At 37.1% G+C, this 144,179-nt stretch overlaps 3 protein-coding genes, 1 long non-coding RNA gene and 1 pseudogene across 8 annotated transcripts in view; 2 read left to right on the forward strand and 3 right to left on the reverse strand.

Moving 5' to 3' along the window:
• The window catches only part of ITGA1 (integrin subunit alpha 1), a 155,864-nt gene extending 146,822 nt beyond the window's left edge, over positions 1-9,042 (forward strand). The window contains exon 29 of the mRNA XM_039869916.1: positions 2,925-9,042. Coding sequence (XP_039725850.1) covers positions 2,925-2,969 — 45 coding nt within the window. The 3' untranslated portion in view covers positions 2,970-9,042. The remainder of the gene's footprint in view (positions 1-2,924) is intronic.
• LOC120608411 (uncharacterized) lies at positions 1,791-1,907 on the reverse strand (annotated as a pseudogene).
• Positions 9,043-26,635: 17,593 nt separating the features above from the next.
• On the forward strand, positions 26,636-106,130 carry ITGA2 (integrin subunit alpha 2). Of its 2 annotated transcripts, none has more exons than XM_039869918.1 (30): positions 26,636-27,158; positions 47,562-47,682; positions 60,039-60,148; positions 62,613-62,704; positions 65,736-65,850; positions 66,028-66,155; positions 68,528-68,676; positions 71,416-71,566; positions 71,825-71,990; positions 73,845-73,921; positions 75,751-75,889; positions 76,779-76,924; positions 78,565-78,708; positions 80,332-80,535; positions 81,230-81,366; positions 83,690-83,829; positions 86,950-87,101; positions 87,438-87,548; positions 88,100-88,182; positions 88,583-88,724; positions 89,858-89,947; positions 90,491-90,567; positions 90,655-90,738; positions 94,282-94,384; positions 95,739-95,849; positions 96,848-96,952; positions 99,109-99,222; positions 102,344-102,433; positions 104,881-104,997; positions 105,500-106,130. In XM_039869918.1, exons 1-30 carry the CDS (start codon positions 26,720-26,722, stop codon positions 105,578-105,580), a joined length of 3,918 nt encoding a protein of 1,305 aa, XP_039725852.1. In that variant the 5' UTR covers positions 26,636-26,719; the 3' UTR covers positions 105,581-106,130. The 2 variants fall into 2 exon arrangements, with proteins under 2 accessions (XP_039725852.1, XP_039725854.1); XM_039869920.1 differs by lacking the exon at positions 26,636-27,158 and adding an exon at positions 51,215-51,305 and having other exon boundaries at positions 47,576-47,682.
• On the reverse strand, positions 88,242-89,910 carry LOC120608168 (uncharacterized). Its single transcript, XR_005654319.1, has 2 exons — positions 89,817-89,910; positions 88,242-89,220 (listed from the first exon to the last, which is right to left on the reverse strand). It is a non-coding gene; the product is annotated as an uncharacterized LOC120608168 (long non-coding RNA).
• A 7,736-nt stretch (positions 106,131-113,866) lies between the features above and the next one.
• On the reverse strand, positions 113,867-121,928 carry MOCS2 (molybdenum cofactor synthesis 2). 4 transcript variants are annotated; one of them, XM_039869921.1, is made up of 6 exons: positions 121,807-121,928; positions 120,531-120,675; positions 118,034-118,161; positions 117,335-117,485; positions 116,252-116,375; positions 113,867-114,420 (listed from the first exon to the last, which is right to left on the reverse strand). In XM_039869921.1, exons 2-6 carry the CDS (start codon positions 120,626-120,628, stop codon positions 114,352-114,354), a joined length of 570 nt encoding a protein of 189 aa, XP_039725855.1. In that variant the 5' UTR covers positions 120,629-120,675; positions 121,807-121,928; the 3' UTR covers positions 113,867-114,351. The 4 variants fall into 4 exon arrangements, with proteins under 4 accessions (XP_039725855.1, XP_039725858.1, XP_039725856.1 ...); XM_039869924.1 differs by having other exon boundaries at positions 120,654-120,675; positions 121,807-121,927; XM_039869922.1 differs by lacking the exon at positions 121,807-121,928 and adding an exon at positions 121,750-121,771.
• Positions 121,929-144,179: the final 22,251 nt, after the last annotated feature.

Here is a 144,179-nt window from a genome sequence, read left to right on the forward strand (position 1 = left end):
TGGAGAAAATGATCAAATCCATGTTAAAGACGTAGATGAGTAGCATCTAGGTCAGTAAATAAGAGTCCATAGCTTTTGTCCAGCAAAGTCTCCAAGAGAGAATCGTCCACCATCTCAAACCTCTAGCTCTTCCTCCTCCTTTTACATGATATCTGTGTTCTGTCTGTAATACCTGGCTTCACCACACTGTGGTACCCGAGGCCTGGCTTAGTGGTGTCAATGTTATGCCTGAAATACAGAATTTGGTTTCTTCATTTATCTGTACCTCTAATAGGGAGAGCATTTTACTCTTGATTTCCTTCCTTGTGGTTTTCTGAGCACTGCGCTTGCCCCTATAGTTTTAGGACTCTGCTGATAAGAGAAGAGAAAAGCCAAAGCTGACATTTAGATAGCTTCTTTCTGGCAGCATACCTCTGTTTAAAACAGATGTTTCATCCACCTGTTTTTCCATCATCGGTCTGGAAAAGGATAAATGTAAAAATATACACATTCTTCCATCCAGTAATTGTTTTGTTGATACATTCTAATGGCTTCTTAGATCTTTTTTGGTACAAAGGAAGGTCATTTAACAAACTTTGGACTCTTCTGACCAGTAGGTATAGTTAAGGCAGCCGCTTCACGAGAGATACAGCCATCAGAATTGTGATTCCATGGTAGAAAGGAAGGAAACTAAGACTTACTGAGTGCTTATTATCTGCCATGAACTGTTTTAAGCTTTTCCGTAATAGAGTCGAATGAGACTCAGCCCACAGAGGAACCCTGAGAAAGCAAAAATTCCTCTCTTAACTTGATCTTGTGCTGATGCCTAAAGCTCCACCATCAATAATTTATTTACTAATGCTACAGATTTGTTCCTTATCTAATATGCATATCCTTGGGGGTGTGGCTGAGAAATTTTTCATATTTTAATATGTTAGTATAAATTTATTCATTTAACAGTTATTTTGTATTATAGTCATTAAGCCTGTGCTTTCTTTTAGGGACTATTTGATCAGACTCTTCACCAAAGGATTTTGAACTAGGAGAGTATAATAAGATCATTAAGTATATACAGAAAGAAAAAGATGGAAAGTGAAAGCTACAAGGAAAGTCCAGGAGCTTAAAACGAACTTGTTTTAAATTTTGGCTAGTATTGGCCCTATCCAGTTTGAAGCTTTAAATTATATTCTCCTAATACGCACTCTAATCACTCAACTTCCACTAAAAACCCAATGTCAATAGAATTGGTTGGGTGGAAAAGTTTAGATAACAGAAGTTGAATTTTTTAAAAGTGCATTTAACATATAAAAGCACAAAAAGGTTGAAAAGAAGTAAAAAGATTTGGGAGAGAAAGGATAAAAGATCAAGAGCTGGTAGGGCAGGGAAGAGAAAGGTTTTATAATTCATCATTTGCTTTCGTGAAAGCCTTTTCTGATTTATTTTCAACTCAGGACACTCAGGTACAAGTTAAGGAGAAGGCCTGAGAGATCGAGCAGAACTAGCATTTTAAGAAAGACAAATTTATTGTTTTTTCTTGTTCATTTGTTCTGTTGTCACCTCTCTCTCATCTACCACCATCAAAATGCTGGCATGCTGGAAGACATAAAGCCCCGATTTATGTCTCTTTCTTTCTTTCTTTCTTTTCTTTCTTTCTTTCTTTCTTTCTTTCTTTTTCTTTCTTCCTTCTTCCTTTCTTTCTTTCTTTTATTTTATTTTATTTTATTTTTAATTTATTTTTTAGGCGAGACATGGTTGACCTCACAGATTGCAAGGACCTTGTCAGCTTACAATCCCTTATTTTTTGTTTTTTATGCCTACAGCACCTGGTCTTCCTAAGCGGTCTCCCATCTAAGTACTAACCAGGCCCAACCCTGCTTAGCTTCCGAGATCAGACTGGATCAGGCTTGTTCAGGGTGCAGACTTTATGTCTCTAATTTAAAACTACATATTTTTGACCATTTTTCTCCTCTAAGCCCTCAATTGTTCAATAATTATTTTTAAAAATATATAATTCCCTTGCATAATTTACCATAACTATATGATTAAAATGATATGGAGGTACCTCACTTTCAAAGAATTAACTCTTTGTCTTTGTTTGAACTATTATAAGCTACTCAAATTTTTATTTAAAAAGTATGTATATAGAGAGAGATTTAAAACAACACTTCTCTTTTTTTAAATATTCATTTTAGGTTAGATTATTACAAAGGCCTCTTTCAGCCCCATATGTATTTTTATTATTCTGTATAACAGGAAATAAATAAATAATACATTTGTAATTTTTATGATGCTCCAAATCACAAAGCATAATGAAAAATATCCACATTCACCCCTATGTGAAAATTTTCATATTTTCAACGACTTCACTTTTATATCCAAATGTCCAAATGATACAGGGTGTTTTCAAGAGGCTCTTCATGTCAAGCCTCTATAGACAAATTTTTGACACATTTAAGGTTAATCCAGGCAACTCAGAAATCTCCCCAACCCTTTAGCCACAGTGTACCTACCACATTCCCTGTCAACTCTAATGACTTCAATATATGACCATCAGTTATTTGATGGAAATTTCTCTACCACATCCCTGAAAAAAAAAAAAAAAGATGATAGCAAAAAAGAGACAGTGCCAGCTAACTGCAGTTGTGTGTCTCCTAAAATATTTTCCTCAAATCCTTTAAGTTAATTTACTACATGTACTAGTTTTTACTAGGAGATATGATATCTTTAACCAATCAAAGAGTTAAAATGAAATAGCAATTTGATAAATGTCATTTCTTGATATTACTTAATAGGTTAATGGAAAAAAAAAAAACCCCTCTCAATTATGTTAATTATTTGTATGCCTGGAATTGCTAACATGTTATTAAATTAAATACTATTCAAGGAGATTAGTATTTATTACTTACAAATAATTAATTGTGTCATGTTTGGTATTCTCTCAACAGATTGGATTCTTCAAAAGACCACTAAAGAAGAAAATGGAGAAATGAAATATTTTACAAGAGAAAAAAAAGAATTATTCAATGATCTATCCTCAGGTTTACCTTGAATATGTGACAAGAAATTTATAAATATAATTAAAGACATAGTCACATAAATTTATATAATCCATCAGGGTTAATTGCTTGGAAATGACAGATCAAGCAAGATCCAAAAACAATATCATATATATTTTATAAAATTATAGAAAAATATTTTTAACTACTTACTCATTTTTGTTGAGTATTTAAGCAAAATTACAGTGTGTTAAAGATGAAGAATAACCTGTACAAATATGTTTATATGTTAAATCACCACTCAAAGTATTTAAGGAATGCATAAAAATATTTTTATGATTGTTACAACATTTACTTTCAAAACAATATAAATGAAGCTTTTCCCATTGATTCCAGATGAATATCCACATTCAGCATGCTAGTCAACATTTGTAGATTCTAAGAAAGGAATTACCTGAAGAAGATCACTTCCCTTAATTCAAATGAGAAAATTTTCCCAAATAGAGTCTATATACAATATGGACTGAGAATAAATTGCAGGGAAAACATTCAGCATCTTTGAGTTGGATTCAGTACTTGAGAAGTTTTCTTTCCAAAGTGTTTGGAAAGTAGTGCAATCGAGTTGAAATTCTACCTACGATGGAAAATCAAGATAGACTTATTTAAAAGCAAGTGCGCTGAATGAATTAATTTAAGCTTTTATAGAATATGCTTAATTTTGATATTGAGCTCTAAAACTCAAAACCCTTTTATGCTGAAAAAAAACCACGTAGAGCAGTTTTGTGTGTCATACAATGATTTGTTATGAAAACCCACATTGTGTGTGGGATATGCTAAAATGGTTTCCAAATAGAATATGGCAACGTAGATAAATGCCACTGAAATGCTGAAGTCATCTTTGCTAGGCACCTTTTGAATGTTAGCGGTCCCAAGATGTAACTGAAAGTAGGAGTTTTCTCAACTCCTTGGTACATGGTTCATTCAAACCCTCAAGCTGTGAGAGTATGTTTATTTTTAATTTTTTTAAAGGTATTTAATTTTCTTAGCACATTTCTTATTTCTATGAAAAGGCAGTATTCCATTTTAGTATTGCATTTTATCAAGAATCCACTGCTTTTTGAATGTGGCATATCAATATTTAAACAGAACTCTAGAAATGTGTTTTAAAGAATCTCAAGTTTAAAACCTCACACCAACAGAAAGACATCTTATCTTTGTATGCGCTTCTTTGTTCCTGAAGTAATTATGGTGCATTGGACTCTACTGTAGCATAAGCTATTAGGTTGCTCCATTTCTTGGGAAAATAACAATGAATGAATGTATAGTACCTGCATATGTGAACTACTGCTACAAAATATTCTGATACTTCTTCAAAAATTCCATATCTTCACCTGATTGACCATCACAAGACTGTGATGCAACTTTCCAGAAAGTCCTGGGCTCTGTTTTTCTCAAAAAGCAGCAAATCGGTGAAGAAATTAAATGCCCTGGATTTAATTTCTTAAAACAAATTTCCAAGTAATTCCCTGAGAACTCAGAGTCAGCCTACCACATGGCTCTCCACCTCTACACCTAGGATCCTGATGGTCAAAGCCATGTGCCTGTTGAATGCCAAGGTCATCAGTAGCTAGAAGAAAAGCAAAATATTTCCAGAAGTTTGATATCTTCCTGCTGGCTTGTCATTGTTCAGAAATGTCCACTTTTGAAATTTCCTCATTCCTGCTGTCTATCTCCAGGTTCAGAAATCATTCTTTCCACCTGTTTTTTCTTTGTCCAAAGAAACTCAGGCCTCTCTTATTTGGAACCACCACGTTGCACAACTCCAGTGCACAGCCTGCTCAGCAGCTCTGCTCCAATCTTAGCACATCCTTAGATATACATCAACACATAAAATTAAATTCACAGTCAGGCTCTGTGACTGCTAGGCAAAGCATTCACTGAACCAGGAGTAGTAGGCTGTTAACACAAAGGGGAAAAATTAAAAAGATGGCATTTTGAGCTTTTTAGAAAAGAGAGGAATTTTTAACACGTCATTCCTGGTTTTTAAGTAGAATATTTAATTAACCAGATAGCCCATAATATTATAATTTGTTCTGGTTTATGTGGGAATATATGTGTGTATTGTTTGTGTGTGTAAATATACATTCACAGACCCATATTCACCGACACAAATTTAATACAAAATACCTCAATAACACCAAATGATAGTTTATGAAAAATAAACACAGAAAAGCTACAGCAAGAAGAAAAATTAGACTCATCCATTCAACTTACAGTTTTTATTTTCATTAACATTTGACTTTAGCATACAGTTCTGCAACTATCTAAAAAACAGAAATGGAGAGACTTTTATAAAAAATATAAGGCAACAGATGTCCCAAATTATCTCTGTACAAATATTCTAAAATGATTAATTATTAAGAAATATATTAAACTTTATCATTTTTAAAAAATATTTAATAAGAAAAGTAGGTGAAATTCAAGACTATGAACTTATTGGATAAATTAAATCACCAAATACTTTCTTTTTTTTTAACTTTGGTATTTTTAAACATTGATTATTGCTTCTCCTACGAACTGAACTATGTATGAAGTCCCTTTCCTGACCAAACCTACAATGGTATATTGGTAAATTATTTAACAACTATCTCTCCAAGAGGAAAAAAATCCCAGATTTGTATTATTTTCCAATTTTCATGTTCTAAATAGTCTTGCCATGGCCATTTTCAAGCTACTAACATAACCCTAACCAGCTTGCAGAATTCCTAAAAATTTATCTGTTAGCTCTTATGAACCAGTATGAGCTGCCTCAGCACATTATTGAGATTATATGAAAATGATAGATGATTGATAGATATAGAGATATAACATGTGTATACATATACATATGCAAACACACACTAATTATATTTCAAATGATGCTTAAAATGCTGACCTCAAGCCCAGTAGACATAATGCTACGTAGTTCTGTATTCTTCAATTTTTAATTTTTAAAATTATAACTTTTCTTTAATATTAATAAAATGATATGAACTTGAAGGAATAGGAAGGAGTTGGAAGCAGGAATGTATAAAGATTAACACACAGTGCCAGATCTATACAACCACAAAGAAGCTGTTTCACTTTCTCTAGGAATCCAGAGCCTTGGGAGCAATATCGTGAAAGGTCATTTTTTGTAAACATTTTTAACTTTTATGATTCAATTTGAAGTTCAGTGATCCAACTGATCCAATTTGTTCAATTATTTTCTCTAAGCACTAGATTCATGAACAATTTAATCTTTGAATGTTTTCTGTGTCTAAGTGTTCTTGAAATTAGGCTTGTGGAAGGAGATATTTTTACAAAATTTGATTCTTACTCAACCATAATTTTACCTTTAAATGCATATAGATATAGATAGACCCTCTTTTTCTTTTATTAAACCAATGTATGTCTAGGCTCCATTGGAAAACAAGTATTCGCATCAAAAGCAAAAGGTAGCTGCATAGTGCTTGAGTCAAACTGGGTTGTAGTAGAGGCCATGAGAAGCCCTGGCTGTATTCTTTCTAGGCAGCCACCCAAGAACCATCGCCTACACAGTGTGAATGGCTGCCCCACCAGCTTTCATGTAGTGTGCTTTCATACAGGATAATCTTAGTCAAAGATGTTACCATCTGCCCCCTATGAATTAACTGTCTTGCTTTACACAACGTTGAGAAAACTAGGGGAGATCCAGGCTCAGAGCATAGCTGATATTCCAGGAGCAGTTGTATTATTGTTCTAATAAAGAGGCTTCTGGCAAATCAATTTAAAAAAATAGTAATATCCTATGCATCCTTTGTTTACTGTCAACAGTTTTCAAGTCCCCCTCCATTAGTTTTTTTCCCCCAAGAAATATTTTCGAGTTGACTACTGGAGAAAAATGTGCCTAAAACATATGCTTTCTTTTTTGCCGTGAATACCAGCTTTAGCTAATTTATACAGAATTTCAGTCCTTGGTTCTTCTGTAATGCTTTAAAGGGATGACATGGTGTAATGTAGTAGGAACAGAATGCAATGTATTTCAGAGATGGACCATCTTTAAGAGATTTTCTTAACATCTTTAAGAGACAAACCATTGTGGGATGCTATCAGCAACTGTACCAATGGAGGGAGACTGGAAAGATGTAACCCTTCAGTGGGTCTCCATCAGCATCCCACAATCTTTATTCTCACCCATGGAAATAATAATCCAAAAATATGGGGGGGAAAAGTGATTTAAAGTCCTCAAGGTGATTCTATATTTTAACGAAATAAACAATTTAACTGTAAACAGCAGACTACATATTATGTAGAACACATGTCGTTAGTTGCACATCTTATGTAGAACAAGAAAAATAGAGTTAACATCTAACATTGTAATTTGATGAACAAATCACTATCTTTGATCCTCATATTGAAATTCAACCGTGAACTTAGAAATGCCAAGTAACAGCCTTGTCAACCTCGAAGAAACATAAAGGAGCATTTGTAGGTTCTTACACCTCAGCCCCATTGTCCCCTGCAACTGGCACCCAGGAAGTCCAGATGAGAATGGACCCTTCTGCTCCTACAAAGGTCCTGAGCGTAACTCCTGAATTCCCTATGTGCCAGGATTATTCCCCCACATCAGACACATACACAAGCACATCTTGCTGAATTTTTACCATACCAAAAAACATGCAAGGATGAACTGTTGCTCTAAATGTTGAACTCCCTGCTATGAGATCAGCATTTTTTGTTCTTTTTAAAAATATATCAAAACTTTACACCCATAGCTAATGAGTTCAAAACTGTACACGGGATTTTCTTGCATTTTCCTCCTGCCACAGGCTAGAGAATTTCAGTGCAATGAGGACAGGGCAGCAGGAGCCAGAGCGCATTGGCAGGATCTCTGCCTCTGTCCTCCGCTGGTTTCTTCTCTCAACTGCACAGCGAGAATACTTTGTTTTGATCCGGGGCTTCATTGGCAAGGCCATTCTAAGCTTTGTGCCCTTCTGCAGGACCTTGACTGGTGGCATGTTCTTTGCTGAAACTCAAAAATTCTTTTCTTACTGACACATCGTGGGACCAGTGACACTTATAACTATGATTATGTTTGATTTTACCATATTTCACGTTAAATCTTTATTAAAAAAAAAAAAAGACTAAGGCTGGAATTTTAGAAACATTTCAGCAACAGATTGAGACTTAGTATTTACTCATTTCAGTTCTGTATATATATATATTGGAGACTAAAGTTTGTTTGTTTGTTTGTTTGTTTGTTTTAAATCTTCCAAATGACACAGAACAAAAGCCAGAAGTCCTCTTAAACAATCTCTGAAAACATTACCTGACCCCATTCCCTTCTTTTAAGATGTGGAAAGAGATTGGCTGGGAAAAACTAAATGATGTAATTTTTTCTTTCCTACTCAGAGTAGCCAAGCAGAAGAAAGCCACCACACAGAGAGATCATATCATTAGGTCCAATGCCAGGTGGCAATTCTACTGTCATGCCCATGAGGCATCTTGCATCTTGAAAGAAAGAAAAGGGGTAGGGTTAGGAAATGTAGCTATTTATACAGCCTTACTTCTAAAAATACTGTAAGCTCCCTGAGACCATATCATACCTGCCCACAATACTAACACATGTACTTTTCACAAGTAAATTGTTGATTAAATAAGAGGAAATATGTATTCTTACCTGTCTGTTAACCAGGGCTAGTTTTCTGGAGTTTAACACACTTTGGGCTCAAGTAAAAACAATAATTTGAAGCAGCAACAGTTCAGACCTTTTTCATACTAATATCATTTCCACAGGATATCTCAATACTTAGTGTTTAATTTCTGAGATACCCCTGTCCTTATTCAGGATGTGATAGTATGCTCTGCATTCCTTATTAGAAAACATTGGTCTGTAAGGAGAATGATATACTGTGTATTACTACTGTGAGGCTGTAAAATTGTTAATGGACAGTGTAAAGAATTGTATCCACTTTATTAAAAAGAAAAGTATTGTATATAATAACTACTGCCCTAAAACATGTATCATACTCACGCTAATAAACTTTTCTGCATGCTCTAACATAAAGTATATTATGTCGCTTTTTTTTTTTTTTGTCTCAGAATAAACTCATGAATAGCTTAAGGGTATGTGCATTTCTACAAGACTTTTATTGGATGAACTCAGAAGAAAATGTTTTGATCGGATTTGAGAACAAAGAAGCGCAAACTTTGTTGACTAGTAATACATTAGGTACCTAATTTAAGCCCATTTTTTAGAAGAAATCAGTTATCAGATAACAGTCATTTGAGCTGATATAATTAGAAAAAGCTGAGACAACAAAAGAGTGTTTTGAATGTCCTATGTATGGTACATCCTGTACACTGATTTGAGGTCAGAGGTTTGGTATTTTTGTATTTCTGTCTCATCTTGCACACCAGCCGTGTATTTTACGTCAAGGTAAATGAGCATCCTGTCTTATATGTTAAATTAAAAACTGACTTTTAAAGAAGAATGTGATTGCTGTGATTTTAAGTACACAGATTTTATCCAAGATTAATATTTCTTCTAAAGTTTTTTTTTTTTTTTTGGCTCTTTAGTAGGTTTTCACTTTGATGCTCTAAAAGGAGAAAACAAAAAGCAAATAAAATCTGTCTGTGGTGTTTCCTGTACACAATACAGCAGTGTGATTAGTCTTTTGCAAACTTGAGTCAAAAGCCACAGAATCCATATTATTATGTATCTTCTCCTAATGAGATATATTAATAATAAATTATCCACTGTATAATAATAGATAGGACCACATAGTGTGAAACAAAAAAAGTACTAAGACATAAAAAGTTATTTTCCTTATTCAATCTATAGTTTAAAGAAATAAAATTATTTAATATATAAAGCTGAAAGAAAATACAGGAATGAGTTATAGTAGTAGTGACATGTGGTCATCTGGTAGAAGATTTCATCCTCAAACTATGATGTAGGGTGATTGAGGAAGGTATTTTTACAGACGAAACAGACTGAGTTATGAAGAGATTATTTATAAGTCCTATAGCCAATTTGTGGCAAGACATATCCCAATGCCCCATCTTTTCTCTCTTACTGTGAGATAAGTAGTGGATTACTAGAAAGAATCTGGACATATTTATTAGAAAATAAATGGTATACATCAAGATTTGTTATTTTTTAAGTCTAGAGCATAGATGCAACATTTACTTTCTGATCCTTTGTAATGCCTTTATTTACTCTAATTATAAAGATTAATTTGATAATCATGGGCAGATGTCAGGAAGAATATTCACCAAACAGAAGTGATTATTAATTAAGAAGATTAGAGGTGATTTCTATTTTATTCTGTAGAAAGTTATCATATTTAAATTGTTTTAAAATAGATATCAATTTTTTAATAAGACAAAAATTCATTTAAGATAAAAGGGGGTATACCACATTGTAGAAAATCTGAAAAACAAAAATAAATAATTTAAAAACAATCATCATACCAGCACTAGAAATGGATAATATTAAATTGTCTTTTCTCTGGGCATACTTGTTTATTTTTAACATATTTCTACTTTGATGTACTTGAAATCACAAAGAATGTGATAGCCCACCCTTTAAAAAATTTAACAATATATGTCTTAATTTATCTTTACTATTAAAAGGGTAATAGCCAACAAATTCTTTTCCTTACTCTGGAGTTAATAATAGGGAGGAAAATTACCCCTTCTCACATTCTAAGTTAATAACCACTATACACACATGCACATACCATACTAAAATTCTTTGTAATTCAGATGTCAAATAATTATTTATCTACTTCTTCAAGCAGGAGTAGAGCGAGACAGACAGTGAGGAGTAGATAGGGAAAGATGAGAAAGGTAATCTCACTAAGAATAAAAGCAAATGTGGCCTGCTTATCATGCTCTACCAGCTGGGTTATTTTATTAACAATCTGAGAAAAAGAAAAAATTCTTACCAGAAACTAGACCTGGCATTGTTAAACCACAAGCATTTACAGAAAGAACTCACTGAAGAGGGAACAGGGGAACAAACAAGAGAGAGATAAAAAACAACAATATGGCAAATGTAACTCTATCAATAATTACATTAAATGTGAATGATCTAAACACTCAAATCGAAAGGCAGAGATTGATAAAAGAATAAGGTTCATCTACCTGCCCTTTAAAAGAGACACGCTTTAGATTCAAAGGCATAGATAAGTTGAAAGGAAAATGATGGAAAAAAGATTCCCATGTAAACATAACCATAAGAGAGCTGAAGGCAGCTGCATTAAGCAAACAAAATGAACATTAAGATGTGTGCAGTTCCAGACTTGGGCAGATTCTAGCCTTACGAGGGAACAGGAGATCCCCAAAATTCCTCTAAGTATATGGAAATCCTAGATTTATCCTTGAGTTTACTTTGATGTCCTGCAGGTTTTCAAGGACTCATTGGTTCCTAAAATGAAACTTCAATGTAGATTACAGCAGAATCATGGAGGCATCCTACTCTGAGATTTGAGTCTTAAATCAGTGTGTACAGTCACCGACCTGCACAGATTCCAGTTACAATGATCCGATTCCTCTCTGATAGCAGGAATAATAGGCAAAGCACCATTGTCCATAGGCACCCAGGCTGCCAACCACTTCACAGATGAATGCAGTTTGGTCATGTGCCAGAGCTCTAGCTAGTACTTGATTTGGCAAGTACTGTTGGAATTAATAAAAGCAGCATTGAAACATCTTCAGGTTTGGTCTTTAGTTTCCGCTTTGTTTAGCTATTTTGTTTTTGTAGTATCTTTCAACAAAGAATGTGTGGCATAAATTCATTTAAATACCACAATGCCAAATGGTATTCCAAAGGCAAGAGTGGAAATGCCTCAATCTGGTAAACAAAACACAGCATCCAGAATTGGCGCTCAGACTATCACCAACAAATTCTGGAAGTTAGCCATACCGGGGACTCTACCTGTCTTTGCTGCAATGCCCAGCATTCTAGTTTCACATGCTGAGCCTCTCATCTTCTATTTTCTTTTCTTCCTTTGCTCTCAGACTTCTCTATCCCATTTGCACCCAAGTACCATCAGTTATTCCTTTTCACACACTTCTCAAACCTTTATTTTATTCTTGTGATTTTGCATACCTTGTTATCATAAGATGGGGAATTCTGCAAAGATTTTACTTAGCCTATCGTTTGACAGCACCTTGGTTTTCCACCTTCGCGTCTTCTTGAATGAAGATTGTATGTTTAAATGGAGAGTCATTTGTATTCTGCAAGAGGTTTACAAATGGGATATGGGAAGCAAGTAGTTTTGAATGAAACTAATGGGGCTGAGTGAAGTCCCCGTTTTTCTATGAGGAGAGGGGAAAAAAGAGAAGAGACTAACATTTATTGCCTACATCTCATGTGTCAGGCATTGGGCTAGGCAATTTTCCAACATTGCGCTTTTTAATCTATCAATAACACTAAGTGATGGTGTTTATTCTTTCTGTTTCCAAGATAATGTAACTGAGACTCAAAGGAGTTGAGGAACTAGTTCAAGATTAAAAAGCTAGTAAATGGTGATGCTGAAACTAAAACCAAGATCTATCTAGTTTTAAAGCCATTTCCCCTGAGAATAAGTCACAGGAAGAGAAATGAAAACACAGAGATGCAGGAAAACATACATATATTTTTGTAGTATCTGGCACATAGTAGACACTAAGGAAATATTTGTTTATTATTGAACGAATACAAGAATTGATGAACTTAGTAAAGTTTTTATTTTTCCAGCTATTATATTTCTTTGGGAGGAAAACTGTCAATATGCAGCGGGGTCACTAATTATAGACTTGTAGATTTTAAGGTAATTTAAAAGTCACCCAGTCCTGGAAACTTCTTTACAATGTCACTGACAGTGTGACCCAGACTATCTAGGCCACTTTCAAGACTGAGGTTCTCACTTCAGCTGCAGGTCTTGCTCTGCTTCTGAGAAGCACTATTGTTTGGAAGTATGATCTTACATTTCAAATTCTAATATTGACTCTGTATCAACAAAAGTGTCTGTGCATCTATCTATATGTGCTTTACCCTATTAATTATATCTTAGAGTGATGAGTTCCATAAACTTACTACCTCTTGTGCAAAGTAATATTTCATTTAATTTTTCCATCTCCGTATTATTTTAATATCTAAAATTGCCTCTCCAGTTAACGTCTCTCAATGTGTTTCTCTTCTACCAACTTTCAGGACTCTCAGATGAGCGTTTTAACTTATCCGAAAAATTTTTAAAAGCCCAATTGATAAAAAAAATATATATATACATAGCAATATTGGGATCATTACTATATTCTAAACTATTGAGAAAATCAAGACAAAATATGACGGTGCCGAAATAAAGTGCAGCACAGCTATGATGCACTTTGCTCCTAACAAGCTTTTCTCATAGTGACAATACAAGTAGGTTCTTGACAGAATTATGAGCATAAGATGAAAGAATGCATTTCACAAAAAATGTATTAGCTCATGCATGATGTTAATGTATGATTAGCTCATGTAGGGTCAAGAAATTAGCACCACTTATTTAAGATCCTAGATCTTTATATTAATATACTTACAGGTAAAAAGTTTTAAAAGGAAACTATTTCAACATTAACAGGCTTATTTATGGTAAAAACTAAGACACAAACTAAAAAATGGTAAAAATAATTTCGAAACAGTATTTAGAGGATGGGAAATTGAAGCTTTGAAGAATTCCATCTCTGAAAGTGCCTTTAAAGTTTTCCCAAAGTTTTAAATAATGTCAAAGTCATAATACCCAAATATTACAAATCAAGACACTAAAACAAATCATTTTTCATTCGTATAAGAAAGTATAAATATTTTCATATACATGTTCCAGAATAAAATAAATATTTTTTTGATTGGTAATATTTTATTTAAGGATGTAGTTGGCATCTTGTAACAGAGCACTTCATTTAGAGTGGCTTAAATCTGTTGATGATGAAACGCATTGTGGTATAGCCATATAGTGGAATACCTACCATTCAGCAATAAAAAAGGAAGGAACTACTAAGACTCAGGAACATAGTTTAATCCCAAAAGTACGATGCTAAAGACCACATAAAAGACCACATACTGAATGTTTCCATTTATATGAAATTCTAGAAAAGGCAAAACTATAGTGACTGAGGGCAGATGAGTTTGCTGTGGCTGAACTGAGAGGAGAAGATTGACTGCAAAGGGCCATGAGAGAAGTTTGAAGTAATAAAAAAGTTCCGTGCTGTGACTGCAGTGATAGCTACATGCTGCAACTGCACCTTCGTCAAAGGAAAAATAATTAGACTACTGTCATATGTAACATGGGAAACTAGAAAACAGAGACGAGGGAAAACGAAAATGACATTAGTCTCAGCTTAGACCCCATTCATGTACAAATATGAAACACAAAAATACCAGATACCCTAAGGCTCCAAAACATGCCACCCATGGACATGTTTTGGGGAAAAAAATTTAAATTACCCTAGTCAAATAAAAAATATTAAATGACAATAATAATACACATAAAATAGAAGAGGTCATTTTTCCTGTGACACTTAACAGTCAACAAATAAATATTAAAACATATTTGTTTTTAGAAGATATTCTTGAAATAGGAAAGGGACCTTGAAATAATTTTTTTTAAAAAGTGTATTTTTAAAATTAAATGTCTCAATTATTATTAACAAAAAATTTAAAAGGGATGAACTTGTTTTCCTGACATGACCGTAAGTCCAGTGGTGGGTAGTTTGGACCGCTGCTGTAGCTTAAAGACATCATGGTCAACTCATGGAAACTCTGATTCTCCTGGCCTTTTTGCCGGCCTTGGTCACAAGCCAGTTTGTTGAAACTTCTGGAAGGACATCTGTGCTCCAGGATAGAAGAAGATCAAGAAAAGGCAGTGTTCCCTTAAAAAATATCAGATTTGTAAAAGATTTCCCAGAATACCTTCTTCCCAGAAGGCTTCCACTTATCCCTTGTTGTCCATAAAGGTGTTACATGACCACTCCTAACTGTGAGGGAAATAGAATGTTTAACTTCCAGCCTTTATAATATAAGTAAGAGATAAGTTGGGTGAGATTGGGTATTATGTCATTCAGCTTGTAATGTCCACTCAAATAATATTTCAATTATAATCAACATGATGACTATTTCTTTTAAAGTTTATTCATATATATATATATATATATATAAACGAAACTTCAGGTCAGGAAGGATCTCTCAGAGCCTTTCCAATTCCAAAATTCTATGAAAGTACAAAGGAAAAATTAAAAATATCTTTCAAGATGATTCGACACATGTTCATCATAATATGAATTTATATAGTGCCTTTCTAAGATTTGTCTAACATCTAAAACTCTAAAAACATTTAAAACTATAAAACCATGCATTATTTAAAATATTTCAGACATTATTCATTTATTAAAATATTAATTTAACAGACATGTATTAAGTATCTACTGTACGCAGGTAATTTTACACCTAAAAACTTTCCTCAAAGAGGTATCGAAAGATGCTTTCTGATGAAAATTCTTTTCTAACAATTTTTTGGAAAGTGTTTTCTGCAAAGTTGTGAGTTAAATACGTTGACCCTGGAGCTCCAGCCTCTCTTTCTCAGGGAAGTCCTACTACATGGCACACGTTGCTTTCTCCCTTCTCTGAATTCCGACTAATTACCGTCGACCCTAGTCCGCTTGGCACTAAATGGCATTTTAATTTCATACATATGCATGCACTCATTCCAGGCCCACTTGAAGGTACAACTGGCTCAAATTAACAGTTACAAATATCCTTGGATGTATTGAACTCTTTGTTCTGTAACCTGCAATCTACTCACTACTGGTCCTTCAAACAAATCCTCCTTCAATTCTTTCTAAAAATTCCCAAAGGGCTGTCTCGTGCTCATGAATACAACTTCTTGGTTATCATGTGGTCTCTGCCATTTTCTTCCTCTAGTTCTTGCTCCTGGCCTCACCTAATGCTGGCATCCTCGATACAAAGGTGCTTTGCTGTCTTCTCTTCTGAAATAAAAAAAAAAAAAAATTAAAGATTTCTCTTTTAAATCATCAACAGGAGCCAGGACAGACACTTTTCTATAATCCAAGCTGTCCTCTTTTCACATGCCAGGTCCATGCTTCATCTCCTCCATTTATGTAACCTCGCTTATAAAGCCCCTCAATCCTGAATGCAAACTGACTCCCAGTTAATTCCACTAGTCCTCCTGCCCTACACTGCTGAAGTCCGAGCAAGGGCCCTTATTACATGAGTACTTCTCACCCCATAAGTTGACTGTCAGTCAGCTTTCTGAGGGCAGGATGCATTGTCCTCCCTCTGCTTTCTATGTGGTAGCTGCCTACAACAGGCACTCAATAAACATGTGTTGGATTGAATGTGACAGGACTTAGCATGAAGAGAGGAAATTTCCTCACTGCACAGAATTTAAAAGTTGGCTAAAGGCAAAACTGAGAATGAACACAAGGTTTTCACAGAAATGTCAGTTGAATTGCTTTTGATGGCATTGTGAGGAAAGTATCTTTGAACTGATAGGAATAGTAGAGGAAGCAGGATGGCTCAGACACCCTAGGGGATACCTAGCTCTCCAATGAGACTTTTACTTTATGTTTAAAGATTATTTCCACTGACCGTAAAATGAAACATCCGTTCTCTTTAATCAATTTCTAGTCAAGGCAGCCAAATCTGTTTAGATTGTCTTTTGAAGATGTGATTAAATATGAATAATTAGCCTCTCTCCTTTCCTGAACACTGTGACAATAATATTGACATTTTGTTTCCCTTAAATTGCATTCTAAGGTCCACTTCCACCACAGCTCCTTCCCCAGAAGACATTTCTGTAGCCCAGACCTTGCACCACCTCTCTCTACTTATATTTTCTTTTTAATTTATATTTTTTAAAATTTAAGTCACAATTATTGAGGTATAATTTACATACAGCAGATTTTGTCCTTTTCAAATCCACAATTTTATGGGTTTTGAAAAATGTACATAGTCATATAACCACCGCCACAATCAAGATATAAAGTATTTCGATCACCTTAAAATTTTCTCATGCCCTTTCAGTCAATTTCCTCCCCTCACCCAAGCTTCTGCAATTAATCTGATTTCTGTCCCTGTAGTTTTGCTTTTTCCAGAAAGTCATGTCAATGGATTCATAAAGTATGTAGTCTTTTGTCCTCTGCTTTTTCTTTTGTGATATACCGTGTTTGCAATTCATCCATATCGCTGCTTATATGTTGCTCATTCCTTATTATTGCTGAACAGTATTCCTTTGCATGGATGTATTTTGTGATCATGATGTACTTATTTTGTTTTTCCTGTCTTTGAAATTTGTGTTTGTTGTGGGCTGGAAAGAATTGTATTTATAATACAATATGAGAGAGAAATCATGCCAAGTATTGAACATATTTACATATGTTTTATATTGACCAGGCTGAAATGTACTCAGATCTTATGTATTGCATAAACCACTTAATAAATTTATGTGATTCTTTTTCCTTTAAAACAGTTTTGAAAAGTGTGATCTGAGATTTTGTATCTCAGACTATAATTTGGCCCCATAATATAGTGGAGACAAAAAGGATTTTGAAGTTTGGGAAACTTGGGTCCATGTGATAGTCAGATAGTTGTCACTGGCCCCTTCTCAGCTCCCTATGCCAATTAGTCTCTTTGGTATATACAGATTTTTAATTTCTGTAATAATTTATGGTAAGAAGAAAGTTGTTTTCCCTTCAGATTCCAAATAATTTATTTAAACCATTTTAAATGTAATTCTCATTATAACAGGCATCGATATTTTTAACTATGTAGAAATAGCAATAGGTTGTTTGCATTTGGGTTCAAATTAAACTGAATATCAACATATAGAAAGTGACTCATACAGAACGGAAGTGTTTGATCTAATCTTTTCTCATCAGCACTGATGCTTGTCACCTATCTTCCTCTCGATCCATATGTTCATCTCTGCAGCCTATCATCCAAAGATGACACAGGAAGTTCTTCTGCCTTGCTACAAATATTGAGAGCCAATAAGACAGGCATATAAGAAAACCCTAACTTGGGGGTGTGGTGTGGGGATGGAAATAGATTATAAATAAAAATAAATGGCAACTTACATGCAATAACATATACCAAGCAGATGTGTATAACTCTTGGATTCCCAAGCATGAAAGGAGTTACATCCAGGCATGTAGTTACACTGTAATATTACAATAAGATTGCTCTGGCTCAAGTCTTACTTAGAGATTGGTAAGAAACCCAGGCCTAACCCTTCTTCAGGTTACTAGAATGTATATCTATCTCACAGATATCAGTTAGCAGCAATATTGTCCTCCTGTCATCCTTTTCATCTGCTCCTCTTACTCCCATGATGGTTACAGATTTCAGCCCAGACTGTATGGTGTGTTGCCCAGACCACTGCTGTCTTCTGCCTTCAGTATTGATCATTTGAACATTCTTGGTAGTGTAAGGGAGGGAAAGAAATTTTCCCTCTGTTGTCCTAGTTCTCATCTGGGGCTCTATGAATTAGTCTGACAAGAGATAGAATAAAAAGAAAAAAACAAACAAAAGTTTATTAACATGTGCATCAAGCATACATGGAAAACTCATTGATGAATAACTCTGAAGTACTGGTTCGCAAGCTAGCCCTCATACACGGAGGGCAAGGAGAAATCAAAGAGACAGGTCACTCCAGATTGGTCGATGGCAAGTTTAATAAGCAAGGGAACTTTCATATGAGACCTGTCTTGAGTGATCACAAGTACACCTCCTTACCACCTATCACAATCTTAAAAGTTTATACAGCAGCTTAATAGGGCTTAGTCATGTATAGTGTCCAGATTGTCTCCACAAAACATTTCTCTCTTAAGGCTGTGTCCTTGCAAACGACTTGGGCTATGGGAACGGTGAGCAGAGCATATATTCCAAGGTCAGGGGAGGGCTGAGGAGACTCCAGATGCCCAAGTCCAACTTGTGAGTCAACCAGTGGTCATGTCCTCTTGATGACTTTCTCCAACAGAAAGATGAATAGAACTTGGGGCTCATATAACATCTTAACAAAGAACAATAATTTTGTAGAGAAATGACAAGACAAGAAAAGTAGTTTAGGCTTTTAGTGGCAAGAAACTGTGGAAAAGTAAATATATAGGGAAATTAATTAAAGATAGGGGCTAGTTAATAAGGTCTATTATATAAGTTTCTTAGGTACTCAGTCTAGGCTGATAAGAGTCTAGAGCTATCTCTTGTGACTAGAAATTGTCCTGCCCTTTCTGGTAGAGAGGGGAGGGGCAGAAAGTTTTTCTTATGTCTGCTTATTCTCAATTACCTTTAGTTCAAGGTAATCCTAATGTCAAAGTGGTATAATCTGGGATGGCATACCCTGAACTCTTTCGGGGGCCTCTAACTTGCAGTCAGTCCCTTCTCTGGTCCATGCTCCAGTGATATGTCTACTGAGATGAGGAAACTGTCTACCACTTCATTTGTATTATAATTTATCCAAAATATAGCACTATTTTTTGCTCCATCCTGGGGGTGACACTACCATTTTACTATTTTGTTCTGTAATCATTTTAGTATGTTTTCTCTCCTGAGATTTAGAGCTGACACCTTGCTTTACTCAAATTCATCTTGCCTCTTGAAAACCTCTTGTCCCTTGGATTAATATTTCAGATCTTGACTATCTCCTAGAAATAATTCCCTCCCTGGATGTTTCACAGCTCAGATAGATGTGAGGGTGTGTCAGACGAGCCCCTAGACTCTGTCTGGATCCTCGTATTAGCCTGCCTCCTGAGAGTCCCTCCTCCTTGCCCTCCAACCTCACACACAAATACACATGCATATGCAAGCATATACACATGAACAATCCTACACCACTGTGTGTGAACTTTGAAAAATATTATTTAAAAGTTTATTCAAAGTATAAATATAAAATGTCAAGACTTATCAAATTGTACACCTTAAATATATGTGGTTTATTATGTGTCAATTATACCTCAATGCAGCTGTTAAAAAAACAAATATAATCACTATTAAAATATTATACTTTATATATATGTACATGTGTATATATATACATACATATATATATATAGATCCAGCCCTAGCACAAACCCCTGCCAAACCCCTTTATATATATACATATATACATATATATATACATATATATACACATATATACGTACGTATATATATATACATATATATACGTATGTATATATATACGTGTATATATATATATAAAGGGGTTTGGCAGGGGTTTGTGCTAGGGCTGGATCTGAGATTTAGTCACATATGTCATGTGGAGTTAGGTAGTTGGGAAAGGAGAAAGCAGAGAATGGAAAAGAACAGAAGCCAAAGTACAAGGAAATACAGTGGAAAAATATTCTGAGCCAGACTCAGAAACAGAGCCAAGGGTCTGGAGGAAATAGTATTTCTGGATATAACATGGTAATTTATTTGAACACTTGTGACCTGGCTACCCTGGACACAAGTGTGCACCCTGAGGGTGGGGGGAGGGAGGAACAGCTGCAGGTAGATCTCACTGGATCATGGAACACACTGGGGCAAAGGCAGCCTTCTTGAGAATCCCTCTAAGAGAGTGTCAGTCAGAGAGGAAGTGCAGCCTCCTCGTTTTCAGGCAGGCTTACAAGGGGACCTGGCAGCAAGAGGTCTGAAAGTCATCATCACTTGTGGAGATGGAAGGATCTATGCCTCATTCGTGGTGGAGGAGAGCAGTGACCAACAGAACACATATGTGTAAATTGCAGTGTGTACATATACAAGCGGAAAAAGTGAGAGGAGGACATTTGGGCATTCGCATGAATAGGATCTCATCTACAGTCAGAGACTGGCAAGTTTCAATTAAAAAATGTGTGAAAGTCTTGACCTCTATGTATATGTCATGGTCACAACTCTAAGAAGGAAATGAACTGCATGACCGCAGCCTACCATGGAAAAATATGGAAAAATATGTGGTTTTAAGGGCTGCAAACAATGGTCACCTTGAAACATCTTCATTTACCTTTAGATCTAGAGGTTTTTGATGGTATAAGTCACCTTTTATATAACTGTATTTTTATAAAGGTTCTTAATGAACCTAAAGAGAATATGTCTCATTCCACTGAATGGCAATAAACCATACTGAACTTACATATTCTCCGCTTTTATGCCTTATATGCTTTCAGTTTTAACAAGGATCCTAAGACAATATTTGGTAATGAGATTTCAGACTCACTGGGGACAGCCAGTTAACATATTGGTTCTCACCACAGTGCTTAACCCATTACTTTGCACATGGTAGGTGCTAAGTAGATAGGTGTTAAGTAAATGAATAAATGACAAAATAGAAGTTGTTGTAAGATTCTCAACTTAATCCAACTGAAGGATCATGTTAGAAATTGTAAGAATTTATGAGAAAGAAAGGTAGGAAGTCTAGAAGAGAATTATGCAGGAAATTTAGAGACAAATACTGGAAGACCATGAAAGAAACCAACTTTTGTGAGCCAAGGATAGAAGCTTTGTTTTCTCATGTAGCATAATAGGACATGTAGAAGCAGAAAAGACTTAGATCATAATTAAACCTGAGATCCCTGGCAAAACTTAAATTCCAAATCTTTTCACTGATTTCATTCTTTTGATGTGTAAACAAAACTCACTAGCCTGCCAGTCAAATAAATCCTAATGGCAAAATTGGCTCTGTTTGACTTTTTGATGTTAAACATTTGAAATGCATTTCCATCTAAAAGGACAGACTCCAATGTGAATGATGCAATGAAAATTACTTCAAATAAAATAGGAGTTAGCCTCACTCATAGGAAGCACTAAAAGTTAAATTGCAAAATGGTTGAGAAAGGAGAGAAAGAGGATTCTCGACTTCAGAAAAGAATAAAAAAGAAATAAGCAAATTAAAGAATCAAAGGTTGTATATTCATAGCAGAGAACTTTAAGAAAAAATATTTCATCGTGAATGGTCTTGTGAGTGTGTCAAACTGAAGAAGATGCTGTCGTACTGAGTTAAAATTAGGTCTCATAAAATCAAGATGACAGGCAGGTCATGGAAGTTGAAGTTATAGGGCAATGGAGATGGTGAGTAATTAAAGAGGAAGTCAGTCTACAGAGAGGAGAATGGAACAGGTACATACATGAAGGCAAAGACAAGAGCTCATGCCATTTCTACAAGTTGTTCAGAGTGAACCGTGTTCTTGTCTTTCCAGTTTCCATTTCCAGTCCCTGAGACCAGGCTGTAATTCATGTCTTTGAGTTCTCTAAAGTTTGCTCTTATCCTTTCAATTAACTCTTCTTTGACTTAGGCTAATTTAAGGAAGATGATTTTTTTCCCTTGAAAAATAACCTGTCTCTAGCTGAAACATCTAAGTTTTCCAGAGAAGGATAGTAGCTAAGAGCCATACAGCTAGCTTGATCCATCATATGACACATTTCTTAAAAAAAAATCTGAAGTACATATGAATAATGTTTCCCCTACATTAAGTTTTTCCAGGTTCTGAGAAATAAACTTCTTAACTTCTTCTCTGGTTCATTTTACTAAATTAAGATGTTAGTCATTAGTTGAACAAGTGTGTTTATTCATTAGAGCAACAAACATTTATCGAACATCAATTGTGTCAGGCCTTGTTCTAGGGTCTGTGAGTAAAAGAAGTATGAATAAAATACATAGGTGTATTAATAAGTCCAGGGAGCTAGGGGACATAGAATTATTTTACTTCTGTTTATTTGTTTTCTTTGTTTTTAAGTTGAAAGTTTCTCTTTTATTTTGGACATATGCAACTCAGCCAGTGCCTGTAGACCTGCACGTGAGTCAAGCTTGATGGATTCTGAGCATCAGTCATGTCATGAATTTGAGGAGTCATTAGTTACTTCATTAGTTACTTCATTTCAAATTTTCCAGGACTTATATGGAATTTCACATTCACTACACTTTTTAGGTGTAGGGAGAAGAATATGAAACTGGTAGGAAATTCATTTCAATTTAGTAACTCTTTTAAAGAACTTATTTGCCAGGTACAGGACTAAACTCTTATGATATAAACATAAAATTTTAGAGATCCAGCATTTAAGTGAAAAGGTGGAGTATATGTATATAATTATATGTATATAATTAAATTCAAGTCATATCATAATGCAAAAGATTTTTTTTAACTAGGGAGTCAGGAGCCAAGAAAGAAGAAAAATTGGTTCTGAATAAAGGGGATAGGAAAGGTTGGCTGGTAATATAAAATTCGACTGGAACTTTGAACTAGGATTTTAAGAAATGGAGAAAAGGGAGAAAGCCATTCCAGGGAGAAAAGATAGGTAAGAAACTAGCAAAGAAGAATGGGAGAGGCAGGCCAGTAAATAGGCGAATTTGGCCTAAGCGTAGTATACAAAAGGGAGGAATGATAAGAGAGACCGCAGAGTCAGGTTGGGGTTCAGTTGGGAGTTTAAATATTAAGGTACTTAGACTTTATTCTGTAGATTTGGAAAGACTTTCAGCAGATCATTTCTGTTTTTCAGACAGAGAACTGTGATGTATTTGACAGACATTTCTCAAAAATGAAAAAAGTAAGCTTTTCATTTCAAGTGAAACAACTGATAATATGTGTTGCCAGTGATAAAATTCAGGCTTTTTAATGAAAATCAGAATTTTGAAAAATGTGTATCCACCTGCATGAGCTTGACAGTTTCCCAATATATAAAGACTTTTCTGATGAGATATGTAGTGATATGATCTTTTTGATAGTATGTCATGAAATGTCATACAGTTGGAAGAGCTGCATAAGTCAATGAACCATTATTTTCCAAATAACCAATGCCCGATGGGACAAAATCTTGCATGGGTAAAAGACCTATTCAAAATGCTCAATAGGCTAATGAATTTTAATGCACTAGATGCTGGAGGAGGTCATGGAGAGTACATACTGCTGGTTAACCGGCAAGTTGGACCCAGGCAATCAGAGGCTCCTCTCTCCCTCCTGTCTTTGGAATGTAACTTCTGCCCACTATTCCCACACTAGGAGCTAATTCAAGGAGTCAGCCTTGAGAGAGTAATGTGTTATTGAGACCATCTGGAAAGTATATGTGACTAAACTCCATTAAGATCTTTATACAAACTCTTAAGATTCCGGCAAGAAAGTGTAGAGATCCAAACTATGTCCTGTTTTTCCAGCTACATATCTGTGTGATGCCAGATTAATTCATATAATTACATCGAAACTACATATTACAACAAATTGAATGCAGAAGCATATATGAGAATCCAAGTGGTTATTTTTTAAGCCAGACGTTAAGAAGATTGGCAAAAATGTAAAATAATGCAATTCTTCTCATGAACTTTTTTATTTTGGAAAATATAGTTATTTTTCATAAAATGTTATTCTTGTTAAAATTCAATAGCCTTATTTTTATTTTAAAATGAATTAACACATAAATATTGGAAAATTTATCTGTTTCAAATTCTTATATGATAAATATTGGTAGAAATAATACACATAAACAAAAAGTTCTTCGGGATCCTCAATATTTTTTCCAGCTTTATTGAGGTATAATTGACAATTAAAAGTATATATATTTAAAATGTACAAAGTTATGTCTTGATGTATGCATCCAATGTGAAATGATTAACAGAATCAAGCTATTTAACATATCCACCATCTCACATAGTTACTGCGTGTGTGTGGTGAGAACACTTAACAAATTTTAAATAGACCTAAAGTATTATTAACTATAGTCACCATGCTGTACATTAGATCCCCAGAACCTATTTGTCTTATAATTCACAGTTTGTACCCTAAGACCAACATCTCCTCATTTTCCCCACCCCCAGCTCCAGGTAGCCACCATTCTATTTTCTGTACTGTGGCTTGACTTTTTTAGATTCCACATGCAAGATTATACAACACTTGTCTTTCTCTATCTGGATTATTTCACTTAGCATAATGTCCTCCAGATTCATTTATGTCATTATAAATGACAGGATTTTCCTTCTTTTTTTATGGCCAAATAATATTATATATTACATATATCACACTTTTTAATACATTCGTCCATGGGATCTTCAATAATTATAAGAGTGTAAAGGGCTCCTGAGACCAAAAACTTTAAGAAGCCCTCCCTTAATCCTTATTTTCTGCTCAGAATATGGAGTCCAGCACAAGTACACCTAGACAAGACAGTTCCTAGGAATTTTAAGGCAAGAGTTCTCACTATTTTATCTCAAAACTGCTTTTACACTCTTAAAATTAATATGAAGCAAGAGTTGGCTCTTAATTTCTTGAAATTTGAAATTTTGCCTGCTCTGGAAAAATGTAACTCCTGATTTATTCTGTACCTCATGCCAGTATAATGTTAATTCATCCAGTTCTGAGCACAAAAGCAAAGGGTGCGTTTTCCTCTCCAGTACTCAAAGACAAAGCACAAATTCCTGTCTCTCATGAAGAGAACTACCCTGCCTCCCAAATAAGGTTTGTTCCAAACACTTACTCACATTTCTGTGAGTCAGAAGGAAACAGACAGATATTCATCTCCCTGAAACCTGGCTGACTTCCCACAAGAAGTCTGTGAGGAGAGCCTAGGTTGGGTGTCAGGGTTAGAGAGCGGCCACCTAAGAGCTCACAGGTGTTATCTGGAATCTTAGTAAGCAGGTGAGTACCATAGACAGGTCAGAAAAAAAAGGCCTTCAAGTGTTTGTCAAGATTAGTAAGTAGAGTTAGTCAGTGACACGTAAGAAAACAGCTAAGAACTGGAGGCTATACATTTTGGGTTCAAAGGTAATGAGTTTATAATCATGACTATAAGCAGTAACATATGATAAAAACCAATTTAATACTTTAAAAATTCAAGACTCTATCCCTAACTGTGGTAAAGGGAGCATTTGATTTTCACCAGTTAAGTCTTTCCTACCTTGAAACACTTTGCTTTCAAGTGACAGTATCCTAAATATCCCATCCTGCTCACAGTACCAGTTCCACAAAGATTTGGAATGGTATTAATAATAATGATTAGACTAATAATTAACAATAGACTAAGTATTAAAACACTTGATTACTTCACAAAAGCAATCATTGGAAGAATTCAACAATGTACCGGGAATTTGTGGGTGGAAAAATCAAATTTAAAGAAAAGTGAATATCCTCTTCTCAGGTCGGTGAGTAAAAAGCTCAGATATGGTTATAGAATATTCTCTTTCCAGATATGAGACTGAAATGACGGAAGAAAAATGGTCACGGTGTAATACAAAGAGAGTCACCAGTCCACATATGGGTTCTCTCGGCATCTTGAAGTAAATCGCTTAAACTTAGTAAACAAATCAGCTCTTTATTATCTTGGAGAGGCATAAATGAGGATTTATAACCACACACGCACTACACACACACACACACACACACACACACACACACACACACACGGCGCTCTTGCAGGTCTGGCTTAAATATCACCTCAGATAATCATAACTTGTGAGCAGACCTTTCTTGATGAGTTAGTTTCTAACCTGGTCATTCTGCGCTTATTTTTGGCCTTTTCTCCGCCCACTTGGAAAAGGCAGAGAAAGGCACGCACCGCGCAGCCCCAAAGAGCTGTGGCTTAGGGCTCGCGGGTCCCCCTGCCCTTTCACCCACGCAGAGAGCCGGGAGCCGCAAAGGGCTGCAGAAGGGCCAGGGTTCTAACCGGACCCGGGGGGTTTCCAGCGGGCGGGCGTCAGGCTGTCAGAGGGCGGGGTGGTGACAGGCCGGCTCTCGCCGGTCGGATGTGCCCAGCCAGTCCCGTCCAGGGCAGGAAGTCTGCCAGGCGCGCGGTCCCCATCCCCGCAGCTTCCGGGATCCCCGGGCTGAGACCGTGTAGGGGAGTTAGGGTGCGGTTTCCGGGGGTGTGGAGGAGCCCAGGTGCAGCCCGCAGGCTGCAGGGCCGGGGTTCAGGGAGGGGAGCGGGGGCGGGGCAGATGTGGAGTTTGCCAAGGCGGAGGGGCGGGCCGGGGCGGGCCTTGGCGCTCCGGGAGCTGCCCAGCAACTTTTCCTGGATCTCACCCGGGCCGGGGAGAGAAGCCTTCGAGACAGTTTCCGGAGAGTCTCCTGGTGCTAGGGTCCCTGTGCAATCCCAGAGCAGCTACAGTCCCCGGGGCAGGCTCAGGATGCGGCCAGGACAGAGAGGGGGCGCGCCGCTGCGGCTGGTGTTAGTGCTCAGTCAAGGTAAGCGAGGAGTTGGCTCCGCATGGGCTCCTAGGGGGACCTGCGCGGGTTCCGAGGGCAGGAGGGAGGGGTTATGCGGGACCTGGGTGCAGGTAGCGCGCGTCTCCGCTCTGATTCTGCGTGGACCCAGGCTCCCAGGTACCCCGAGACCGATGCAAAGAGACTCTCCATCCCCGCTCTCCCCCGCCTGGTGTCCCCATTAAGGCATATTTCACCCTGTCTGTTAAGCACCCTTCAAAGTCAACTCAGTTCGAGCTTTGATTTTATGCACACACGCACGCACACGCATGTATAGAAAGAGTGGAGATTAGGACTCCCGGAGGTCGGGAGTTCTGCAGCCTGGCTTGGACAGGTGCGTGCCAGGCCCGAACCAAGGGGTTCTACGGGTCCTGGAAATCCAGTTCTGGGCGGCAGCCTGCACCTCCTAGCGTGATGCCCGGTGGCTTTACCGGAGCCTGGGAGCCCCAGATGCTGCTGACTTTTCAACCCACGGATGTGAATATGGTCTCTATTTCTTCAGGACGCAGCACTGATATTTCTTGCCATAGGGTGTGTAGAAAAACCAAGCGCCTCTTAAATACTTGGCAGAGGGGGGAATTCTTCCTTCCCTTCTGCCTTCCTCTTATTGTAACGTCGTCTGTTCAACGAATGTAAACTCTGGCCAGGAAAAGTTCTTTCCACTTTCTGGATCTTGGCAGCCACAGCAAGAGAAGTAACCGAGCTGCATCACCAGCTGCAGTACGGTGAGCGTGCGGCCCGCCGATTGCCTGACTTCTTTCGCACTAAGTTGAGAAGTGAGGCTGGGGGTGCAGGGCGGCTGCGCGACCATTATGCATCTGGAGTACCTTCTCCAGACGTTCTCCAGAGCCTAATGTGTACTAACTTTAAGAATTATACTTTACTTGCAGGGAAGGGGGGGGGGGTCACATTTGTATTTTGTGGTTTGCACAGCCATCAAAACAAAAACATGGTCTCTGATTTTCAAATGTTTTTACAAAGAAGATAAATATTTCCTAAACTGTGTTTTGAGGCACTTAGTACCAGTCACTATTCTTTACAGTGGAAGAAACCTAGTCCAGATGACCCTGTAGCATTTTTCCAGGTCAGAGAGAACAGAGAAATAGCCCCACCATTTGGCCGCCATCAAGAGTAGGCATTCCTGGATTTTCTGTCTAACCTTGTGTCTTGTGCTTTTCTCCTAGGCCCCCCAAGAGTATTTTGAGGGGCCATCAACCCTAACCTAGGGCTTTCAGGCAAAGTTGGATTCATATTGAAAACCAGGCCCTGGAATACCAACCTTCCCAAGTGCTAATAGACATTTAATTCCAAGCTTTTCATCTCTCTTTAATTGCCCATTATTAACAGAAGCTATGGAAACATAACATCATTTTTCTTATCTTGGAAGTGTTGAGGCTTGTTCTTTAAACAGTAATGAGAAATACTTTAGTGAAACGTGTTGCTTTAAGGCATGAAGTCAGATACAAAGATTTTTAACCTGGCATTAGTACATCAGGACAACTCAGTGTGAGCAAGCAGAGGTGATCTAAAATGACACATGTAAAAATATTTTGTATACTTATTTCTTCCTCCTGCTCCAGTTATTGGCATACTCAAAGAACAGATTTCCTCTTAATTCAGGATGGTCATAATAAAGCTTTGCCATTTGAGATATCAATCGAGGTTCCTAGGGAAGCAACATCATTCTTTGGTACCACAGATATCCAAGATTACCATGAATAATTGAAATTTCTAGGTCAGTGAGAGCTGAAATTTTGTATGGCATTACCCTACATGTATAGGATTTTTGAGGATTCATATTACTATACACACATACATAGTTGTTTATAAATTATAAGCACATACAATTGTGTAATATAAATACATACCTAAAATTAAAATGTTAAAGATATATATGTATGTGTGTGTTTACACATCTCCAGCATACATGCCAACTGCTGAAGAAACTTAAAATCCTCAAATCTCATTTTAACAGTTAGATTTAAATTTACTTTCCATAAACCTCCTTATAGTATTTAAGAAAAAGCAGTCTCATAGTTTAGTTCCGTATTTATCACCTTTCATTAATCGTTCTTTTGTGTAAGTGCCTACAATGACTGAAATGGTAATCAGCAGGTTGAGGATGGAAAAGAAAGACCGTAACAGGCCTAGATGATCCATAAACAAAATAATAGGTCTACAGAGGCAAGAGAAACATAATTTTTAAATGCCCGCCATCACTTACATTCTCTAGAATGTTGCCAGGCCAAGGGTGGTTCTAGGTTTCTTCTCTCTCTACCTCTGGTACCCTGGCCAAGAGTCACACCCTCTTTAATGAATATTTTCAAATCCTCTCCCTCACTTCCCCTCAGGCTGTGACTATTCTAATTTCTCTGGTAGTTAGCAAGTCCTCCTTCTAATATGTAATTTGGCAGCTCTTTCCTCCTGAAACACCCTCCAACTCTGGCTTCTGTTCTCTCTGTTTTTCTCTTATCTTTCCAGCTGTTCTTTCTTAGTCTCCTTCACAGGTCCATGTGTTTGGCCCAGTCCTTGGTGGTGTTTGCAGAATTCCATCCTGGAGCCTCCTTTTCATTCCACCCGTTCTCACCCTGCTAGTTACAGTTCGAGTCAGCATCTCCAACCAGACTTCTCCACTGACTTCCATATCCCTATTTTTATCCGCTACCAATATTTCCACTTAGATGGAATTATTGATGTATAAGCACGTCAAACTCAACATGTCCTTAACTGAAGTTAACACTGTCCTCCAAAATTTTCTCTTAAATTGCCTTCTGTTGTTGAATGGCAGCATTCTCATGCAAACACTAAACCAGGAATCTTCCTTGTTTTCAGCCTCACAGCCAGTCTCCAAGTTCTGTCCATTCTCCCCAACTCATGCAATCTGTGCTACCACCCAGTTCGGACCCTTGTTTTTTTGTGTCTCCATGACTATAGTTTTTAAACTGGTTTTCCTTTTCCTGTGTCTATCCCTCCAGTCTACTTTCCTCATTGTCACAAATATTATCTTTCTAAACATTTATCTGTATCTAGCAGCTCCTTGCTTCAAACGTTTGGTGGCTCCCTATCTCACGTAGGGTAAAGTCCAAATTTCTTGGCATGTCAGAAAAAGTCCTTTGCCATCTGGCTGCAGCTTAAATGTACAGCCCTTTCTCTACTACACCCCTCCCTCCTGTACACTCTTACACATGGTACTCACACCACTTATGCACACATAATACACCTCCCCCCGCCAAAGCCATATATATATATACACCTATATATACCCTTCTGCATTCTGACTGCACCTGATCATACCACATTTAGTGTTAGGATATTTTCCAAACTATTCTCTTAGCCTTCACCTCCTTGATAGGTTTTTCTCTCATCTCTTTGCAACTCATCATTGTCCCGTGTTACAAGAGACAACCTCATGTACAATTTTAAAGGAGGGAATCTCTCATTTCCCCTCTCTCTCCTTATCTTCAGCTCCTCAACAGCCTTTGACCACCCTCTGATAAAGTAACTCCCCTCCTCCCATGGCTCTCCAACTACCAGTGCCCAACCCTAATTAAGCTTTGATCTTTTAAGTAACTGGTTCTCCAGCCACTGTTTGATTTAAATTCACAGATTGGAGCTCAGGATTTAGTATTTAAAAACAATTATTCATATGTTTCTGATGTACAGCCAGGTTTGGAAGTAACCACTTAAATATTAGCACTGCATCTCCTTTTTCCTAACAAATTAAAATTCTGGTGTTGCCTATACCACCTTATTGTGAGATGACCACCAAGACAGGTAGATTTCAACATCAAGAGTCAGTGAATGTGTCAGTTTGAATGAATTCCATCTAAAGTGGGTGATGACTGCTCCTGTCTTAATGTGCAAATAGCCTTGGGCATATTAAAAGGGAGAGGTCTCTTAATGTAAAGAGATGAGCTTCTAATGATGGAATTTTAGACATTCAGCAAAAGAAACACATTTAGTCAGTGTAGCAAAAGATAAAGAATTTCAAGAAGAATGGGGAAAATATTTGAGACCAAAAGTATCATCCTGACATCACGTAAATGTTACCACTGAAGTCACAAGCTTTAGTCTGGACTATCCGCCCTGCTTAACTTGAGATATTACTGAAAGAGTCAGCACTGCATAAGAGAGAAAGAATCGTGGATGGCTGTCACTCTGATCATTAAGTCAAAGATGTAGAGGATTTTGTGGTTGGTTGGTTGGTTTCTTTTTCCTTTCAGTTGTTATGGTGACTAATGAATTACACGGAAGTGAACACATAAAACTATGGCTCTCTAAAAAGAAGAATCTTTATACCACAAATCCTGAGACATCTAGATGCTCTGTATGAAAGTGATTCCTATGATGCCCCTTCAGATGATCCACAGGTGCTTTGTTGATCTGGCTATAGTGAGGCAAGTGGTAGGCCCAATGTGGAACCATAGGAAACTTGAAACATGGTCCACAGAGGTTGCAATCTTATTTGAAAATCATGACCAAACATGAGGGATGGACACGGTCTCAGCCCCTGGAGGCTGCCTAACCAGATTTAGACCCTCTCATCCTCCGTTCTGACAGAAATCTACTTACCAGGTTACCCGCATCCTCTGTAGTACTTGGAGATCCAGGGGACTTTGAGGGGTTATAGGACTGAGCTAGTCCTCTTGGTCCCATACCTCTCGCTAGTGTCCCATATAGACAGGGGCATGTAATGCAACTTTAGCCACTGAGATGTGGGAGGAGATCTGCTCAGGGATTTTGGAGAAAGAACTGTTCACCCCTAAGAGAGACACTGGTTAAGAAACATATTGTCAGATCTACATGTGAAGCTTGGAACAGCTGTAATCATCTTGCAACCATGATGTCAGCTAGCTTGAGGATAAAGCCAACATACTGGCCTAGTGGAAAGACAGGGAGAAAGCAGGACCTTCATAATGTCTCTGTGTTTCTGATTTATTGAAATTTAGAGCCATTGTACCTCTTGATGTCATAAAAAACTTCCATATAATTTAAATTTCAATTATGTAGTTTTTGTTATGTTGTTGTATTGGCTATGTTTATATCATAGAAATGTAACATAAGTTCCTGTAACATAATAGTTGTCATATGATCTCATATAAGCAATTGCTAAACGAATGACACAGAACTAAATGTTGAGTTCAGAAGATGGAGAAAAGTCACAGTGACATATTTAAGTGTCAGGCCTCCAGAGAAGTCTTCAGGGGGGCAGGAAAGAATCGTTGCAATTCAGATCTACTGAATTGTAGAACTGGAGATCACAATCTCCAGTTCTCTCCCTTTTAAATAGCTGTGGATGATGACATGATAATATGCTGGTATAAGATATATAGAGAGTAACACAACCAGGAATAGGACCTAAGTCTCCTAGTTCCTGGGTCAGACATTTTAGATGCCTGAAGAGAAAAGGAGAAGGTCATTATGCTCAGAACACATTTTTCAGGGTATTCACAGAGAGAGAAGGCCGAGAGGTTAGCAGACACCCAATGACGAAGGGCCTTGTAAACCATGGTAAGGAGCCTGGATTCCATCTTGAGGACAATGGGAAGGATTGGGAGGGTGTTAAGCAGACAAGTGACAAGGTCGGATTGGCTCTAGTTTTAGTTTTACTTTAGTGTGACAATTGAGAGATGATGGTAGTAAACACTCAGATAGTGGCAGAAGGGAAAGATAGCAGGGGACAGACTTGAAAGATATTAAGGAAGAACGGACAAGATTTGGTGATTGATTTATTACGGTGGCAATGAGAGAGGAAGAAGATACGACTAAAGCCTAGGTTTCTGATGCAGACAACCCACTGGGGTGCCTTTCACTGAAACAGGGAATGCTGAAGGAAGGCAAGTTAAACGCAAAAGATGATTAGTTCAGCATGACAGATTGAATTTGAGACATTCAGGTATATAGATTTAGTTAGCAGATTGTTATATATAGTGGTGTTAGCAACAGGAGAGAGAGCAAGAGGGGGATAGAGATTTAGGAGTCACAAGCATCTAGGGAATACCTGAAGACATGGTATTGATGAGTCCGGCAGAGAGAGATTAGAAGATGCCTTTGGCCGGTACTCAAAGAAGTACCTCTAAGGGCTGGGTGAAAAAGAGGAGATGCCCAGGGAGAGAGAAGGAGCATCTAGAGTAGTAGAAAGAAGACTGTGGGAAGTATTTTGAGAAGGAGGAGTTGGTCACTTGGTTCAACTTCTTCACAAAAGTTAAGCAAGTCTGACAGCCTTGTGAAGGGCAGTATCCATGGACTGAAAAACATAGGAACCAGAACGAAGTGGGCTGAGGAGTAAATGTCAGTCAGGTCAGGAAATGGACGTGGTGTCATCAAGTTTGGCAGTAAAAAAGAGGAGCGGCCAGAGGGACAATATGGGAGCAACTGCCTTAAACAAACATGGGAAAGACTTGCATAAAGATTATTATAATGAGGGTTTTTGTTTTTGTTTTTTTTCACTTCTATTGCTTATGGTACTGCATGATACACTTATAATTTGTGAAAAATTCCATTGAGGCATCTGTATGTGGCAGGGTCCATAACACAAGAGAAACTAACCAAAGGAAGAAGGGGAGCGCTGGTGTCTGTGGAAAGGGCGCTATCACAAAGGGCAGGGGGAAACGTGGACGGCCGCAGCAGCAGCAGCTCTGCCCACAGAGGAGAAGGCACAGGTGATCAGGAGAAGGCGACGTAGGCTCTGGGATATGAAGTGGAGAGGATATTCACTGAGGAGAGAGGGGTAAAGCTGATCACGGCAAGCAAGGAGGGAAAGACGGCGGGCCTGTGGAAACGGGTACCTCCCACCCTCCAGTGCGGCTGCTTGATTGACGAGGGGGCGGTCGTACACAGGTTTGCTTCAGAACACACCTACCACACTAAAGTAGTTGTTGTTAATAAGCTTAGTGCTGTTTTTAGGGTGTGTAATATATAAAAATATTCTAATTCAGGTAGTAGAGTTAATGTCAGGGCTTTAGTTAGATTTCCTAAAAAATAAAGTTCTTCTAGAGCTATTTATGTTTCTCCAGCTAAACTTTTAACTCTTTATTTCTATCCAATATAATAAAGATCCTCAAAATGAAATTTTGAGAAATCATAGTCCCATGCAGCACAGAATTAGTGTTGGTTTTGAAAGATTCTACTAGTAAAATATTAATGCCTTTTATTCTGTGTAACTCAATGGTTTTCAAAGCTTTTTAAAACGTTTTCATTTAGTTATATAAATTATAAAAGAAATTAATGTCTATTCTTAATTTTGTTAAAGTTATAATTAGTCGAAAGTGCTTATATTTGTGTTTTATCCCATCTATGTCTGCTAACTCGTGTACACATAAATTACATATGCTAACCAGTATAAAGTCAAACTGCATATTTTGCTAATATTTTCAGGTCTATAGAATATTGAGACCGTTAATAATTTTCAAATATATTTTCCTTCTTTTGAGAGAGTTGTCTGTTCTGTTCCCCAAACAGTTCGTAAACCTGTGCAGTTTTGTCAGTGAAGATTCCTACATTATTACTCTACGCTCTGAAAAGATAACTGCAATTCTTTCTTAAAATGACTAGAGACAGTTTTTACTGCAGAAGCTGTACACAACTCCTGATCACTGAAAGGCTTTCTGTATAAAAATGAGGTTAATGTTTAAACAGAGCAGTGGAAGTAAAAGAGTGATAGACACTGTATTGTCAGTGTAAGAGATTATTTCATTGTGTTTTTGAAAAGCGCGAGCGTAGCTATTGCGCCGTGGATGCCATGAACATTGGCAGTTGTCATTCATTTGGAGGTGGCCTTTGTCTGTCTTTATGCAGGTCTGATCTCATTTCCATGGATACCATGTAGAAATGCAGACTGAATACAAGCTGGCTTCTGGTCCGTTCGGTCAGATAACTCTATTCCAAATCGTTTACCAGTTACCCCAGGTCCTTTAACCAAATAGCTACTTAGATACTTGTAAGAGTATGAACACTAAACCTTCTGGACTATATAACCTTTTCAAAACCATATTCTGAATGCTAGTGCATAAAATAAATATTTCAGAATAATTGCCTTAGTTTTCTGTGTACTTATTAACGTTCCCTAGGGAAAAAAAGAAAAAAGAAAAATTTAGCCTTGGAAATTGCGATACTTTTATGAGACCTTTATTTTCCTTTCAATGTAAAAATGTAATAAATGTAATTTAAAAAGTCTTAACGCAAGATAGAAATATGATTAAATAAATAATTTATGTAAATGTCGTAGTGTTTTAGTCCATTCTAGTTGCTCTAACAAATTACCACAGACCGGGTGACAAGTGAAATTTATCTCTCACGATTCTAGAGGCTGGGAAGTCCGAGATCTAGGCGCCAGTGTGGTCACCTTCTGGTGAGAGCTCTCTTCCTGGTTCATAGCCAGTGGCATCTTTTTGCTAAGTCCCCATATAGCAGAAGGGGCTAGGGGTTCTCTCTGGAGCCTCTTTTATAGGACACTAATCCCATCATGAGTGTGAAGGCTAAGCACTTCCCAATGCCCTACTCCTAAAACCGTCATCTTTGGGGGTTAGGATTTCAGCATTTGAGTTTGGGGGCGTGGACAGGGACACAAACATTCAGACCACAGCACATGGTAATCAAGAAATCCCTTTATTACTACAATATTTAATTTTTACCCCAAATAATCAGACTTCGTATATCAGGATCATTTTATAATTTTTTCTTATGGCTCAAGTGAGATATGATTAGACCTTTTTAAGAGTACAGTCCCATGGTCTCTTACCTTTGTCCACATTCTCTCTGAAATGTAATTTAGTCCCCAACCCCAATTCTGCACATCATTTAGATCTCAATTTCTTTGAGGCTCAAGCCTTCCAAACCCCTAATCCAGTCTGGGTGTCCTCCTCACATGACACTTTCATAACAGTTGTCACCTATTTCAATCATTTGTTTACTTGGCTGTAACTCCTACAGATTGCAAACTCTAAAAAGACAGTGCTCATGTCTTCTTCACTGTGCCAAGTTGAATTTTGTTGAGTGAATGATGAATGCATAAGACATGTATGACAGCTACTATAACACAGATTAAAGGCACATTTTCTGAATGAATGCCAAGCTGAGAACTTCCTACTTCTTTCCAATTAGTATATGCAAAAACCCCTATATTTGCAGGCTTATCTGAATTTGCTAAAATATTCCTTTACTTGATAATTTTTTCACTTCTCTGACAAAGTTTGTTTGCTTTTGAAATGTTTCTCTTTTGTCTTGAAATGTCTAACTCGAATGGCTGTTTTGACAAGTAACAAGATGAACAGAAGTATTAGGACAGTGCAGACATCTTTTTTCCCCTTTTCATATTCTGAATCCTTTTCTGTTCTCACGGTTTATCTTTAACTTGACTCTCGATGAAATTCTCTGAGATCACCTTCCATCTTAATTATCGTTATAGTCTCATGACCTAGCATAGAGTAAGTGCTCAGAAAATGATTGGTAAAAAAAAAAGTTAAAATAAAAATAAAACTAGAATTCTGGTAACTGTGAGGTAAATATGTTCATTTAAATACTAAACTTGATTAATAATTTCAGTTTATAGAAGCTATTCTTTATAAAGAAGAATATTTGAATATTTGAATAGAAAATGACACATACTAAATATTCATCTTAGAAAAAATATTTATATTTCTTTTGATATTTATAAATGTAAATGTAATTTTTTCATAGATATACTTGCCATTTATATAAAAGTAAGTTGTTTATTTGTTTTCACTTGAAATCTTTTGTATATACTTTTCCATATGGCTTCATATTTATAACTTTACATTAACGCATCCTGCCATGTCATGGTTAACTATTATCCCATTGTTGGGTATTTAGGTTGTTTCCTGTGTTTTTTTCTCTCTTCTGTAAATAAGCTGGCTATAAATATCATTGTACAAGAAATTTTTTCTTTTTTTTTCCTTTTGGACAATTTCCACAAGACACATTACTTGGTCAAAGATTGTGTGTATTTTTTAGCTCTTGTTGTATATTCAACAGTATAGTCCTCAGTAATGTGTGAATTTACTAATTTTACCAACATTAGATTTTAGTTTACTTTTTGTGGCTTTTTAAATTTTTTATAGTTTGAAGAATGTAAAGTGGTGCTTAATATTTATTTTACTTCTCATTCTTTCTATTCATCAGGGTATATTTTTTATGTTACAATTTTTAAATCTCTGTCTTTAAAAATGTGTAGATTAGGATGTATTAAAATTTGGGCCTAGAAAAAAACCTCGAGATCATCTCATAAATACCTCATTTTTATAATAACCATCTTTTATAAAATGACAAAAGTCCAGGACTCTAACGTGCAGTATGCTTTTCATCATTGCAAGATGCCCTTCAGAATTTCTTCTAAAAATTTTGTTGACAAACTTCCCTTTGTCACCTGTTTCCCTAAGGCTGATTATAGTCCATTTTCACTTGAGGAGTAGCAATCTTCTAGTTAAAATTTCCATATTTCCATGGGTTAGAACCTTTTAGGGGGAGAGAGAAGACATTCTCTTTGTCAGAGGATGTGACTTTGAGTTACTGAATTTGGAGATTGTTCTGGTTAGCTATTGCCATGTAACCAATCACCCTAAAACTTGGCTTAAAATGAAAACTATTATTTGTTATCTATCAATGGTTTCCTACGTAAGACTTTAAGAATAGCTTGGCTGTGCAGTTCTGGTTACTGTCAGAGGGTAGGGGCCTCTATCTTTTCATGTGGTTCCTAAGGTGGTCTCTCCTCCATGGCCTTTGTCTAACCTAGACTCAGAAATCATGCAACTTTATTTATCCATCAAAACAATTACAAAGTTCTAGATTCTGTGGGAGAGAAGACTTATTCTGCCTCTTGATGGGAAAATGGTCAAGTAATTCCCAGACATGTTGTTAAACCACCTCAGTAACTTAATCAACTCGATGGTGCTTACAAGGCTGTTCATTACTTAGATCAGTGTTGCTAGATTGGCATTATTGATATTTGGGGCCAAATCATTATTTCTGGAGACAGAAGGTGGAGAGGTGCTGGAGGGGCTGTCCTATGCATTATAGGATGTTGAGAGGCATCACTGGCCTCCACCCACTAGATGCCAGTAGCCACCCCCACACACTCACAGTGTGACAAACAAAATTGTGTCCAGACATTACCAAATGCCCCCTGAGGGACAAAATTGTCCTCCCTTGAGAACCACTACACTAAATAAACATATATTAAGCATATTTAATGTTCATGGAATTATGGAAAGAACTCCATCTCTGAAGAATAAGTTAAATGCCATTTTTCTGGGTGACTTTGAATAAGTCACAAGCAAACAATTCCCTACCTTACTGGGCCATTGGGAAGATCAAATGGGATTATGAATAGAAAAGCAATTTGCACAGACTAAAAGCATATGTGGTTATTTTTTATAAAACTCTATAAATGTGACATTCATCCATTTTTGTCTTCATTCATTTTTTAAGGGACCGTTACATGCCTATCATATGGCAGTAGAGTATCAGACATTGTGAGAGTTGCAAGATTGAAGGCAGCCCCTCCAGGAACTCTACTTTCCTCTTCTAACACCACCTGTGGAGGAGAATTTTAACACCTAGATCCTTATTGAATGTAAAATTTGACACTCAAAACAAAGACTTAAAAAAAAAAAACTGTATTTTTCTGTCTCAATGAATGCAAGGGGAATGTTGTACCACTATATCCCAAAAGCAGTTGTAAGGGTCACTTTGTGTTTTTGGTTTTTGCACATTTTTTTTTTTAAGCATTATAGCCATAAGCCAGATATTATAGAGCTTAAGTCTGTACACATGTGCGGTCATTTCCAAAAGGCCTACAATTTCTAAGTTTAGCTGCCTTTTTTTTGAGAACAGTGGGGAGGACTTTCTACATTATTTCTGCATTACTGTACTTACAGCATGAAGACAATGCTATTGAAAATGACTTCCTGTCGCTATGTATGTGTTCAAACAATCCAATGCAACCTATGACTATTTTTCCGAAGTCATACATATTCTGGGTAATGATTAGCTACACTTTAGAGTTTGAAGTCTATTTTCTTAGTTTCAAAGTCAGGGTCTGAGTAACCTCCACTTCCTGCTTGTGTGGCTTCCTGGAGGGTCCAAGGACTGATAATGTTTTCTTGGCTTTTGTGGTGTGTATTGAGTATGCCTCAGCAAAATGCAGCAATATGTCGCCCTCCTATCCATTATGTAGCAGTTCTCAGAAACTTAAGTGGAAATTTATTCAGGATATGTTTTTCATGTTAGAGGTAAAGTTGGCATGCCTTTTAAAAATTCTCAAAAAATATGCTGTCTTCAGTAACACACGATGATATTAATAGTAAAAAAAAAAAAAAAAAATATAATTTCTCATCAATTGCTAGGCATTGAATTGAGCGTTTTATATGCATCATCTGATCACAATGAAGAAGGCACATATATAGTACCTATTTCACAGATAATAGGATGAGGAACTTGCCCAAGGTCACAGATCTGTTCTTAGGCACTATAATATACTATTGGTCTTGCCCAGTATGTGGATTTTTCAGTTTAAAAAAAAAAAAAAAGCTTATACTTCTAGCACTGGCATACTTCTGCCACTCCATCACCCCAAAATATAGCCAATCTTTTTTTGGGGTTCTCCTTAGCTAGGTAAAAAGCAAAGTTAAGTGTTCTCTAAAATTCTAAATAGAAATAAAATGTGTGCATATTTGTATGTGCATATATGTATACATATTTATTAATGTATCTTTTAATCCATTTATCTACATATCTTATCAGTAGTCTGCATTCAAGCATCTTCTTTTGAATAAGTCCAGAATTCTGAGAATTTATATACTAAACTGTCTTTATTAATTTCCCATTATATGTACAACTTATTGTTAGGGGGAAAGGTGAAACAATCTTCAATCTATTTGTTAATTCCATTGGTTATTATTGATCTACAATGAAGTGCTGGTCTCTATTCCAAGTACTAGGAAATACAGCAGTGAAAAAAATAAACAAAATCCCTACTCTTAGGGATGAAGGCGGATTTACCATAAAACAAGTGACACTTAAGCTGCAGAAAGCCTCACTGTGCAGGCCCCTTTCCATGTGTTCACATGGCCTTCACAAAAGTTAAGATCATTGATTTTTTTGTACCCTAACATAATATGTTTCAACAAAGGCATCAACAACAAATTGGTTAAAAAACATCAGTTCAGAGAGTTTCTGGAATAATCCCTGTAAAAGAAAACTTGAGGAGCCTTGAAATATTGTAGCTCTTGTATGATAATAGCAAAGAATTCTAAACACTTACATGACATTACAAACAAGGGGTTATGAAAAAAAAACAGGAAATTAACTATAAATAATAAAAAATTAAAAATTAATTTACTATGCCAGAATAAAAATTGAATATTTTTACAGAATATTACTTTATAGAGTTATACAATGAAGATATGAACAAAAGATATAGAGCCAAAATCTGTAGGAAAAAGGTATAACAGAAGTGTGTTAGGCAATCAGTAAAATGTATGTTATTTTGGGGGAAGAGGGCAGATTTTTTAGCTTTTAAAAATATATAACTTGCTAGGATTGCTTTTCTTGTTCTAAATGGATATTTAATTTTATATCTAAATTTACTTTATAATTTTGTAGTATTTTCTTTAAAGAGCCACTCTCCCTCAAATTATAGAAGCTTTAATCCCTACAAAATTTAGATCTCCCCGCCTACAGATTCTAATGGGGGAGACAGACAAATTTATATTTATTTATTTATTTATTTATTTATGTGTCTATATATGTATATTTATATACATACATACATAAATATGTATATATAAACATATGAGGTAGTGATACTCTATTAAGAAAAATATAGCCAATTAGGGGGACAGAGATGGTGGGCAGGGGGCGAGAAAGGGGAAAGTGTTATTTTACATGGGGGTTATATGTTATCTAGTTCTATATAACAACTTACCACACATGTAGTGACTTAATACAATGTTCATTTATTACCTCACAATTTCTGTGGGTCAGGAACTTGGACATGGCCTTGCTGGGGACCTCTGCTTTAGGGTCTCTCACAAAGCTGCAGTCAAGGTCTTGGGGCTGGGGTCTCATACAAATGCTTAACTGAGGAAGGATCCACTTCTGCTTATTTTGATTATTGAGAGAATTAATCTTCTCCCAGGCTGTTGGACTGAGGGCCTCGGTTCCTTGCTGGCTCTCAGCTAGAGGCTGCCCTCTGTTCCTTGCCATGTGGGCCTCTTTGCTTCATCAAAGCTGATAAGAGAGAGCTCTGCTAGCAAGATGAAACTTACAATACTATGTAATGTCATTGCAGAGGTGACATCTTATGACATTTGAGTCTATGTTTTGAATCTTCAATTCTATTGGTTCAAAGTCATAGGTCCTGCTCTCAAGAAAAGAAGATCACACAAAGGCATGAATAACAGGAGATAGGAATCAATGGGAATCCCAGGCCACCCCAGGTAGTGAGGAAAGTTAGCTCTGATAGATTGATGTTTTTTGATGCAGAATCAAGAAAGCAGTGAGAATGAACATGACGCTTTGTGGGAAAAATAACTATTTTTACAAAAAGCCTGAGGTCAGAGTGTGTTTAAGGAAGAGCCAGGAGTCCAGCTGAGTGAGCTAAAGGGATAGAGTAAGAGGCGAGGTCAGATAGGTGGCGGGGAGGGATGATCGTGTAGCTATCTGGGCAAAATTTACACATGAGAACAGCTGAGTAACATCTGGAGGTAGTACACCATAATAAGAGATACAAATGGTGAGTATCAAGGGAGTTAGAAGAAGAGTATGTGCAGGCTAAGATATCAGAGACCACCCCAACCCAAAGTTTATAGAGAAATGATCTGTGAATAGAGATATAATAGAAGAAATACTAACTTCAGTTATGCCTGTTGTTTCCACACATTGCCTGAAGGTATGTATGTAAGGCATATCTTGTTACTGAGCAAGTTATTCAACAGGCACTGACTTGCTAAATGCACAAAAATGCCACTGAGAGAGAGAGAAAGAGAGGAGTTTCTGCTTTCACATAGAAAGAATTTAGGAAGAAATAGAAAGTGAATTGAGCTGGTGTTCCTAGTAGTTCTAGTTCTCTCAGCCGTTGGGAGACCATGAGTCTAACTCACCCTCCAAAATCCTTATTTAGAAAAAAAAAAAGAGAATCTATTGAGTTGTTAGGAAGGACTAAGTTATAATAAGTGGACTTAAGAAGCAATTGCAGTAGATTTTCATAGATGTTCATAGCCTGCAAGATCAAAACATGTGAAAAGGCCTCAAAATCATCTAACTCCGTCCCACAGTACTCCAAGGCTTGATGAAGTTACTTTGTTACACACTCCCAAAAAACTTGAATTTTTTTCCACACAAAATATGAACCCTAAATGATAGAACTGTCATTAGTATATATCTCTCCTGTATTTATATATGTGCATGATTGTATTGACAAAATTGTCTGTGAAACTCAGAATAGTAAATTGAAATTCTCTGGTATAATCTGATTTTCCCCTGTCTTAATCTGCTGGGACTGTCTTAAGAAAATACCACATACTGGGCAGCTTTAATAACAGAAATTTATTTTCTCACATTTCTGGAAACTAAAAGTCCAAGATCTGAGGGGCCATCAAGGTTGGTTTCTGGAGAGACCTCCCTTCCTGGCTCATAGACCACTGCCTTCTTGCTGAGTCCTCATGTGGCCTTTCTTCTGTGCATACACACACATTGATGCTCTCTCTCTTATTTTATGGACATCAGTCCTATCAGATTAGGGTCCCACTTTTATGACCCCTTTTTATCTTAATTACCTCCTTAAAGGTCCTGTCTTCAAATACTGTCACATTAGGAGTTAGAGTTTCAATGTACGAACTTGGGAGGGATGCAATTCATCCATAACACCCCCTTAGGCTTAACAGTATATTAATAGGTTTATTTCTGGCTACGGAAGTGATGCACATATTTCTTTGATATGAACACAGAGTAATTGTCAAATAAATGATATATGCGTATGCTGTAAAAAAAAAAAAAGTGGCTACAAATCATAAAACAGCAAATTATTACCTAGATATCAGCTGAAGTCTCTCTGCTTCTTAAAATTGAAATAAGATTTATTCAAATCCCTATTCCACCCTTGTCCTTCTCCAAATTTTCAGGAAATATCCATTTTCATTGTCATTTAGCACACAACTTCCTGACTGCAGAGTTTTTGTTCTCCACTCTGTCAGCCTGGTATTTGATTTTACCCTGTTGCAAGCCAATACATTAGCCTGTTACTGTTTCATGGATGCTCGCCGATGCCATGAGATTCTGGAGTCAGAGAAAATGGACTTTATTACTCGCAGCACAGCAAGCGGCATGAGCATGGGCATGTTTACATCAGTTCCCCTTGCGCTTCCCCATGAGGTCTCACGGTGGCTACATGAAGGGGTCCAAAAGGTGCCGACATACACAGTAGGGTGCATTAAGGGAGAAGATCACTGGGCTTGGTAAACCTGCTGTTTTATAGCAAGAATGCGGCAAGCCTGCTGTTTGACTGGGGTGGGGATTTCACCTCATCCCTCCAGGCTGCTGGCTGCACCACATCCCTAAGAAATGGCCCAGGTAAACAGTTGTCAGGATCTTTACATTCTTCACATACCATGTATTGAATTGAATGGTGTCCCTTCCAAAAAAAAAAAAAAAAAAGTTATTTTATGTCCTAGTCCCCAAAATCTGTGACTATTACCTTATTTGGATAGAGGGTCTTTGAAGATTGCCTTGTAGAGACCGTTGGTAGAAGCATGAACATCAAAGCCACTTCCAGTATGTGCTCAGAGGAATTGAGGAACGTGTCATTGGAAACTGGAGGAAACCTGTTCTTTATTATATAGTGGCAGAAAATTTGACTTTAGGTGTCCTACGGTTGTGTAGAAAGTGGAAATTTCAAGCAACGAACTCAGTTATTTAGCTGAGGAGATTTCCAAGCAAAATGTTGAAGGTGCAGCCTGCTTTTTCCTTGCTGAATGTAGCAAAATGCAGAAGGAAAGAGATAAATTGAGGAAAGAACTGTTAAACAGAATAGTACTTAGTGATCTGAGAAAGTCTTAGCCTATCCAAAATATACGTATATATATAAGTATATGGTATTAGGAGCCTCATTCAGAAAGTGTGTTCTGAAAAGAAGTCTAAGCAAGTGTTGGTGGGAAACATTTTGCTGAACAGATTGGGCGTGTGATTCATAGACCCTCTCAGCCACCTCAGCAGAGGCCAGGAACAGAGATGGAGTTATCCAGGAAGGATCTCTGATGTGCTCTCTTGTCTAATGGCATTGTCCCCATGACATACACAAAAGACTCACCAGAGTTATAGGAATGTCATCTCAGCAGTAATATTGCCATCTTGGATTGCAGGAGACAGAGAAATAGAGGCCTGCTCAGCTGGTACAGTCTCAGAGGACAGAGCCTTGAGCAACAGAGGATTATTCTCAGGTGTTGAAACCTAATGGAATTTGACCCATGTTAAACTTTCTCAGTACCCGAGACCTCTTTATTTCTTCTAATTTCTCCCTTTTGAAATAGAAATGTCTGTGACATGCTGATCACACCACTATATTTTAGAAGCAGACAACTTGTTTTCTAGGTTCACAGACCCACAGATGGGGAGAAATTTTTCCCAGGACAGATCATACCTGGCATCTCACCAATACCTGACTTAGATGAGAGTGTTTCTCCAGGACTATCGAGCACAGTTCTCTTGGGAATCTTTGCAGTCACCTAAGAGTGTGCTCCCTGCCTTGGTGACTGCTGGGCCCTCCTGCTGTCCCTGTGATGCCCAACTTACTGTCCTGTGCCCCTCCTCCCACTAATACCTCTACAGCAGCTGAGGACTGGTCCACACCAGGCATGAGAGAAATGTGCTCCATGTCCTTAAAGCAATGACACCCTGTGCTTACACTGTCGTATTCAGGCCTTAAAGTTCACACACACACACACACAGTTGACTCTTAAACAACACAAGTTTGCACCACGTGGGTCCGCTTATACATGGATTATTTTTTTCTTTTTCAGTAAATATATGGTTGGCCTTTTGTATCTCTGGGTTTTACATCCCTGGATTCAGCAGCCACAGATTCAAAAATAGTATTTTTGATCTGTAGTTATGAATCTGCGTAGGCAGAGGACTGACTTAAAATATATGTGAATTTTCAACTGAATGAGGTCAGCACCTCTAACTCCCATATTATTCAAGGGTCAACTGTGTGTATGTGTGTGTGTGTACGTATATATGTGTGTATGACTGTATATATATGTGTGTATATGTGTCTGTTGTGTTTATATATTTGATTAATTGAGATTGTATTTTAATTGAGCTGTAATTCACATATAACATTACATTAGTTCAGTTGTACAACATAATGACTTGATATATGTATATATTGTGAAGTGATCATCACAATAAGTCTAGTTAACATCCATCACCACACAGTTACAAATGTTTTTCTTGTGATGAGAACTTTTAAGATCTACTCCTTTAGCAACTTTCAAATGTGCAATACGGTATCATTAACTACAGTCACTATGCTGCACATTACATCCCCATGACTTATTTCTAAGTTGGTAATAATATGCATACATATATGTGTGTGTATATACATATATATATATACATATATATAGTATATTTAACTTCTAGATGATAAAATGAACTCCATCATGATTTCATGTCATTACATGATCTGCCAAAGTCCAATTAATAGGGGAAAATGAGGTCATTTTATATACAGTCATATGTGGTCTTTCCAGCATTAGACATTGTAAAAGTGAGAGCAGTTTGACATCATCTCCCCAAGCTTTTATAGTATGTTAGATAATTGGCAACGTATTTAAAAAGCATTTTAGAGTTCTGCACTATGGGGTGAGGTTAAATTGGTGACTGGAAGCACCAGTTTTTCTGAATGTCAGCTCTGGTTCTCTGCTTGATTCACTTTCTTTTGCCTTTTATTTCCTCAAAAGTATAAAGAATTAGTGGTGCATATGAACAATAGATGTTAAGGAGAAACTTTGCAAATGTAGACCTATATAGATTTTGCTAAGAGTATTTCAAAATTATAATTTGTCCTTCTCTTCCTGGTAGCACATATTCCTAAAAAATAATGAACGGAGCTCTCTAGAGTAAACATTCACAGTAAAATGATTTCGGCACCTAGAGAGGCACAGTGACTACTTTAAGTCCCCAGACCCTCATCATTGACTTCATTATTCCTTTGGAGGACTCTACAGAGTCCGCTCCCAGAAGTACGCAGGCACAGTGGAAGAGCAAGCCCTTTTCCTCCATCCTTTTAGTGCCTGAAATAACAGACTTATGAAATACTGTGCCCTTTCAGTGCTACCCAGAAAGTGAGATTTTTTTGTGTGTGTGAAAACACGTATTAATGGAACTTCTGTGTGAGTTTTAAAAAGTCCACTCTGCCTTCAGTGTCTGCAAAGATAAATACTGATCTCAAACAACATGAAACATAGTCCCATCTCAATAGAGAACATTAAATCGCAACTGCTTTCTTTCTCCTGATGAAGTACTGCCAACATTAGTGCTATCAGTGTCAGAGAGGGAGACAATCAAACTTATTCTTTCCTTTATTCCCTTTCCACTGGAAACAAGGTTTTTCAAAAAAAAAAAAAAAGTCTATCAAGGCTTCATCCTTCTTAGTCTTTGTTGTTTTTAAAAATTATCATTTCTTGAGCCTTCAGAAGGAAGCATCAAGAAGCAAAACCACTTTTGACAGTTCACACGGGAATAAAAGAGATAATGACATCTTTCCTTACATTTTCATCCTCAAAAAATGATTTCTTCTGAAAGAAAATGTTGTAATTTTCAGGGAGCTGCAATTTTTCTACCTCCTTTGATGCAGTCAGCCACACTTTTTCAACGGACATTTCATAGCGGGTCCATGTCAAGATCTTCAAGGAGATTCAGAAGAAAGAGAAGAGAGCCTTCAGACCCTGCCCTCGGGTAGCTTAGAGTCTTTGCATTAAAAAGAACAAATAGAACTGAAATTACTTAAGAATCCCTACTGGTAATAAGTGGTTTAAGAATAAGAGCTCTTGAATCAACAGCCCTGTGCTCAAATTCAGCCTTTATTCTTATCACTTTCCACTTGTGAGAAAACAATTAAAATGTTAGGTGCCATCTCTTCGGCTTGCTTATGAGAATGAATGAGATAGTGAATCATGCATATAAAGTAACTTAGCATAATGCCAGGGCCCCAAATAAGTACCTAAACAGCAGTAGCTACTATTTCTTGGTAGATTGATAAGGAGAATAATTATTATATCAAACAAGTCTTTTTAAGTGGCCTTTGAAAATTATATTACAAACATTCGCAAGTTCTAAATATGAACTATATTTTTGTTTCTTTAATAGGCATTTTAAATTGTTGTATGGCATACAATGTTGGTCTCCCAGAAGCAAAGATATTTTCCGGTCCTTCAAGTGAACAGTTTGGCTATGCAGTACAGCAGTTTATAAATCCAAAAGGCAACTGGTAAGAATATTCTCTTCTTTATGATTTCAATAAAAATACTAAGTAAGTTTAATATATGACTGCAATTGCTTGTTCAAATTGATGCATGAATATATTATTAATGGGTAGGCCTTAGATATCCTTAAATAAAGGATCTTCCATTGATAATTAATGGGATGATATAGTGGTACTTTTTAAAAAACTGGATAGAAAGTTTTCTCTTAATATTCCATAGCAAAGTCATAATACCAGTTTTGACTATTTAATAGATGATGTATAGAAGCTCATAGATGATAGATGTGTGTGTGGGTGTGTGTGTGTGAGAGAGAGAGAGAAAATGATAGATTTGTCTCCATTTCTTATTCTTAATCTGGTATCCTTTGAGCTTTGTAAATGTTCAACTAGCTGATGCTTCCTCTGGGAGGTTTCTAGATGGTAGAATTGTTCCCCAGATTTTCTCCTTCAGCAAGGCTGTCTGCTGGCTTCATTTTAAGTCAGCCTTCTCTACCCCATGTGACAAACGGTTCTCACAAGCAGCCATGCAAAATTTACAAAGGTACCTTTTTCTAGTGCATTTAGTATCTTTTATTTTTGCCCCAAAATGCCCTCAGTTTTTAATGCTGTGTAATGGTTACATTTATAAGCCACCTTCATGGATATGGAAATATATACCTCCATTGCTGGTTTAAGTTTTCCATAGTAATTATGAAAATAAATTCAGGAAAAATCAGATATTCTGGAAGTTGTCTTTAGGCAGAAGAGCCATATCTTCTCTTCTACCGCTGTTGATGCCCACGGGTGGACAGGAGTCCTGCCACTGGAACCTTTTCTCCCTGTTGCAGCAGAAGGCTCCAGACTCAACCTGGAGCTTCAGATCCATGATCCTGTAAGGCTCTTTCCAATGATTAAATGGGCTTTTGTTGGCTTATCAAATAAGAGCTATAAGTTATAACATTTTTTCAGTGTCAATTTATGTTTGATGCGCTAAAATATGGAATTCAAAGAAACATTTAGAATCCAAATTATTCACATTTTAGAGTATGCATATCTATGATGGGGAAATGAAATGATATTATCACTCAAGAGGGTAGTGTTTCTCCAAAGGCATCATGGAGGAGGTGAATCATGAGGTGAGTCTTAAGGGATGTAGAAGAATAGGCTCGAGAAGAGCACTAACGAATGAGAGAAGACCTAAGAAGCAATGTGTGTTGCAGACAGTTGGTCTGTCATCTGGAAGGATAAGAACAGTATGTTCGGAAATCCAGTGAGTAGCAATAACTGTCATCATTAGAGTGTGCATCTCTAACAAGTATCTAATTATGCTTTGATAACCATAAAATGTGGTAAAGGAGGCTAGAAATATATTATGGTTGGTATAGTTTGACATTGGAATCTGGCAGATGATGTTGCTAATGACACGATATTACATATTCAGCCCTGAACTGCAGGCAGCCATCTCAAACATCTCCACTTTAATGCCTAATAGACATGTCAAACTTAATGGAAAGAAAACAAATATCTGCACCAGCTGATAAGGCCGAAAATTCTTGACTCCTCTCTTTCTTTCATCTCCCCCATATCTCATCCGTTAGCCAGTCCTGTTGACCCTACCACCAAAATAAATGATGATGGACTATTTCTCACAATCAAAGCCAACAACTAGCCTTGCAGGTACTGAAGCAGCAGCTTCTCAACCCTTCTCCTGCTGCCCTTCTTACCCCTGTGTACTCTCCCTCATTGCAGCCAGTGTGAACTTTTAAATGTCACTCTTAGATTAAACCCCTCTATTGCTTTCCACTGCAATTAGAAGAGGTTAAAATTCCTTAATGCTTCATGGTCTGGTCTCAGTTAGCCTCTCTTACTTCTCGTTTTACCCCTTCACCTTCGTTCACTATGTTCTGAGAATTCTGTCTTTTGTCTGCCCCTTGAACACACCAGATTCATTCCTGCTTCAAAGCTTCTGCACATTCTTTTCTCCTGGAAGGAACAGTCCTCCCAAGATCTTCACTTGGCTGGTTGGTGCTCATCTTTGTCTCAGCCCAGATGTCTCCTCCTCATAAGCTTGCTTTCAGAGAAAGCCAATCTAAATTAGCACTTTGACGAGCCTGATCCTGTCTGATCCTGGAAGCTAAGCAGGGTTGGGCCTGGTTAGTACTTGGATGGGAGACCACCTAGGAAGACCAGGCATAAAAATAAAAAATAAATAAATGAAAAAAAAAATTAGTACTTGTCACACCTACCAGTCATTCTCTAGCCTGATTTATTTTCTGCATAGCAATTATCAATATCTGAAATTATCTTTATTTGTTTATATGCTCATTATTTGTCTTTTCCTCTGTCTCTGAGTTTACTGACATCATTTTGTTCACTGGTGTGTCCTCAGAACCCAAAGTGGTATCTGGCATTGAGTAGGAATCAATAGTTATTTGTTGAATGACTGAATGAAAGTTCTATTCCCAAATGATTCACCCAAGCAATTCTACAAAGTGAACTATAGTAGATTGATTTAAGTATCAGCTGAACAAGACCTTTAGACATACTCTGATGGTCTGATTCATAAGCCTGGCCTTGCTGAGGACAATCTGGCAATGAGCTTGTAGTTTTTCTGGGACAGGGTAACCCTAAGAGACAGAGTCACCATCAGTAATGGATGTATTAGAGATGATAAGCCTATCAAGGATTGTAAGGCATCTCAACCACTGGCTACACTGCGGGTTGGAAGTTGGATAAGACCAAAAGGGGCAGAAAGTTGTCAGGAGCCTAGTAAGTAGATGCCTAGGAAAGTGAGAGTCACACATATCTCCTTTCTCTCTTCAGGATTCTCTCTAAACATACAAAATGTAACTAAAAGGCGAGCGTATTAGCAGTTTATGGCGAGATTCTCCTGCTGTTAGGGTTATGTCAAGACCAGGGTCACCAGATATTTCTCAACCCTGCCTTGGCTTTCTCGTGACATTCCTGAAAGATGAATAAACACAGGACAGTGGCTATTAGGAAACAAGGTACCACTCTAATAGTGGCTGGGCTAGTGTTTTTAACTCCAGTGCTGTGTTTTCTGGTAGGGTACAGTATTAGGCTTTTCAAGGCCTTGCCTCCCTCCAGCCTATATATAATCACCAGCTAGTATGAGCACACCTCACCACCCAAGAGGAAGAGAAGGGAGAGTACGTATCTGGCCCGAGGAGATAAGCCCTGTGGAGGTGTTAGCAGGAAGGAAAGAGAACAAAAGCTGGCCTGGAGTGCCAAGCTGTGTCCTTTCACTGATCTGACTTTGTAAAGCAAAGAAGCAGAAGAGGCCAAGTCATGGACATGATCTAATCCATCGCAGGCTGGATACCATGAGAGGTGCAAAGTACAAGACATAGATCTTGACTTTAAGGAGTGTGGAGTAGAGTCAGTGAGGAAGATTTACATGAAGAGTAAGCGGCCATGAATAATGCTGGAGACATAACCAACCCTTAACACCAACCCTTTGTAGCTAGCAGTGTTTATGTTCTTTTAGTGACACTAACTATATTAACTTACTATTAAGAGCTCATTTTCTCTTCCCAAGGCCTGGGACACTAGAGGGACAAGGTTCTCTCCTGACATTTCTCTTTACAAAGGTGCCTTGCCGCAGAAGACAGAGCTGTAGTAGGATTCAGGTGAGTGGGTTTTCTCGCTCCAGGGCTGGAGTGGGTCACAATTAAGACAAGCAGCCCTTCACCATGCTCAGGCTCAAGAAAAATAATATGAAACTTGGAATCCAGAATTGCCTCTTTGTTTTGAGAGCTGGCACTGTGTCCTCCACTCCTAATTTATGACAATTGCACAGACATTATGGAAGTGGCAGATGTAGGAAGGACTGTTTAAACATTAACTTTAAACATTAACTTTTCTTCTGATACTAATCAAGTGAGCTTTGGGCACAGAAAGTGGGATTACTATGAATTCTTTTAATAACTGTGAATCTTTTTCCTTTACACCTTATGTATATCAGACAGACACACACACACAAACTTTATTTTCTTTACTCCCTTCCTGCTTGTCTTGAAGCTGCTGCTTTGGTAGTGTTTTCCTTGCTTATTTTGACTTTCTTTACAATCTACCTCATTGAGTTCCACTCCATCTCTCAGCCCTTACTTTCCTTCTAACAACTCGCTTACAGTTCTAGTCCAAGTTTTCTTAAATTATACTCTGCTACTTCAAAGAACAACTTTAACTGTTTCATATGTCCATGTTTCTAAGAATTTATAGGCATATTTTCTATTGGGATCTATAAGATTTTAACAAAATCTCTTACTAGTTTTATTTATTATGTTTTTATTACACAGAGAAAATTACTCTAGAAATAGTGGTGACATGGCTTTGAGAATTATAGAGCCTTTTTAACAGTGTCACATGAGCTGGATAATTTTCAAAGCAAGACTACCTCCCAAGCACATCACTGGAGCACCCTTCTGTCCATGAGTAAAGTTATGGTCTGTTCTCCCTTCCGGACATGGTGAAAGTCATCTTGCTTGGGGGCCCTCCCACATTCTACACACAGGATGTTCGAATGAAGATGATGCAATCCTTATCACAAACAATTGCACAAAGGATTGAAATATGTTTAAAATCATTTCCTGGAATTCTGTAGTGATATGCACTGTTTCTGCTTGTCTAGTCCGAAGGCCTATCCTGAGAACAATCTGAGCTCATTTTATGACTCAGACTCCTTAGAACATTGCAATCATTTGTGTACACGGACTGTCTGGGAATTGGGGGGTATTGCCTGTTGTAGAAATGTATTTTTCTCATTCCAGCAACAACGATTGCTTGTTTAGTCCTTAATGAAATAGGAGAAATATAATGAACATGTGTCATGGCCAATGAAAATCTTTAATATATATATGACCTTATATTATAGTTTTAACTTTCTAATTAAGAAAAAAATTAATAAAGCTCTATGTGTGTTTTAAATATAACAGATTGTAAGAGACATGTCTGTAAGAGAAGTTTAGATAAATAATAAAGAAGAAACATTCGGTTCTATAACAGACATCGATGACTGTGTTGTATAGTATGTTGGTAAATATCAGCAGTATGTGCAGGAAAAATAGGGACCAAGTACCTTCTAGAACCCCATGGACCACCCTAGTGTTGATTCACCTACATTCGTCAGCACCATAGTTGTTAATTTTTTTTTCCACTAAGTTAAAATAGTCCTTATGGCTAAAATTTTTTAATGGTTTGTGTTATTTATCATAAATCTATAGTAAACAGGGCACTTTAAATATCTCCTGCTCTGACTTGCTTCTCCTTCCCCAACTCTGGACACTAATGTCTACGTATACCAACAAAAACACATACACATCCATCTTTGTGACTTGCATGTGGAAGAGATCTGTTGCTCCAGAATGTCTGAAGACTTTCAATGATCTATGAAAATCTTCCATGCCTTACTAGCTAGTTTTCTATCATTTTTAGCTTTTCTCTGAGTTAACAATGGAATGTCTGTTTCTGGAATAAAGTTCATTTACAAAAGTGAATGTGGCTTACACATACACACCTTCTGGTGCTGGTTGTCTAAAACTTTTCCATCCAACTCCATCTGAAGAGGGATCAAAAGAATGCTAAAGATGGAACGTATTTGTTAATCCAGACAGTAGAAAAACCATGAGTACCTCTCCTCTAGAAGAGTTCTTAGGAAATTCATATGATAAAGAGAATTGCAGATCTAGGCTTTGTTGACAGACACTTAGACTAGGTTCTTTTATGTGAAAACAGGAGAAGTTATAACACCTGACCTCACAGAGAATTTATGAAGATCAGGAGTTAAGGTCTATAAAAACTGTTTATGAACTGAAAAGCAGTTTATAAATGTTGCTTTTCCAATTTTATCATTGGTAAAACAACCATCTGCCACAGTATCTAGTTGAAAGGTACTGTCTCATGGGCTTGGATTTATAAAGTGTGACAGTCTTAAAATCATATTTTATCTCCCCACTGGAGCCCAAGAATGTGCAATTTATATCATCACAAAGCTTTGAATTGAATTATTTCAGCTTTTGATTTTAACTTCAGGAAAACTACGTGTCAGACAGGTCAACATAACAGAATCAGTTTTTATTAATTCATTTGCTTCCAGGGCAAAAGCTAATTTTGGGTTTTTTTTTTTTTTTTTTTTTATGAGACAGAGCAATAAGCTTAAGATGTGTGAGCAACAATGAGTGTGGTGGACGACATGTCCAGGAGAACTTTGCAGGGTTAAACTTTGCAGGGTTAGCCATCTCGCTGTCTGAGGAAACCATCTGATAGCCAAAGAAGTATGAAGCAGTATCATGAGGCCTAGATACTAAAATCGCTTTTCAACATATGCCAAGCCTAACTATTATATCTATAATAGCAATGTTTCCCAACCAAGAGCTAAAAATGACCTCTCTTTACCTGTTTTCCTCCTTCCAAGAAACGCAAAGTCTTCTCAGATAAATTCTTTCCATCAAAGAGTCTTTTTAGGTTACAAGCAGGAAACAGGTAAACCTATAGAACTCACCGGATCCCTTGTGTTGTCAATGGCCTGGATCTAAACCATATAAGGAACAATGTTTATATTTATATATTATAGTCTTTGAAATTGCTCACATTGGTATGGATATTATGTACAATTGGCTTCTAATCCCAAGTAAGATGTCCACCTGGATGTCTGATAGATATCTCAAACTTAACATATCCATTGCTGAACCCCTGAGCTCCTGCTAACCTCAAAATCTTGCTCTGCTGATAGTATCTCCTTATCTGATGATGGCCACTCAGTTCCTTTTAGCTTCTCAGGCAAGAACTCTGGGGTCATCCATGACTCATTTCTTTCTTTCTTTCTTTTTTTATTCAAAATCTAACCTCTCAAGAAACACTGCTAGTCCTACCTTCAAAATATACCTAAAACAACGACGCTTCTCACCGCGTCCCCTTCTCCCTTCGCGGTAGGAGCGCTCCAGCACCCCTTGCGTAAATTAATGTCGTCCCGTCCTAAGTGCTTTACCTGCTTCACCTTCGCCCCAATGCAGACATTCTCAACAGAGCAGCCTTCACAATCCTTCTAAACAATGTCAGATCATGTCACCATTCTGCTCAGTACCCTCCACTGGCATTCTCATTGCACTTGGAGGAAAGCTGAGTCCTTACAACGTCACTCGAGTCTCCATGTGATCTGGCCTCATGACGAGTCCGCCCTCCTCTCGTCTCAGTCTCCCGTTCCTGAGCTCCGGTCCAGCCGCTTTCGTACTGGCTATTCCCACAGTCTGCTCTTCTCAACCATTACAGTCTTATGTTTACTCTTTTACCATCCTTCAAGTCTTTGCTTAAATGTCTCCTTCTTAGTGAGGCCTTCCCTGACCATTCTAGCAAAAATGACGATACCCTCCAACCCATACTCCCAACGCAACCCTGTCTGTTTTTTCACAAAGCACTGATCACCATCACCCTATATATTTTACTAACTTATTAAACTTAGTGTCTATCTTTTCCTACGAAAATGTAAGCTCCACAAGGCCAGAAATTTTTGACCGACTTATTCATTCACGTATCCCCAGTGCCTTGAATCAAGTCTGGCATATAGTAGGTCTGGCCACCAGGTACAGCCTCACAGGTTGTAACCTGCACAAGGCTAGGGCACAACATTCATATGGCAATGGTACCCACTGGAGTTGTGCAAAATGTCAGCCTCTTAGGACCTCAATAAACATTTGTTGAATCAAAGAAAACATGTTTTCCCTTCTATTTTAAGTACCTCTGTTAATAAGCCCTAGAAAAGTCACTAGTACTAAAGGAACACTTGGAGAAGTTAAAGACTCACAGACCAAAGGAAGATATTCATAATGGCCCCTGGATTGTGGGGTTAAAACTATCTATACCACTATAAATACTGTTTACCAACTTGACAAAGAATTTTGAATTTCAGTGGAGGTGGGCAAATTGGCTGTGTTTTGGAACTCTACATAATCACTATTTTCCCACAAGATAATTGAACAGTAAGTGTTATTTTAAGTAGTCTTGGAAGAATTCCCAGTTTCACTGTAGGAAAAGAGAAGTTTATATCTTAGGATTTTGTTTTGTTTTGAGACTCAGCACACACGGCCGTTCATGCAGCTCTTTTGTCTGCTAGTGATTAAGTGAAATCCACTACTTCAAAGGCTTTGCCATTCATCAGCAGGGTTTACGCCCTCACTTATCCTATTCCCCACCTTCATAACGTTCTCTCCTGGCATGTCTTTTCCTGCTATAGCTGGTTACGTAAAGTTTTATAAGTAAATACACCAGCCTCCCTTGTCTTCCTGTCTGATTAATTTAAGAATATCACAATTCCCTTGGAGTAGCCACTGGTGATGTCACAGCCTTTCCTTACAAGAATGAGTTGCCAGAAAGCAGGATTTCATTGAGCAAGACCTTTGGGTAAAAGTGAAGAGGAGAGTCTACAGGAAACATTGCCAATAAAGGATGTGGCGATAGTTTTTGAAACATTCTCTGTAATCACTAGTGTGACTTGTAGGCTACTTAGTACTATGGGTCGTGATATTTTAAAAATGTATCATACGTGAGGACACTCTTGTTGTTTTCCACCAGTCACCAAAATAATCTGGTTTTCCATTGTTTTCTATTGTCTGTGTTAAGAGTTTAATATGGCATAATACTGGCAGAGATTTATATGTATTCTTTGAGAGAATTTCACGTACTTTTACATCCTTCTTGTTAAGTGGCACACACTGTGCAGACGCTTGCTTTTCTCTCCTTCCTGTCTGAGTAATGAAGGAGGGCCATGCTCTCGCAATGGTAGTGGAGATTTTGCTCCCTACAAAAACTCCACAGTCAGCTTTTGCTTAAATAAATACAAGTTTGATGCATAGTAGCTATGTAGAAACTGAATCAGGAACAATTCCTGAGCTGCGAGGTTATCAATCCTGATTTCTTCCGTGAGGTGGGAGGAGGTGGGGAGAGTATCCAGGGAAGGTTTAGTAAATAAAAACATAAGTAGCCTTTTGAGCTTTGTCATTAAGAAAATGGGTAGCTAGTGGTGCAGCTTTATTGCTAGAAGCTCTGAGGGAAAAAAAATAGGTACATTTTAGATGAGAAACACTTAATTTTTGTTCTTTAGTATGTTTCTCTGGGCTGCAGTGAGGGTGGATGGGAAATGTTCACACTAGAAGTTACTCAAATGGCCACATTAGTACTATCTAGACTTACCCTGTTCTTACCTGCATTGTCAGCAGTGTAGCCTGAGCCCCACTGTGTGAATGTGCTTTTACAGAATGACCTTGACTGTCCTTCCCATCTGCAACCACCCTATACACCACAGAGCCACATCACTCCCCCATCACAGTAGGTGTGGCCTGACCCTCAGTCTCCAGTTTCTACCCCTTGATGATTCTGGAACCCAGCCCATCTGTTCATAAGTTTTGCCAGTCTGGGCCCTCTGCCAGGCCTTCTTGAAGCTAAGAGAAAGGAGAATAGATTTAGGATGAAGAGCTTGGACTTCAGAATCAGTTACACTTGGCTCTCACTAAGGGTGTGGACATGAGTAAGTGGCTTTTTTTCTCTGTGTCTCAGTGGTTCCATCTGTAAAATGGAGATAAAATCACCTCAGACTTATTTTACACAGTAAATTAGATAATGTTTTGAAAGCCTCACATACAGTACCACCTGTTGTAAGATTTGCTGTAATTAATAGGAATCCTCAGAATGCCAAGGAGCAGAGGCACACTTCCGACAATAGTTTCTTGCTAGATGGTGTTATTTTGCTCCCTACAAAGACTCCACAGTCAGCATTTGCTTAAATAAACATAAGTTTGATGCATAGTAGATATGTGGAAACTGAATCTGGAACAGCTGGCAGAACAGTAAGAATATAATGCTTTCCTCTCCTTCTCTCGCCACTTGGTTGAGTTTTTGTTTTTGTTTTTTGACTTTAACTTGGACAAGAAGAAATTCTCGTCAAGAAGAACATAATTAAAAATTTTCTTCCTAACTTTTCATAACTTTTCCTAACTTTTCAAGAAGAACATAATTAAAAATTTTCTTCCTAACTTTTCTTCAACCAAGAGAGTTCTTTTAAATAATAACAGAATCATTCATTCATGCTTATTTGCTTTTTCATTCACTCCTTCGACGGATGCTATAGCACCATTCCTAGCCCTTGTGACAGTTCCTCTCTAGTGGGGGATTTCGTCAGTAGGCAGGCAGTTTCAGGGTAATGTGATAAAAACTGGGCTGGGGGAAGTCAGAGGCTATGGAAGTACTCAGGAAAGCCACCTTGCCCAGATTCAAAAGAACCAGGGGACTTCCTGGAGGAAGTGGTGTCTAATGGGAGACTTAATGAATGAGTAGAACTTCATCCAGCAAGAAACAGCATGTGTGAAGGTTCAGAAGCAAGAGAGACTTATTAATTGGAGGAGCTGAGTTCAGTATGACTGAAATAATAGAATTTCAGGAAGGCCATGGGAAAAAAAATAGGATTGGAGAAGTAAGCAAAAGCCAGATTGGAGAAGTAAGCAAAAGCCTTATCTTTTAAAACATGGCCTGCACACAAAAATCAGAGGTAATACTGTGTAGTCCTACTATGGAATGAAAACCAAGGGCTCATGCAGACAGAGAAAACCAAACAGCTGACAGTTTTCACAATACAGAGTCTTCAAAATTTTCTAAATTCCTCTGAGTTGTCATACATTCGAAAAGTATCAGATATGCTCAAACACGCATTTCAAATCCTGCTACTGATTCTCTCCCTCCATTAAGGCAAATATTGGGACTTACTAATATCCAACATTTAGATTTCTATATTTTCCAAAAACCTTAACCTCTGCGCCTGGTGTTATTGTAATCCCATCTATAGGTAATAATTTAATAGGTAAATTGTGCTAGACTATCTGCTTCTAAGAAGACAAAAATCTTCAGCTTTAACCTGATTCAAAGTTAATTAAAGTATTCGAGAATGCTTTATAAAATATTAGTTTGAAAATAATTATATAAGATGCATAAGGGAAGAAATTTATTACTGAATAATTAATTGTCTCTCAAAATAATCTATATTTTCATTTTTCCACGACTGTTCTTGCTGTTCCCTCTGCTAAGAATGCTGACTACCACCTTTATCCTTTTGATATCCATTTTGCATCCTTTGACTATTTTAATATTTGTTCCAGAGGGTAACTTATTCATGTCTTTTCATTCATTTGTATTATTATTATTTCACTTGTCATGCATTTTAAACAGTTTTACTAGATTTAGTAAACAGAAGTGTGCCTTAGACATTTTTTATCCACTCTGGCACTTAGCATGGGACACATGTTGTTTAACTGATAATGATAGAATATTTATACAGAAGGCTTATGAAAGAATTGATTTCATAGATAAATAATCTAATCCTCCCCAATTTTGACCAAAAAAAAAAATGTCGAGTCAAATATTCTTTCTTAGTAACTACATGCTGCTCAGTAATTAACTTGCTATAGTTACTAAAAATCAGACTGTTACATAGTCTTCTGTCCACTCCTCTGTGGCCAGAAATGTTGAGTCAGAGGTTTTACAGAGAAACCCTCAACTCTAGTTGGAGAAGCTCTAAAGGAAGTGAAGCTAAGCAATGGGAGAATGTGAGCACCAGTCTCTGATTTCTATATCCTGTATTCAGGCTGTAAACATGCCGTACCTAAGGAGAGTACCATAGTACAGTTGCTATGTAGTTTTGCCAAGGGCCCCCTTATGTGGACAACCCACTTGGAAAACTCCTCTACTCTCTAAATAACATATGAAAGCACTTAGGGAATAGAAAGCACTCAACAAACGTTAGTTTTTGCTTTTGGTTTTAATATTGTTTGCTTCTTTAGAGTTATGCTGACCACTACCATAGCCACTTGCCACCTGTGGCTACTGCGCACTTGAAATGCTACTTGTTCATATTGATATGTGCTCTAAGCATAAAACACACACTGAATTTCAAAGACTTGATAATGTCTAAAGCTCTTTAATAATTTTTATATTGATTGCATGCTAGTTTGGATATATTGAGTTAAATAAAGTATATTGTTTAAGTTAATTTCACATGTTGCTCTTTATTTTATTAATGTAGCCACAATAAAATTTAAAATTACATATGTGGCTCATATTTGTGGCTTGCATTATATTTCTATGAGATGGAACTGTTTTAGAGAGACCTCCCAGGATGCTGTGGCAAGACAGCTGTATTGCAGACAGACATTCAGGATCTTGATCAGCAAAGAGGAAAGCGATCAAATTATAGTTGAACAAATATGAACTATTCACTTATTAAAAATTGAAATTAAATGTGTTTTTTTATTGTTTTGTGTTGTTTTATCTTTAAAAAACAATAGCTAACATTTTATATCTAATGAAAAAATTTCTATTTCTAGGTTATTGGTTGGTTCACCTTGGAGTGGCTTTCCTGAGAACCGAATGGGAGATGTGTATAAATGTCCTGTTGATCTAGCCACCGCTACATGTGAAAAACTCAATTTGCAAAGTAAGTTGTAATTAGCAATACGGTGTTTTACAAATGACAAAATCTGATTTGTCACATATGTGATTGAAAAAACAGCAACAAAACTAATCATAGGTCTGTCTTAGAGAAGTACAGTTTTTTTGTTAGTTTGTTTGTTTGTTGTGTTTTTTGCCTATATCTCTTTATTTGCATGGGGCCCAATTGTACCCAAATTTCCAACACAGTTTGAAGAGTTGAATTAGTAAGATGCATGGGAAATGTGCTGCCTCCTGGACCATCTACTGCCCAGACTGTGTGAACCAGTTTCCATTAAGATTGTTTTGCTGATTATTTTCAGAAATCTAAGAATCCATACCTCTCTCCCTCCTCAAAACAAACCATTAAGTATGGAAATATACTAGGACTGATTTTAGAGGTGCTAAGAAACACTCTGTGTTTCTGATCATGTCTAAATAATTTCATGCTAATAAAAGATATTCACAATTTGGAATCATCTACAGTTGTTTGGAATTGCTGCTTTAATTATCCACATCTCAGGTGCTTTCTATTAATGCAAAAAGTGACTAAAGGTACAAGACTGGAAAACTAAATGAATCATATTTCCACACAATATTTCCTGATGCAAGTAAAAGTTACTTAATTTGATCACAATCATCATTCAAAAAAAGCCAGCACAGAGGGGTCATGGAGTACCGAAGAATTAAGGCATGGGTTAGGAACATACAGTGTTACGAAAATCAAGAGAAAGAAGAGATTCAGAAACACTGATTAAGACTTAGAAACAACGGCATGAGTGTTTCTTACACATTTCTGTATATTTGATTTCCAGCACAATTTCTGGCATTTCTAGATTAAGGGCTCAATAAACCTATTTTCATTGAGGTGGAAGAAGTATCAATGGTGTCAAAAGCTAGAGGTTGAAGGATATGAAGATGGAGTACAGATCATCATCTATTTAAGGTGGCTGTGGGTGATTAGATCAGTGTTCTCCAAACATTTTGAACACTCTCCATACGTATGTATATGATACATACATAATACATATATTATACACATATAACACATATATACACATATGTAAAATCTTTAGAAATAATAAAAATATATACATTAGGTATGAGTGCTCAAAAGTTTTATTATATCACCCTTAACATTTCATATCACCTCTAACTTTCAAATACTCACCCCAATGTATATATTTTATTTTTAAAAAATTATATACATGTACTGACATATTATCTTTCTAAATAAAAATAAATTTAAAAGAATAATCATACACATAGGAGTTCTATTATTTTCTTTCTGTACTCCATATCATCATATTTTGTAACTTTCTTGCCTAGAGTATAAATCCAACAGTGCTGAAGGGAGAACATAGATTACAAAGAATTTAAGAGTGGGTGAGTAGGGACAGTAGATCTCCATTTTCAGAAGTTGATTAGTGAAGGAGAATTGGGAAAATAGTTCAGTGGGGTAGCAGGGTTAGGAGAAGTTATTCTAATAAAAACAAAGAGATGATCCTATTGGTAGGGACTGTGGAAAGAGGTGATAAAAAGGGAGTGACTATTAGTCAAGAAAAGAGTTAATTGGACAGAATTAACTTCACTGGTCCCTAGGAAAATGAGTCTTAGAAAGAACATTCCTTTCTCTAAGACACAAAGGAAAGAGTTCCAAGAATGACCTTTAAGTAAACATGAGGGAAGCTGAGATTATCCTTAGAGTGAGACTGTCTTCTCTGCAGGAGGCAAGTTATTCAGAGATTGATGGGACCTGGTTTGGTTTTGGAGACCTGAGAAGAAGGATAAAGTTTTCAAACGGTCAACTTGGGACATGGGGGATAAGCGAAAGTGGCAACGCTGGTTTGGCAGAGATGAAAGGACACGAATAAATAATGACATTTTGAGAACTGCGATGTTCTCAAGAATGGATACAGTGGATGATGCCCTGGTTCAGTGGGAGAGAGGAGCTGGAGATATTTATCTCATGTCCTACATGATTGGCCTCATGATTTCCTTTTAAAATTCACTCACTATTGCTTCAAGGCAGATTCTACCATATGGCATTCTTTGATAATACTTGAATAATATTTTTTTCTGAACCAGAATGAAGCATTAGGTAGAGTCACCATGACCTTGGAAAGAGCAGGCTGGCAAACTGGACACTAAATGGTGTCCTCAGATGTGTTTTGTTTTGCCAGCAATTGTTTTTTAGAAAATTAAAATATAAGTGCTTATAAGTTATGCCCTCTCCAGACCCTACCCCCTAATATTTCATATTTGCAGCCTCACACATTTAAGTGAGCTCCCTGATCACCGAGGCCTCTCATTTCCTTACATTTGACTGAATAATGTGAACACTTGTCTATATGACACCAAATTTAATGCTACATATAAACGTGAGTGTGCATGGGTTTTTTGAAACAACTTTAAATAAATGGTGAAAATATAGTCACTTTTTAAACTGTTTCCTCCCCGCCCTTTGAAAGCTTCCACGAGCATTCCTAATGTTACGGAGATGAAAACCAACATGAGCCTTGGCTTGACTCTCACAAGGAACATGGGAACCAGAGGATTTCTCGTGAGTGTTTACTTTTCAAGTCCTCATTCCTCTTTAAAAAGTAAGAAGTCAGTGTCTCTCACCGTCCCTCCTATCAAATCAAATCTTGAGGTTTAAATGTTAGTACTTGCTTTTTGATAAATCATGCTACATAGCTATCCAACGTGACTAACAATCTCTTGACGTGTAGGTATCTTAAGCTATTCGGCAAAACCACTGCTACAGAAGGTTTAGAAAAAGGGGAGCAAAAATGGCACCAATTCTTTGCCCTTGGAAAGTTTGACCAGCCTTTGCAGATAACAGCAGAATTCCAAGTCTCATTTCTCCTTCCTGTAGAAACATTCAAGATAGGTACTGCTAATTCAGAAAGTAGGTTTCAAAGACAAAAAGTACTTTTGTTTTAATCATTTCTTCTAACCTGTGGCTAATCTGATATTGTATAAGGCATGGCTCAGTCTCTCATTTTATTTTATGTTAGTGTTTACTTTCATTTAGTTTCTAGAAGGCTGTGAAAAGATATCACAAATCAGTGAAGTGGAATGCCTTATTTAACAAGTGGTCTGGGTCAATTAGTTGGTTAATAACTTACATATCCAAATATACTTTCGAGCGAATGAAGAAGTTGATATATAAAAGTAGAAGAAAGTGGAAATTTTCTGAAAGAGGGAAGAATTTCTGAGCTTAGAGCTAACAGAAGAAATAATATAGGAAATTTTCGAAAAGATTTGACTATATACAAAAAATGAAAACCATCGCACACCAAAAAAAAAGTTTAAAAGCAAATAAAAATTCAATTTTATTAGACATTACATTTCTACCAGCTCATGTGGGTGAATCCTAGTTGTATTGCCCTGTTAAAATAAGTCTTAGGAAACTTATTTTAACTTCCCATTAGTTATAGCTATACCACTGACATACTAAAAGCCTGTATTACTTGGTAAACTACCTACCTAAAAGCCTGTATTACTGGATTTTTCTAAAAATGTAATCAATTTGAACATTCTTCTATCAATAATAAATATTAATATTCAGACAGACTTCAGTACTGCTAAGTAAATCAACTCTTGCTTATAATATGCATTCTATCAATGCATAATTGGATATTACAATGAATCTTCATGATTTATGATATTCCAAAATCTTTATAATAGGGTTGCTTTTATCTTTTTTTACTTGCTTATTTGTTTTTAAATTCAGAAAGATAAATATATTGAGGTATAGGGAGTAGAGAATGTACTTCAAAAGTTTTTAACTTGTAACTTCAGGCAGAGTAAAATAAAGTTGCAGGAGAATTTGAGAGATTAACAATGTAGCAAGCAGAGAGGAAGGGTGGGAGGTGGGTGAGAGAAGAAAAGAAGGAGAAAGCCAAAACTTTCTTTACATACCTAAAAGATTAAAATCTTAAGATACTCCTAAGAATTATGTGGAAAAGACTGACAATCATCACATTTTTCTGAACTTTAAATTCTGGGCTTAAAGCAGGAATGTAGTTCTGGCATTAACAATTGGCATATTCTAATTTCAACTTCTTTTAATGCTGTTTTCCATTGCTTTTAAAATAAAAAAAATTTTTTTTTGAATTCTTCATGAGTTATTATTTTTTGAGGTGATTAAAAAAAATCAACTTGGAGGTGGGGATATAGGAATCAATAATCGTTATTTGGTAAACTACCAAAGGCATTAATTATGATTTTCCCTTAATTGGCAAAATGAACCAGTTTTATAGGGAGAAAAATTAACTTTGTTCATTGAGCATGAAATATGACTACAGTTGCTTCCTTCTTTGAACTATTGACAATTAAACTGGGTCAAATAAATTTCCTCTTATTCTTCCAATTGCTTTTTGCAAGTACACTTTTCTGTTCAGTTTTAATAAATGGTCCACAGCTTAACATAATGTTAAACCTTGTAGATGGTTTTTTAAGATCTTGACTGGACTTCTTTTTCTCATTTTTTTTCCTTTTACATCTAACAATTTTAATATTATTTAATCTAATATTTCTTGTGTGGTTTAACCATGAGTTAATCAGGAGCTCTCGTCATTCAAGGGCTGCTGAAAAGGAGAGATTTGGGTTTGGGTTGATGTAGAGATTAAGAATTGAAGCACATAAGGATGTGGACAAGAAGACAAGTGCCAACCTGGATGACTGAAGGTTTTAGGGAGTGGGAACAAGGAGTTCTGAAGTCCTCAAAGAAATACTTTATAGCAACGTTAAAAACTGGCAGTTCATTTCATGGACCTCATTTGTATTTAGCACATAGTTTTTTTTTTTTTTAAACCATGAATTTTCACACAAAATTGTCCTCTCTGATTCTCCTTGAAAATTTGAGAGATCTGGCAACACCAAACCTGTTTCACACCAGTCAAGGGGCCGGAGCCACTGTGGCCTGTCCCTGCTTGTGAGGCATGGGCTCTTCACTCACCTTGGTGTCTACACCTGGCCCCGAGCACTCATCTAGTTTTCCTGCCTGGCCCTTGAGGCATGTGGGGTTATGGTCTCTGCTGAATAGTGCAAATGGAAAGGACAAATGTTCAAAAATGACAGCGATAATGATGCTGACTAGCAATTATATACCACTTGCTATTTGGCCAGCACTGTTTTTAGACCTATTTCATGTTCACAGCCACCTTAAAAAAATAGGGGTATGATTATCCTCATTTTGCAGATGAAGCACCTTAGACCTAGCCAACTGAGGAACAAAAAATGAACTTTGCACTCGTTTTGCATTCTGGGTGTTCTCTGGAAGGAAGCACCCCTTTTCTCTAGCTTAGCATGTGACCTATGGGCCCCTCCTCGCACTGACACCTGTACCCCTCTTCCCAAGAGGCTGCCATTGGGCACAGCATGTCTGCCGCCTTCTTTTTCACTTCTGTTCGCTCTGGCACTCAAAGACATTTTTGACTTGTTAGTTTCAAGAGTTGACAATTCCTAGTATCTTGTAAAAGAATAAATTGATTTCCGAGTTTTATAAATGGGAAGGTAGAGGGCTAACATTATCCATGTTTTGTCATTGCGCTCTTTTTGTTTGTTTGTTTGTTTTTTATTTGAAGACATGTGGTCCCCTGTGGGCGCAGCAGTGTGGAAGTCAATATTACACAACTGGTGTTTGTTCTGACGTCAGCGCTGATTTTCAACTCTTGGCCAGCTTTTCACCAGCAGTGCAGAGTAAGTTAAGAATGTACAGAGGGTCTGAGCAATGTCTTACATCGAAGGAAATGAAAACATGTATCAATGAGTACCACCCAGCCCTTCAACTCTATTTTACTTTAAGTGTTATTTTTATTTGGGTGTAAAGTCTGACTTACTTATGGAAATCTGTTTCTTTTATCTTCTTGTATGTAGCCTGCCCTTCCCTCATTGACGTTGTGGTTGTATGTGATGAATCAAACAGTATCTATCCCTGGGAGGCAGTAAAGAATTTTTTGGAAAAATTTGTACAAGGCCTGGACATAGGCCCCACAAAGACACAGGTATGGACATCAATAATACACACATTAACCCACAGTTTGCTTTCTGAGAAAATATTGTTAGTTCTGAGGTCTTAAGTTGTACATTTGTCAAATACCCATATTAATTGTATTTAATGTTAATCTTGGAACTTAATTGAAACTTGTACTACAGTGAGTTATTCTACCTTTGGCTTTGCCTAATGCTGGTCTTTGAGCTTATAGTTCTATTTCTGACACAGACATTGAATATGGGATATAGCATTTTGATCTTCTTTATTTGCTTATTTTTTCCTCTTCTAACTCATGAATTTATCAATACATTTTAAAATCTAATATATATATTTTATTTCTATCCATTTGGAGTAATAACGAATTTTGTTGTTGTTTACTCCTTGTTGGTAAAACAATTATCTTTGAATTCTGGGCTTTTTATAAGTTTGTTGACAGCATAATTCTACCATTTATTATTTCATATTCTTTTATCACATTTGAGCCTAGCTCCTTTTTTTCACACAGAACAAGTCTTTTCAACAATTTTTCATAGCCTCTATGTTTTAAGGAGTCTTTAATTTGCTTTTCTATCTTCATGAGATAAGCAACCAAACTCAAGAGCAGAAGCTTCATGCTTCTATAAAAAAAAAAACACATAGTATTTATTTTTAAAGTTCTGTAGTTTTTTTCTTTCTTTCTTATTGGATCTGCCATTTCATGTGTCACTGTGGTTGCAGTAGTGGATTGAACCAATGTCAATAGAGACCGGTTTACAGAGTTACCAGTCTGTGTTCTCAGGTTGCATCTGATGCTCCAGTGTTCAATATCTAGTAACAATTGTTGGAACATTTTCCTCTAAGTGCTTTGTAGTTATCCGTATTAAAGATTATTTTTCTGAGTTCCTACATAGCATTATAAAAGTTTTACACTTTTTTCCCCATTGACATTGTTTCTTAATACCAAGAGGGCATTAAGGCCTGCTAAAACTTTGGAGGTTTCACTGTGGGATTTTACCAAAAAATTCTGTTAAATAAGAACAGGTATAGCTCTGGTTTCTGGAGAGCATCACTGCTAAGGCCTCTCATAGGAGAAGTTTTCATACGTATCTGCTTACTTTTTCTGTCTCTAAGTGGATTACACCCAAACATGGCTTATTTTATTTAATCGTTTCTCGTATGGAATTCATGGGCTTCCTCTTCTTGTCTGCCGACCCAAATGCATCTTCTTCAACTCTAGAGGTGGTTTTACTCAGTCTCTTTTATTGCAATCTAAATATGACCTTTCTGTAAGTCTTATTGTATCACATTTCTTTAAATCTTCTTTTCAGCCTTCCCCTTTCTCACACAGAAATTCTAGCCCTAAGGCTGTGTCATGGGAGGTATAGCCATCTTCCTCTCATATTAGACTCTGAAATCCTCAGAGTTATTTTTGATCCTTTCCTCTCTCTCAAGTCTTACAACCTATCCTAAAGAGAGGGACCCAGGACTATCATATTTTTGCCATCTTCTCAGTGGCTAATTAACTACCTTCCTAGCAAAAGTAGCTGATTAAACTAAAATATCCAGACCTTGCCCTTTTCACCTTCTTTACATAATGACCTCTATTTCAGAGACCCTTTTACCACTGATCTCTCATTACCACTTCCTACTTTGGAAGCCCCAACTCCTAGGCATAGAGGGTGATTTCAGTGCTGAGAAAAAGGACATTAACTGAAGTGTTTGACCTTGATCTAAAGGATTAGGGTTATGTGCCCAAACATCTTGTTCAGAAGTGGTCTGTCTCTCAGCTCCCTCAAATCAGATTTTCTGAAATGGCATTTTATTGAAGGCAGGAAACTCTTGCCCCACATGCACATGTAGCATCTTTCCTCCTGAAGTCTGTGATTAGAGGAAATCCAGCACAATAAGCACATCCAAAATGACAGCATTGATTCGCCTGTTGCTTTTTCTTGTATTCAACTCTAATTCTTTGTTTATTATATAATTATTCTCAATCGATGAGATATTATCTTCCATCTGTGACTACTTATAATTGTTTACATGTTTATATCTATTATTAATTTAGAAAATTTTTATCATTTTAATCTTTCTGTTATGGACTTTATTCTAATATTTATTCATATTAAAATATTATAGGGCAATGCTTAAAAATTTACAATTGTAACACCTGAGAACCAAATTATACACAGTATCACGTCATCTTGTCAATCAGTACTGTTGCTGTACGTTTACAGGCTCTAACAAAGAAGTCATTCCATTGGAAGAAAAAAATAACTTCTTACAAACAAAGTTGGAAATGATTCCCTTAAACTATCAGCCCAAATCTAAATGCACTTTTGGTTTTTATTATATTGGTTAAATACAAATGATTTATAACTTAATGACAACTCTGCTCTCTTGCAGGTGGGGTTAATTCAGTACGCCAATAATCCAAGAGTTGTGTTTAACCTGAACACTTTCAAAAGCAAAGCTGAAATGGTTGCAGCAACATCTCAGACATTCCAACACGGTGGGGACCTCACAAATACATTCAAAGCAATTCAATATGCAAGGTGAGTTATTAAGGTAATAGTCCAATATTTTGATAAAATAGAAGTTGTTATAAGTAACAAAAAGAAAAGACAAAGAAAAATAACATACCTGGTACTTGCACTTAAATCAGAAATAATAAAGAAGAAACGTTTAAACATTCTGTAACTTTTAACACTTTTAGAAGGCAGTAGGAAATGCAGTTTAAAAATATTTAATTTCTGGGAGTTTCATGCAATATATGATTTTTAAGATTTTATATTACATAAATGAAATGAAATTAAAAGGCCTTAGGTTAAAACAATGGAAATGGAACAATCTGTAATTATTTGTTAATATTTATCAAGGCCACAGAGAGCTCGAGCTAATGGAGCATGTCATGCAAATTAAGAAGGGCCATAGAGTCTTAAATGTCAATGACCTAGAAGTCTGAACTGAATTGAATGGGTTTATGATACTCATTATAATCTGGAGCAGTGCGGATTTTACAACTATTTAGCACTGTCCTAATTCTTAGCTCGGTTACTTTATTTTTGACCTTCACCTTCACTCTGCTTTAATCAGATACTTTACAAAAATGCTAAACACTCTCCAATTATTAAAAAATAAACAAGAATAATAAGCTCACCTTCCCTTAAGCCTACTTTGTGCCTTTTTCTCCTTCTTGTGCATTCCTTCCTTTCATTACCTATGCTCCTCCTCCACTTCCTTGAAACATACGGCTCTGGCACTAGGTAAACGTGGCCCCCTTAATCACTCAACAATGCCGTGGTCCTGCCTCAAGCCTCATCCTCTTTAGCTTCTCTGAACATTTGATAATGATGAGCATACACTGTTATTCTTGTCCCCGTTGCTATGACACAACAAACTTCCGGAATCCCTGCCAACTTTTTGTCAATAATTTTGCCTCTTCTCTGGCTCTTTTTTCTAATTTTTCTTCACTAAACAGAGCCCTCTTTTATTACAGCCCTTTTCTCTTTGGCATTGTATCCACTCTCATGGCATCAGCATCAGCCCTATGTGGGTTAGCCCATTGCTATGTTGTCAGCTCTGACCTCTCCTAAAATCCACACAGGCATCCCGCTGATACTGAGTCTCTTTATTTGGAGTGGTGGCTCACTTTTCAAATTCAGTACATCCTAAACTGGCTTTATTCTTTTCCCTGTTCCCTCCTCCATGACTTTGTCATTTTGATTCATGCTACCACCTATTCCCCTAGTCATTGAGACTAAAAACTTGATGGTTTTCTTTATTTTTTGTACACCTCCGTAGATCATACATGTGATCAGTCACCACATCCTGTCATTTCTGTTTTTGAATTTCCTCATATCTGCTTTTTTTTTTTTTCTAGGTATACATTTTAGTTGCTGTTTCTATTAACTGGTGACTCTCCCTATATGTCTCAAAGGACTATGACAGAACTTGGGTGATTTTAAAAAAGGCCAAGAGATAAAAAGTCTTTTTAAAATACCATGTCAAATATAAAAGACCCACAAAAAACATTAATGAATTTGATTATATCAAAATATAAAAATCTGTACAAAAGTAATACCATTAAAATTCAAAAGATGATTAATGAGTTGAAGAAATTATTTACAATACATATGACAAAGGATGATTTTCTTTATTAACAAAAGAGCTTTTAAACATTAAGAAAATGAACACAGAAAAATGGGCAAAGATAAATAAAAATCAAGAGTTCATAGAGAAAGAAACAAATGGCTAATAAATATGTAAAATGCTTTATAATGAAAAATGCTTATAAAACTATGATTGCATATTATTTGTCACTTCTCAGAATGCTCTGAATTAAAAAATTTAATAATCCTCATTGTTAATGAAAGGAGGTGGAGAAATGTATTCTTATACACTGATGGTAACATAAATTGCTTAAAATTTTTGAAGGTCAGTTTGGTATTATCCATCAAAATTTGAAATGTCTATATTCTTTGTTCCAGTTATTTTATCATACATATACATTTGAAAAAGTACACCTAGATATATATAAAAAGAAATTCGTTACAGCATTACTTAAAAAAATCAAAATGCCCTAAATGCCCAATAATGGGGAATTGGTTAAATAAACTATGGTGCCTCTAAACAGTGAAATATTATGCTGTTGTTAAAAAAGAACAGGGGCATCATATGAGCTGATATTCTATCAAAAAGAAAAACAACTATATAGAATATGCCTCCATTTTTGTAAAGGTGTATGGGGTAGACTATGATATACATCTAGATAAAACACTGTCTAGAAGGAAACATAAAATGATAACAGTGAGTACCTTTAGAATAGGGGCTTGGTGTCAAATTTTTGCTTTATCTGCTTCCAAATGCTTTGATATATATATATATATTTTTTTACCATGTGTATCTATTACTTTTAAAAAATAATTTGTATTGAAAAAGTAAACGCAAATTCAATGAATAAGATTTATGACAAGAATGAATTTCTTTGTTTTGTTGATTAGTATTAATGGATTTAATTATCAGAAGGTAATTCTAAGGATTCCTGCTATAAATATGCACATGCACATAACACATACACACAACGTGGAACCAATGGAAATTATTTTAATGCCAAGCAAGATTTATATTTTTATATTTCTCTACAAGACATACTTAAATATGTCTCTAGAACTAATGGAGAGAATTTCTAAGTCATGATGCGTTATGCTCAATTTCCTACTTATATTTCTAACCAGAGGTTCACATATTAACTTCATCTTTTGATAGTATCTCTTTAATTTTATCTGCCACAGACATTTCGCTTATGCAGCAGCTGCTGGTGGACGACCAGGTGCTACCAAAGTAATGGTGGTTGTAACTGATGGTGAATCACATGATGGTTCAATGTTGAAAGCCGTGATTGATCAGTGTAACAATGACAATATACTGAGGTTTGGCATAGCAGTAAGTGGATTTTCTGTTTAATTGTTTCCCAGCTGATGGGTAAATGTTCCTTTAAACATCACTTCCCAAAGGTTTATATTTAAAGAAATTTTTCACTCTATTCCTGCTTATTGCTGATTTACACTCCTGTCAAGTAAGAGGATGTGGATTTACATCTCCAGAGGAACTACTATGTTCAGAAATAGTCTAGAAAGTGATTATAGGGAAATTGGAGTAAAGCAGTAGTGACTTTTTTTTTCCTCTTCCTCCATTTTCAAGGTTCTTGGGTACTTAAACAGAAATTCCCTTGATACTAAAAATTTAATAAAAGAAATTAAAGCAATTGCCAGTATTCCAACAGAAAGATACTTTTTCAATGTGTCTGATGAAGCAGCTCTACTAGAAAAGGCCGGGACAATAGGAGAACAAATTTTCAGCATTGAAGGTAAAAGAATTCCTAGTCTCAAGAATTTTCTTTCTACAACTTTTTTCAAGAATTCTTGATTTTATAACCACTTACTTGCTCTGTTAATGTTAAGTTGTATACCTTGTATGAAAAGAACTTTTATAAATCAGTAAGAAAAATAGTCAAAGAACACGAATAAGTATTTTATAAAAGATAAAATATCAGTGACCGATAAACATAAGAAAATATCCCCAATTTTAGTAGTTATTTAATAACATAAGTTAAATCAATTTTATTTTGTGCCTAAAAGATAACAAAGATTAATAACGTTTAATCTTGGAGAGATTATGGAGAAGTAAAGAAGCTCATACACTGTTGATAAGATTATAAATTATATAATATTTTGGGGGGCAATTTAGTAATATCTATTATATTCATAAATACTTTTATCTTTTTGCACTGTAAATAGTTTTTATAATCATAAAAAGTTTTACTTTTTTTATACTGCATTCTATAATTTCTGAAATTCTTGAATTTGATTACAAAAACATGTATACTTTAAAATTAGAAAAATATAGTGATGACTTTTAGTAGTTCAGATTTCAAGGAAACATTTTATTTACCAGCTCTACAATAATTTACCTATACGGCCTTGGAAGGTTTTGTCAGTGTAGAAATAGCCCATGTTCAAGAGCTCACCATATGGAGGACTGGAACACGCTTCCCATTTGGTAATAAGTCCCCCATGACCCAAATTCTGTTTCCTGAAGCCAACCCAAATATCTCGCAACACAGTCTCCACTACAGATCGGCTGCCAAGCTCCTCCCGTTGTATCTGAGACATGTGTGCATTTGTAAGTACCAATATTTAAAAACTAAAAATTCAGGTAGTTTCTTAGATAGTAATGATAATTTGTTTTTAAAGTCCATCACCTCAGTTTTCATCTTACCTCATCCCTTTTATTGTGTCCTTTGATACTAGGAACTTCATAAGTGTATCAATAAATATGTTAATACATAATCAAGAATAATCCTGTCAATATAAGAAACGTCCACACCTACAGAGAATTTTCTTCCTGACAGCTGCCAAGAAGCAAAAGTCTCAACCGATTGAGAAAATGCCCCAGAAAATGGCAGTTTTGCAGCTTATTTAATACGTTAGAATCAATGGAAACATAAGGAGGGTTATATAAAGTCCACTGGTGGTAGATAAAGGGGGTGAGAGAAAGCAAAGCAGGGAAATTTCTGGGACTGGATAAAAAGTAAAATGGAGAGACACAAACTTATTTTACATTGGTGGGTACATTTATAGCACATAGAGCTGGTATTTGGGGAACAAAATGATGAAGGATTCTATGGTCTTGTGCTCTGGTGCAGTGGGTATACCCTGAGGGGTCTGGAAAAGGAGATTACTCTGACACTTCAAAGGTATGTTACTTAAGATGCAAAAGACAATAGACGAGCTCATGTAAGGCAAAAACTGACCTTTGTCTAGAAAGCTTGACAGGCCTAGGATGGGGCTACCCACCACAACCTACTTTTAGTTAGAAATGTTTATGTTTAGACCATCCTATGTGGTTACTTTTCGTCCTTGAGTTTGTAGGGCCCACTGCACTGACCTCCTCTGACCTTGTCAGGTTTAGCACATGTTCCCTTTTTTGTCCATAACGCCAACTTCAAACACTACTTTAGAAATATCGTGGAATTCCATACCTGTACTTTAGAATACTTCCTTAGTGAATTCTCCTTTCCAAAATCTGCCAGCCCTATATTTCTGAGTGAACTTCAGAACATTGTGTGTATGTGTGTGTGTGTGCATACGTGTGCATGTGTTTGAAAATTCAATTTAAAATTGATGACAGCGAATAAGTTTTTGAAATTGCCATTTCCCAGGTACTGTTCAAGGAGGAGATAAATTCCAGATGGAAATGTCACAAGTGGGATTCAGCGCAGATTACTCTCCTCAAAATGTATGTATATCAGATAACTTCCAGCCATGCTGTCATTCAAGTTAACACTTCTGGGCACAGTAGCCTTATACCTAAAATGGGAAAAACAATCATCTAGTGATCAACAGTTCTGATTTCTAGTCATAGTCATTTAGTTTCTTTGTGCTGTTGATTTGCCATCCAAAAAAACGAAGTTAATAATGCCTTCCCTTCCCTATTTCACAGGGATTTTGTATGGGGGAAAAAAAAAAAGATAATATACAAGAAAGCCTTTGAGCACTCCAGGGGACAGGCACTATATTAATTCAAGGTATTATCATTGTAGGAATTTCCTTTGAATCAATTACCTACTGGAAAAGTTTGTTAAAAACACAAACTCTTGTCATCATTATCATTGTTGAATTCTGAGTTGCTGTAATTATTTCTTTTCTAACAGCAGAGACAGAAAATAGTTGAAGAAGTAAGGAATTAGGAATGTGAGGTGGGAAGTCTTCTTAGCCCAGAGCAAAGCCCATTCTTCTTTCTTAGAGACATCTATCTCCCGGGCCTCTGATTCTAATTCAACTCAGGATATAAGCAGAGTAGTAAAAGGGCAAAGAGATAGGTGACACTAAGAAACATTCAGGGAAAAATATGAACTCAGAAGATTTAATCAGCAGAACAAAGGGCTAGACACAGCTTATTTTCTCTCTAGAATTAAAAGTGCTAACTTTTCTTGGATCACTAGTCGTTAAAGATACTCATAATAGTTACAGGTCTTGCCCTCAGGAAAAAAAATTGTAAAGGAATTCACACAGAGAGAACTTTGCACACAATTTCCTGAGGTCTTTGTACCTTCCCTGACACCCCTTACTGCACCCCAGATTCAGAGTCCCGGATTTATGACAGTTATTTATATAATAGCATGGTCTCTTATTCTCAAAATAGAACACATCATTTCCCTATTTGCTACTTTTTTAATGGCTTATACTTTTCAATCCAAACTCATATCATTGATGTTTCTTAATATCTAAGATCAAAAATTTTAAGTAATGAATCCCATTCTGACGAACCCTGCCTTCTGCAAGGATTTATAGCTTTAAATATTCAGATCGGGCTTTGAGTCGATCCAAAGTAGCTGGTCCCCTTTGCCTTTCCTGCCGCCCTATGTCTGTCCTCCTTACATTAGATCGACTTTCACAGCTACAGGTGCCTTATGTAGCTGTGTTTTTTTAAAAATAAATGAGATAGGATAGAGATGATGAGGAACATTTGAGAAGGAATCAAGAAGGTGAAGAAGAAAGTTTAAAACAGAATGGGTCTGAATAGGGCCTCCCACAACATAGGTGGGATAAGCACCTTCCAACGCCTCCTCTGTCAGCAGCACTTCCTGTTTCTCACACCTGCCTCATGTCTGCCTGTGAGCTTTTCTTAAGAATCTGTGGATTTCATTAACCAATGTCACCACAAAAAAAAAAAAAAAAAAAAAAAGAATCTGTGAGCCTGGAGGTCCCTTCTGATCCCTTTCTAAAGCCTCACAACTGTTCAGTATTTGCAAATACGTGCTTTTGAATTGAAATTTGAATTGAACTATGCTCTTTGTGACACTACAGCTTATTACAAAGATATATCTATATAATGTATCATACTAAATAAAGCTCAAAGTAGCATAGCCCAAGGGAAGGCTTGTTCTTCAGCACAAACATATTAAAATAATTCTGAAATACATCAACATATATTCGTATAATTTTACTTCATCATGCTTTTTTTCCTTAAATCTAGACGATTTATTTCAACATTTTTGCTTCTCCTGCATTCTTATGCTTTAAGGGTGATTTGTTTTATTGATCTTCATTTTTCAATTATTTTAGGATATTCTGATGCTGGGTGCAGTAGGAGCTTATGACTGGAGTGGGACTATTGTTCAGCAGACATCTCATGGACATTTGATCTTTCCTAAACAAGCCTTCGACCAAACTCTGCAAGATAGAAATCACAGTTCATATTTAGGTAAAGTATGGCAGCATTTGGCTCAGCAAATTCAAGTTCCTTTCCTTCAAACTAGTACCTTGTTGAATCTCAGGATCACTTTAGCACAGCCCTTAAACTATCATCTATTTATTAAATTTATTACACATATTTATGTTGACTCTGCCAATCAGGCCTTCACCCATAACTACTTAAGGAAACATTGTATTATCTTCACTAATCTCTTCTGGCTGTTCAAGTGGTTGTTATTCCTGGGACATGATTGTGTTTCTCCAAAATAGAAATAGTTCCTAAAAACCAATACAGTAAGTGGTAGTCTTATATTAATTTAGAGTTCTTAGCCTTTTTATTCCTATAATAAGCAGCCACCAATTTTGAGTATCTACTCTGGGACAGTTCCTGAGCTGGCTATTCTTCTGACGTAAACATTTAAACTCTTCCAACAACTCTTGAAGTATTATTATCCCCATTGTACTTTCAAGAGCCAAGGAGGTTAGGCAACTTGCCTAAGTTGCCACAGCTTAGTAAGTGGCAAATCCAGAATTTGGATCTGGGACTGTCTGACTCCAAAGCCTATGTTCTTTCCACTGTGCAACATTACCTTTAAATTCATTTAGTTATTCATTAAAGAAATATTTGTCAAGTGCCAGGTTCATGAGTGGCTGATGGAGACAACCCGAAATCTAGCTTTATAGGTAGATGTCTCACCTATGCAGGACAGTGCTGCCAGTCAAAGGGAAGGAACAGTTCACTTAAGGAAAAAGAAGACATGCCCTCAATGATATGCCCGGGACACTAGGAACTATGCCTCACACATAACAAGAAAGGACCTCTGATCATCTCTACTAACTTTGCAAGCCTATTTAACTAAGATATTCAATAGTACTTACTTTGTAACTCTGTCTCCTAGGTTACTCTGTGGCTGCAGTTTCTACTGGAAAAAGCGTCCACTTTGTTGCTGGTGCTCCTCGGGCAAATTATACTGGCCAGATAGTGCTTTACAGTGTAAACGAGAATGGCAATATCACCGTTATCCAGACTCACAGAGGTGACCAGGTAAAGTCCATTGTTTAGCAAGTGAAATTAATTTTAGGAACAACTGGAGCAGGTGGGGAGTAGGGAGTTGGTAGAAATAAAATCTACCATTTATTGAGTGCCTACCCTGTGGCTAGCTCTGCAATCTGCATTTACTTGAATATTCTTTAAATCTTTAAAGAGATCTACCATCTTCTTTTGACGGGTCACTGAGAGATTAACTACCTTTATAAGGTCACATAGCTTTCATAGGGTTGAGCTTTCATTAAAACCCAGTCCCCAGTGGCCTCAAAGCCTGTGTTGTTTGGCTCCTTCCTGTTCCATATTTTTAATTCTCCAGATTAATAACTTTATTTAGCCATAATGACAGGCACCTAACCACTGCTTTGTAGGCAAAAGCCCCTCCTAGAGGCCAAGGATTGGGAGGAGAAATAATGAGAAGAAGGAAGCAGGATATAGCATTGTAAAAACTGAGCTACTGCATCTGGGCCCGTCAAGGTGAACTGTCGCTTTGACCTTTCTAAAAGTAAAGCAACTCTCTTCTCTGCCACTTTCTTCTGATGTGTGACAGTTTTGTAGTCAGAAGTTGTCATGACTCTGAGTCATGGCCCACTAGAGCGAAGGCCAGCTGATAGATTCCTATTTCCTTACAAAGCAGTTTTCACCCATGGGCTTGGCACATATTTGAAATGAGCATCGTGGATCTCTGAAAACCAACACAGACTTTTCTTCCTTGAGTATCCACAGATTTTTCTTTGGGATTAAGTCTCATTCCACTATCTCTATGACTTTTCCAAGAAGAAGACCTGAGTCTTCGACTTCCTTAACCCAAAACCAACTATGGTCACATACTTTTCTCTCCTCTTTAATATTCTAAAGAAAGGTGCTTTTATTTTGATGAGGAGTCATTTCTTATTCATTTCCAAATCCTTAAGAGGTATTCACAGAGGCATGCATTGAACTTTGGTTGAGTGCAATGAATACTCAAATCCCCAGCCTCTCATTTCACTTTATCTCCTGCTGTCCCAATCTATCTGGCAATTACTCTCCTGACCCAGATCATGCCATAGACACTTAAATCACTCATGTTTTACAACTCCTCTTCACCTAGAAAACTCCTCGTCGTCCTTTAAGATGCAATTCAAGTATTAATCTTTCTAAGTCTTCCTGACTCCACTGCACTGTGATCACACAGCATTTGGTACTTGCCTCTATTATGTTTTACCATAGAAGCACAATTATTTGTTCCACCTCCCTCACCCCCTCCCCCCGTCTCTATAACACACCCCATATACCTTCTAAGTGTTTCACTTTTAAATGTGGTTTTTGACACACCAGCATCAGAAACACCTGGAGTATTTATTTAAAACACTGTTTTCTGGATCTCATCCTAGGCATTGTATCAGAATCTCTAATAATGGGTCACAGGAATCTGCATTTTAAAGAAACTTTCATGGTGATTTTTGTGCACACTAAGGTTTAAGAGACTTAGATGGTGATACAACCTGAGAGAGGTGACTGTTATCCATCTTTATGTTCTTAGCACTTTATTAATAGTAAACACCCATTTTTTTTCTTGAACGAGTAAATAAAAGTTCAGTATAATATTAGGAGTATATGAATCCCAGGAATCCTAAGGTTACTTTGCTTTATTACTCCAGATTGGCTCCTATTTTGGTAGTGTGCTGTGTTCAGTTGATGTGGATAAAGACACCATTACAGATGTGCTCTTGGTAGGTGCGCCAATGTACATGAACCACCTAAAGAAAGAAGAAGGAAGAGTCTACCTGTTTACTATCACAAAGGTAAAAAAAAATTATTACATCAACTTAGTTTAATTTGCTTTAATATTGGTAAATGAAAAGTTAATCTGCATTTTTGCGCAATAAAGAAAATTTATGATTGATAAATATAATGATAATTTTCATATATAGTATGGTTTATGTTTCATCATTATGAGGATGTCACCATTAAGTTATAATTTTTAAAATCACATTAAAAAGCATAACCTAGACCTTAATATATAGTGCATTGCCATTTTCCATGAAAAGTCTTTGAATATGGATTCTCTTATACAAATAAAGTTATTATAAATACACATCATTTTTTAAATATACACATGTGTACACACACACACACACACACACACACAACACATCTGTGTATTTCTCAAGTATCTTATCCAATTATTCTTTAAATGACAATAACAGGTCAAAACTACCTTGTTAACATTTTACGGTTAAAAGTACAAATCGTACCAGGTGCCTTGGAAACCTCCATATGATCCTGGATGCTTTCTACATTAGTTTGTCAGGAAATTCCATTGCTTAGTGTAACATTTAGATAATATATCCAACTCTTGGAATTTCCAGTCCTTTCACATAAAACTTAGCATACTCTAACATGGAAAAGCACAGTTTTTCCAACTTGTAGACTGAACTCTAAATCCATGCACATAGTGACATAGAAAGTTGGATGACTATAGAAGGGAAAAAAGAGAAGCTGATATTAATACAATAAATATAATGCCTAGCTATTGTGATAATGTCCTCCCTTATTTATTTAAATTAATGTAAAAATTAGCCCTTGAACAGAATCAATTAATACAATTCTAAAGCATGTATTGAGTATTCAGTAAAGGGAAGGCATATCTATTTGTTTGGAAAATTTAACAAATCCTTCTTTCTTAAGTTTCTTGCTTGTCAACTATTCTTAACTAATTGCTGAAGGTGAGAAGATCTCCCAGTGCTTTATCAAACTTAGTAGCAAACTGATTTCTGGAAGATTATTATAGAGGAGAAAGAATCAACACTGACCCAGTTTCATGGTTGAGGGGCATTACTTTCTTGTGAAGTCATGAAATATTTTTATTCTTGATTTCAAAATCTGAAAAAACAATTGTGTCTTTTACAAGGAAGTATCTTTGGGCAGAATTACTTAGCATTTCTTATAATGGAATATTAACAATCTCATTTTTCAGTTCCTATACTATTAATAATTATGTCACTGTTCAGTAATTTTTAAATAAAAATCTAAATTAAGGTATTGTATTTTAATTTGTCTCTACCTAAATTTTATTCAAGATGTTAGTAGATTTTCACCAGAAAATTTTAAAGCAAAAGGTTTAGAAACAGGTGAAGATCCTAATATTGAGGGAAAGGAGACAAAGGAATGGATACTTTCAAGTAGATTGTGTAGCTACAGTAAAGAGAATTGTATCCTTTCACCAGCAGATATTCTATGGCCCTACTTAGTAAAATTTTTATTTATAATTCTCAACATAATTAGAGAATTTTGAAATCTAGGTTTACCATCCTATCCACTTTTAACAGTTGGCAAATTGATTTGGGTATCATCTACTGAGTATATTAATTATAAAAGTTGTAAGATTTGTTTTAATCGTCTCTCTTTTTTTTCTCTTTTGCAAGGGCATTTTGAATTGGCACCAATTTCTTGAAGGCCCCGAGGGTGTTGAAAATGCTCGGTTTGGTTCAGCTATTGCAGCTCTCTCAGACATCAACATGGACGGCTTTAATGATGTGATAGTTGGCTCGCCTTTGGAAAATCAGAACTCTGGCGCTGTGTACATCTACAATGGTCATGAGAACACCATTCGCACAAAGTATTCCCAGGTAATCTGAACTTCATGGTGATGTATTTATGTGTGAGTAAATCGTGTTAGTGCTACAGAGTATCATGAGGACCATCCGATCCATCTTCTTATTTTGTAACTTTATTCACTCATTCATTAACTATTTAGTGAGCTGCTACTGTGTGTCAAGGACTGTTTTAGACTTTGAGGATGCTGTAAAGAACAGGACAAAATTCTGCTCTTTGTGGATCTTATATTCTTGTGGAGGAGACGGAGGAAAAATAAGATAAATAAAATAACATGTCCTAGATAGTAATACGTGAGAAGGAATTTTTTGAAAAGCTAAAACAGGCATGGGAGGTATCAGGTATTTGAAAGGATGGCAAGAAAGTGATTGAGAAGGCAAAGTTTGAGTAAAGACCTGACCACAATGAGGTAGGAGAGGAATCAGGACCTAAGCTTGCATCAACTCCTTCTCAGCCCACTGATCCTCCATTGCTTTGTGCTGGTTTGTGATTTTTATGTTAAGATTCATGCTGTTTCTTTGATGAAAATGTGGCTGCAAGAATGATAAACAGATCAGATAAGATGTGATTAAAAGATCAATGAAATTTTGTGAAGACTATAGCAACCTAGGAAATGGCTATGTAGCAAATATAACAATGCCATGTAAAAGCTGCCTTTTTCCTGTTACAGTCATGCACTATAATTTCATGTCAAATTTGCTCTTTCAGAAAATCTTGGGATCTGATGGAGCCTTTAGGAGTCATCTCCAGTACTTTGGGAGATCCTTGGATGGCTTTGAAGATTTAAATGGGGATTCCATCACCGATGTATCCATTGGTGCCTTTGGACAAGTTGTTCAGCTCTGGTGAGTCAGTGAGAGCCAGACACAAACCAGATAACTAAAAAATGACCTGCTAAGTAGAACAGATTGCTGTGCTGGTATTGTGGAAAACCCACGTCCATTACATAAGACTCTAGGACACTTACGTGTCATGGTTTACATAAAGGAAGGAATATGTTTTCTCTGGTGGGAGAAAAAAAAATATTTTCCTAACATTAGAACCAAGTTTCTCATTTCTCTGTGGTGAGCAGAAGTGCATTGAAAAGACAAAGCCCTTTAATGATCATCCGGGATATTCTGGAGCACTATCTTCCAAATAGGCTTACCTCAGCGCACAGATAGGAAGCCTCATGAGAACAGCCTAAAACTCCTGAGCACTTGGACCACCCAAGTTAAGTGCAACTTCTTGTGTAGTTAAAAGGTATTTTTTTAGAATTTTTAGTCATAAACAAGCAGCCATTATTTAGGTTAAGCAGACCTCTCATTGACCTCAGTAGGAGTTGAAGAGAAGGGTGGGGGAACAATAATCAATTCAAGGACAAAAATAAATATACTGGGCTGGTAAGAGAATGGAATCAGAAGAAACTGAGAATTTGATCAAGAGTTCCTAAGAAAATATAGTTCAGCCATTCATTAATTTGTTTCTATTGAAAAATGTGCTTTAAATGTCCAAATGCATCAAGAATAGAAAAACATTACGTATTGATGCCGTGCTGTTTCTGAATTTCATGATACTGTTTATAGTATCTCACTTGTGCTTTTAAAGGATGAAATGCACTGTATTTGTGCATTGTTTTAATGAAATCTTAGTGTGTAAAAAATAAAACTCAAGGATAATATTTAAGACTAAAAAATAAGAAAATATATTTATCAAATAAAATCAATAAAAATCAATTAAGAGTAGCATACCATTAGAAAAGTACGAGGTGTGATAACATAATTATATGACTGATTTTTAAACAATAAGAAATCATGCTTTTCGGTGAACGCTGCCCTATAACCATCTTGGTAGGCTTCTTCCTTGGTAGGCTATATTCTTACTATACTATGACATTCTCTTTAATATAGTCAATGATGGCCAAACTTTTTCTTTAAAGATGGATTTAATTCTTCAAAAAAATCAAGACACATGAAATCAAATCAGCTTTTTAAGGTTCAGCCAAGCAAGGTTAATGCCATATTGTGGTCACATTCCCATAAGGTGCAGAGACTGGTTTTTCTGGAGACCTCCTGAGCATAATTTTTAAAAAACAAGTTTACAAAAATAACTTAAATCAATCCCATCTCTATTGGGATAAGTGCTCGGCTTCTCAAAGAGATTGACTTAAAGAAATCCTTCACTTAGACGTTGTAGATCTCGTACGTTTGAAGACAGGCTGCATTTGTTGTTTTATGACTGCTTGTCAGGGGACCTGATAGATTCATGATTAACTATTGAAATAATCTTTCAATGGACTCAAGGCCTGAAATTAAAAGAAAATGTTTTCTATGTCTTCTTGTGGTACTTTTCAAAACAGAAAAATTATTAATTATTACTTGCTGCTTTGCAAATAGTTAAGGGTGTGCGTAAGGCTTATTATGATGAAGTACCAATTCCACTAGCCAAGGAATTCGACCATGGGTTCTAATCTCTCACTCGCTAATAACTATTACTCAGTAAACTGGTAAGTTACTAGATGTCTTTGTGTCTCAGACTTTTTCGTTAATAAAATGGAAATAATATTTTTTCTACCCATTTCATAGGAGTGTTGTAGAAGCAAATGAGGCCATGTGTATGGGAAAGCCTTTCAGATATCGAAAAGACTAAACTAGTCATTAGTCTGTAATACCCTACCTGAGATGGACACACCAAAGCCATTTTCTGGCATCAGGCTAGTTGCCACCATCATGATCATATGCCACACTTCAAAGACTCACTGTCAGCCACTAAAGCAACAAGGAAACAACCACGACCACACTCCTTAGCCCTGCCACCCCCACCTTGCCAACTGCTCTCTCCTCTACCTTTGTGAGAAGAGTGAATATCATTGCTTCCACCTGACAAAACACAACAGGGACCATGACTTTGTACTTCATTTGCAAAGAGGCTGCAGATTCATATCCTGTGCTCATGTATGAGTTCATTAAACAAAAAATATTAACTGTGAATTGTGCTGGTAATACAGTCACAAACAAAAAACATATCCTTACCTGCCATCTTAGAGCTTTCAAATCTAAAATACTGCTAAAGTGCTTAGAGAGTGGAGAGAATAATTGGATAATGTTGGCACTGGGTCTCCCTTGTAAAGGTTATAATATGTGCATTCAACAATATGTCAATCTATCTGTTTCCATTTATGTCTTTCAGGTCACAAAGTATTGCTGATGTATCTGTAGATGCTTCATTCACACCAGAAAAAATCACTTTGTTCAACAAGAATGCTGAGATAAACCTCAAACTCTGCTTCAGTGCAAAATTTAGACCTACTAAGCAAAACAATCAAGTGGGTGAGTAGACCTAAAATAATCTGTATGGAGATAAATTTGCTTTTAGTCTTAAATATAATCTATACTTCGAGTTTGTAGCCCCAAAAAATAAAGGTCTGAACTTGAAGACATTTAAATTGCCACACAGTTTAGGTGCCTGAGAATGGTTAATTAGGCATGGAAGGCTTGTTTAGATCTCCCTCTGTCACAATCTCTAGAATGTGATATTCTGCTGCAGAAAGTTGTAATTCTTATGACATAATCATGGACTCTCCCAACTTTATCCTTCGAGTTTCTCTCACCCACAGGTCCCTTACTTAAAACCTTGGGCACAGACAGATTACACTGGATTACAGCCCATATTAAGTGAGAGCACTGTATGTTGGCTCTGCCATAATCTAGATAGACAGAGTGTGTTTAGTACAAGTGCCCCATATTGTTCCTATTCCTGAGGAATCAATAAGCATGAAATATTGAGAGAGAGAATACAAAACAATATATGATTTATACCCAGCATTTTAAATTTTCTAAATAATCCAGAGGAGTGAATAAAAGTCTGAGACATGTTCTATTAGCAAGAAACAGTGAAGAAAACTGTGGGCAAATGTCAAACAGAAATTGTGGTTGTCTCTCTCTTGGACCAGTCAAGTCCCTTTCAGGACCTGGGTGAGGTCCCACATCCTCTTTTCTAACCACTCTATCTTCACTTCATCCCTCCTGAGCTAACTGTCTCCACGCCCTCCATAAGTAGCAATTGATTTAGCACTTGATTAAATTCTACCGTCTTTTGTGTGCTGCTGTTTCATAATCCCCCTGCATCAGCTTTTGGCTCTAAACTTTAGAAACTGGTAGTTTCTACATGCATGTCATTAAGTGGTATACAAACTAACTTAAAGACTGGGAATATAGAGGCAAATTATTTGTCACAATTGATACCAAGAAATAAATAGATTAAGAACACAAAGCAGAAGTTAGATTCACACCTTGGCACACGTTCCCTATTTTCCTACTTTTTCTATATATCTGGCATTTTTCCTTTCAGGTGCTCAAACACTGACCCAACTCTGAGGAGCACATTTCACAGACCTGCCTTATAGCACGTCCATCTGAGTAGCCATGATCAGTTGAGTCAGAAATCATTACCGTGTGACCATTAAGGGGTTAGATGTCATGTGCATCATGGCGACTATAGTTAACAATGCTGTATTTATTATGTATTTAAATTTCAAATATTATTATTTGAAAGTTGCTAAAAGTAGATTTTAAAAGTTACAACAAAATAAAAGTTATAACTGTGAGGCGATGGATGTGTTAACTAACCTTATTGTGGTAATCATTTATATATATACACACACACACACATATATATATTATCACTACACTTTATACTTTAAACATAGACAATATTATATGTCGATGATTATCTCAATAAAACTGTAGAAAAAATTATTAAGTAGCTAGCCTGCCTAAAAGATTAATTTAGAAAATACATAAGCTGGCAGACATGGCTGGCTGGTTACCTCTCCTGGAGCTGAAACATGGATTTCTCATGTCTCTCTTTTCTTTTGACTACACTTAACTCCTTCTGTTGCCACACACTTGGGAGAGGATTTCTGCTCTCAGACACTTTCCTCTCCTTCCACTTGCCGGAGGGCATCTGGGTCTTGCTGTTTGGCACCTTTCCCTTTCAATCTTTTTCCTTGATGCCTTCAGGTCTGTAGAGACAAGCTAATCATGATCATGCTTAATTGCTTGACTAGCAATAATATTATATAAGACATGAATTCCATGTTGACAAATTTGAAAAATGAATTTATAAAGCATATGGTCTCTATTGTTTACTGTATCAGGTGCATATTCCGGTTTAAATTTAATGACATAGAAATTACTATATTGCCCATGAGACTATTTATCATTTTTACTAAGCTGTTTGAAAAAAATGACACAGTATTATCATGTATACTAACTTTGTCCCAGCTACAATCATCTCCCTATCATTATTTTTCCTTCACATTATTTTTACCACTTATATTTAGTTCATTTGATTCTGTTATATTTTATCTATGTTGACCTCCTTAAGTCATTGGAGCAAGAAAAATCTTACAATACCTTTAATAGATATTTTAATGTTTTTGGAAGTCTATTCAACATTTAAAATATTGAAAGTAATAAAATAAGATAGAGTAACCCCAAATAAGGCATTTGGTGCTATGAATAGTATCAGATTTCTCTCAATTTTGAACAGCAGACTTTAGCTGAAGGTTCTGATAGTTTAGACACTGGCAACTGACATCAGTTTTATCACATTTGTTTTTCGTGTCTGTTGCCCTGGGTTAGTATTATCTCTGGTTTGTAGATGAGGAAATGGAGGTTCAAAGAGGTTTAACAAATTGCCTAAAGTCAGTCAGCTCACAGATGGATTCAACCCACGTCTGTCTGATTAAGAACTTATTACTGCAATGTTGTATGCCTTTCCTCATGGAAGCATCTAGAATATGCCAGATACTGTACATCTTCCCTTGGAATATCTCAGTTAATCCTCAAATAACAGTTAATCCCCACAACCGCATAGAAATAGCAAGAACATGGGCTCCGATTTCAAAATTCCCCAAATTTTATTTCTGACCATGCCCTAGCTGTGTGAACTAAGGTGAATTATTTTACCTCTTTTATTCTGTTCACTATCTGAAAAATAGGGTAATATCTACTTTCCAGATTTATGGTAAAACTTATGTAAAGTAACATATAAGAATGTGTTCAATTGTAGGTACTCGATAACTGTTCCTTTCCTTTTTATATCACTGTGTTATGAATGATGTTTGGAAAACGATGTTTGAGGGATTATTTTGACCAACTTCATTCTGTAGATCTCTTGGTGGCAAGTCCACTTTTCTTTCCACTGCTTCGAGCTACATTTCTCTGAATCACATTTCTTTGTACCCACAGTCATGTATATCTAACCAGAGCTAGAATTACAAAAGTCATGGGCAATCCACGGTTCACAATTCAACAATTTAAAGACCATTTTTATGTTTCCTCAAAGTCAGAGGCTTCACCCAATTAGACACAAAAAAACAGAGATGCTTTTTCCTTAAAAAAAAATTTTTTTGTAATAACATTTCTTCATGATTTTTATCATAGCCATTACATATAACATCACAATTGATGCAGACCTATATTCATCCAGAGTAACCTCCAGGGGTTTATTTAAAGAAAATAATGAAAGGTGCCTGCAGAAGAATATGATAGTACATCAAGCACAGAGCTGCTCTGAGTTCATCATCCTCATACAGGTGAGGTACTAACATAGGGGTCTTCTGAGCATTAAAACCAGACATATAACCTAACTATTTATAATTACTTGTGTGTAAATTATGAGATTGCTAATGAGCTTAACCAGGAATTGCTGCTTCACATGTTTACTGAACCTACATCTTTAAGTTTCTTAGTAGTGGGAGGCTAAGAGCACAACTAGGACAGAAGAGAAGAAGCAAGAGTCCTGAAAATTCAAAACAAGGATATTCTACATAATTGAGAGTAGACTGTGCTCTTGATTGTAAACACAATTGTGGTCATTTTCTTGTTTTGAAGCTGCTGTGCCCTAATAAACTGTGTGTGCGTGTGTTTAGGAGCCCTCTGATGTTGTCAACTCCTTGGATCTGTGTGTGAACATCAGCCTGGAAAACCCTGGCACCAGCCCCGCCCTTGAAGCCTACTCCGAGTCCGCCAAGGTCTTCAGTGTAAGTGCAGTTTGCCCTTTCTAGAATTCAGACTGACTAACCAAAGTTTCATAGTCACTACAGTAGTGTCTGAAAGATACTTAGAACATAGCCTTTTAATTGTTAATTTTTTAAAGGAAATATAATTACTTCTGTATAAAGTTCATCAGCATGTAAATTCCATGAAGGTGGAGATTTTTGTCTCAGTTCACTGCTCTGTTCCCAGCCATAAATATTTGTTGAAGAAATAAATACCAAGGAAGCAAACACCTTGTGCTGACGACCCCCTTAAAAAATAAAATGTTACCAATACCTCTGCATTCTCTGTACCCCTCCCCACCCCCGTCAGATCCGCCTTCTTCTTGCTTTCCCAGGCAAGATCACCATGAATTTTGCATTTATCAATGCTTTTCTTTCTGATATTGCTAAGGATGTACATATTCCTAAAACAGTATTTAGTTTGGCATAGTTCTGAACTTTATGTAAAAAGAATACTACAATATGTCTTCTTCCCCAATCTGCTTTTATAACTCAAGTGCAGATGACTGGAATTGTTCTTCCTTTTTTTGTAGATCCCGTTCTATAAAGACTGTGGTGACGATGGAGTTTGCATATCTGACCTAGTTCTAGACGTCCAACAGCTGCCAGCTGCTCAGTAAGCTTTACTTTAAAACTCATTGTAAAATGTAGAAATATAAGACACATTGGGCTATGTTACTCAAATGAATGTTTATAGAGATTTTTTCTACAAAAGAAACATATATAATAAAGATCTTTAAAATCTAACTTTCAATTTCTACCATCCATATAGTAGTAAAACAATAATATAAAACCATTTATATCTGATGATTCCATTCCCTTCAATGTAATTGTAAGAGATAACCAAGAGCATTTACTTATTTATTGTCGATATCATTTTACAATGAAGATAGTCTGTTATTAAGGAATATTCCAAATAAATCTAAAGAGTTTATATTTTTTAATGAGTGAAGTGTTTGAATCTGGCCTTTTTTCCCCTTAATGACTCTTTTTTCCTTTTTCTCCTTTTTTAACAGAGACCAACCCTTTATTGTTAGCAACCAAAACAAAAGATTAACATTTTCAGTAACACTGAAAAACAAAAAGGAAAGTGCATACAACACTGCAATTGTTGTTGATTTTTCAGAAAACTTGTTTTTTGCTTCCTGGTCCATGCCGGTACGTGATGACATCCGATGGCTATTGTGTCTCCTTCTCGTTGTCAATTACCGTCTTCCTTACACTCAAACTTCCATGTCCTCTCTATTGTCTGAAGAAGCACTTAACCATGATTATCATAGTTAAGGAAGCCCTTTAACTATGATCAATCCTAACCTTATGGCTCCCGACTAGTTAAACCTCATGACAACATAGCCTGGCTCTGTAGCTAGGCCAATCCGCTTCACAATTTAGGTCAGTTTTTCCTTTGCCCTGAGACTTGCAGTAGTGGCCAGATACTCGTGTAACTCTTCTTAGCCATCTGTGTGATGAGGCTGCTGTGGTGGTGCACAGATGCTACGAGCTGCACTTGCTCTGAGGAGTCAGGAGTCCCACAGCTCAGCCACCAGTCTTGTGACAGCCAAGATGATGCATTCCAGCGAGGTCAGTTAATCAAGCTGATGACTATACCAGGAACACACTTGACCATGAATGCTCCCTGGTCCCTCCTCAGCCACTAGGCAACAAAAAGAAAAGGAGGGAAAGACTGAGATTTTCCAAATTATCTACCTACTTGATGAAAGAATTTTAAAATGTTTTCATCCAGTATAAAGTCAATGTGGACTTAATAGATGTGGTATTCTAAACCTATTCTCATTCCAGTGTTTAAATTTCCTGTGCCAAATGACAACTTCTTATTTTAAAGAGGAAAAAAAAAACCTGTAGAAAGCTAAAAAAAGAATCTTTGCATTATTTAAAATATACACACCAACATATGATTTTGTTTTCTTCTCATGAAACTACAAATTTCGAATATATTAAGAGAAAGATTGTATTAAAGATAGCTTTTCTGAATATTAGATTAAAGTTATTTTGTGCTTCTGAAATATAAGAAGTATGATTTACTTCTGGGGGAAAATTTGAGTATTTGACCTCTCCTCTAGCTTGTTGGGTGTCCTGCTTAGCAACAAAAATTGTATATTAGCCACCTGGACAAATACATGATTTTTAAGTCTTAGGGGACAATAAATTACTTCAGCATGAACCAACCCTACACTGCTAAAATGTCTGTGGTTTATATATCCCTCATCATGGATGTGCACGCACACTTACGTTATGTACTAATTGATCATGGTTTCCTTGGTCTCGTTCAGGTTGATGGGACAGAAGTAACATGCCAGGTTACTTCTCAGAAGTCTGTTACCTGTGATGTAGGCTACCCTGCTTTAAAGAGGAAACAACAGGTACAACTTGGATTTCATCCTCAAATCCACTCTAGCCCTTCCCTCCTCAACACGAGTGTTAATTCACCAATACACATTCTTCATTATGTATCACTGTTTGATAGGCATCACACACTAACTGGCTGCATATTTGGAAGAAGTTTTAGAAATGTGAATTTTCTGTAAGTTAAAAAAATGGGATTTCCCCTATGTAGTTCATTCTAAAAATAGCACATAAAATACGGAAATTTCTTTTTTCTGAATACTTTGAGCAACACTGGTCAAAGTGCTGTACGCAGAGTCCCAGATGTCATTTGTTAACCCTGGTAAGCAAATTTCATGCAGCACAAAGCTTTCAAATTCAGACAAGTATATGTGTTCCTGTCATGTGATGACTTGTATATGTAGGTTGATAAAAAGATGTTCCACGAATTTGCAAGTTTAAGGTACATAAAATTCAGAATCAAACTGGAGTGATTTTTCTTTTATGGGAAACTTTTTTTTTTCATGTTGGCCCCTGAGTTTGAAGTACCATAGACTGATGAATTTTAATTTTGTGTATAGGTGACTTTTACTATTAACTTCGACTTCAATCTTCAAAACCTTCAAAATCAGGCATCTGTCAGTTTCCAAGCCTTAAGGTAAAAAACATAACGAAGTCATGAATACAGGATGATGGCTTTTATAATATTTCTCTTTAAGTAATTTCCTAATGCTTGTTTCTACAGTGAAAGCTACGAAGAAAACAAGGCAGATAATTCTGTCAACCTCAAAATTCCTCTGCTGTATGATGCTGAAATTCACATCACAAGGTAGGTGAAACAGTGGGGCAGCCTGCAACCACTGACATCACTCTGGTTCATGACACATTTGGCTCATGGCTAAACGAATACTCTATATGCTCATTCTTAACTGGAGAATTGAATTAAAACATTTTCCCCTTGTCAACTAAAACAGAAGTTCAAGGTCAAACTGTTCCCGAGGGGAACCTTGAGCACCTCTTTGGGTTTTTTGACCGAGGGCGACACCAGAAAGGCAGAGGACTAACCCTTCTGCCACATGCCAAGGGGAAAGCCCTGCAGGCCCTACAGGAGCTGCAAACCATCCCAAGTGTCCAAGCAGAACTCTCAGGGCCCTGAGAATTGCCGCCACTTTCTTCTCCATGCCACTTTTCCTACTGTCTGTATGCAATCTCAAGTGGTATTCTCATTCCTGGACATTGAAGCCCCAGGCACAGTGCTTTGCACATAGTAGGTGCACCACAAATATTGAATCTACTCTCAGAAAAATTAGTTTCTGGTTGGAAAATTCCTGGCATAACAAATTAGGAGTTTCAAGAGGAAATGAAGCATTTTCCATAGGAGGTCATCCATGAAGAATGCTGTATTCCCTTTTCTTGCCTCCCCAAAGCAAGTAAAACTGAGAGCACCGGCCAAAACGGTTCTAGTTTGACACCAGTTATATTGAATTGCTCAGAGACACAGGTGTCTTGAGAAGCGAATAGCATGTAAACACCACAGGTGCTAACAGGTTGGTATCATCACCTTCACCCCCACTTAGAAGTGAAGTGGTTTCATGGACACGGACTCATGGGCACAGCTCTGCAGGTACACAGGCTGCAGCTGATACCCACCTCCATGCTTGGGAACCAGAGTTCCCTACCCGATGAGGCACTAAGGCAGCTTCCCAGCACAAATCAGTGAGCACTGACAACACACAGCAGTATTCTCCCAAGACACCAGGCTGCCAAGTTTCCAGTGACAGCAGATTTCTCTAACTTCCATCATATCACTCCAGCCCCTACAAACACGGAATATGTAGATCATCCAATATATCACTGAACAAAAACAAAAAGGAAAATCTGTCACTATGTCTAGAGCCTGAGACACATGAGCAAGGATGAAAAGAATGCTTCTGCACCAAGTGAGTTGCAAAGAGCAAAAGCAGAAACAAAGCATAGTCCAAGTCCTCCATCCCTGAAAAATTAATCAAAAATTGCATATTTCAAAGGCCCCTCAAATTGCTAAAATAAGTAATTCAAAACAAATGCGGCCAAAGAGATTGAAAGTACCACATTACCTGAATTTTTTTCTTTCTACCTGTATCGATTCTCTCTCATCCTAAATGTCTTTTCTTAATACAGACTTATAAGTCCACTCTTCACTGTGGCCAATTTTTCAGATATTTTAACATCAAATAAATATAAGGTTGAAGTGGGACTTCATTTTTCCTACCATCTTAGCTATTTAATTTGTGATGGTAAACTGGACTCTAAGACAATCTGATGTCCTTTTAAAAATATCATACAGTTGAAAAAACTAACATGGAGAATTTTCAAGAATAAAGCTAAAGTGGTACTCAATCCTACCACCCTGATAATTCCTCTTGATGTTTTTTAAAAAGGCATTAAATGTACATGGACAGAAAATCCGAACATTATAGAAAGATACAAATGGAAAATGAAATCATCCCTCCCCACCTCCTCTAGTCATCCCAAAGATGACTAACTTGACTGTTTTCAGAATACCTTCCAGATACTGGGTTTGTTTATCTATAAGGACACATGCATCTTTCTCTTTCTCTCTTTCTCCCCCACCTCCCTCACACACACACATACACATTTACCCAAATAGAATGACAAAACTCTTCTGTACCTTCCTTTGTATGTAATCCTAGAGAAAGTCATATCGGGACATACAGATCGAACTTGTCCTATTCCTGACTGGATCATAATTTATGTAACTAATTTAATATTAATGAGATATTTGGTTGTTTTGCATTTTTATTTTGTTTTGTTTAACCATCACAATGCTGTAAAAAACAATCGCATTTTTAAACAAACATCTTTGCAAGTTTTTTGAAAAAAAGTCCTACCTGATTATTGAATGTATCCCTTAGCAACCACTTTCATACCATATAAATGTGCAGTTATACTGTGCATATGTGATGGGTGGAAATAGATGATAATAGAATTATTTCTAAAACAAAATCCTCTGAGTATTTACTGATCAAAACTTAAGTAACTTAAGGAACACTTAAGTAACAAATGGAAAAATGTCATCACTTTAAAATGCAAAAGTAGAACATATTAGTGAACTTAGAAACTGGCTGTACTTAGGGGCTCACACGAGATCTCTTGGTAAGCAAAGGGAATAATTCATGCGCAGACAGCCAGGCTTTCTGTTCCAAATCCTAGTCAGTGTTCTCATTTTCCATGTAACGCTAGCAGATCATTGTTTCCTCTCCTATATATAATCTTGACAGATACATCTATTTAAGTCTCTCTATGACATATTTTCCTTTGGAGAATTTGGAAAGTTTTTTTTTAAGGAGCTATAAAAAAAGAAGGCAAGATTTTCAGTAAAGAAAAAAAAACCTTCAGAAAATGTGTAGTCCATTTTTTTTTTTTTTTTTTTTTTTTTTTTTAGAAAATAGAATCAACATCCTATAATTAAGATAAATTTTCTGGTGAGAATGAATATTGCTTCTTAGACTCCTCACTCTGCTACCTGCTCCCCAACCCCACCGAAGCTCTGAGGAATCCAGCCTCAGAGCCCCATAAATGAGTGAGGAAAGGGGAAATTATCCAGTTATATTCCAGTCCATAGTCGTCCTGTAGGAGTTCCTCCTACCTGGTCATCACTTCACTTGCAAACCCCAGCTAGCAATCCCAAGCAAAGGGTCAAAGCAGTCCAATGCCTCTAGGGCTAGTCTAATAAAACCTCTGGGTCAGCAATCGTATAGGTAGTCTCTACACTGGTGGTGGAAACAAACTGATCAACCCAATTCAGACCTAAAGCATTAGAGCTGGTTTAGAACTAGAGAAGGAGAGGGAGAAGAAACAGTAAAGAAAAGTGTATGTCCTGTTTCACAGGCACCCAGTAAAGAATTCTGCCGGAGCTAATGCCCCATGTTCTAGCATTGTATTTCAGCCATACTAAGTGGAAAATCATCTGGTTTATAAATCCATTCATCCAATCAACAAGGACTAAGTGTCCACAGTATTAACACACCAGTCAATATAATAGCAATTTGAGAAGAGTTCCACTATCAGTTCTAAATAATACATTTGTACTTATTTTAGAAACTTTACAACTATAGACATAACACAAAGATTCTCAGCAGCAGAAAGATCATGAAGGGATACGCTTGGAAAGGAATTTGTTTTAGCCTTAGAAATGTACACTGGACCATAAGCTCATAAAAGGCATTTGTTTTCACTCAGCATTTTTGTACCTAAATGTAAACTATTTTGTTTGTAACATAAGCTAAAAGATACTTAAATAAAAGAAGCATTAAGCTTCAGGAACAGCAGCAAAACTAAAACATTTGGCTTTACAAACATCATCCAACAGATCTACCAACATAAGGTTTTATGAAGTTTCCTCGGATGGGAATGTTCCTTCTATCGTGCACAATTATGAAGATATTGGTCCAAAATTCATCTTCTCCATTAAGGTCGGTAAGCCTGTCATAAGGATGGGAAATCAGCAGAAGGGGAAAGGAAAAACGAGGTCAGGAAGAGAAGAAGAAAGTAAAAATAAGTTGAACTATATAAGAGATTCTCAAACTTGAACATGCATTAGAATCACCTGGAGGACTTATTAAAACACACGTCACTGGGCTCCAGCCCCAGAGTTTCTGATTCAGTAAGTCTGAAGTGGGCCTAAAAATGTGCATTTCTAATAAGTTCCAGGTGATGCTGAAGCTGCCCTACTTTGAGAACCACTAAGATAAATCAGCTAAGTAAAGATCTGGGCTTTGTACATAGTTATGTGTCCTGGGTAAGGATAATTGACATATTTTGAAAGAAAATGTTCAACATTAATTAATAGAACATTAATATAATGGTATTACTGTGGGCAAAAGTCTCTGGAATGTAATTAGTATGCCAATTATCCTTGAGGACCACTTCTGTATAAGAAGCTTACCATTTGTATACAAGTATGTGTTTTGTACAGTCATGCTAAATGGTATCTAGAAATATTTTAAAATCAATTTCTATTCTCTATTAGTGTAAGCAATTATCAATCTAAAGATTGTTATCAATTACAGAAATTAATTTGTGACATAAACTTTGGACAGTAAGAATTCATCCACGACCCTGAGTCTATACAATTTTTTTTTGCTACATTTCCTACTGGTCTGTTACATGGTTGCACCTTGCAATTTGGTGACTAAAAAAAAAATCTTTAAGAGTTTTGATTTATGATCCAGATACTGGAATTTATAAAATATGCATGGTATTTGGCAACTACTTCTTTTATGAAACATTTAGTCAACTAGTAGTAACACTAAAATAACATTCATAGAGAGTGTAATAAGTATCAGCCTTTATAACAAGTGCTTTACTTATGTTGACCCATTTAATCCCAGATTATGAGGTTGGTAGGGTTATCATTCTTATGGGTGTTATTTAAAATGTTTTAACAACCAATAGGGCATGAGCACTGACCAATTAGAACAGACTCCCCACCAATGAGAATAGATGCTATAGATGCTAATGATTTGCTGATTATTTTACAAATGACAATTATAGAAGCATAGAGAGGACACGTATCTTGCCCAAACACATTACAGATGGTGGATGCTTTTAACCATCTAAGTCACAAATTACTTACTAGTTAAAGTTGTAGATATTGAGATTTTTCCAAGAGGTGAAACACGAAGACCCAAAATGTGACTGTAAAGTTCTTATGGACGAATCCTACCACTTAACAGTGCCCTTCATCAACACAGGGTATTGGTCACTTTCTTTGCAACGTGCGCATGATGTAGCAAAAACCAGAATGTTTCCTTCTGCACTATGTAGGTGACAACAGGAAGTGTTCCAGTAAGTATGGCATCTGTCATCATTCGCATCCCTCAGTACACCAAAGAAAAGAACCCACTGATGTACCTGACTGGGGTACACACGGATCAGGTAAGGGCACCTGACTTGCCTATAAAAATGAGCACTTTCAGTATGGAAACATATCTGTGAGGTAGGGGCGATCATATCTGACATCTGACAGATGGGAAACCAAGAAGATAACCCCTATGCATCCTGGGTGCTGATTAACTATCAGTTAATTTCATATTAGAAGCAGGATATTGTTAAGAAAACAAATGCCTGAGGCTAGGGACTTACAAATGGCAGAAATTATTCATAAAGCCCCATCTTGGCCCGGTGAAGATCTGACCTTATCAGAGCCCTGTTCACAGAGAAGTTAGTTGACTGGGAAGGGAGAGGTTGAACCCACAGTGGGAGAGAAGCTGGTCTACACCGCTGCGATTAGTAGCTGGTCTTCAAGGCGTCAGCCTGGAATTTCAGCCTATAGAACTCAATCCTGGCAGCTCATTTTAATCACCACAGCTGCTTTTTAAATACGAGATGCCTAGGCCCACCCCAGGCAGTTCAATCGGAATCTCTCTGGCTAAGGCGCCAGCGCTGGTGTTTGTCTTTAAAAGCCCCCTGGTGGTTCTAATGTGCAGCCTGGGTTGAGAAGCACTGCTCTTGTCAAACCCCTGCCATTGGCTCAGCCGTTGTCTAGCGCCTACTTAGCTAGTTCTAATGTGATCCCTGTGTTGTGTGTAGCTGACCACGGGAAATCGAAATCCTAAAATGTTCCACAAAAGACAACCCTGAATTAAATCACTCACAGTCTACTGTGATTGCAAATTTGTCTTCATCACATATGGGCTATATAAGAACCAGTGCCACCCCATCAAGTCATGTCGTGAGCACCTGAATACTTCAAAGCTGACACTAGTTATGACAATAAGTGTGGCTAGGTCAACGCAGTGAAGGAAGCTAACATCCCTCCTCTGCCCCGACATGTGACAATTGGATTTCCTAACAAGTTGAAAGGAATATCATAAACTGTTTTGCTTCCTAAGACTGATTTGATGTTTTTGTTTGTTTGTTTCTTTGTTTTTTAGGCTGGTGACATTAGTTGTAATGCTGAAATAAATCCACTGAAAATAGGAAAAACATCTTCTTCTGTATCTTTCAAGAGTGAAAATTTCCGGCACGTGAAAGATTTGGTGAGGACAGGTTAATGGGGTGACAGTTTCCTTCGGAGATCTTTGTTTGTTTTGGCTGGAAATCAAAATTAATTCTTTTCTCCTGCCACTTCATATCATAGAACTTTCTTATTTTGCCTTTGATGGACAGTACGAATCAGGATTTAGGAACACATGCTCAAATCTGTTATTGGAATTATTTAGACCATTATTATAAAACACATGTTCCAGATTTCATGAAATCAAAAGGACTCCATGTAAAACTACTGTTTTTTGCGCTGTGCATTTTGGAAACACTGTAGAGAACTGTGAGGGAACTGGGCATGTGCTTTGGAGGAGAAGCTCCTTACATCCCTTGCCACATAATCGCTGGTGTCTTATTTAGCTGCTAAAATGCCTCTGGCCACATTTTTCTGTTTCTCAATATTTTATTATCTCTTGCTCAGAGTTATGCCTCCTTCTTTGGGAAAGAGACTTATCTACCATCTAGCATGGCGCTTGGCACATATTAAATATTTAAATAACTAAACATGTAGAAAACAGCAGTCCAATAGTTCTCCCCTGTGAACAACATTGAAATTCTGGTTTTCTCTCATTGAGATTGTTTTAGTTCATGATGGATGGGGAAAATGGGAAAAAAGGAGAACAAAATAATTTCATTTGTTTTTAGTATAATTACAGTATAAATGTAGTTTAAATCTAATAGGTAAAAATATCCAGTAGAAACTTACCTCAGAGTATGCCAAAATATCATTTCTCTCAGCATTCTCCTTATTTTTGTGAAAATGTTTTGACTGTAAAAATGGCAGTTGCTGAGTGGGAATAACATAAAACAAACATGACAACACAAAAAACTACAAAGAACAAACTAAAGTTGTCCGGAAATACAACTGACACTATTTTAGTTTTAATTTTTTTCAATTAGTTGGCATTCGATATTAATAAACATCCTTCTCTATACCTCTCAGCATTAATCTACATATAGATATATGTATACTGTTACATAAATGGACCATGCTACTTTTAATAAGCCAATGTCATAGACTTTTTAAAATAGACTTTATTATTTAGAGCGGTTTTAGGTTCCCAGCAAAATTAAGTGGAAAGTAGAGAAATTTCCCATTTACCTACTTCCCCGACAGAGGCACAACCTCTCCCACTATCAAAATCCCCTCACACTATAGTGGGACATTTGTTTCAATTGATTTACCTACACTGACACATCATAATCACCCGAAGTCCAGAATTCACATTAGGTTCACTCTTAGTGTAGCACATTCTATGGTTGGAGCAAACATACAGTGACATGTATCCACCATTATAGTACCATACACTGCAGTTTCATTTTCCTAAAATGCCTGTGCTCCACCTAGTCGCCCCTCACTCCTTGACCCTCGGCAACCACGGATTCTTTTACTGTCAGGTTTTCTTCATCTACTGGGAACAGAGAGTACTCTCAGACACCTTAGGGTGATTTTTTGGGTAATATTTATTACATCAAAAACATTTTTTTTGCATAAGGAATTCATTTTTGCAACAAATACTGAACGCCTGGTCTATGTGAGGCATGCCCCTGGTGGTCCTCATCCACCAGCTTATACAGCATGAGGAAGAGTCTGCATCCTGTCTTTGCTTGGGACCCAAGTAGAGCCTCACCAGGTTAGGAACTGGTAAATGCTGCCTGTGCCTGCGCTGTCAGCAACCACGGATTCTTTTACTGTCAGGTTTTCTTCATCTAAAGAATGCATCTTTATCATGTTTAATGACTATATTGTACTGCATTTTGTATATGTATATTGAATAATTTACTCACCTAGGACATTGTTGATAAACGGAAGTTACGTAGTTTTTTGTTTTGCTTGTATTTTTCCTGGTCAGAAACAGTCGTGCAGTAAACCAACTGGGTGTACTTTCCCCCGCACATTCGTGACTGTCTCCTGAGGAGCTCCCACACAGATGAGAAATGGCTGGGACAAAGGGGGTCCACTTTTTACATTTTGAGGCACAGTGCCAAAATCTCTTGAACAGTTACAAGTACTAATAGTTCATGAGATTGCCTGTTTCCTTAGATCCTTCCCAGCACTGGGTTTTATCTGTCTTGGTAAAATTTTAGCATTTATTTTTTAAAGCCCACGCTAACCCTCTGTCTTCTTCTACTGTTGATCCCAACCTGAAAGAACTGCAGAACGGCTTCATGCAGTAATGTTACCTGCTGGCTGAAAGACCCTCAGGTGAAAGGAGAGTACTTCCTCAATGTGTCCACCAGAATCTGGAACGGGACTTTTGCAGCAGTAAGTACCAGCTTTATTTATCGGCTTTATCAATAGCAAAAAGAATCATAAGGCTCCATTGTCCAGAATTTCATGGCCTTTGACGAAATCAGTATTCTGGTCAATGTCAGCATAATAATGGGCCCAAATAAACAAGAGCAATTTTGCCCTGGAAAGCAGTGTGCTTCCACTCTTTCCAAAGCTTGCTGAATTTGGCTGTGCCTCAGAATCACCTGGGGTGCTTGTCAAGCATCTGATTCTTAGAGTCCATACCACCCTACTACATCAGAATCTCTGGGAATGGTGTCAAGCAAGATCCCCTCTTCTGTCCTTGGGGTACAAGGGCCAAGTGCTTTGCCTCTCTTCCCACGCTCTTGACTTTTCTGACTTTGTCTCTTTCTCCATGCCCAAAGCCAAATGCACGTGACTGTCTCCTTCTTTGAACTCCCAGCTCCTTGTCTGATGGATCTCAAACCACCAAGTAGATGAATCTAACATAAGGATCCATCTTCCCACATTAGAGCCAGGAAATCACTCTGCTCTCCTGTTTTGCCCCTTCTCTGGCACATGCAATTTTTTTTGTCATTTCAATCTCTTGAAAAGTTTGAAGACAGTGTCAACAGGGTTGGTGTTTTTCCATTTGGCAAGGACAACAGTAGTGATATCTGCTTTCAGCAGAGATTTTGGTAGCCAGAATTTCAGTCTGGAATGAAAAACATTAGGACAGACAGGGCTCCTTACATCTGCCTGCACAGTGGCTGTTTCTTTTACCAATACTGGCTCTGATTGAGGCAGCAAAACAGAAATCAGTCTGAAACCTCTGGGGGCCTTGTGGCTCTTTCTTGGGTTTGTTTTTGTTTTTGTTTGTCGTTATTGTTTTAAATGTATAAATCAGTCTTCTAGGTGCTTACCAACCAGACACTACTCCCTCTTTTCTAACCATTTCATGATCTCTCCATCAAACCCTGTGCCCTGCTATGGAGTTTTGTATAAGATTAGAGAACTAAGCTCCTTCCAAACTTGTTCCTGGAACCAAAATGTGAGGCGTTGAGTTTTCTTGCTTTCTTTTGTTTTGTTTTCTCATTAGTTGCATTTGCTTTCAAGCCTTCGGGGCGCCTAAATCCTGTAAGATGCAAAGCGTGCCCTTAGTTACACCATCATCCCAGCTGCTGGGACGTTCAGTGCTCAGTTTCACCAACTAGTTTTTGGCTCCTTGGATTCAAGGAGCAAATATTTTCATAACGAAATTTGCCAGCTGGGAAGGAAAGCTGACTGTTGCAAATCAAAATGCAATCATGCTGACTCTGTAAAAAAGCATTGAGTTTTTCTTGAGTTTGCTTAAAGCAACATCATTTTAACGGTAAGACTTTTCAAAGTACCTTTCCAAAGGTTTTCAGAAGTAGCAATTTCACTTCTGGGAGCAAAATTATGAAGAAGTGTAATATTTATGCTTTTTCAACATGGTTAAGATGGCTAAACTGAGAAAACCACCATAAGATTTATTGTAGTATATCAAGTCCTGCACACCTTCCTCCTAAGTGAAAGGTCAAACTTTTATCCACACCTTGTTTTCACCTATTTCAATAGCAAAGTGGATGTTCTCAGACCACCTAGCAGATTCAGTCTAAAATATGGATCTCATTTCCTATATTAGAACCCACTGATTTTCTGCCTCTCACTCTCTTTCTGATGCAGTGCAAATCAATTTAACATTTCAAGTAATTTCATCATGAAGTGATTCCTTGAGCCTCCAAAATGATGACATTGTTGGCTGCCATTTGTAAGGAAAAGCGTTGCGGAATGCTAGTTACTTCACTCTCAGATATGCATGGCATACCCATCATAGGTTATTAACCCTGCAGAATATTGTGTACCTGCGCAAAGGACCTGACTTGGGAGGGCAGATATATCAGTTGTAAGGAAATTCTTTCATCTCTAGTCTACTGCAACTATGAAGCCAGCATTCACTTAACTGATTGTTTTTTTTTTTAATATAAACCATTATCAATACTTTTAATGTTCCCTCAATAATATATGTTTAAGAGATCAGGGATCAGGGATAATTTCTGATGCAATTGAGATTCCATATTCCATATTGAGAAAATTAAGAAGAGTAATCAGAGACTGAGCAAATGAGAAAGAAATAAATGGCTCACTTTTTGGATATGCATTCTCTCTTTCTGGCTCCCAGATATAGTTTAGCAAATTACCTCATGGAGTACATTGAATCATATGCCCTAGTAACCAGAAAAACTGAGTCTTAGTAGCCAGAGCATGTGAAGGCAGTTCTCAAATTTGGGTATTGTATTCTATTTAAAAGTAAGCATCAAGCCCAATATTTGCATTATAGAAAAAAGAATATATACATCAATAGTATATCTATTAAAAAATAGGTTATTTTTCTACAATAGACCCAGGAATGCATATAGTTATTTCATATTAGGTTACTAGAAACATCGGCATAAAATATGTCCTTTCTATCTGCCTTCCCCAAATCCAATATTTTTTTTAATAGAAATGCTTAGATCAGGAAATCTGAAATTGGTACTCATGTTATATAGCATGACAAATTGTTCAGGGTGTCTGCTGCTGACATGCATGGCCGAATTCAAGTGCACTTTTAAACAGTACTATTTTACATATATGCACTCATAAAAAAAATTCTCTTCCCTTTTTAATCTGATCTTCCATCCATTATGTGACTTATTCAGGTAAATATATAAAAATCGAGTTTGTAATTTTCCCTCATGGCTCAAACTTCATTAAGTTTTTAAAAATCTGAACTAGGGTCTTTCCTAATTAAAAACTTCATTTCTAAACCCTTGTTTTTCAACCCTCACATTAGAATCACCTAGACAGATATTTTAACCTGCCGATGTCTGAACTCCACCTGTACCCCTCTCCCAGAGATTTGGTTTACTTTGCTATGGCAGAGCCCAGTCATCCACACATTTGAAATCCCCTGCGTACTTGTCGTGTGTGGTCCTGTCACATACCACTGATTTCAGCCCACAGTTCCTTAAGTCTTCAGAGTTGGTATTTGCTCTGTCACCTTCAAGGAAATTAATAAATAATAATCATGCTGAGTTTTATGGATTAACTTCTGCTAGGACAAAATATATTCTTTATTCTTATGTTCCAGTCGACTTTCCAGACCGTACAGCTGACGGCCTCTGCAGAAATCGACACCTACAACCCTCAGATATATGTGATCGAAGAAAACACCGTCACGGTGAGCACATCGCATCCCTCTCCCCGCTGGCAGCAGAGTCTACGACAGACGGTCCATTTCTTAAACTTAGAATAGTGGTACCTCTCACCTACATGTATGCAGAAGTATCTTACTGAAACTCTAAAAACCTCATGTTTATTACGTCAAGCTTTTGGCCAAGGGTGCTTGCTAGTCAAAAAGTTCAGTGATATAGTTGATGGACTTGCTCCCTCCTCCACGCCCCCACCTCATGCTGGCAAAGCTGCATCAGAAGTGATGATCCAATGAAAAGCAGAACAGAAGGGGCTCCATCCTGCTTGTGGCTCCCTTCTCCAGACCTAAACCACACCATCAGTTCTTTCTTCCTCCTCATGCTTACACAAAACTGTCTAGATCTTAGGCCACAAAGTCTAAGCCATGCTTATTTGAATCATATACTGTATTTTAGAGTATTTTTTAAAGACTAGTGATGAAATATGCTTAATAAATAGGACATTAGAGCGCTTTTTTAGTAGTATTCCTTATAACTAGACACTGACACTATATGAAATGTCCATTCATTAGGTCTAACAGACTAGAAAACTACAAACGATCCCTTTGATTAAAAAAGATTTTGCAAAAGAATGAAATTTCAGAGAAAACAAAGGCTCACTTGTTCCCAAAGCTGGCACAGGACAACTTTACTTTGCACTGAAACTCTTGGAATACGCCATATTTAGATATAGTGGGATTTCCTTGCCCAGCTAATCTGCGGGCAGAGCCCTGAGCATTTTCCTCCCAAAGCTTTTGTTAGAAATTGGAAAGCAGTTCAAGACTCTTCTCCCACAGCCAGCTTAGCAGTTGGCCTCAGTCCACTGTTGCAGCCTATGAACTTGGTTAAAAATTCAATGGCCTTGTGAACTCTGGACCTTTCCCAATGCCTGAGTAGAGCTCACAGCACTGTTAGCCACTCTTGTCCCAAGAAAAATGATTCCACACAATAGAGGATGCTTCTCTGCCTCTGGCTTAAACCCTCTGCAAAGACCCACACTCTCTCTTCCGAGGCTGGGTGTGGAAAATCAGAAATACAGCCAAAGGAAATGTGGTCTTCAAATTCAGAGTGCTATGAACTTAGCCTTGCAGAAAAGTACTATAGGTATTGCAAAAGTCCATTTTAGAAAAATGTAGTGTTCAGACAATGCCTGAACCTCTTCTGAAGTTTTTGTTTCTTCAGAAAGCAGTATTCGATATATTAATTGAAAATTCGAATTAACAATTTTAATGAACCTTTAGGAAATTTCTCTTTTTCTGGTTTTCTCTGAGCCATATTGATAAATATCAGGCCAACTACTACTCTATTGTGTCTATGAAAATATTTTTGGACTCCAAATAAAAATTAAATAATTTTTTGAATGATATTTGGAATCCAAATAATAAATGGACATATCCCTACACGTAAATAAGTGATTCTTAAATTTATTTGAATCCCAGGCCCATTTAAAAATCTGATACAGAAATGTCATACTCATAGATCCTTATGGATCCATGGACCCCAGATGAGGAAGTTCTGGAATGGGGAGAAGGAGAGCTATGGCTGCCATTAATCAGCAAACTATATGAATTTATGCTTTATTCTTAAGCTTATAAAGCCTTATTTTAGCCTTTGAAGACATATAGTCACCAAAAGGCCATATTTAAATTTAGCCGAACTCATAATTCTATGATGAAAAGCAGCTCGCCTGCCACTGTCAGTGTTAAATCGAGTAAATAAATTAGGTTTTGTCCCCTTGTTTTGCTCTGAAATGCAATTCTTTAAGAATATATTTTGTGGAGGAAATGGTTGTGATTCTTCCTACGACATACACACACACACAAACGGTTGTACTGTTAAAACTCATAGGGCAGCCATTCCATTACAAAGTCACAAACCTGCCAGGAAGTGGACATAAAGAATCATAGGTAGCCCCAAGGGCAATTTTATTGCTAAAATGGTCGATTTGAGCCCTAGGACTTTTCTGCAATACATATCAAGTAATCTTGACTGGAAGTTAAGAGAAATCAACATTTTAAGATCCCAGTACAAAGTTGTTGTTGCTCAATCACAAGGGATTTGGCTTGTTAATTTGTTTGGCCTTTGTGTCCCCTCCCCAACACTGGATTCCAAATGCTTTCACTTGACAATGAAATTGTATGCAAGAAATTAAAATCGCTATTTCATAAATTAATGCATCTGAGATTGTCAGAGACGACATATCTGCTAAATCCTGATGCAGTTAAAGGGAGGAAACTAGAAAACTTATATTCTTTGCCTGTACTCTGCAGGAGTGTTCTCTAGAAATTGTACTGCACAGTGTTTGAGAAACACGATCATGTGCAAGTCACATCACCTTTCGAGGCCATATTTTATACAATTAGAATCTGACTAGGCCATCTCACTTTCTTTGGGTGCTAAATTAGTTAACTCAATTGTTGTATATATACATTTACAGATTCCCATTACGATAATGAAACCCCATGAGAAAGCCGAAGTACCAACCGGAGTTATAGTAGGAAGTGTAATTGCTGGAATCCTTTTGCTATTAGCTCTGGTTGCAATTTTATGGAAGGTAAGAAAAGTTTCATATTTAAAAATTAGGGTTTCCTAAAGACCTCTGTCTTAAATTTCCTGATCAAACAGCAACCTTAAGTTTTATCATAAGAGAAAAGGCAATGCAAGTTTATTAGCAAATTCTCACTCAAGTCCTTGAAAACAATCAGTAAGGCTTTTATCTCTTCAGTCTTGGTCCCTATCCTTCCTCCCCTTCCCGCCCCCTACCTCCAAACTTCCTTTCTTCCAGACCCCAGAATGTTTTATTCAGCTGCAAATAAGTAGACCCTGAAAAACCAAACTTTATGCAGTTCAGTGCAACTCTCTGGGTATTAATTTTCTCACCAAAGGGCTGACACGGGGTCAGTTCCATGGTCTGCATATCCCCCTCTCCAGAGCCCCAGGGATTCCAGGTGCTTTAGGGAAAGTGGGCAGCAAGGTGGGGCGGGGGGGTGGGGGTGGTTAAGGCCCCATACAAAATAAGCCTTAGATAGTAACATTTTTACATCATCATCTTACAGCTTGGCTTCTTCAAAAGAAAATATGAAAAAATGACCAAAAATCCAGATGAGATGGACGAGACCACAGAACTCAATAGCTGAACCACCAGCAATTCTCACTGTAGTGGGACTAGGCGGCATCACAGCTATTTGCTATTTGCATGAATGGATTTTTTTTTAAATCCCAGTGTTTTATAATGTAATAGGTAAATTAGCCTGATATTTTAAGAAAACTGCAGGTCAGTTTGGAAAAAAGAAATTGGGGCGGGAGTGGGGAGATGTAAAAGACTTATTTTATACGGGAAAAGTGATCTTTATGCTGGCTGGTCCAGAGTTTACATTATAACGTGCATTATGTCAGAAAGGTGAAATGCTTCCAAACATGAGATGTCTTAAAGAAAAATATAACCTTTTCATTTTTTGAGGAGGAGGGGAAACCCAATCATGTAAAATAATTGTTTTTAAACAGCAATCAACAATAGTGGAAGTACTTGGTATAGAGATATAATTAATTTGGATATTGATGCTGATAGTGAAAAAAAAAACACAACACAGGTCTTCAACTTATGCTGCTCATCCAAAACTACCACAGAGGATATTTTATGTGACAGTTTTGTCCATCAACTAGGTAAAATTTGCTATTGTCAGCCCACAGCTGCCTCCTCAGAGTCCCTTTCTTGCTATGATGTACTTATCAAAACCTGCCTGAATAACTGGTGGGAGACTAGAGTATGCCTCCTGCAGAGAAAATCTCCATTTAAGTGGGGGGAGGGGGGGGAGTAATTTAGAGGCCAAAGCACAAAATTTTGCTCAAAATCTTTGATGACATTTACAGTAAAATCCTGTTGGCGGGCCAGCCTGTGCCAGAGGAAGCGGCAGGAGGTCTCGTTTCTCCTTGAAGATGCACAGCTGGCTGACCTGACTGGCTGGCTGGCAGGGACCTAGTAAATTTTTGAAAGATGAGTAACTTCTTTGGCATCCTTCCTCCTTCTACACCGAACCACTCTCCTGCCTCCTGTTGCCCTCATCTTCTAGAAGCCTGCCAAAGCCTGCTTCCTCTCCAGTAGTCCAGAGTTACCCACATTCCTTTACCACTTGTCTAAATCTCCCTTTCCCTCAGGGCGGCTGCTCTTCACTAGGTGTGACTATGAAAGCCATCTGTTTAACTTACACACTTGTGTGAATTACTGTGTAACTCCCTTAACTTCAGGAAACTATTTTCATTTATTGCTAAACAAATAAGAAAAACAGGGCCTGGGTGAATTTCTAATTGTTGGCATTTCAGGCAGTGTAAACAAGGTAAAGTAAAAGGTCATCTCAGGAATTTGCAAGAAAGTACAAAGAGACATTGGGAACCACCAAATTCGCAGGTGCATCTCTCTGTGCTTTTCCAGACTTAAAACTTCCAGAATGACTTTCAATTGGGCAAGTTTGCTCACGAGGTAGATTCTTAGGTCCCAAATCTGAGAGTCTTATTTGGTTGGATTGGAATGAGGCCCAGGAATGGTTTACAAGCATCCAATCATTAACATGGGAATGGACCACTGTGAAGAACACCCCCATTTCTCCTTTTGCACTTTCTTTTCTCTTTCTTAGCCCACACAGTTTTTAGGAGGTGGGACCAGGAGAAAGTGCACAGGCAAAAGCAGTGGGGACTATGCTACGTCAGAAATTGCAGAACTAAAGCTTCAGACAAGTCACTCTGCCTCTATAAACTTCGGTGTCCTCATTATAAAATGGGAAGACTGGGTAGGAGCTCAGCAGTGATGCTTTTAGCTTTATAAGTCTAGGATCTGGATTTCTTATAATACAAGTAGACAATCCTCAAAGAATTTGACTTTGAAAAAGAAGTCAGAGGAAAACAGGTATTTGCCATGTGCATCCGGCCCCAACTGCCCTCCTGGCCTCGCCCCTGTGATGGCAGTCCAGAGCAATGTACACAGTTTAATGATTTATTTTGTATTTGACAAAACAAAGAAGCTGCATGGGGGGGGGGAAGGGGCAGGGAAATTAGCCATAAAATGTCAGGGAGTTACAGCAAAAACAGCATGGTATTTTTCTAGTTAGATGTGCTGGAGCCTAATTTTTAGAACAGCTGTGTGGATTCAAATGCTTTAATTCCAATAAAAATTTTATTTGAAGTGTGGAGGAGAAACTAGTCATCAAGTTGATAAAGAATACTTAATAAACCATGTAACTGCTATGTGCGTACATATATACATACATACATATACACACACACACACACACATATACTAGTTCTTCAATGTATATACAAAGAATTGTAGCATGTCAGCCTTTTATCTTACTCAACCACTAAACTGAGGCCACATACAAACAGAGAGCTGGAGGGCTTAGGCAAGCTCGGCTTAGGAAATCTGCCTTGATGGCGCTGTCTCCATGAAGTAGTTGGATTACTAAAAACTAAAAAATTGGCCACTTGTCTCTGCACCATTTTGACACTAAGGTGGGATTTCACAGCCTTGGCACTACTGACATTTGGAGCCAGGTGATTCTTTCTTGTGGGGATTGTCCTGTGCATCGCTGGATGCTTAATAGTACCCCTGGCCTCTACCTATCATATGCCAAGAGCCCCTCTCCCCCTATAATCATGACAATCAAAAATGTCTTCTCAGAGGCAAAATCATCCCATTGAGAACCACTGCACTAAGAGCACACGGCCTAAATACGCAACTTCTGTTATCAGACCGATGGTTCGAGGCAGAGGCTCTGTTTCTCAATAGAGGAGTATTTCTTAAGCACTTTTAAGCAAAGGAGAGTATTCTTCCAAGAAATTAAAGAAAAAAATCAACACTGTTTGAAAATAAGTTATATAGTCCTATTCAGCTATACTTTTGCTTTGAAACCAAGAAGAGTGTGGGGCATATAAGACGCCATCCTAAGGTTCCCATTTCATAAATGTTATCTAGACAAGATGTATAGAATGAGAAAAAACAGAGCTGCTTCACGCATGGCTGCCACACAGGCTTTGTATAGTATGGAGTAAAATAGTTTGTGAAGAAACTACATTGAGATTTGAAATTGTACATTGCTCATTTTAGCAGCAAAATGAAAGCTTCTAACTGGACAGAAATTCTTTCCAGTTTGCAATATTATTTTTATAAAACAGGAGAAGTTCTCTATTAACTGTGAAGAGTATAGAAAACCAATTTATCATAATCACACAAGTGATTATACTAAAAGTTATTACAAAAGGTATAATTTTATAGTATATTTATATATTCTGATATATAGCTATAACCTAATGGAGGAAAATCACATAAATTAAGACATCATTCAACAGAAAGCAAGATTCCTCAAACTGAGCTCCCTGGTCCATCTTTAATATTTCAATTTGCACACAGAAAATAACTGTGTACACAACATTTTAGGACTATGCCCTTCAGGTACAGTAACGCACAGCCATTTTAATTAATTTGAAAGACGAAACATTTAGAGGTAAAAGGTAAACTTGAGGGTAAAGTCTAAATAAATAAAAATGGAAACCACTTCTTTGAACCTTAAAGAATGAAAATGTAGCCATTAAGTAAATATACAAAGATGGTTTCATATGTATCTGATTTATTTTGGCAAATAAAGTTAAAATATAAATGTACATAGTGCACAGCTGTTAGAATTGTATATTTTTTCAAGACAAATTGTCTTGGATATTTTCTTCATATATAATGTACAAATCTTTGTTAAGATGTAATAAGTGTATTGTTTTTAAATAGTTTTTGTCTTTTCTCCCCACCAAAAATGAAAACGAATGTATGCATGTTTGTACACTGAGTTGCACAATTCATTTCTAAGAAACAAAAAAGCAAATTGGAGTAACTAACGTGAATTATATAACAGCTTTTCTCATATAATTGCAAACCACTCTGCATATCACGAGACTGAATATTTTAAAATCATTTTGAAAATAAAGCTATTTACTTTGGATTTAGAACATTACAGCTTATTTTTCTTATGCACTCATTGTGCTTCATAACACATTCAGAACACACCAGTAGGAGAGAGAGGATGTATCTCCAATCTGACTTTACCAGCAGTGACCACAAGGATGTTCTGCAGGAACCTTAAACTGCCTTCAAAGTTTAGCAACTAGGTGTGAAGCCTTGCTCCTCACACTGTGGTCCACAGATAGGCCTTGCTGCATCACTTGGAGCCTGTCCCAAAATGCAGATCTCAGGTGCTACCTGCAACTACTGAATTCAAATAGAAATTTAAAAATGAGATCCCCAAGTAATTCATTTTACGTTAAAGTTTGAGAAGTACTACTCTAAAGCACAACTTTTGAAATAAACGTATGCTTGGAATACAGGAGAGGAAAAAAGTCAGGCAAACTGCTGCAACCTGTAAAAAAACCATCAGCATAGGTGTGTTTGTGTGCATGTGTGTTTAATTGTAGTATCAGGCTGAAGGGCTTAAATATTTTTATTATAAGGATTAAATATGCTAAAATGAATGTGCTGACATTATAAAAGAAGATACATACCAAGCTCACAGACTAGTTATCATTGTATAGATGGCACATTAATATGCAAAGGCTGGGTGGTATGTGCTGCCATTTACACTGAGGCACAGACGGCTCCCACTTCCCTATCAGGTGATCGATCTCTCACATGCCTTCCGCAACTCTGCCCATCTCAATTCCGGTAAACCAAGTCACAAGGGCAGCTTCCTGCACAACCACCATCCATCAGTAAGTGTGTTTGGTATGATCATACATTAAAATACAATTTTGGAGAAAAAGAACACTTGGTTAAGCAGTGCTGCTAAAGACCTATATTAAAGCTACCATTTTGTACCAAGTTGGAAAATAATTTTATATTTACTCATTTCAAAAAAAATAATTCCTTTTACTTATTCTATATCACCTTTTAAAAACTACAAACAGCATTTTAAAAACTTCTCCTTCATTCTATCATAACTCTTTAATATTTTAAACTAATATACCAGTTAAAGAACAAAAATCACCTTATTCAAAATCAGGGACTAATTTTCATCTAAGAACCACCCCAACCTAACTTACTTTAAAAAAAAAATGACTATTAACTAAACCGAATTTTTTGGTTTGGTGCAAAATAAGTTAACAGACTAAAAATCTAAAATGCAGGTTGCTCTTACTATAGCCCTGGCTCTACTGCCCTCTTCTGGGTAAGCTATCTAACTACATCACACAAATCATTACCACATTAGTTACCTACCTGTCACCAAGTTATTACAGTATTACTGAATATATTCCCTATGCTATACATTACGTCACTGTGACTTGTTTATTTTATAACTGGAAGTTTTCGCCTCTTAATTCTCTTGACCTATTTTGCCTGCCCCAACCCCTCTCCTCTCTAGTAACCACTAGTTTTGTTTCTTATATATGAATCTATTTTTTTCCATAAATATATTCCACATATAAGTGAAATCATACAGTATTTGTCTTTCTCTTGGTTATTTCACTTGGCATAAAATCATACATCTGATAAGGGGCTAATATTCAAAATATATAAAAAATTTCCACATCTTAGTGTCAAAAACAAAACCTAATTTAAAAATAGGCAGAAGACTTGAACATTTTTCCAAAGAAGACGTATAGAAGGCCAACAGACACATGAAAAGATGCTTAAATCACTAATCTTTATGGAAATGCAAATCAAAACCACAGTAAGCTATCACCTCACACCTCTCAGATCAGCTGTCATCACAAAGACAAAAAATAACAAGAGTTGATGAGGATGTGGAAAAAAGGGTACCTTCACTCACAGCTGATGGGCAGGTAAAATGGTGCAGCCACTATGGAAAACAGTAGGGAGGTTCTTCAAAAAATTAAGAACAGACCTACCATACAATCCAGCAATTCCACTTCTGGGTATTTATCCAAAGAAAATGAAAACTAATTTAAAGAACTAAATGCACCCCTATGTTCACTGCAGAACTGTTACAATAGACAAGGTGTAGAGGCAACCTAAGTGTCCACTGAGATTTCTTAACATACTCAATGTTTAGTAACTATGTAAGATGTCATAGGATGGGAGGAGGGGAGGGAGTGGAGGAGAAAAGTTGCAACTACCCACTCATTTAGCCAGATATGTCTGTGTATCTATAAACAGCACTATAACTACATGTCACAGGAGTATAATTTGGGGCACAATACTTAACATCAGCAGCACTTCTGAGCACTTTTAAGTGCATGTTCTGGAGATAAACTAATAGATGCAGTACATCACATACCAGTAAGGGCCACAACTAAATATAAAACAGAGCAAGAAAACAGGATTCCAGTTTTAAATAGAGACAGCTGAGGAGGTAACATTTAATTAGGGACTGAAATAAAGGGAGGAAGCAGATTATGGGAATATCTGGAAAAGCATCCTAGACCAAGGAACAGGTAAAGGCCCTAAGGCCGAAAAAGCTTGCCACATACCAACTACAGGAAAGCAGGGAGACTGGAGCAAGAGAGGAGGTAAGGAGCAGGGCTATGAGTTTCTAGGGTGTGATTAGCTATCGGAAGGTTCTGAGCAGGATGATGAAATGGCCTAAGTAGGAGATGGAAGAGTGGTGGCAGGGGCAGGTGTCAGCAAGTCACAGCAATAGTCCAAGAGAAATGGAGTGGGAGTTTGGACAACAGATGTAGCTGTGGAATTAGGGAGAAGTGACTTAATTCAAAAGATATCCAGAAATCTATTTTCTAATTCTCCAATGGCTTCATTCAGGGACCTGAGATGGAGACTCAAACTACTGGCTTCTTAATCACTTTTTGCACAACATACTGAAAATATACTGTGAATCTAAACATCATATCCAAAGGACAAATATATCCACAAAATCACAAAATACTTCACTCATCATCTGCTGTTACTTTCAAAGAAGATAAAATTCTCGTTTTTCTATCTGTTGAAATATACTTACACCATAATTTGAATGTCCTATTTCTTGAGGGAATTTATCTATCATATAAAGCCACAGTTCCTAAGTGACTTTAAAACCTTACAGACAATCTGCTTAAAGGCTAATTTTTTTTAAGATACTCTCCTAATTACTTGAGCAGCCCCGTTACAGACAGAAATTCCGTGTCAGAGCGATGCTAACCTCTTAATATCTCAACCTCCAATTAACTCTGCCACTTCTAAAAAAGTGAGGATCAATGAAGACCACGTTTAAGTCCAATGAGATGCACTACAAATTTTCAGGGACATTCCGTCCCAGTTTCGGCACATCTCAGATTAACTCTTTAACTTGTATAGTGGAGAGTCAAAAGCATAACAGTCTGTGTTCCAGACTTAAAATAAAGCCTACTCAATGAAGGCATTATTCTTTAAAATTATGTTTAAAAAAAAATTTTTTTTAAGATAATTACCATCAATAAAGATCCTCTAAAAAAATATTGAGTAGGAAAATCCTGAAATCCAAATATACCTCATATTAACATATATGACATAATAAACATATTAACATGGGTACAATTCTTTGGAATATCTACAGTGGGCCAGTAAATCCATAATGTGCTTCCAGCCCTGGGAAAAGGCTAAACTTTGATGGAAGGGAGAAAGCAGCATTGAATTCAGAGAGGGTAAGGCTGAGACCAGACAGGCAACCCCGTTTCAGTAAGGGAGTGATAGGTGAGGGTCTGTCTACCTTTTCAGGATCCTTCTGGCCCAATCTCTCTGGACAGCGCAGGCACAGACAGCATTTACCAGTTCCTAACCTGGTGAGGCTCCCAAGCAAAGACAAGATGCAGACTCTTCCTCATGCTGTGTAAGCTGGCAGATGAGGACCACCAGGGGCATGCCCCACATAGACCAGGTGTTCAATATTTGTTGCAAAAATGAATTCCTTAAGCAAAAAATGTTTTTGATGTAAGAAATATTACCAAAAAAAATCAACCTAAGTGTCTGAGAGTACTCTCTGTTCCCAATACGCATAATGCAAATTTTGTGATGTCAACTGCCCAAAATTATATCAAGAACCATATGGAACTTGTATACTCAGTTCTACCAAGATAGTACATAGGTTGACCAAAAATTGGATCTTGTTTAGGATTTTGCAGAAAATTTGTTTAATGACTTTGCTAATGATAATGTTACATAAGCAACTAAAATGAAAAGTATCTGAATATACTTCAATGAATAACCATTTGATTTTCCTTAATTGATTGTGGGTCAAATTTTAAATATCAACTAATATTGTAACACAAACCAAGCCTGTTGCTAGTCAGTTTGCCTGGTTTTACAATTTTATGCTGATCCGTATATTCAAACAATATTAATAACTGATAAAATACAATAAGTATTTTGGTAAGATGATAGATTATGAAATACTAGAAATTTCCATATAATGAAATACATGTCTTAGGTATTATCACTAAATTTTAAAAAACAGAAAAAATACTTTTAAACTTTTTAAATTGTTTATTTGACTTATTTTTTAAATATATAAATTCTAAAAATACATCATATCAAGACTGTTTGATAATGATGCGTTGTACATTCCAGTTCTGTCAACATTCCAGTAATGCTTCCCTGATAACAAGGACTAGATGTGTGGGTGGGGCCATGGGGGCAAGGTCAGGGACAAAGTCAGTGAGGAGGCGCCACATCTCGGTGAGTCGAGTCACAATCAGATTTAGTCATAGAATAGTATCTCTACTACAGGCGTCTTTGCTCACATTTACATTATTCTTCCATTTTTTTCCCCTAAAATCTTTCCCCTACATCTAATTCCAGTGTAAGACCTCATCCTAAACACCCATTTATTTTGCTTTTTTTCCTCCTTTTTGTCCCACTAGTGTAACATAAGAGATTACGTTTCAGTGAACTATCTTAATTTCTGGAGAAAAATTAAAATTTTAGGACTCTAAAAACATAAGTGATTTAATCACTGGTTGCCCAAAAACATTCTTTGTTTCTTTTCCAACATGATGATGATTCTTCATACATTTCCTAAAAACAGAATCATAACAGGTATTCAAAATTAAGCATTTTAATAAATGTAAATATATTTGAATAATGAAGGCAAACGAATAACACAACTATTTAAATCTGCTCCTCTTTTAACAATCGAATAAACATTTATGTAAGGCGATGAGAGAAGAAAAATGAATAAACATGTTCCCTGCACCTAAAGACTCCCAATCCAGTAGGAGAAACAACAGACAAGAAGCCTTAACAAGAAAAGGTACAACCACAGAACAGAATAAACAATGAATCCCATTTTGGACAAAGACAGGAGCTAGCCTGGGCAAGGTCATGTAGGCACGATAGATGGTCTTTAGTTGTAAACATTTTTAAACATTTTCTTCTTTCCAAGCATACCTACTACTTCAACATTTTTAAATACGCTTTTTCAAAGGCAGAAGGGATATTTTCATTAGCTATGAAAGCTGTGACTGCCCACAGAAGTTCTCAGATAGGTGTGAGCTGCACTCCGGTGACAAGTGCTCTGTAAGTCCGTGGCCTCCCTACCTGCCCACCCCTTGCCTCTATCACAGATGACCTCAAAGCACAGGCTGACACTGGAACCAGACTAGAATTTAGGTCATTTTTGGAAAGGAATGGAATAAGAACATATTACTTTCCCTTCTCACTCTCTAGTCAGTTCTATTTCTGTAGGGATAGGAATCTAAATTCAATTGTTCTCTGAACACCTACAACTCCACCCCCACCTTCAAAAGATAGAATAGTACACAGAAAGCCTCACTCATTCTCAAAACACGAAATTGAGAGTACACCACCCAGGCCCCTAACTCATTTTGCAGTGCTCTCCAACCTCTCCCCCTTCAGGGGTTTTCCTTAGAGTCTACCAAAATTGCAGCAGCCTTGTTCATAGCAAGCAAGCAGATATCTGAGCTCATTTACATATCCTGTCCTCTGATCTCAAAATTTCCGCTCATAACAACAGGCTTCAGTTTTTAGTCAAAAAATATGGTCATTAAATTTCATAGGCCTTGGTCTGAGTCCAATTTGCTCATCTCTATCACTGACTGAGGCTCCTAAAAATTCTAGCACTGGCCTTCTGGTCCTCCACTCTGGCCTTCTGCCCTACGGGGCAGTTCATTCATTCCTCAGCTTTGCTACCAGCATCAATGCTGGGGGCAATTCTATACTCAAGTGTCATTATACGTTTGAGAGTACAGACCAATCCCACTGTCGATGTTACAACACCAGGGGAGAAATTAGGGAGTTGGGCCTTTCCATCTCTTCGGAATGCTCTATTTAACCTGAGAATGGTTTGTTCTTATTGATGGGTTTGATGTATTGACAAAAAACAAGGTAGAATTTCCTATTTGTTTTTAAATTCACTCACTATGCATTTTCTCAGAGGAAGCAATACCCCACTATTTTCTTTTCCTAAAAGGAAAGAGATCTGGGAGAAGGTTTTTGCTTCGAACAATCTTTTAGCCATTGCCTAAAACCCATGCACTATTCCCACTTTCCAAAGGAAAAACCTTCTCTCTCATTCAAGGGAATTTCAATCCAAGGGAAGTTGTCTCGTCTATGAACCACTGGAACAGTCCAAGCTAGGAATTCTAATTGTTACCACTTGTTGAGGCCTACTTCGTGCCATATATTCTTTGGGACATCTATTTTTCATGCTTAACAAACCCTGGAAAAATATATTACATAAACACCCTCTTTCACAGATAGAAAAAACAAAATTCTATCAAGTCAGAGAAGACCCATGAATACAAACTCTGTATGTACTCTTACACCTTATCCTTTAAAAATTCTTCAGAAAAATCATGCCCAAAAGCAAAATTATGTACTTTCTTACCTTTTTCCATATCGGCACCTTGGCTTTTAAATGATCAATGGCATAGCTCACAGCTTCGAGGGATGCAGCCCTGTGGGCTGAGGACACAGCAATGATAATGCTTGCTTCTGACACTGGAACTAAGCTTTAATAAAATGAAGGGGAAAAGTTACCATCTTCTCTTAGTTAAAGAATCTAGTACATATGAAACAAAAATTCCAGTGAAGCACTCTTAAAATTAAACATTCAGTTCTGTTTTATCTAAACACCCAGTTTAGTTACAAAACAGAATTCATCCCAGCTGCATTCAGCAAGGGGGATGTGAGGGTGTGGCTAACTTGTTAGCATCTATCTACTCACTAAACCTGTTGGATGGGTACCAGGAAGAAAAGGACCTTTCACTGATTCAACAAACATCTGATTCAAACAAACAAACATCTGATTCAATAAACATCTGATTCAAACAAACAAAAGATAATTATCATGAAGAAAATAAAACATCTGATTCAAACAAACAAGTGCCAGGTAATGCCTAGAAAAACAAAGTTACTAAATGACAAATATAACATATAATTTAAAATATTAAATAGTAATAAATGTTAAATAATAAAATTTATAACATTAATAAAATTATTCATTAATAACAAAATAATAACTAATAAATTAGACGGATATAGTTCCAATCTTTTTAGAGCCTAAAGCTCCACTCTTCTTAGAGGTACAAAAAGGTCAACTAATTTAATAACCTTCAAAGGCATTTACATTAAAAAAATTTCTTAACAGACTATCATATAAACAGAGTTTAGACAACAAAATAATTCTTAAAAGGTCTCGAGGCCTTTAGCACATGTTAGCACAAGAGCGCAGGACCCAAAAGCCTCAGCACATATGGACTCTGTTACAGCATCGGGCCCTCCCCAAGTATTACAACACAATAAGCAGCCTTAAAGGCACTTGGGGAGGTATCTCCATGGTCTCCCAGAATAACAGGCAAACTTCCTCTCACCTTAATATAGGACTCCTATGACAGACTCCAGAGTCAGGATTAGTACCAAGGCAGAAAACAATTATACTTAACTTTTAAACTAATAAAAGAAATCATACCCAAGTCTATGGAACACTGCTATGTGTTTGACCGGCCATTTCTGTCTAATGTCACTATATATTTTTCTGACTTCATTTTCTGCCATTGGTAGATACGCTTCATATTCTAAGCTAACGACTTTTTTCCCTTCAAAGTTATTTCTTGTTGTCCCTAAAAAAAAAAAAAAAGGCAATTAAGATAAGGTTTATCCTTAGAATAGAAATTGCACATTAATAGAATAAAAAAGGATTATTTTTGAATAGACAAGTAGCATACTAATTTGTCTAAAAATTACTTTGAAATTTTCTAAAAATTAAAACTTGATTAAAAAAACAAAAGATAATTTTGTTTGAAAATAAAATGGCAATGATTATGCTAAAAGAAACACTCATGACAAACCAGGATATATTTCCTAACAGTACCTGACACTTAAAAGGAAAACATTATGTTCCCAGGAGTATTATTAAGTTATTATTATCACCGTTTTCCTCTCAATATTTGGAAAATACAGAAACCTCTCTAATAATGTCTTTTATCCTACTTTTTTTTTAAAAAAATGCCTTTAATATATGTTAATTTGAAGATTACTAAATCAGAACAAAGGCTAAAAATATTTCTACCTACCACCGTGGGTTACTGCTCAGTGTCTCAATAACCTCTATTAACACTGAACACGTAGTCTAGTACAGTCGATAGATGCTGGGAAAATTACAACTCACCTACAAACAGAGATATTGCACCACAGAGTGGAGAAATCACCAACTGTGAGACTTCATCTACAGAAAGTTTCTTAGCAGTAAATTTTATTATATCTTTAGATTTCTCTTCAACTTCATTCATATCTTTCCTAGAAATAAGATATTAATAAACCTTAACATTGTACTAGAGGCTGTGTTTCGATTCTTATTTTTTCTACTTTAGAAATGTTAAGCATGATTTGAAAGATAAAAATAAGCAAGTGTAAATTTTTAGCAAAACCCAATATATTCATAAATATCCCTAATGAATTAAGAATGATACAAAAAGGAATTTGCCATTTATATGATCACTTAAAATATAATCTATCTTATCTGACAATTTATTCCAAATCTGGAATTGCTACTCTGATCTCCCATCATAGTATGATTCAGATATTGACATCATCCACACAAACATCACCTCTAACCACTATACTACCAAGCATAACACCTAGAACTGCCTTTTCCTTAATACAAAAAGGAGCAAGGGAAAGCAGGAGTGATGGTGACTCCACAGACACTGGATTCATTTCACGACAGGGCATAATCCGGTAGATAACTGAGGAAATAAAAAGAATGAACTGCACACCTATTCACCAGATGTTGTACCAAACCCTTTGCCATGCATTTCTCATTTATTCATCAACCACTTACTACATACTCACTAAGTGCCAAAGGCTAAACTCACATACTAGATATAAAAGAAGGAACAAAAGACCTGCCTTCTGCACTTAGGGTGCTTATACTGGAATGAGAGAAACAAAGCAATAGGAATTACAAATAAGGGTAGGTTATGGAAATAAATGGGGCTCTGAGACAGAGCATGGGGGCTGGGGTAGGGGTTACTGAAGAGGATCATGGAAGGCCTCTCTCAAGAGGTAATAGGTAGAGGTGAGACCTGAAAGATGAGAAGGCAGCCCTGTAAAGAAATAGGAACTGATCCCCAGGCAGAGACAGAGGGAATGGGAAATGCAAAGGCTCTGAGACAAGAGAGAACATGGCACGCTCCAGAGACTACAGGGAGGCCAAGAGCTCAGGGAGCAAAGTACGAAAGAGATTAGCTGAGGATGGGCTGATAGGTCGGACCTTGCAGGCTATGAGGCATCTGGATATAATAAATCCTGTGAGGTTTCATCTCCATTGAATTTCTATGAACTTCAAACCATACCAGGTTCCCATGACTAGATTCTACAAGGACATAGATTCTAAAACTACATGTCGTAAACCCTATCAAACACACTCAAATACTCAATACTGTTGAATAAACTTCCTAATCTTTCCAAAGAACAGCTATAATTCTATCTCCCTCCATCCTTCCCTCCCTTGCTCCCTCCCTCTTGCTCATACATACACACACACACACACACGCACACACAACCTTTAATGGCAGCCCATCGTTTTCTGAACTCCAAACTCTGAAAAATAGCTTTTCTAAAATAATCGTAATGATAAGGTGGCCACAGTTTCTAAATAAAATTGAGAACACATATTTAACTAGGAATTTTTCTATTATTTGCAAATTGTAGAAGAAGATTCAATCTCTATGGACATGCTGGACAATTTGACTTGCAATATTTAATCTTCACTTTTGGGGGCACTGACTTGCAGAAGAGCACAGGAAAAAAATCTTGGCTTGTTCCTTTAATGAAACTAAGGTTGTACCATTCAGTATAATTACTCTTGGTTCTAGAGAAAAATCTCATCAAATTAAGAAAGTTTTCTTTCATTCCTAACTTACCAAGATTTTTAAAATTAGGCACAATTGTTCATTTCTATATTATTTCTTCTTTAGTGGACAATAAATTAAGCTTCATTCTGTCTCTCCAGACTATACTAAGAAATGTTCTTATACATCATCCCACTCAGATATAGACTACATTGGAAAAATGGAGAGATGACACCTGCCACCTGCAACACAGCTATAATAATAAAGCTGTTTCTTTATATACCTGGAAAACGGTAAGTTTTCTTTTTATGCAGTCACCGTTTTATTTTCTAGCTATTCAACTTTTCTACATTTCTCTGTGCCCAGGAGAGCTATTATCCAGTATTAGGAAACATATTTGTGAAAAGTATAGAAAAAGTCCAGTAATTTGAGTTCAAATGTTGGCTCTGCCATTTATTAGCTACATGATCATAGGCAAGTTTTATAAGTTCTCTGAATTTCAGTTTTCCTTCCTGAGAAATAGGAATATTAATGCTCTAGTATCCAGCGCAGTGCCTGACACATAATAAAATCTCAATAAACCATGTTAAATGAATAGGATAAATATATCAAATTGATATTAAATTTCTTAAAACAGAATTCATGCAGAGATGATAGGTAGTTATAAGTCTATCTGCACCAATAAAGAACTCCTGCTTTAATAAAGAGCTGGTGCAGACAGACTTAGAAAGAATCTACAGCAAATCATATACAAGTTATCATCTGTGTGTTCCTTCTCCACAAGATGGGTTAAGAAAAACATTTCTCACATACTCAAGTGGCTCAAAAACACTACCCTCCACTAATGGGGGGGATAATGGCAATTTCATCTCCTGATTGAAGCAGGAGGAGCTGATCTCCAAGCTCGACATACTCTTGACGAACAGCAAATATCACCTGATTTCTGATATCAGCCAATCTGAAAAGGAAAAAGTATAATGAGAAGTATCAATGCTGTGTTAGACCTCAAATTTCTTAAGCTACAATTAAAACTAATACATAAGTATTACTTTATGAAGCACCACCTGCAAAGTTGCTACTTTAAGTAACTCATATTCTGCAGAGAAAGGACATATCCACTGGAGATACTTATTCACCACAAAGAACACAGTAAACTGCTAACAACTCTTTATTGGATAGTGTATATCTTGGAAAATTAAGCAAACAAACAAAAAAAAGAAAAAAGTACTAGACTGAAGACAACATTCAAACCAAGTCAAAAAAAAAAAAATTTCCTAATCCCAGGAGCCTTCTGTCCTTAGTATACTAAGTATAGCTCAAAAGCTCCCCATAAAACCAGGTGTCTCCCAGCAGGTAAGAGATTAAGCATAAAGTGGAAAAGAGGCCCCACCATGTGTCACTGATTATCACGACACTTTAATTTTTTAAAAAATGTGAAATCAAGAAGGACCAGTTTTCCTCTCGAACATACATTGTGGAATATCTTTTACACAGCACTAGGATTTCCAAATTAAACATCTACGTGGACTATTGCTATTCCTGAAACACCTTCAAATAAGCCACTTTAATATTTTACTCCAAAAAGAACTTGAGGCAGGAACAACAGCAGTAAAATTACTGATTTTCAATACAAGAAAAAAATCAGTTATTGCACAAATTCAAAAAGCAGCTAAGGTTTATCTCATTTTTCTTCTAATCTTAGAAACTTCTATTTTGAGTTCTCTAAAGAAGAAGAGGGACATAAAAGTTTAAAGCGCACATTTTTAACAATTTCACTTAATGTTATAAAAATGCAGAATCTCTATTTTCAGTATTTTATAAATTACAAAAGCAAATATAATCATGTCCCTTGGGAGTATCCTAGATCACTGTGTTTTTCAGTAAAACATGTTTAACCTTCCCTAAGGAACTGTTCACTTTCAATACTAGAATTCACGTTTTCAATTCCAGAAAAATAGAACTGTGGACCCTTTTTGACGTTAAGCAAAGAAATCAAAATGAACTTTCCTACTTTTATTCTTTATTCACTTACACATTTTTTAAATATTAGAAAGTGTCAATCATATGATTTCTACAAATTTTTAACTACCCAGGGTGTCGCGTTTCTATCTCATTCCACAGCTGCAGTGCTTTTATTTCTTGTGGCACAGAAATGGTCTCTGAACGAATTCCTGCTATCTCCGCGCTTTTTGCAAAATACAACACTTCAACCTGAAAGGAGAGAAAATGCTTTTAACAACTCATAGTCCTTTTCTGACTGTCCACGCTGTTTTGTTTGCCAAATGGAGTACTTTAATCAAAGACAAATGATATAAGTTAGAGACGAATCACCCATAGAAATTTCAGTATATCTGCAATTTCAAATTTCGAAAAATGTTTATGTTTTAAGTACAATTCAGACTAAGTTTCTGGATGCTTTCTAGTTTTACAAATGTAAGTGTACCACAACTAAAATCCAAACATCTTCTTAGAAACTATGATGTTAGTCTTTAACTGACATAAATTACAGCACCTGTGATAAACACTTAAACAGTGAACAAATGTCTGAGTAAAAAAATGACCAAAAAGTTAAAAACACGTTTTTCACGGTTGTCTTATGACCTTCAAATCTAAGCTACATTACACTGATAAGGATTAAGTTACATAATGGGGGGGAAAAAAACCCACTAACATTTATAAAAGCAGGTGAGTTTGAAATACAGGATAAATCGGCATATTCCCTAAAACAAACCTATGCAGTCGGCCTGGTATCTAAGGGATCCGACCAAGTAAGACAATCCACCTGACACTAAGTGAAAATTATTCTCTACGAAATAATCAGAAGTTGCAAATAATCAAGGTTTTGCAAATGCAAAGATGAAGCACACGTCACAAGAATTCTTAGTTAAATTGAAAACTTGTCTTTGTCAAAACGAATAATCTGAGAACCAAGGGCAAAGGTCGAGACGGTGCCGGTTCTGGACGTCGTCATCAGAAAACTAAGTTCAGAGAGCGGATTTGACCTCGGCTGGGGCTGCGGGAGCAAAGCGGCCCCAGAAGTAAGGCGCCGGCCAAAGTGCGGATAGTAGGAAGAGGGGTCCAGCTGAGTCTGGTGAAGGCAGGAATGGGGCGTGGGGCAGAAATGTCGGGAGGGTTGCCCACCCTTACCTGGCAGCGCATCACCATTCCGCCCGAGCTCGCAGCTCCTGGGCCCTGGCCGCAGAGGCGGAGACTCTAGGTTGACCAAGCGCGCAGGCGCAACCTGATGGCGCTTTCCGCCCGCACGGGGCATGCGCAGAACTTGCACCGCCCCCACTGGGTTCCACCTGCCCGTGACTCCGCGAAAAGCTTAGTTTTCACTGGCAAGTCGGTTGCGAAGGCTAGTGTGACATAAAGGTGTCAGTAAATGGAAACAGGGCTGGCCATGAATGCCAGTCTCCTTAGACAAGAGCGGGAAGGTGTAAGAGAGCAGACGCCGGACTCTCCTGGACACTTGTTACCTGAGTTGTGGAAATGGGCTTTTCCAATCGCTCACCTTTAGGCTTCTCTTTAACACTTTACTCTGCCATCCAGTATATGATTACTGTTCCTTAAACAGAGCATTCGAACTGTATCAGATTTACACGTTTCCTGGTTCCTGGCTGCTCAGTAATTTGTCGGCATACTATCCATTCAACCTTTCCAAATTTTTACCTAGATGTTTTCAATTGTTTGTGTAGTTATGCGGATGTAAACTAAGTGGCCCTTCCCTTGGAGCTCATAGTCCTAGATGTGAGACAGTAGTGCCAAATGTCATGCAAGGGATGTTACTTTTCATGGGGGTAGAGGAGGAAGTAGCTGGTCACCTGAGAAGTATGCTCTAAGAAGTCTTCACTGAGGAGATGCTTGAGCTAAATATGATAGAATGAGTAGCAGCAAATGGTAGAGTGTGGTAGGGATGAGAGAATTTCACTAGCCTGTGCCAAGCCAGAGCAACATAGTGAGGTCACAGAAGGGCAAATAGTTGGCGAGGTGGGCGTGCCCCCTGCAAGGAAGTAGTGGGAGATGAAACTAGAGTAAGCCATGGCAAGAAAAATTGACAAGAACTAACACCAATATATATTCTGGTAAAGTTCCTAAACATAGAGGATAAAGAATTATATTCACATCCAGACAGAAAAACGAGAATGATGACAATGACCTTAGACTTATCTGTGACATCCAATGCCAGACAATGGTGGTGTGCGATATCTAAAAAAGGCTGAGAACAAAAACATGGCCAAAAACATTATATAGAGCCACGCTGGTGCTGATAAAGACCAAAGCCTGACACTCCCCAGCAAAAACTCAAAAAATATCCTTAAAAAATTCCCTTGGCCAAAAATCCAGTCAAGTAAGAGAGTAATCAAACTAAAAAAAACTCATTAATAAAGTGGTAAAAATAAAAGAACTGAAGGTGGTCCATTGACATATAAAACAAAAATATCCATTGTGGGATTATGGTTATGGAACAAAATGTAAATGATATCAGATAATTAAAAAAAAAAACATAATAGAAACTGCCCCAAATTGGAACATGTAGTTACAAAACATCGATTCAAGCCTCAATATTTATCATAATCTTATTTCTTAATTTTAGAAGGATCTATTAGGGGCAACAATGTCTTGTGAATAAAAATGTGATGATTTCTAATTCCTTTAGCTTCATTTCACATTATTTTATTGTTAAAGTCAAGTAATAAATTAAAATCTAAAAAAGAAAAATAGTATATAGTGTCATTGCATTTTTTTTAAATTATATCTATGAAACTTTAATGCCAGAGAAAAGAGATGGAATAACATTCACCAAATTATAACACTTACCATATCTGGGTAGTGGAGTTGGGGATGATTTAAAAATACTTTTGCTTTCATCTTTGTAAATTTCTGTGTTGCTTGATAATTAAAAGTAATTTGTTTATTCTATAAATATTTATTGAGTGCTTATTGTTATCTAAGCACTGGAGATATATCTGTGAACCATAAAAATAAGGTCCTTACCTTATGGAACTTTCATTCTTGTTAGGAAGACAATCTCTATGTAAGAAAACAAATAAGAACAGTGTGTGATGAGTGCTAAGAAGGAAATGAGTAGGGAAGGAGCAGGTGCTCATTTGTTAGAGTCAAGAGAGAATGAACACTGGCCTGACCTGAGCTGAGACCTGAAGGATGAGAGTAGCTGGCCTTGTGCAGTGCTGGGGGAATAGTATTCTGGACAGAGGCTACCTGGTTGGCTTTGGGGTGGAAAAGAACTCAGCACATTTGAAGAATAAAAGAGACGCCAGTGTGGCTGAAATGTAAGAAAAAGGAAGAGGGGCTGGTGAGCTGATTTTGAAGAGATTAAAGAGAACCTGAACATACAGATCCTGAGTAGTGCTGAAAGCCAGTTTGGATTTCATTGTACTTTCAGTGGGAAGACACACACACACACGTGCGCGCGCACACACACACACACACACACATTCAAATTATGGTTCTGCATGTGCTCTGAGCTATTTTGAGGATCCTGAGCACAAACAGGTCTGAAAAGAAAGCCAGCAAGACCTTATCCATAGACTTCTCAGTTATGGTAGATAATAAATTCCTAATTTTGCCCAATTTTTTCTGCCATCATTTTTAGTTATTAACTAGTATCTAGTACTAGATATCTGCTCATACGTTTTGGTGCATTACCAGGAACTCTTCATGAAATACTACTTAGCTTACTTTCTTTACCTACTTTAAGTAAGCTTTCTTTAAGCAAGTTGAAGCCTATACTCATATGCTACGTTAAAAAATAGAGAAACTATATTTTCAAATCTCAGTCCACATGTACCCATTATTAATAAGTCGAGCAGAATTTATGAAAAGTGAAAATATCTCTGAAGAAGTTTGAACAGTGTGGTGTGAGATCCATAAACACTGACTAATATCTTTAACATATTTTTGGTGGTATTGCATTTCTCATTAAAAAATAGACACAGTAGTTATTTTTTGAAAGACTAATTCAACATAAACCCTTCTGAAATTACTCATTTTAAGAGATCATCCAAAATTTCAAGCACCTTTCTATACAAGTGGCTTGCAAAGACATAGAGTATAGAGTCTACTAATGAACAGCCTAACAGAGTACCTCGCACCTTGTACGCGTATATAATATTGTTGATTTGGTTTTGTGAGTCAATAAAATTATTTACAAAAATATCACAATTTTCTTGTGTAATTTTATTCTTTGGTCGTCTTGAATAAAAACAAAAAACCCAACATAAACTACATAAACTTGTTAGTTATTCTAAGAGTGAAAAGAAACACGTCCCCTTGCGGTTAGTTATTCTAATTACAAATCCTTCATCACAAATGGAAAGTAAATACAAAAGAGCTTTTTGCAAATATGTTCTTCACTGACCATATTCTAAAACCAATACACTATCTTCCAGTTTTAGATGACAGAGGAAAGTTAGACCTAAAATTTTTATTTCTGAAAAATCTAAGATATGCACAACAAATGGGTTTAAAAAAAGAAAAATATACCACACGAGGGTTGATATCCAATGAAAAACAAAGCTCTTTTAAGGAGCTTGGTCTGGGCTCTAGAAAGCTTTTAATATTCACTTTCCTAATATTCAATATCCTAATACTCATTAAGAGGAAGAGCTGAGGAAAACAAAAACCTGAACATTCTTACCAAAAGGGAATTAGTGAAGCACAAATCTTTATAGAAATAGAAAACCTATCCTTTCAGAAATTAAAAATTGATCTGCAGCATTGCAGGTGTAAGGAGAAGCAGAGCCCAGAGCCCTTACTGGACAGCCCAGGAAAGGTCCTCCTTGTCTTAAAGGTGCTCCACCCCACCTTCACACACCTGTCAGCAATTTGAGAGTAGAAATGGCTGATGCCTGAATACAGGACAAGACCATAAGAAAAGCTGCCTCTCCTTAAAAGTGGCAAAAGTTCTGGGTGTACTTGAGAATGCCCAGGATATCCTGGGCATCCCTGGGTGTACTTGAGAATGCCCAGGATATCCTCTTTATGTTCAGGGATAAACCTGGGCTTCAGACCAAAAGTTCCTGGATAAGCCGAGGTTTATCCCTGAACATAAAGAGGATATCCTGGGCATTCTCAAGTACACCCAGGGCTCAGAACTTTAAAATGCTGCAAAAGAGAGAACAGAGCCCAGTTTGGCCAATGGAGGCTGCATACAAACCTCGCTGAAAAAAATCTCTTTCAACTGTATTCACGGCTCACCCCATGTCTTCAGGCTACAGGTAATTTTTCCTTCCCTGTATCTCAAGGGTGGACAAACCTTTTCTATAAAGGGCCAGATAGTAAATATTTAGACATCCCAAGCCATGTGATCTCTGTCACAGCTATTCGACTCTGCTATTGCCCCATGAAAGCAGCCAGTGACAATATGTAAATGGATGAGTGTGGCTCTGTTTCAATAAAATTATAAAAATAGAAAATGTGCCAATTTGTCTCATGGGCCATATCTGTTGACGCTTACAGTGTTGCACATAAAGTAAGGAAAAAAGATGGGAATTTTTTCAAAGAAGGATTTAACCGCATTATAATCAGCATGAATAGGTGTGGACAAATATTTCCACGTTAAGTATCAGTAAAAGAAGAAACAAACAAAACAAAATATAAGCAAACAAGAAAAAACATATTTCAGCAAAAATTAAAACTAATACGAAAAATGTAGTATGCAAATGATAAATGAAATTATATGTTACTGTAGAAAGTAAAGCTCCTAACAAAGGGAAAATTCCCCAGAGCGATTAATCCTTTGAGAGAATTTATAAGGACACAAATTTGTATAAGACTTCAAGGATACGATAAAACCACAAAATAGAAATAAAGGTTACAAGGAAATATTGAGGACTAACATATGACAAATGCAGAACCAAGTAATCAGTATATAAGAAAGAGAAAAAATACAACGAGCAGCAGAGACTCGATAGTTAGTATAGAGCAGCACTGTCCGGTAGAACTTTCTGCAATGATTGGCATGTTCTGTAACAGTGCTGTCCAGTAGAGTAGCCTCAGGGCCTACTGAACCCTTAAAATGTAATTAATGTAATCAAGGACTTGAATTTTACACTAAAATTTTTTTTAATTAATTAATATTTAAACAGCCATATATGGCTAGTAGCTATTTTTTGAACTAGAGGTCTAGAGGAAACTCTGGAGATAATTATAATGAACACAGAAAAAGAGAAGTTAAACAATTACAGAGAACATAATAAATATAGAGTAAGTATAAAGATCACAGAACATGAAGCTAATCTGTGTCCCTGAATGAGAAATCTAAACAAATGGAACACAACATAAATTTTAAACCATAATAGAAGATAATTTTCCCAAATAAAGGAGGAGTTTGCACTACAGAGTCAAAGGGCACAGTGCAATCCAATAAAATCCTGAATCATCATAATGGGCAATAAAATATTTCCTGGTCTTTGTTGAATTTTAAGGATAAAATTTCCTCAAGTATCTATGAAGAATAAAAAAGTTACTTAGAAGTAGAATAAAATGGAGCTACTTTTATTATTTCTTCATAATAATATTAACATCAGAAGATCTGAGTCAATGTCTACAAATCCTGAGGGAAAGAAACAGCCTAAAGTGTTTCACATTCAGACATACTGTCATTAAATCGTAAAGACAGCAACAGGCAAATATGAAAGAATCTGGGAAATATAGTACACATAAATACCATATTACAAAATCTTTCTCATACTAAAATCTAATCAAACAGAAAATGACATAAAGCCATTGTAAAAAAAAAAAGAAAAAAGGAAAAAAAGACTGGTAGGAAACACTGAATCCATGTAAATATATAATCATGTTTAAATATTCATGAAAACTATGGTTACAGAATATAAATACATTTTAACTGAAGATGTCAATATTACAGCATAATAAATTATCTTAGACCCGGTTCCCCAGAAGTAGAACCTGAAATGAGAAGTCATGTAAAAGCGATTTATTAAGGAAGTGTTCCCAGAAAACACAGGTTAGGAGGTAGGAAAAATAGATAAGGACAGGGAAAGAGATCAGCAATGGTGCAAGGATGTCATTTCAGGCAAAAGTCCAGCAGAGCACAGACGAGAATTTCTGATTAAACATGGCAGGTTGACCACGTAAGCTGACTTCTTCTCTCTCTCTGAAAAATTATGGTAAAAGGAGGAAAATGGTCTAAATCCACAAGGATGAGACAAAAAGAGAGACAACAATAGAGAAAGGTTAGAAGCTAGATAGTAGAGGGGACCATTTCAGTTCTGGTCATGAAGGAGTAGTTGGGTTCAGGCTTACCTTCTCACAAAGAATAAAAAAGCTGGCAAGACATACCAAACAACTGTCTGCATCCACTGGATTGCGGGGATAACGTCGTTGAGAGAAGAAAAGCGCATGTGGTGAGCCTTACCTTCTTTCCAGCTTTTTCTTTGAGGGCATTTTCCAAACCCTGGCACAGAGAAATAGAGCTCAAGAAGACAGCAAGCAGATTTAAAAGGAAAAAAATGGAAAAAGATACGCTGTGAAAACACTAACCAAAAAAATAATAATAATAGATTTTAAGGCAAGAAGTATTATGAGATAAAGAAGGATATTACATCACAACTGAAAGGTCAATTCAAGAGAAAGCTATCACAATCCAAATTAGTATATACCAAATAACATGACTCCAAAATATGTAAAGCAAATATTGACAGAACTTTAAAAGCAAAGGTAGACAAATCCACAGTCTAGTTGGGAATCTTAACACAGGTCTATCAATAACTGATAGACAAATGAACAGACAAAATCAAGAGGCATATAGACAATTTAGATGCAACAATTAATCAGTTTGATCTAAATGACACACAGAACACTATACCCAAAAACTGCATAATTCTCGGTTGACAATTTTTTCTTTAGGCACTTGAAGGTGTTTCTTCATGGCATTCTAGTACTCATTGTCTCTTCTGTCACCTTACCTTTGTTCCTAAGTACATAATATCTTTTTTCCCCTGTCTGCTTTTTAAGTTCTTCTCACCGTCCTGAGAATGGATGTTTCATATATTTTGTCCAATTTTTTACCTATTTCAATTAGAAGGGTAAATCTGATCTATATAACTCTATGTTAGCTAGAAGGAAAGGCTTTTTCCATAGCGTTTTGGAATAGAAGCCAGAGAGATACTTTCCAGTTTATTTTTTTCAGCTTAAGTATCTGGATGCCTGGAGTTCTGTGCATACAGGGAGGGTGGTGGCTAGGAATTCAGGAGTCAACTTTTCTAAGTGTAGATTTTAATTTAAAACTCTTGATTTGCTCTGTTCTCATTTCCATATATAACATTGTGCTTTTCCTCCAGTTCCGGGTTTCCAAAGCCTAATCAAGACCTTCTCAGTTGTATCCTTGAACACTCTAGACTGTGTTACAATTCCCTCTATCCTGCCTCATTAGTTACTAGTTCTCCAGCTGCTCTTGTCCAGGTATTCACTGATAACTTGCCATTGAGATATGTTCTCTCTAACTCTCTCTCTCTCTCTCTCTCTCTCTCTCTCTCTCTCTCCTATATACTCTCTCTCTCTCTTCTGTTCTCTCTCTCTCTCTCTCTCTCCCTCTCTCTCTCTCTCTCTCCTTTTTTATTATAGATATATCCTGTTGAAATTTCTTCAATTTTATTTAAATTTGCATCCAATCAACCTACCACATTGAACATGAAACCCTGACTTTATATTTGTAATGCTGGCTAATTCTCTTAGCACTCTATATATTTATTTTTATTCAGGGAATCAAATTATTTAGTAGGGTTCTAAGCAAAGCAACCTGATGCTTATTTAAGATTATCCAAGTCCAAACTTCCTCACATACCACTTATCTTCAGGATTCTATTTTATTATTTGTTGTCTATATTAGGTTCTGATCACAAAAGTTAAATTATAAGGCTTTTGCATTTTATGCACACTTGAATTATATGTATTTGAAGTCATCCAACTAAAAACAGTAACAAAGTTCTCTTTTGTATAATATTTGAAATAACGGTCATTTAAATTTAAATTAATTAAACTCAATGAATCCAATTATCAAAGTCAATTAATTAAAAATCAAAAATTGCTGCTTTCAGAACTGGCTCTGGGTACATGCTATTTTTGCTCTTGCCACATGATGGCACCACTTCAGCTAATAATTACAAATCCCATCCTCCCATATAATTTGTCTTAAATTATGCATCCTTTGAATGCTGCTAAGTCTTCATAAATTATCCCTTGCATAAATTGCGATCACCCAGTTTGTAGACCTGACCAATCCTATAGTTTGACTTTGAACTGCGGAATAGTCAGAGATCATCTACCCAGGTTCTCCATGCTCCCGCAACATGGGGCCCCGAAGCTGTTGTTTCCTAAAAGATTTTGCCATGAGGTTTCAGAGATCTCCCTAATGAAAACCCAAGGGAGGTGCAAATTATAGTGTTCTGCTCGTACAGATATATAATTCTGAGTTAGCTAAGAACACTTACGCTGTGACTCCAAATGCTGAGAGATTAAAATGTGTCTCAATCTATGGAGAGATAGTCCTCTGATTCATAAGGTAAGTCTATTGAGCATAGTCAATGAACACAACTTAATTATATACAAGAAACATTTATTTAGTGTTTTTCCCTCCGTACCTATTAAGGCCTTAAACATCAAGGTCCATTTCTGGCCATGACTCCACCTTTTATGTTGCTTCCTCCCCTTAATAAGAATAGCTAGTATTTTTAAGAGCCCTCTGTGTGCTCTGTGTTTCCTATTTTTTATTTCATTTCATTCTTACCACACCTTGCAAGGTAAGTATAGTCATTATTTTACAGATGAAGGAAGTTCAGACTGTTACCTAGGATCATTCACCCAGCAAGTAATGGAGCCAGGATTTGAACCCAGGTCCTTTGTGCCGCAAGCCCACTCACTGTCCTTCATCCCAGGGTGATTCATGTTCTCCCAGAAAACTGGCACTTATACTTCAGCATCTCACCCATAATTAGGCCTTGCAGTTTTCTGTTAGAGAGAATTTTTATATTTCTTGATTATTTATAACTGTTTCAAAAAAAAAAAAAAGATGAAAGCACTTCATATCCCTGTTATGGCCCAGTGTCCTGAATAACGAGCACTTCGAGTCGCCCTTTGAAGGTTCTGAGGGTTTACTTGACTGAGTAGTTGCACGAGGATGTACAAACCAGCACTGCAAGAAGTGGGGGTGAATCTACACAGCCATCTTAAGACTAAAGAGAAGCAACTGAAGGGATTAGTTCATTCCACGGGGCTGGCTATCAGATTAAATAGAAGAGCTTAGAATCTCTGAGTTGGAAGGGATCACAAAGATCACAGAATCCAAACAAACGGGCTTGAATACATTCTACCATGTGCCTACTAAGCAGCTGGCTACCACTCCTTGACTACCGGAGAATTCTATAGCCCAACAACCACATTCGGCCTCAGACCAGTGTGACTGTTCTTTATATTCTGACATATGGCAAGGATGGCCAGCCGCTAAGAAGATGGAGGTGGCCATGGCGGCTGAAGCTGGCAGAAGATTTCCCACTTGGTCCAAACTGGTCCGGGACCTGGGCCAGAACCTGACTCTGGAGGGAGGGACATTAAGAGAAGACTGGGCAGAGCAGATGCTGGAGGAAGCAAGTACTGGCGGAGAAGCCATAAGTTTAAAATTTGTGAGAAGTGTTTTTATTTGTACATTTTAATGTACTTATTTGGTTCAACTTTTTGAGGTGAAATATAAATGTACATAAACAATCTCCAATTAAAGTTGTTAGAATAGTTGAATCAGATGACAAACCAAGATCCACTTAAAACAGTCTTATAATGTAAATCTGTCAAGACCATCATTATGATAAATATTAAAATCTTCTCATGGACTTCATTCATAAACAAAACTACATGACTAATTTGAAGTCATCCAAAGTACCTGGAAAAAAACACATGTAATACAGATATGCCCCAATATTTTATAGATTTTTGTTTACAAAATCTAAAATAATCACTTCCACAAGAGGGCACCAATTGATATCTTATTCTCAGAATAAATGGAAAGTTTGGAAATAATGGACTGTTGTTACATTTTGTATTTATGTGATTATACCAAATAGTTCAACATAATTCACATAGTATATCTTCATTGTTACTGTATCCCAAGAAAATAACATTTTAGTTTGCAGAAAGGTGCAGTTCCTAGCTGATATATATATTTAAAAACTCTCATGTTTAAGTCAAGAATTATTTAATTTTAATTTTTATTTTTAAAGAGTTTATTTGAGCCAAACTGATAACATATGCCAGGGAGTAAGATCTCAAATGCTCCCTACTTTTTAAAAATAATGTTAAAATGCATTTTATTAATATATTCGATATTTAATGTTATCAATATTTTTACAATTTGCTTAAAATATGAGATATGAGCAAGACTGCTTTGCTTTAAATGACAGAACAAAAATGCTTAAGTTTTCCCCTTTTTGTGGGGACAAATCTAAGAGTAGAAGGCCTCAGTAATGTCTTAGGATGTTGCTAAATTTTCAATTGACTCAAATCAGGCCGATCCTCCAAAGTATCCTTTGTTGCTCTTTGGAAATGATCAATGAATCTCTGCTAGTTTAACCTTAGAACTTCAGAATTGGCAGGAAAATCTGCTTATCTTCTGAGAAAACAGAGTCAAATTGGTCCTTTCTAGAACGTGCAAGGAAACCATCATTTAGCACATTTTCCCATAGTATTGGTCTCTGTGCATGAAGGAAGAAGTGCTTAGCGATAAAAATAGTATTTATTGATCACCTAATTGCTCCAGGCACTACACAATAATTATACCAGGCACATTTTATTTTATCCTCTTAACAACCCAATGACAGGTATTCTCAACACTTCCATTTTATAGCTGAGAAAACTGAGTCTCAGAGAAGATAAGTATTTCCCCATTTCCTTACTCTGGCAGAACCAGGACTTGGATCCAGTCCTGTCCTACTTCCAAGTCCAAAATTTTAACCACTATTCTTCATGCCCCTCTGGAATCCAGCAATGGCTCCGTTATATCGCCAGCCTCAAATCTTAGACGCAACTCCTCAGGTTATGCTTGGACAAGGGAGGATCCTTCAATGGATATCACAGGAAGTAGGAGAGACAGAGAAGTTATTTCCAAACTTCAACTGGCACCAGCCATCTCCAAACACTGTGACTGGACTGGGGATAGGCACACCGAGTCACATTCCAGGATTTTTCTTTAAGCAACTGGAAAAGCAGACTCTCCTCTGTTGGCATGTAATGATATGAGCCTTGGGTGGGTCTCCACCAGGACCTGAGACCCTTCCACCTACCACTTCTCACCTAGAGGAAACAGAGTGAAGCTAGGACCCTGGGGATGCCATCTGAGCAAAGAATCGTGCAGCCTGAAGCCAAATCTTCCCACTTGGACTTTTTTAGCTAAGTGAGGCAATATAATTCCTTGCTGGCAGAACCATTTTGGGTCACTCATAACCGGAGGTGCCCCAGCTGATTCAGCCAGCTCAGTTACAGCAGTGTAGCAGGATACTGAGCAGGGCTTTCCCAGACTTGGAACCAAGTCTCAGGACAGACAACAACACATGTGAAATCATTAAGTCCCTGTACTCTGAAAGGAACAACCAATGATGGATGAGACACCTCCCTCAGGGCTTATAAAGAGTCCACAGAAATGACCCTCCCACGCGTGGCTGTCCCCCGCCTCCAGTCTGATGGGCAGAGGACTGGGGAGAAGATAAGGTGAGAGTCAATGGATTCCTTGTCTTCGGGGAAACCGTAAAGTTTAGATAAGAGATGATTCACCCCCTTTCCCGGAGAGGAGGATACTCCTGTCACCAAGGCAAGTGAGAGGGAGGCTCCAAGAGAACAGCTCAGAGGTTGGGGCCTGCAAAACTCACACTCTTAGTGGGATGGATAGAAGTCCTGGAGAGATAAATATCTACTTGGGCAGTAGGCTGGCTGATTTGTCCCTGTGCCTATCTGGGTGGGAGAGAAAGCAACTAAAGAGAGACAACAAGTGGGTGAGGGGTGTGGTCTCCTCTACCACCAATTGTTGGCAAAGATGAGCAAGCTGACTGTGAGTCAAGTGGGTACCACAAAAAGTCACCAGGTTTAGGCATCCTGCCCTAATCACAACGGTGACCTCCCGGCAAGGGGAGTAGAATAACAAGAAGCTGTGGGGTGGTGGCATGAACCAACAGAAGGCGGAAGAGGTGGAGTTAAAGCTGGATCTCCTGGTCAGGGCAGTGTGGAGTAGATGGGTCCCACCGGGCCCTCAGAGAGACTCATGGACCACACAAGAAAGATCACAAAGGAGGGAAGGGATTTATTGAGATTGATACTTTAAAATAACTGAGTTTTAATGGCTCAAAGTGACTGAAAATTTATGGGATCTATCCCAGATGGTATTAAGTGACAAGAAGTGGAGAATGAATGAGGCATGGTTAAAGGCATGGAAAAAATAAAACCTTTATATATTTACACTCCGCTGGTTTGAGACTGCTCAGTAACTTTAATGGGATATTGCAGAATTCCTCTCTCATCATACAGACATCTGAAAATGGACAAAGAGGCAATAGAAATTTTGGCATTAGGTCACAAATGGCAATGGCAGATCCATCACCAGTTTTTCTGTCCACAGTTGTATTGCACATTTCTATAAATCCTATTACAGGAGGCTTTTCTGATTGGATGTGGGAAGGGCTGGGCCAAGGGGAAGGTCCAGGTGTATGTCCAGTGGTTACCCAGGTTGCATTAAGCTGGATTACTAACTAAAATCGATTTAGATCCTTATTTTGAGAAGATATAAGAAACTAGTCATTCTTCTCTATGTGAAACTTATGTCTCATTTTTTTCGTATATGGTGAGAGGTGGTGTTGTTTTTATTTTAAGGCATACTTTTAAAAGATTACTCTTGTCCTTAAAAACTCTTCAGAGGCATTGGGGACCTCCAGAATAATTTTGGAAAGGCTTGTGGGACATGATAGAATGAGAGTAAAAGTCACAGGTTTTGCACTCAAATATCTGCAGACAGCCGGCAAGCAAGGAACACGACCAGTAGAATAGGTTGGGGGCAGGGGGAGGGGAGGGCTGTGGAGAACTGCAGAGCTTTGTTGAATGATGCAGCTGCTACTAAACTTCGGTTTACTGATGCCATGTGAGCATGTGTACCCAGTTCAGCCAACTGTTCAGTTGTTCAAGAGAAATGAAAAAATCGAGTTTTTATATAAATCTCATCATTTTAAGTGTTGGCAATTATTCAAAAATTTTCAATAGCACCGTATGGGCCAAATGAAACATCTGTGAGTGGATATGGCTGGTGAGTTGCCAGCAACTTCTGGCATAGGTAATGGGAGAAGGTGGTCAAAACTGAAGAATGGAATGAAGGCTCAGGGCCTGTCAATCATTATTGCTCCTAAAATGAGTTTTTGGACCAGAGGCATCGCTCAGACTAGAAATAGGAACTTTGTAGGAGGTCTGAGGGATAGAGTAAGCTGGACAAATTCTGCTAATGGTAAAGAATGAGGCAGTGGTGCCCTTAGGAAGATGTCACCTGCCACAGGGCACACATCAGCTACAGAAAGATTCATTTCAGGCACCACTGAGAATAGGTGAGGAGACTGAGATCTCACCGAAGCCAGACCTGCTTTGGTATCGTACAAATGACTATGCTTCAGGTAAGACCAAGAAAATTAAAAGGAAGGACCAAGGGATAGAAGAAAATTTCTCAAACCTAGAGTACCCAAGACACCTTGAAAGAGAAGATATGAATGCAGAAGTATTTGAAGCCCACAGAAAGACTCTTTGAAAGCCAAAAGGCCAAATGTCTTCTTCCCTTAGAAAAGTGTCACAGAAGCTGACTTGGGTGTAGGTGGGTTGGGGACATGTTGGTCCATGTACAGAAATGAGATCAGAGTTGGTTATTAATAATTCTAGAAAATGCTGCACCCGGAAGCTGGCTATGAGGTAAATATCTTGGTTAAACATCTAAACCAGACAGGGTAGGATATATAAATTCCTAAGATAAGAACTCATCTAGCATCTGAATTATTGTAACAATCTCCTAACTGGTCTTCTGCTTATGACCTTGATCCCCTAGTCTTCCCAACACAGCAGCAGGCATGAGCCTTTTAAGACTTAAACTTGATCATATCATCCCTCCCCTGAAAATTATTCCATGGTTTCCCATCTTATTTGGAATAAATGCCAGAACCTTTCAAATGGACAACAAAGCCCTGATTTAGCCCTAGCTCTGTCTTACCTAATGTCATTTTCTCCAACTCCACACATCTCCAGCCAGGCTAGCCCCAAGCCACTCCCTGAACATACTTAGGAACTTAGCACTTCCTGTTTCCTTTGTCTAAAGGGCTGTTTTCCCAGAAAACTGCATGGTGCACCCCCTCACTTCCTGCTCAATGCACACTGTCAGAGCAGCCTTCACTGACCACCCAGTGCAAATAGCAGGCCTCTCATCCAGCTTTCTCTTTTCTCTGGAACTCTGCTTATTTTTCTCATGTTATCTATCAGTACCTGGCATACTGCTTTTATTTATTTATTTATAATCATCTCTTCCTGCTAGAATGCAAACTGCATTATAACTGAGTCCGGAACAGTGCCTAGCACATAGTAGGTGCTTGATAAATATTCGTTGAAGGAAGAAGTAAATGAATAAATGAACAAATGAACAAAGTAAGGAAACTTCCAGAAACATGAGAAAATTGACAGTCATAGACTGGGAAACTATTTAGACAAATTTGAAAGAAATTTGGAACCTTTGGACTATTTCCAAAATTTAAAAAAAAATATGATTGCCCTTGTCTATTCCTCCACTATGATGAGTAATGTTAGTGACATGCAGTTGAAAGAATGGGTGGTTGCTTTCTGGAAAGAAGGAAGGCTTACTCCTTGAAAATTGTTAAAAGATCATAAAGGATTAGATAGGGTTCCAGGCTTGCATGAAAAAATTTGCTCTGAACTTGGCCAGTAAAGGCCCCATATGTGGGTTTACAACTGAAAGGGCATTATGTCTAAAAACTGTTACTGAGATTGTGCCAGATTCTGTAATCAGGACCTATGACTTTTCTGGATTTCTTAACTTTTTTTTTTTTTAAAAAAGTCTGTGATTTAGATATATTTCTTCAGAAAGCTGGCTGTCGTCAAGATCTGGTAGTGACAGCAGTCCTTAGGGAGTGTTCTTGGGATTTCCTTATTTGCGAAGTGTTTTTTTTTTCTTCTATTAATACATATTTATAAATGTGGGGAGATGAAAGGCAAATGATTGAAATATTTTCTCCCAAAGTCTTTTTCTGTTTATCTCTTTTTAAGGCCATGGATATGTCTGTCTGTACATATGCGTAAGTATATTTATTTCCCCTCATGGAGTTATCGTCAGCCACCCTTTGCTGCTAAAAATGGATAGGAAGGAGCTAGGCACAGGATGAGTGACTTAATTCATTACCTAGTATTAGGCATTTAACATCACATTAATCAAACAGTCTCAACTGGAAAAGACCAAGGGACAAAAATGACTCCCATGTTGTAGTAATAAATGTCTATATTTGAGATGGGCAAGACCTTAGCATTTTTAAGACTTGTATTTACTTAATGTTTTGAATTTTAACTCTATTTTGTTTCAAAAGATTTTCAAGTTCCAATGTAGAAAACAGAGCTTTGTTTTTAGAATAATTTATTTTAATTCAAGTTTAATAAACTCAAGATGGGGAAATGACTCAAAAACAATGAAATGTGTTTTTCTAAGCAAGCATATTAGGTTATAATACAAAGAAAACATGTGAGTAAAACCACAAAGAATATAATTTTTAATTAGAATATTTTATGGGCCCAGTTTTCTTGTAGAATATATAGGATTATGTGCCCAATTCTCATTAAATGTAACAAAAACAATGCACAAAAGCACAACCACTTAACAGTCAAAATGTGACTTGAGACTAAAGAGTTTCTTCATTTCTTTCAATTGACCAAAACCTCATTTAGGTTTTCCTGTAATTGCTGCAACATTTCATGGTCTCTTTATAGTGAGAGAATTCTCTGTTCTTATCTTTGTAGTCCTCTATTTCACCAGTTCTCAAATCTGTTGCTCCCAACCTACTGTATATTTTAGAGATTTAGAATCCATTTCCTCTACGCATTTGGAGAAAAAAAAAAAAGATTTAACACATAGGTTCAACCCCTCCCCAAGGAAAAATAATGACATATGAGCCAAACTTAAGTCAAGGATTACAACTTAGAAGATGAGACGACATGTACATAAATAATTATATTCTGGGGCTTGGTGTAATCTTTGCTGAACAGAGCCAAGTTCCACAGAAATTCGAAGAAGAAAGCTGTTACCTACAGAAAGATCAAGGAAGTGTTCATGGCGGCAGTCACATGTATGATAGACAACCAAGACTACACAGAAAGACTAGAGACAAAGAAAGGGTGTGGGTGTTGTGGGAAAAACATTAAAAAAAAAAAGGAATTCTATGTGGAAGAAATAACATGAGCTAAGTTACTGAATCAGGAAAAGCCAGGAGGTGTTCCGGAAATAGAAACTAGGAAAGATTCTTCTGAAATAGAGGGATCAAGTAATCAAGAAAAGGTAAATTTGTATGGAAGAACAACTTCAAATCAGACAGCGTAGGTGTTCAAATGCCAAGCTGAATTAGGAATAATGTCACCAGCAAGAAATAGAAAACCCAATTAAAACATATAAACATTTATTGTTTTCTTAACAAGAAATCCAGAAATAGGCGATCTTAGGGGTATGTCAGCAGCTCGACAGAGTTCTCACTGACCTAGATCTTTCTATCTCCCTGCCATCCTTAGAGACTTTTTATGCTTTATATCTATGTCCTCGTGGTCACAAGATAAATGCAGAAGCTTCAGAGATTGTATCTACATTCAAGACAGGGAACGGAGAGAAGGAATGATAACAACCACATACGTTCTTGTTATCATAAAAGCAAAGTCTTTCTCAGGACCCCCAGTAGTCTCATCCAATTGTCAAAAAGTGAGTCGATGGCCTCTTGCAGCTGAAAGAGAGGTGGAGAAGAAAAGCTTCTGCTCCCAGCCTTTAGAGTGAGAGTGGCAAAGAAGAAAAGTGTCGAGGATGGCCGTTGCCTTAGCCATCCAACCAGCCCTTCACTTGGGTGGACTGTATGAATCTTACAGATATTAGACATTCATGAAAGATGTTCAGAAGAGAACACAGAGCGAAGCTTTAATATGACTGATCTAGTGGTGATATGGAAAATAGAGAGCTGAGAGAATGGGGGCAAACAAATAAGAACATGTCTCATCTTAAACATGTTGAATGTGAAGGGTTTTTTTTTTTTTTTTAATTTTGAGATTTTATCTAGATATTGTCTTATTATTCCCAAGTGTGGCAGAGTTTGATGAGAGGAGTGTGAGTTTTTGTTAGTTTTTGTCTCTTGCCTTTGAATGGATTTAAAATCACACTTTACCCCCCAGCACTATGCAGCACCAAACCAGTTATAGATACCTATCTACCTGCCTGTACACATCTCCACTTGGGTATCCCACAATCATCTCCAATTTATCACTTCCAACAATGGATGTAAAAGGCCTATATGACTAAAAAACGTTACGGGCAAAAGCATAGTTTTGTACTGTGCTGATGCGTTTCACATTATTAGAAAATGTGTTAATATTTATTTTAGAGAAACATGAAATAAACACAAGTGACTCTAAGGCCATATTTGAATTGGAATAAAACTGTGCTATCCACAATTATAATGTGTTTATCATTCAAAGATAACATTTCGATTATGCACAGTGCTATTAATACTTAAATGACGTAGGAACTTTATTATTCATTCCATTAAAATCAAGGGCTATTATGAACTAATTTGTCAAAATTTTCATATTACCTTCTGAATCTGGTTGGCAAGCAAATTTTGAGGCAATGAAATTTATCGTTTCCCTACCATAAGTATGGCAGGCATTAGAATGACTGGTGAAAGCAAGTTATCTGCTCCATCCTATCACTTATTCTTTATCTGCTTATGCTGTGTAATTGTGTAAACTGTTTCAAATTGATTTTAGATTGATATCAAGATAATTAAGTAAATAAACAAGAGTAAGATATACTCTTGAATGGTTATAGGACCAGGAGTCTGGCTTTCATAGAAAATGGTATTGGAACCAGATGCCTAAAATGTAATCTGTTGCAAGCACGGCACTGAGGAGGCCACTGTTCCTATTTCCTGAGCATCAGTATAGCAAACTAGTGAAGAAAAAGGCTCTGGAATCAGAAAGTTTGGATTTGAATTCTGGACCCATCACTCACTGGCTGTGTGACTCTGAGAAATTTAGTTTTCTGTAACTCAGTTTCCTCATTCAAAAAGGCTTACTGTGAGGAGTCAATCAGATGATCCACAGGAAGCATGCGGAACAGTGCCTGAGGCACTCTGCTGCCAGGCTCCACGCCACTACTACTACTATCAGTGCTCTACTACTACTGCTACTACTCCTACTCTACTACTGCCACTGCTCTACTACTGCTGGGTGCTACTACTACTCTACTACTATTACTACTACTCTACTACTACTACTACTACCCGACTACACTACTTCTATTACTGCACCGCCACCACCACATCACTACACTACTACTACTACTACTACTACTACTACTACTACGCTACTACTGCCACTACTGCACTACTACTGCTACTACTATGTTCTACTACTACTCCCGCCATTCTTGTGACAGCCAAGGTGGAAACATTTTCTTGACAGAAAAGGAAAAAAAAATCTCAAAGATTGTCTTTGCAAAGATCTGCAAATGATCCAACAGGCAATGATCTCAGGTTACCTGAGATCATTATCTGTCAGCAGCATTTTGCATAATCATTTTCTACTCCTCACTCACTGTCTTCTCTTGATTTCTAGGACACTGTACTCATTAGTTCTGTTACTTTTCCCCTATCACTGGATGCTCTTTCTCGGCCTCCATTACTGGCTTCTTTTCTTCTCGAACTCCTAATACACTACAGTATCAGAGTGTTTGAGTTCTGGGGCTCAATCCTTGGTCCTTTCCTTTTACCTTTAGTCATTCCTGAAGTGATATGGTTCAATCCCATGGTTTTGAATATCACCTATGTGCTGAGAACTGAGCTCGAACCTTTCTCTCAAATGTTAGCCTTGATCAAACTGCCTATTTCACATTTCTACTTAGATGTCTAAAAGACATTTGAAATAATATGGCCAAAATGAAATTCTGGATCTTCTCTTAGGAATCTGTTCTAACGCAATCTCCTCGATTTCTGTGTACTGCAGCTCCACCATTCTACTCATTGAGGCTGAAAACCTCAGACTCATCATTGACTCTTCCCCTTTCCTTCCCTCCATCCTACACCTATCCATCAAGAAATCCTGTTGTCTCAGCCTGGAAAGTAGATGTGGGCCTTGACTAATTTGCACCACCTCCATTGCTACCACTCTGGCCCAAGCAACCATCATCTCCTACCTGGACATCCAAAATAGCCTCTATGGTAGACTGCTTACAAAAATAGTGGCAACTACTCCTCTTGCTACATCATACCCTGTTGTCATGCAGCTTTGTAGCTGTTCCAATCAAAATGTAGAATCTATTCCTCAACTCCACAATCTGTGAAAACTTCATGATTTGCTTTACCTAATATAATATGTGTCAAGTGATGGTGTGTTAGTTCTGAGTCTAACCCTCAAGATAGTTTGCACACTGCAGCTCATTCTCTTGACCCCTGTTGACATCACATGAATAAGCACATGACTCAGCTACTTCCATTGTCCAAGCCATTAACTGGGCAGCTCCCTGAAACACAGCCACATAGCTTACCTGCAGCTGACTGCAGACAAGACCAGTAGAACTGCCCGTTTGAGCCCAGCCTAATTTGCCAATCCACATAAGTGTGAGCTAAATAACGGTTCTTGTTTTCAGCCACTAAAATATGTGGTGGTTTGTTACAGAGCAAGAGCTGATGGATACAACTTCCTAGCACATGTCCCTGCCACTACTCTTGGCCTCTAAAGTCTATTCTCAGGAATAACTTTTATAAAAATTTAAATCAGCATGACATCACTCTTGCTCAACACTCTACAATGGCTCACTTTCCTGTGGCCTACAAGGATCTAAGTCACCTGGCTTCCTGTTCCTGCTCTGCCCACATCCCCTGCTACCCAAATCTTTGTGTGCTCCATCCCAGCCATATCTACTCTCTTACTATTTCTTGAACATACCACACTCCTGCCTTAGGACTTTTGCTTCAGTGGATCGTTTTACTTGAAGTGCTCTTTCTCCAGAGAGCTCCTTGGCTAACTCTCTCAGTACCTTCAGATATTTGCTCAAATCTCATATTCTTAACAAGGTCTCCTCTGCTTAACAAAACAGCTGGATTCCCATCCTGAACATTCCCAATCCTCCTTATCCTGCTCTCTTTTTCCATTTTTTTTTTCATTCACATTTATTGTCTTTGGAAATATCATGTGATTTACTTAATTATTATCTTTATTATTTATTGTTCGTATCTCTGTATTATTCAGGTTTCTTCAGAGAAACAAAACCAATAGGGCGTGTGCATGCTTCTTCAGAGAAGCAAAACCAATAGGGCGTGCGTGCGTGCGTGTGTGTGTGTGTGTGTGTGTGTGTAGAGAGAGAGAGACATTTATTTTAAAGAACTGACTCGTCTTTGTAGGAGCTGGCCAGTCTGAATTCTACAAGGCTGGCTGGCAGGCTGGAGACCCAGGGAGAAGTTGAAGTTGCAGCTCATGTCTGGAGACAGAATTCTTTCTTCTTCAGGAGACCTCAGTGTTTTATTCTTAAGGCCTTTAACTATTAGCTGGGTCACCCCAAATTATATAGGGTAATCTGCTCTATTCAAAGTCTGAATAATCTTATCTTAAATATATCTTCACAGAAACATCTAGACTAATGTTTAACCATTGACCCAGACAAGGTAACACACAAAATTAACCATCATACTCTCTTTACCGGAACATAAGCTCCTCAAAGAAAGAAATCTTTATTTTGTTCACTAATATATCTCAAGTGCCTAGAACTATGCCTAGCATATAGCTAGTGTATATATTACATGAATCAATGAATAAATGATTGAGTCTTAGGATATAAAGGTAAAACCCAATAGGAATATTGTGAGAGCGCCTGGAGCTTCATGGGTTACTCCAGAAAGCTCACTGAAGAATGTCTGTTTTACGTGTGGCTTTGAAAGGAGTCTGAGATATAATTTGGCAAAAGGAGGAGTGAAGAAACTCCAGGAAATTAAAGTGATGTGAATGTTGGATCAAAATAGGGACGAAGTAAACAAAGTGTGCCCTCTAAGATAACCTTTTATGTAAATAAGAGGGACATTTTTCAATTATCCCTAAAAAAACTAAACGCTTCCTTATTATCTCTTGAAGTTCCAGAGCATCATTTATTTGTCTGTCTATAATAGTCTA

Source organism: Pteropus medius, unplaced genomic scaffold (assembly GCF_902729225.1).
Source record: "Pteropus medius unplaced genomic scaffold, Ma_sr-lr_union100, whole genome shotgun sequence".
NCBI lineage: Eukaryota > Metazoa > Chordata > Mammalia > Chiroptera > Pteropodidae > Pteropus > Pteropus medius.

Coding starts and splice junctions, on each gene's coding strand:
- ITGA2 (XM_039869918.1), top strand. CDS start 26,720: ATGTGCCCAGCCAGTCCCGTCCAGGGCAGGAAGTCTGCCAGGCGCGCG. Junction 47,683..60,038: donor ATAAATCCAAAAGGCAACTG/GTAAGAATATTC, acceptor TTCTATTTCTAG/GTTATTGGTTGGTTCACCTT. Junction 71,567..71,824: donor TACTGAGGTTTGGCATAGCA/GTAAGTGGATTT, acceptor TCCATTTTCAAG/GTTCTTGGGTACTTAAACAG.
- MOCS2 (XM_039869921.1), bottom strand. CDS start 120,628: ATGTCGAGCTTGGAGATCAGCTCCTCCTGCTTCAATCAGGAGATGAAA. Junction 118,162..120,530: donor AGTGTTTTTGAGCCACTTGA/GTATGTGAGAAA, acceptor TCTTATTTCTAG/GAAAGATATGAATGAAGTTG. Junction 117,486..118,033: donor TGCAATATCTCTGTTTGTAG/GTGAGTTGTAAT, acceptor TTTTTTTTTTAG/GGACAACAAGAAATAACTTT.